This window comes from Ascaphus truei, chromosome 1 (genome assembly GCF_040206685.1).
Source record: "Ascaphus truei isolate aAscTru1 chromosome 1, aAscTru1.hap1, whole genome shotgun sequence".
In the NCBI taxonomy this organism is placed as follows: domain Eukaryota; kingdom Metazoa; phylum Chordata; class Amphibia; order Anura; family Ascaphidae; genus Ascaphus; species Ascaphus truei.
In genome coordinates, this window is record NC_134483.1 from 102,785,231 (window position 1) to 102,929,409 (window position 144,179).

Genomic DNA, 144,179 nt, shown 5'->3' on the forward strand with positions numbered 1-144,179 from the left:
AACAGGGCATCTTTATTGATGGCTCAGGCAGACTGCCCCTCGCAGCAAACAGCTCAGCCGCTCATTCTTTTGCTGCACTCCATTAGGAAGGTTCCTTCTCCTCTAATAGAGTTGCTCTCCACCTCTCCCCTCAGGGAGATTCACCAGCTTGTCTCTCTGCTTTGAGCTGCACAGACTCACAGCTATTGCATCAGACACTGCAACATTGTTGCAGACCTCCACATGACTCTCCTGAACAGAGTCAGAACACCAACAGCAACTGAACTACTAACTTTAGGCAGTGCTGTGTCTTATATCACCTCCAGAGAACAGACACCCTCTGTGTCACTAATCGTGGCCACAAAGCATGTTGTCACTTCCTTTGGGACATATGACAGCTCACCAGGGTTTGAGGTGTCGCATGTTGTCACTTCCTTTGGGACATATGACACCTCACCAGGGTTTGAGGGCAAACCTCCATGATTGTTGCTGGCAATCCTACATACTTACCAGGTTTACTGCCAGCATGAGAAAGAGATATGTACACCAATTTTACACATGGCTACATGTGCAAAGGGGAGCAGCTCTTGGGGAATCCTTTCAGGTGTCCACCTTTGGGGCGATGCAGATGGGGCAACGCTGAAGGGGTTCAGATTGAATGCAGCTGTGGTTTTATAGTGTGTGGGCAGGGTTTAGCTGTGGCTTGCTAGGGAGGCTGCTTCTGTAGTACTATAGTTCAAACATGTAACATTATCTGCTTAACAAAACTTGTAGGTTAACCATTAACCTGTGACTGACTGGACTGACCCTTATTTGGAATTATTTGGAATCTGCAGAACAGATTCAAGTTGAAGCCTGCAACAGATTTGGATTCAGGTTGATTCTTTCAAATCCACGCAATCGAGACTGACTGATTGAATTTGAAGAATCTGATTAGCTTTAAGAGGAAGCAATCCGACTACGGATTCAATGCTGCAGATCGAATAGGGCTAAGAAAGTCCCGAAGAATCTGCTGAACAGATTTAGACAAGTCTGCCCATCACTAGTGATTATCAGTAAGCCTAAGACACAAACCTTAGATTGTTCTATTTTTAGGGAATGTTTTTTATCTACAGTAGAGAGGGTTAACCATAGAATATGAACAAAAACAGCACACGAATGGTCTTAAAGAAAGAACAATGTGGTTCATTTAGGGGATCAATGTTTTGGTCCCACTGTGGACCTTTTTCAAGGTAAAAAGTGGGCTATAAATTAATCTGCGATAGAATTTAGCTGTCATTCATGGCCTGACTGTTAAGAATCACTATTTGTTTTTGCAGTTTAGTGAATAACTGCCATGGTGTTTAGTCTAAATCAGACAGCACCACTCAAAAGAAAAATTTGTTTGTCAATAGTTTTCGTTGCTCGAGGACGGAAGAAATCCCTAGTTCCTACAGTAAATAACATAATAAAAAAACAAGATGTCCTCAGCACTTGAATATACAGAAAAGTGTATATATGGAACTAGAGAAGTATTCTAATAATCATGAGAAATGTATCAGATAAAAAATATGATTATAATTACATTAGAAATATAAAATATCACAGTGAGTAGTAAAAAAATTAAAACGCAGTAATCAAACATAGGAAAACTGAAGAATTTAAGACAACTACTATATGGGTATAAAGAAAAAAAAAAGAAAACTAATACTTATCCACAACAGTAGAAAGTAGCTAAGAATCAGAACACACACACGTGTGCCACAAAAATGTAATGCCGGTGCTCTTTGAAACCCCACATGTACAGACCTAGAAGTAGTGTGCGCTCATACTGACGGCACTAAGGACGCTAATATTGAGAATCTTTCTTAGGGCATAAAGGGAAGTACCACAGGGCATCTGGTAAAAGGCCTTTTGAAGGGGGATTCCCTGAAGCATTGCCCCCTTTGCTTTATTTGTTTTGTTGCCTCTCATAGCTTTTTGCTTTTCTCTCCCGCCCCCCCCCCCCCCCCCAGTTAGTGTTAATGTACAGCCTCTCTTGTTATTTTTTGGCTTTGTTCCATTTTTTTGGATTTCTAATGATCTATTTGTTACATTTTTTGTGGCACACTCGTTTGTGTTCTTCTTCTTGGCTGCTTACTACTGTGGTGGATAAAAAGATGTTTTGGACCAATGTCTTACACGTCTTGATGAATCTAAAACTGTCTTGAAAAACAAGGCTAGAGATAAAAGATTGTTTTTTTTTTCCTATAGCCTTTTCGACTGCCAGTACATGTATCAAATGTTCAATATACAAACATTGGACCATTTTGAGGAATGACAATATATTAGGGCAGATATGTAAAATACCACCAATTTTTGCTTACACAAAGGGCTTGCAGACTGACTAAAACAGATTACATTAATATATACACACCAACATTTTCTATCTAAACACAAATCTGGTTGTTTTAGGTGTTGCGGTTGTTCCATGTGTAATACTGTTATACAGTGAGATAATGTTACTCCTCCATATACAGGAAAGTACTTCCAAATACCTACTCATGTCACCTGCAATACTTCTTTTGTAATTTATGTTTTGAAGGCCCACTATTTGTGGGCAAAGCCACTAGAGCTCCTAAGGAATATTTCTTAGATTACAAAGGATACGAAACCAACCGCACTTATCAGACATTGTATAGAACACAGGCATGGAGCGTAATCCATCAGGATTATGGACATTGATTGGGTCTTCCCCCCCCCCCCATGTGCTCGTGGGGGTGACAGAGACACCCCTTTACTTCAACATGAGTGTTTTTGGATCTATACTGGTGGTACAGATATACATAAGGGACTGAACAACATCTTGCACTGTGCCTGCTTTTACGTAAACAATAAAATGTATTTTCTTATATACGTGTTTCATCTATTTTACTTCATAGTGCTTTCATGGTTGGTATAATGGTCTATTAATAAATGTTATTAAATTATGAGTGATATCAAATAATATTCTCTCTATTTTAGTATCTAACACCATTTATAGACCTTTTTTTTATTGTATCCCATGCATTCTTATTTGTTAGATTTTGTACATTATAACTCTAAAATTCATTTTTTTACATAGATGTATTAGTTGTATCAGTTTGATTTAACTATAACTACTTATGTATTAATGAGTTTCTATCAGTGAGAATGATTGTTGGATAAGCTATTTGAATCGTGAACTTTATAGCTCTATTTTTCTATATATATCGCTCCCTGATGGGGTCGTTTATGTTTCCGCTTATTGCTATCCCCTAGCAATGAATTGGCTTGTTTACTAGGGGAGTGGCCATCCACTGATGTTTTAAAGCAGCAGTCCAAGCTGCCGATTCCCCCCCACCCCACCCCCTTTCCCCCCTGTAATATGTGCATCATTTCAATCCACACAATGATAAGAAATTAGCTACGTTCCCTTTAATCAATTTCTCAGGTTAAAGAGAAATGATTCTAAGGCTGTGGATTATGAAGAACAATCTTTCTTTTTAAAGAAAAGATTCCTAGACAAAGAATATGATAGCGATTTAGTAAACTCTTCGCTCAAAAAACTAGAAAGGATTCCTAGGAAATCTTTGATGAAATATCATCATAAAAAAAGTGAGAAGAGACAAAATCAAATCCCAGCATTTATTACTCAATTTAGTGATACCCATTACAATGTTAGAAAAATTCTGCAAAAACATTGGGGGATATTAAAAGCTGATCCCATTTTGGGTCCCCAACTAAAGTCCAAACCAGGGATAGTGTTCAAACGAGCACCTAACCTTAAACACATTCTGGCTCCAAGTCAAGTCTCCAGAGAGGCCATCGTATCTGGAGATATTAAAACTCGCCTAGGAGTTAAAGGCACGTACAAATGCGAAAAGTGTAAAGCGTGTAACCATATCTGTCAAGGGAAAACAGTTACATCAGGAGTTACTAACAAGGTCTCCAATATTACAAGTTTCATTAATTGTCAAACAACGCATGTGGTCTATGCCTTACAGTGTAGCTGTAATTTACAGTACATTGGTAAGACAAAAAGACCGTTTAAAATGCGCATGTTAGAGCATCTGAGAAATGTTAAAAACATACCAAAAATAATAGCAAAGGGTATGCCATTAACACCGCTTTTGAAACACTTTAAAGAAGTGCATAACAGTGAACCTGGTTATATTAAATTTAAGGGACTTGAAAGTGTATCACTAGGTAATAGACAGGGAAATAGAGATAATCATTTATTGAAACGGGAGCAATTTTGGATTTATGAAATGTATACCAGACATCCCTATGGTTTCAATGAATTCATTGAATTGACTCCTTTTTTAAGATAAGGTATTCCGTTTTTAATAAAATGAATTTATTAACATTTATTTGCATTAACATTTATGTATGTTTTTATATTTATTTGTTTTTATTTAATCATTTGTTCTTTTTTCTTTTATTCATATACAGGTTTCAGCATGATTTGTTTACATAGTATATCATTTATGTTGTTAGAGGTCTTATTCCTGTATTTTTTCATTGGGGTGAGTGCAATGATTAATTTATAATTGAACACATCCCCCACATGAGTTGCCATACACCCTGTTGCCTAGTAACCTTATTTCAAGGTGTTTCAATCAGTGTAGCAATTAGGCAAAGTAAGGGTGTTTCTCTGAGGGGGCTGGTTTCTTCAATCAGTTGCCGCCTATATATACGCGCAGATGACGCTGTACGTGACCTCCTGACGAAGTACTTGGTACGAAACGTGTAGAGGTCACGACAGGTCCTCCTGCGCGTGTATGCTGGTAAGCTGAGATGGAGCCTGCAGGAGACAGCAGCGGTTTTATCCATCTCCGCGGTGCCGAGATCCGGATCCTGTGCAGACACCGCGAGTCTGCTGACTGTCTCAGTGTGAGTGTCCGTTTCCCCTTGCCAGTGCCCAACCCTATGGCGGTTTCTATACAAATCTGTTGATAGGTTGTTTTCATGTTTGTTCTTTTCTTTCATGTTTTTTATATAAATTTTACTGTATTTGTATACTGTGCAGCTTAGGGTTTAGTCACCATCAGGTGTTCTCCTTGGTAGTACTTAGCCGTCCAGCTGCACAGCTGTTCTGAGGTGGGGTTGGATCCCTCAGTTTTTGTGTATTTTTAATAAATTACCTTCCACTAATCCCTGGTGCGCATTTGTGCATTTTTTATTATCCCCTAGCAATGAATTGGCTTGTTTACTAGGGGAGAAGCCATCCACTGATGTTTTAAAGCAGCAGTCCAAGCTGCCGATTCCCCCCCACCCCACCCCCTTTCCCCCTGTAATATGTGCATCATTTCAATCCACACAATGATAAGAAATTAGCTACGTTGCTGATCGGTCCGTTATCATTTGATTGATCAGCGAAGATTCAGCTCGGGAGTTCACCAAATTGCTGTCAGTGCAGCAGAAGAGGACCAAAGATGCAAAGTTCTGTGGGGAAGATCATGTAACCAGTCAGTCACTAGATACAATTAGTGCTCTGCTAGAGAGAGGGCAGGGATAAAAAAAAAGCGGTGTAACAGAACCTGTTTCAGTAAAGAAAGGGGATGTGACTTTGTAAATGGTTGCTATAGAAATAAAAAAATGCTTGTTACATTATAATACATTAAAAATGTCATCCAAAGTTGTTTTTTTTTTTTTTTTAAATGTTAGAAATATTTTCTCTTGGTACAGAAAAAAAAAAAACACATATAGGATATTTCTTGGACTGCGCCTTTAATGTTAGTGTACATTTATTTATATATATATATATATATATATATATATATATATATATATATATATATATATATAATACTGAGTTAAGTTATGGTGAGTAAAAAAAGTGACAAAAACCCTCCACAGGGGGGGGTTGATTTCTGATGAGTCACTGATGAGACCCATCAAGGTCGAAATGGCTGTCTGTGGGTGGTTTTCTGGGTATGCACCTTAACCCTGGCTGTGCTCAAAGCTGTGACCATGCAGCAAGCTTAAGCCTATAGGGAACCATGTTAAAAATGGTTATTGAGGCTCATTTGCATGTCATTTCCCAGAATCCCTTGCTGCAGTGGAAGTGCTGTATGCTGGGTGATAATGGGGAAAGGCGGGGTTGCAGACCTGCCTAAGACATGCAGATGAGCATACAGTTATATTTGCATATATAATATATATATATATATATATATATATATATATATATATATATATATGTAGAGGTATCAGTACCGTGTTAGCCGAGCTTCAATAATCAAAAAATAAATAGATGATACCGTTCTGTGGCTAACGAAATGCTTTTATTTGTGCGAGCTTTCGAGATACACTGATCTCTTCTTCCGGCGATGTTACAATGAATGAAGCAAAAGGTATACTTAAAAACAGTGTCTCTTGGAATGTTATCTGTGCTGTTCCTTCCCCCGGTGTGGATGTGTTTAATGACTAGAGGTGTCAAAAGGTTACTGAAAGCAAGTGAAGAAAGAGTGTGTATGTGTATCAGTGTGAATAAAAATGAATGGAGAGCCCACAGTATATACAGTGCTTTACACAAGGTGTGTGTGGAGTGGAGTGGATAAAACACATCCACACCGGGGGAAGGAACAGCACAGATAACATTCCAAGAGACACTGTTTTTAAGTATACCTTTTGCTTCATTCATTGTAACATCGCCGGAAGAAGAGATCAGTGTATCTCGAAAGCTCGCACAAATAAAAGCATTTCGTTAGCCACAGAATGGTATCATCTATTTATTTTTTGATTATATATATATATATATATATATATATATATATATATGTGTGTGTGTGTAAGCCATGATAAAGGTCAGATTTGTGGACCAAAACATCAGTGTTATCACTATCTTCTATTGTAATTCAAATTTACTTATAGAGTGCCCAGCCTTTTTGCAGTTTAAACTTCATATTGTTTTGTTGGATTCTGAGAAACTTTCGACTTGTTGTGCTGGAGGCACCTGATCTTGTTATTTTGGTATTTATTGCTCTTAATTTTTTGGACTGCCAGGTCTTATTCCATTATTACTGTAAAGAAACCGTGGTTGCTGGTGAAATCTCCTTTTTCTCCAACCTTAAGGGATGACTCTGTGTCATTTCTACTGCCCTTGGGATGAATAGTTATTTTGTAAGCTCCTTATAGTGACCCCGAATATATTTGTATATAGTTATCATCTCCCCTCCTAGCCGCCTCTTTTCTAATGTAAACAAATCTAATTTAGCAAACCTCTCATCATGTCAGTTTTTCCATCTTTATTAATTTGGTGGCTCATCTAAGAACTTTTTCAGTATGTATTTTTTAAGGAGTGATGCCTAAAACAGTACAGGTAGTCCTTGTTATCCAACGTTTCACTTTACAACGAATGGCATATCCAACGCTTTACAATACAACCCTAAGGACCGTTTTTCAATGCCGGAATGCGTTATTCGACGCCTGAATGCGTTATCCAATACTCACCTCCACTGATTAATATGGGACTCACTTTACAACTGTTTCACTATCCAACACTACTTCCAGAATGGATTCCGTTGGATAACCTAGGGCTGCCTGTACTCCAAATTCAAGGTATGGTTTTATTAATGCTTTATACAGTAGATTAATTATGCTTATTTCCCTTCCAGCCATACCCCATTTAATGCAAGATAAAATCTTATTATTTGCAACTACTGTCTGACATTGAGCACTGTTGCTAAGCCTGCTGTCTACATGCACTCCTATATCATTGTCTATCAAGGATTGGCCTAATTTGACCGCATTTAATTTGTAATTAGCCTGTTTATTCTTGTTTCCCAAATGTGTAAGCTTACATTTATCTGTATTAAACCTCATCTGCCATTTACTTTCCCAAGTTTCCAGTCTATCCAAGTCTGTCTGGAAAGAAATTACAATTTTACTACCTTACACATTTTAGTGTAGAAAGGTAATCGATCTATATTAATTATACTCCTCTTCTTCCTTCTCCTCCTCAACAGTTTTATGTTGTGTAATACTATGTGCGATGGCAGAATCTAATTGTATGTAGTAAAGACTCATTTTTATTTTACAACTGCATTAAAAACATATGTAAACAAGCAACACTTACAGGTGTAAACTGTGCTACATATCGCACCAAGCAATCCCTCCCTATCTACTCCTACAACCACTAACTTGAACCCCCATGAGAGTCCTACAGTATGAGTTAGAGATTGTTCAGCATTCATCTCTGCATGTATTCCTGCAGAATATGTCTATAACTATGACCCTTCCCTCACATCAGAAATAGTTCTGCTGATGCACACCCAAAGGTTGAGGCTTGACCAGATTGAGAGAAATACTCCTGCTCAGAAACCTACACTTCTCAGTCAGCAGCATCAGTAGCTCAACTGTAAGTCTCTGCCTGGCTTTCGTTCTCAGTTACTGTGGCAGCAGTCACACAAAGCACTGTTCTTAAATTTGTACATATACAGGACACAGGAAAATGTAAAAAAAAAAAAAAAGGTCCTTGGGACTTCCACCCTTGTGAAAGAGATAAAACTGTTATCAAATACATAGAATACACTGAGCCTTGTGTCAACATGAATGTTACGTCTTTTGCTGGCAATGCTCTATAACTGCTTGTTTAGACCTCCATTGAATGGTACAAACAAAATAAAATGTAAATTATGCAATTGGAAAGTTGGCAACTGGCACTGGTAGTGTTCATTAATGGGTACTGCTGGTGATATGCCATGGGAGTGATGGCAGTGGTGTCAGCAGGTGCAGCATCTTAGAATTTGAAGTGAGAGCACAGGACAAGCTATTATTTTCCCTAGACATGTCTGCTGTGGTAGCAGTCAAACAAAACACTGTTCTGTACATGTTAGTTTCTGATAGGAGCCAGAATATATTCATCCATTGTTTTAATGAATAATGTTAATTATGGATAATTTCCAGGAACTCTCGTATGGCATTCAACAGCCCTCTAGTTCAGCATTATCATTAGCCTCACATCTATGCTGGCTGCCAACAAGTGGCCTATCTAGAAAGAATATATGTGAGGTTAATTTGCTTGATGACAGCTTTGTCACATCTTAGGCTGCGCTTATAGTGCCGGTGACGGCGAAGCGACGGCGCCATCACGTCGTGGCAAAACAAATACATTGTTGCCGTCGCGTGCGCTTATAGTGCACGCAACGGCGACAAAGCGATGGAGAAACAGTGCTACCAGAAATCTGGTTGTCACTGTTATTTTATTTTTATGGTGACAGGCCCCCCAGGCCCCAGTCAGTGGGTGTGCATGCGCAAGCCGCGATGCGTGACGACCTTGGCTAAAAGACAAGATTTTTGTCTTTTAGCGCGGCGGACGAGCATCGGCCAGAAACTCCGGCGCGCATGCAGCCGTGACCACTGGGGCCATAGCTTTGGGGTTGCTTGCTCTGTGAGTGTGATCCTGATAAAATAGTTCTATCTTCTTGTGACTCACATAGTAAAATATAGGCTTTCGGGGCCCAAAGTTATATACTGTATGCATTGCACAATAATAAATCAGTATTATAAAAACCTGAGTGTTTACTTTAGAGAATAAGCCATCGTCCAAAATTCATCCAGACCATCTTATGTTTCTTAAATTTAAAATATACCTCTTTGCTACAAGAGGGACTTGCAATATAGTGGTTTGCAAAGAAGGAGATTATTGTACATCATGTAAAATAATCAATAAAAATCACCAATTACATTGTACAGTGGTATACACTTAATGCCCTTCACTTTGGTTGGAGAATATTTTCCCTACTCTTCTTTCTTAGGCCAAATAATTTCCTCTATACACAAGTATGGAATAATATTCCACCTATTTGACAGTGTTTTACAATAATCCTTTAAATAAAACACATTTGTATTTAGCCAGGCCCAAAAGGGATTTGACCATCAAAACAGGTGCCAAATTAGGCACCAATATTTACCAATTTGAATACGTAGATACAGTAGTTCAAGACTAAAATGACTTTGTGACACCTATTTCTCAGGGGTTAGCCACAGAGGGGGGGGTCCTACCATAAAACCTACTTGTATTTAGCCTGGTCCAAAAAGGGTTTTTGGTATTGTAGCCGAGCCCCCCTCTTACACCTATTGCAGGCAGGGGAGGCAACGGGCTATGTTCAGAGCTGCCGGAGCCCCGCATGATCAGAGAGCACTCCGGCTCTGGCGGAGGCTATTGGTGGTGCGGCGCATGCGCAGTCAGTGCGGCGGCCATCTTGTTTTTGCACATGCACAGAAGAGAGGCAAGGCGCATGCGCAGTAGCTAGGATTTGTGGTGGCCATGTTAACGGGGGCCATGTTAACGGCTCCGCAGACACAGCAATACGGAACTACATGTCCCAGCATCCCTAGGGGCTGAGACAGGGAGAGACTTTGGCGCAAATGCGGAGAGCGCACCAGTCTGAGCCAGGATACCAATGGGGAAGGTAGTTTCCGGGTGCCAGAGGCTCCCGAACTAGGCCTAGAGTTGCCCCGCAGGCCCCAGTTAGGCCCTGAGCCCCTTCCAGCTTGTGGTGCTACAGGGATGGCCCCCAGATATGGATGCTTCCACTTAGCTCACCACAGATAGCATAAGTGCACCGGTGACAGGACGCCACATGGTGATCTGCGACCTGCGGTCTGGGACCAGACCACAGGCTATCATCAGCTGGAGTTCCCTCAAGAGGCTGGCACCATCGGAAAGGAGAGGAGGGATTCGGCAGACCCCGCGTCATGGGATCACAGTGCAGTCCTAAGTATCCATCATCTCCAAAGTAACCTGGTCTGGCCAGAGACCAGGAGAGGTACCACTTGCACCAACGATCTCACAAAGGGGTAGCGCTACTCCACACACTTTGGGTGGGCTTCACTTTGGGGACACCTGGGTGTGAACATTGTGGGGGACTTTATGTTGTGCATATACAATGTGGGTATTGTGCTGGGGTACTAGTATCGTACTATCGCTATTTGTGTGTGTGTCAGTAAACTGTTTTACTATACCTGTGTGTGCGTATTTCTAAATACTGTATTGATTCCTGTGAGGTTTTTTCCTGTATAGCTAGGATCCCTCCAAGGTGGAGGCGCTGTCCCGAGGAGAACAGGAGCTCACACAGGCTCTCAGCGGCGGAGGCTTAGGCCTTCTGTGAGCCACAGGTAAAGGCAGCATGCGTAGTTCCCTTAGTTATGGGGAAAGTGGGCTACAGTATCAAACCAGGTGCCAAACTGGGCCCACCTATTTAACAGTGGTGCACCCTCTATTTAAAACCCACCTACATTTTGCTGGCTTAAAAAGGAATCAGCTGCATGTTTTTCAGAGCCAGTCACTTTTGACCACGTATCTTATATTCAAGATCCACAAACGTCCATCTCCTTGCCTGATTCAGTCACTAATAATATTTTTATTCAGATTATATGAACACAGGTTCCTATGTAGAATTATTTCCATTTATGAAAGCTTTAAAAGAAAGTTATGCATTTTGATGTTTAATTTATAAAATTTCTGTAGTCAGATCATTATGCTGCACCAATGTATGTTTAACCTTCTCAAAAAATATTGTACTTACATACTTTATACTCTTTTTTGCTTACCTTAAGCAGTGTTCATATTTGTTCTGTATTAGATTTGCATTGCTTAAGAGTTATAGCTCAACAAACTAATGATTCTGAGTAAAGCTACAGATGTGCAACATCCATTGTTCAAGGAATTTTTATGTTACCTCCCTTTTTGTACATTTTTACAATTAACAATGCATCAAATAACATACAAATTGAAAACCAACTGAAAGTGTTAGTAATCAAAGTGATGATTCTTAAGACGTCCTTATGTCCAATATGAAGAAAATGTCTGCCAAATGTCTGAAGCAAAAGAACAGTCAGCACATTTATTCTCAAGTGAAATAGGAATTTTGCAAACAAGCATCCGTCGTGTATTCAAATTTGATTTGGTCTATTTCCATATCAAATTCTGTTGCTGCAGCAAATTTTCTGTGGAAGACTGGAGTAATGCTTCAGTATGTGTAGTACAAATAGAGCATTTTTTAATTGATCATATTTTTTTTTTGCCCAACCTCTATATAGATAGGAGAATGTATATGTGTGTGTATACACAGAAGAGTTTTGATCTGGAAGGACGATAAATTGACTGCAACGCAGTTCACCCAGCAGCAGTATGAGATTAGGGACTGGACAGGGAGGCAGTGTGATCGTTCATGTTGACAGCACCAGGCTTCCATCCTGTGCCATCAACCCTGCGCAGCCTTTGTCCCTCTTCAAAGTGGAATGGCAGTCATGCGCAGGTGCACGTGACAAGGAGCCAGAAGAACAAACACTGCCGTTTGACTGGACTGGACCAGGCAAAATGCAAAATGATTATATGTAAAGGTTGTCAATCTGTGGATAACCACAGTGTCTCAAAGTAATTTAAAGCTTCAAACACTACAGCTTCTTATTGACATTGTTTAATAAAATTGCCATCTGAGCCTAGTTTGGCACCTGTTTTGATTCCCAAACCCTTTTTTGGGATAGGCTAATTACAAGTGGGTTTTATGTAAGGGACCCCAACCTGTGAATAACCACTGTGAAATAGGTGGCTCAAAATCATTTAATCCTTGAAATATTGCCGGACGTATTCAAACTGGTAAAGATTTTTTTTAAATTAATTAATTTATTTATAAAAATATTTTACCAGGAAGTAATACATTGAGAGTTACCTCTCGTTTTCAAGTATGTCCTGGGATTGGCGCCCATTCCTAGTTTGGCACCTGTTTTAATGCCCAAATCCCTTTGGACCAGCCTGAATACAAATGGGTTTTATGTAAGGGATCCCACCCTGTGGCAAAACACTATGAAATTGGTGGTCCTAAGTCATTTAACCCTTGAACCACTACAGCTACTTATTAAAATGTTATGATTTGGCACCCATGCCCAGTTTGACACCGGTTTTGATGCCCATACCATTTTTGGGCCAGGCAAACTGCAACTGGGTGTTACATAGGGGATCCCTTTCTCTGGATAAGCACTGTGAAATAGTTGTCCCAACGTCATTTAAACCTTGATATTTCAGGACTTATTCAAATTGGTAAATATTGGTGCCTATACCCAGTTTGGTACTGTACCTGTTTAGATACCCAAATTATTTTTGGGTCAGCCTAAATGCAAATAAATGTAATCTAAGGGACCCTACCCTGTTGCAAAACACTGTAAAATAGAGGACCAGTGTAATTTTTTGCTGGGCGAATATGAAGCTAACTTCAGCATCGTATGCATCTCACCATCTCTACAGAATTGCTGCTCCTACTGTTTTTGAAGGGAATGCTTAAATGTAGACAAGTCAACTCACTGATTTTAGCTGCGCACTGATTTTTTAAATGAGCAGTCTTACTGACAAAATCATCACGTTTCAATTAAAATGTTATGTGTGGCCTTGAAGCCCCAAATCTCACCGATTTGGTCTTTTGACATCTCTGCATGTCTAAAAATGTAAATATTATTATTGTTGCACATCTTCCTGTAGTTAAATTCCATCATTATTTTGAGTCACCCTTTTCTTGATAATCTTTCATCAATTACATTTCCCTTTTTCCAATGACAAGAATTTACTCTGTGGGCTGGTACACTACTTAAGCCACCTAGATATTCATGTATTTTGATGTTGTTAAAATGCTATGGCCTTCTGGTTGGTACTACATTTGATGTACTTAATGTATTCAGGTAATGACTGATTTTGGTTAGCTAGGAGGGATATATGTAAAGTAACCCCTGAGGTGCTTCATGTGCTATTTCTATAATATAACCCAGTGTCCATGAATTGTATTTAATAATTAAAGGACACAATGAATGAATGCACCAGAACTTGATTATAGTCAAAGTATATGCACATTTACTCTACATACCTTTAATTCATAATATTAATGTCCAAGATTTCTGCCATTTGAAATTGATAACACTTTTACTGCAAATATTTGAGATATATACATTTCGAAATTCCAAATCTTATGAAGATTATAGGTCAGGAGCATATTCCATTGAGTATCCCAAGAGGTGAAAGATTTCATATTTTCTAAATAAATATCTGTAATGTTAATACTATTGTATAGCTTTGTTTTTTGATGATACGTGTGTACATTTGTGGGTACTTTTACTTGTGTTTTAATTATGTCATTTATACATTCCAAGCTTTTTGTGGATATACACACATGTACTGTACTTGCATTTAGGTAATATATTTTGCCCCTTGATTTACTGTATGTGGATTTTTTTACAGATCTGTGTAATGTATACAAGTGTGTGTGTGTATTTATATATACATATATATATATATACATATATATATATATACGTATACGTATATATATATATATATATATATATGAACAAAAAAACTGCTGCGCTAGCTGGAATACCAAACCACAAACGTGATGAAAATATATATTAATGATATACAAAAAATAACTAATACCTGTTAGTACAAAATAGCTGCTAAAAACAAAACATAAATGAACATACAACACAAACACGTGGGAAGGAAAGGGTAAATGGATGAGGGAAAGGAATGGAAAAGGGATGGGGAGGGAATAAAAAGCCCCAAGAGAAGTGGTGTATAAAATAAAAATAAAATAATAAATGAAAAAGTGTCTTTCAACAGCTACTGGGCTTCGCTGCCAGTCGTCAGGAAAAAACCACCTTCCTCTTAATCTGCAGAACGAAAAGAAGACAGCGCGGCTCCCATAGCATAATACTGTAATTTAATAATATGCGTGCAGATAGATCACGGACACTTACAATGTGCAAACTTCAATAAGACAATGAAATAAGGTCTTTACAGTCACTCGATGGAGCCTCCGTGGATGAATGACGTGTATGGTGTCCAATACACTTCTGCTGTGGATGCCAGGAGGATGTGCGCGCACCCGGTCTCCCCCTGGTAGTAAATCCCGCGAGAGTGAATGTCCTCCAATACTACAGGATACTGACACGGCAGTCAGGCTTCCTGCATCAAGATGTAATGCGTGATAGATCCGGACCGGCTCCAAAGCGAGCGAGATACCAAATGACTCAAAATATACTCAAAATATGAGTGTTGTATTGAAAAGTCCAATACTAGCTCCTTCCCTACGCGTTTTGTTGCGCCAAGCGACTTCCTCAGGGGATAGAGTTATACTGGCAAGAATGCAATATATATATATATGTGTGTGTGTGTGTGTATATATATATATATATATATATACACATATATATGTGTGTGTGTGTGTGTGTGTGTGTGTGTGTGTGTGTGTGTGTGTGTGTGTGTGTGTGTGTGTGTGTGTGTGTGTATATATATATGTATGTATATATGTATATATATATTCTTCTGCAGATTGTAATGGACGTGCTCGTCACAAACCGGGACCGGACCGCAGGGCAGAGGTGGGGATAGAGAAACACCGACATCAGACTGCGAAGCCAGGTCCGGATCACGGATTCAGTCGTTGTGGGTAGCCGGGTCGGGGTTGTATATAGCAGGGTAAATGGTATCCAGGCTGGGGTCAAGGCAGGTGGCCCAGGAGCGATGGTCAAAGTCACAGTCAAGGTAGGCGGCACAAGAGCGATGGTCGAGGTCACTGGCTGGGGTCGACACCAGGGAAGGCTTCAGCGTAGAAGCTTCTTCATGAGAGCTTCAGCACAGTGAAGGCAAAGTCTTCAAGAAACAGGAAGCTTCAGCACAGGGATTTCAGCACAGGGGTTTCAGCACAGGAATGGCCTCTGGGTGGAGGAGGCTACACGAAACAGGAAGTTTCAGCACAGGAATGGCCTCTGGATGGAGGAGGCTTCAGCACAGGGGTTTCAGCCCAAGAAGGCCAAGACAGGCCAAGCAGAGGTGCTTGTGGCAAGCACAGGTTACAGGAAAGAAAGTCCACAAGGGATACAAGAATTATGCTCAGCCACTTCCTGGGGGAAAGGCTGACCCTAAATAGCATAGACAGCCAATATGGACAGAGCTGCATAGAAGGCATCAAGCAGACTGCAGTGTAAGTCCAGAAACAGAAACAGAGGGATTTGCCTGGAAGCTCTATAGCCCTGTAAGGGTGAGTTCAAGCCAAACCCAGGACTGGAACCCTTACACAGATGTTGTGTAGGATGTTTATATTTTGTTACAATATTTATATTGTAGAACATTGCACACTTAACATTGATATATATAACATCAGTGTGTGTGTGAGATATATATTTTATGGAACTGTGTGCAGTGCTAACATTTTTATAGAAAGTATACTAAAAGTCTGTGCCTATTTAAGGCATTCAGGGAAGCATACTGTATGTGGATTATCCAGGGCCCTGAAGAAGTCATGCAAGTGGCGATACATGTAGGGTTACGACAGAAACATTGCATGCTGACTTCATCACGTAATACTATACAGGTGGACCCTGAGGAGAAGATATGCAGGATGAGATTAGTGAATGCCAGAGGCAGCTCCATGGTGTTCAGTTCCTTAACATAATAATTTAATGGCTCGTGAATATATACATCTTAAGGTTGATGAAATGCTCTGGTTTTAAAATGTTGTACTCAAGTTTTTATTTTTTCTATTACATTTTAAAAACTATATTGTACTTCAGAATATGTGTTCTTCTATTTTTTTTTTCATATAAATTTGATGATCTATCTCGACACCCTTTCTAAAAATATTGTACCTTATAAAATCTAGTAGGTAAAAAGGTACAATTTACATTTATTAGGAAGGTTATAAATCAAGGGTACATTTTTTTATTGCTATTACATTGTTATTGGTTTATTTGACATTTATGAACAGGTCTTTTGCTGTCCATCCCCTGATCATCTTTGTCATCTTAACTCTATGCCCAGGACATACTTGAAAACGAGAGGTAACGCTCAATGAATTACTTCCTGGTAAAACATTTTTATAAATAAATAATAAAATAAATGATCGTCAAAGCAACGAAATGCAAAAGTTCTTCTTTTACTTGTGCTACAGGAGGAGAGGACATGCGGAGCTGAGAGAAGGAACTTTGCCATTATTGTATGCTTCTGCGGGAGCCTAATAAGCCAGTTGGACCTTGACCTCTCTGTATGATCCAATAAGTAAATTAAAAATCTTATGAACAGTTTTGCCAACTACTATGGAATAAATACTAGATTTACACTATGGATCCATGTATGCGCTATTTCAATATGGAATTAAGCTGCTTCCCCATGCTGGAGGAGATTTTATTTTCATTCATTTGAATTGACCTGAAGAGTTCTCAAAATGGTGAAGCTAATGCACAGCATATTGATTAGAAGCATATTTATTTAGCTTCCCCCCCACCCCCCCATGTTTTGCCCAGCTTGGATCCCACCAGGAAGAGAATGCGATAAAGGGAACCATTTTAAAATTGGAGCACTGATGCAAAACATATTGTTATTATGAATACCAGATTCATTCTTATTTAATATAAAACCCCACTTGGTTTAATGAGATGCCTTTACCTTGCTAAATTTGATTCTGTTTTCCCCAAAAGTTTTGTGGATGGGAGAGTTTGATAAATAGATCCTAACGAAAGTATCATGCACGAGTTATATTAAACTAGCTGTATACAGTGTAACATACACCGATCTAAGAGATCTGAAAGGTTATTAATAAGACATTACTCTTTGTTTTCACCCCTCAATCCTGTAATGCTTTGCTGTCCCTTGTCCCCTCTTCCCCATCTTACTCTCTCTTTCATCATGCCCTGGTCCTCTTTGCATGCTCTCCTCCCCTCTCTTTGTACTCCTAGACTTACTGTGTCTGCTCCTCTCTGTGCCACTTCACTCTCTGCTCTCCTACTTATCTGTCTCCTCCTCCCCTTGCTGTCTCTCTGTTTTATCCTTCTACTGACATTGCTATCTCTACTTGCCTCTCTTTGCACTCTCTCTTGCCTGATGTGCACACTGCTCTCCATTCCCTCTTCCTTTTCACCCTCTCTCCTCTACGTGCTCTCTCTGTCTCCTCCTATCTCTACAGTCTCTCTGTCTCCTCTTCTCCTTGCTGTACTGCTCTCCTTTCTGTCTCTCTCGGTCTCCTCTCTCCTACTGGCTGTTTCTGCTCCCCTCCCTCCTCCATCATCCCCTACTCCTCTTTGTGCTCTCTCCTATCCTCTTTGCACTCCCTGCCTTAATGTGTCTGCTCCGCTCTCTGTGCACACTACATCTCCTTTTTTACTCATCTATCTCCTCCTCTCCTTGCTGTCTCTCTGTTTCCTTCTTCTACTCACCTTACTGTCTTTCTTCTACCATGTGCACAATGCTCTCCTCTCGCTGTCTCCCCTCCTTGCTGTCTGTCCTACCCTCCCTCCTCCATCACACCGTACTCCTCTGCACTCTCTACTACCATCTTTGCACTTCTGCTCCTCTCTGTGCATACTACACTTCCTCCTCTCCTACTCATCTCATCTGTCTCTTCCTCTTCTTGCTGTCTCCATTGCCATTAAAATCCCCTAGTGACGATCAGGGGTAATCTGGCCTGTAATAAAGGGGTTATACCTGGCTAGTTACACCTAATTTGTGTGGGAAGAGAATGGGTTAATATCTAATGTACTATGTATGCGTATTCCAAAGTACTTTTATTCCCTGTAAATTCAATTCCCAAGTCTAGTTAAGCAGGCAAATGAGGTAAAGTGTTTTGTGATCTATGGGTAAGCACTGTGATGTAATGTGGGAGTCAGCCCTGCAAAGTGTTCAGGGGATTATGGAACTGTATGTACTAATTTCTCAGATAGCAGACTTGTAAATGGGATTTGCATGTGAGTTACATTTGTATGGAGGGGCATCTGATTTAATCAGGTAAGGTGCCTGCAGATAAATGTGCATTGAGGACAAGCTGCAGAGCCATAAGGAGTGGGGATGGACCAGATAACATTAAGTATCTGCCATCAACCCTTCCTATGGGTTAGACCAGGGGTCGTGAAACCGCGGCTCGCGAGCCACTTGCGGCTCTTGGGGCACGTCCATGCGGCTCTCCACAGTATTTGAAATTGCGGGAGCAAGCGCGTGGCGACCCCCAGCGGTCCCGGCGCGCAAATGTGCAGGTCCTGGCGCGCGCAGGCCCCCTCCCCCCCGCTCCCAACGTGGGACGGAGGGGGAAGTACCAGCTCTTCCTGCGGCGGCCCTTCCCCCCCGCTCCCAACGTGGGACGGAGGGGGAAGTATCAGCTAATCCTGCGTCCTGCTTCCCCCCGTGGCCAGCTTCCCGTGCTCCCCCCGCGCCAGATTCCCGCGCTGCCCCCGAACCCACCTCCCGTGCCCCCCCCCCCTGAGCCCACCTCCCGTGCCCCCCCAGCCCACCTCCCGCACCCCCAAGCCCACCTCCCCTCCCGGGCAGCTGCCACAGGGATATCGGGGGCAGGAGGGAAAGAGTCCGGCGGCAAGCTGCACCCACCTGGTCAAGGTAAGTCACTGTCACCCACCCAGTCACTGTCACCCACCCAGTCAGTCTCCCACCCACCCAGTCACTGTCACCCAGTCAGTCTCCCACCCACCCAGTCACTGTCACCCTGTCAGTCTCCCACCCAGTTACTGTCACTGTCAGTAACTGTCACCCACCCAGTCACTGTCAGTCACTGTCACCCACCCACCCAGTCACTGTCAGTCACTGTCACCCACCCAGTCACTGTCACCCACCCAGTCACTGTCACCCAGTCAGTCTCCCACCCACCCAGTCACTGTCACCTACCCAGTCACCCACCCACCCAGTCACTGTCACCCAGTCAGTCTCCCACCCACCCAGTCACTGTCACCCAGTCAGTTTCCCACCCAGTCAGTCTCCCACCCAGTTACTGTCAGTCACTGTCACCCACCCACCGTCAGTCACTGTCAGTCACTGTCACCCACCCAGTCACACACTGTCAGTCACTGTCACCCACCCAGTCACACACTGTCAGTCACTGTCACCCACCCAGTCACTCACTGTCAGTCACTGTCACCCACCCACCCAGACAGTCACTGTCAGCCACCCAGTCAGTCACTGTCTCTCACTGTCTCCCACCCACCCAGTCACTGTCACTGACCAACCCACCAAGTCAATGTCACCCCCCACTCACTGTCAGTCACTGTCAGTCACTGTCACCCACCCACCCAGTCACTGTCACTCACTGACACCCACCCACCCAGTCACTGTCAGTCACTGTCAGTCACCCAGTCACTGTCAGTCACTGTCACCCACCCACCCACTCACTGTTAGTCGCTATCACCCACCCACCCAGTCACTGTCAGTCACTGTCACCCACCCACCCAGTCACTGTCCCCCACCCACCCACCCACTGTCCAACACCCACCCACTGTCCAACACCCACCCACCCAGTCACTGTCTCCCAACCACCCACCCAGTCACCGTCTCCCACCCAGTCACTGTCTCCCACCCAGTCACTGTCTCCCACCCACCCACCTAGTCACTGTCAGTCACCCAGTCACTGTCTCCCATTCACCCACCCACTGTCATTCACCCACCCACTGTCATTCACCCACCCACTGTCATTCACCCACCCACTGTCATTCACCCAACCACCCACATTCACCAACCCACCCACCGTCAAACAACCATCATTCACCCACCCACCATCATTCACCCAACTGTCATTCTACTGTCATTCACCCACCCAGTCATCCACCCACCCACTCAGCCACCCAGGCAAGCAGTCACATGTCTTTTGTTGAAAATATAAAAATAAATAGGTTGCATTGTAATGTTTTTTTCTGTATCACAATAAGAAAACAGTTAAGTAAAAGTTGCGCGCTAAAAGATATTTTTTTGTGGTAGGTGCGCTATAGGTTTGGGGGACTGCTCTTTTCATTTGTCCCGGGCCCCCTGATTTCTGTTGGCGGCCCTGGGGGGGCAGCCTGATGTGATGAGGGGGAATAATGATGGGGGGGCAGCCTGATGTGATGAGGGGGAATAATGATGGGAGGGCAGCCTGATGTGATGACGGTTAATCATCCGTACTTGTAAAAATATATTTATGGCTCTTTGAAAAATTCTAAATCGCCGTACTACTCATATTTGACTCTTTTGGACTAAGAGTTTGATGACCCCTGGGTTAGACAATGCCCAGCCATTCAGCCCTAGACTTGGTGTTGCCAGGGGAGGTGGAATTCCTGCTTCCTCCCAGAGTTCCTTGCCTGTTTGAGATGGGAATTCAAACCCTATAAAGAAGCAGGTTGCCTCAACCCCAGTAGTAGAGTGGTAGAGTGTTCGCTGTTCGTAGTTGGTGGTTCGTGACTCTAGTCCAGCAAGGGAGAATTGCTAGCCAGTGTTATTCTTGGATACTTCACCCTGTTATTTCACCGTAAGTGTTATTTTCAAGTGTTATTTGTGTTACAGTGTTGTGTTTGCCCGAAAGGTAATAAATCTTCAGTTTACTTGATCATTTTGTCATGTTCAATCAGTGCCCAGTATATTCGGCGTGAATTAGGTCTGGTCTAACGTGACAAGCTTAGATTTACTGGTGGCAGCGTCAGGACATGATTGAACCTGTGTTATAGTCTACTGCGGGATTCTATAACACAGTGAGGGTACTCGTAGATTGCGAGCTCCTCAGACAAGTGATAACTCACACACCTGTTTGTAAGGCACAAGAGATATAATACCTGTGGTAAACATCCCAACATGAGTACTCGTGCATGACGGTTCCGATCCTGGGGGCGAGAGCAAGTCGTGGAAAGATGTGCGGGCTATGGAATGCCGACGGACGGTCGAACAAAGGGACAGCTGGAGCAAGACCTGGAGGACTCTGAAGCCAGAATGGCTCCACCAGAGGGGCGTGGCCCGCCAGCCGCGGTTGCAGCGGATGGCAGCCAGCACGAAGTGCAGCAGGTTAATCTGGCTCCAGAGTTGCAAGAACATGGGGAGGGAGCAAGTGACCAACTGAATATTGGTGGCTTGGCACCAGTGGGTGGACCGGGCGTTGCGGCAACCGGACTAGTTACCCCTGCACTCACCGCGCTCCTGACCACATGGGGAGAGGGAGCTACGGCAGCAGAGTGAATCCAGCTGCTGGCCGTGGCATTGGGAAGAACCCCCCACTCCCACCTTGGCAACGGGGAACAGGACATTCACAGAATAAACCATCACAGTTTCTGCAAATTCGTGGACGGTACTGACCAGATTGATGGATTCTTGAAGGACTTTGAAATGCAATGTCGACGGTACAGAGTACCACAACGGGACTGGGTTATGCAACTTAACCCCTTGTTGTCTGCTCTGGCCAAACAGACTCTGCAGGCTATCTCAGACGAGGCTGGCGATGACTACGGTCACGTGAAGAACATGTTGCTTGCTCAGTACTCCCTCACCCCAGAAGCGTACCGAGGCAATTTCAGGACTGGCGAGAAGAAGCCTCAAGAGTCCTTTGTCAATTACGGAGCCCGCATGGCATTGTATGGGGCACAGTGGGTGGAGGATTATGGGGTCACTACATTTCCCGCGTTGCTGGACTTAATGTATCAGGAACAATTGCTGCAGCAGTGTTCCCGGAGGTGAAGGCATGGGTGTTTGATAGAAAACCCAAAACCCATGTGGATGAAGCAAAGCTGGCAGATGACTATGTAACCAGCAGCGCATTGATCAACCCGAAACTAGCTCCCAGAGGAGTGTCCACTCTGGCCCAGGGAGCTAAAACGACCCCGCAATGGACTCACAAGCCTACAGCAGGAGGTAAACCACCTACCCCTACAGAATTTAAACATGAGAGGCGGTGTTACAACTGCACTAAGATTAGTCACATCAGGCCAGACTGCCCGGACTGTTCCAGGTCTGGGGAAGCCCAGCAGGGTCATCATTTCCAAGCTGCGAGACCGGTTCGCCCGTGTGTGGCTGGCACACACAGAGGAGCCAAGCCCAGCCGTGGAAGCCAACCAGAGAGGGGCATCCAGGGAAGAGCCTGTCCTTGTCACCTCAGGACCAGCAGCAGAGATCGGAGGACATCAGGTGGCATCAGTCGGCATGCAGACCAATGATGTCCACCAGAAGCACCTGAGAAAAGTGACCATCGGAGACCGGCAAGTGGACGGCTTGCTGGATTCTGGTGCCACTGTTACCCTGGTGCGTCCTGATATGGTGCGGCCAAAGGATTTGCTCCCGGGTCCTGGAATGCAAGTGACCATGCCTGATGGAGGACAGCGGTCACTCCAGGTTGCCCGGGTCTTTTTGGATTGGGGTGCCAGACATGGCTTGAGGGAGGTGGGGGTATTGCCCGGGTTAGATGCCAAGGTTTTGCTTGTCAATGACCTGGGGCACGTTACCTGCATGTTTACAGCAGAGCTGGCTCCAGTTGCAGCAATCACCAGGAGCCAGTCAGCCCAGCAAACAGCAGCTGCAACACCTGTCCCCCTGCATTTGGCACCAACGGTACCAGTGGCCTCTGCGGAGACCGGGCAGGAAAGCCAGACTAAGTTGACTTCTGATACGGACCTACTGCTCCCTTTGCCTGTTCCCAGTCCCCCCGATATAGCAGTGACTGGAGGGTGGCCAGAGTTAGGTACTAAGTTTAGGGATGCTGTGCGATCCGACCCCAGCTTGGAGGGCATGAGACTTTGGGCGTCCGAGTCTAAGCGAAGGGACGGGTTGGATTACTACTTGTGGCACCTCAGGTTACTGTATAGTCAGAGACTAAGTGTTTAGATGAGGCATGGATGGGTAGACAATAGCTGGTAGTGCCCACGGAGTGTTGGCAGCAGTTGTTGCGGGTAGCCCACTCCATTCCACTAGCGGGGCATCAGGGGGTCACTCGGACTAGAGCCAGGCTGTTGCAGTGCTACCACTGGCCGGGGGCATCAAGGGCTGTTGCAGATTTCTGCCAGTCCTGTGATGCCTGCCAGCGAGTGGGTAAGGTGGGTGATCGTGTGAAGGCACCTCTGAATCCGTTACCGGTAATAGAGGAACCCTTCCAGAGGGTAGCAATGGACCTTGTGGGATCCCTTATGATTCCCAGTTGTTCTGGGAAGCGCTACATCCTCCCCCAGTGTTTTCTGGGTGTGAGAAAGGTCACTCAGTCTATTACTGAGGGGGAGGTATGTATGTATGTGGCACCGACAGTGTACTTAGCGCTTTACAAAGACAATACAATACAGGGAATTATAATAATCCAAAAAGCATAGCAAAGACAAACAATGGGAAAGGAAATCCCTTCCCTGAGCTTACAATCTAAGTGATATGTTGAGACACTTACAACGACAGAAGGTGAGGGAATAAGTGCTGTAGATTGCAGTACCTGGCATTGACGGTGGGTACATGTAGTAGGTGGCAGTCTCTGGTCTTAACGGCAGGTAAATGGCAGTGCTTGGCCACAATGGTTGGTAGGAGTAACTGTGGGTGTGGGACAGAAGCCATGAGTGCAGGCTATTGGGATGCTTCTTTTGAGAGGTGGGTTTTAAGGTTGGTTGGTATTAAATTAGATGTGTTAACACTATTATCATGGAAAGAGGTGACAGGGAGGCATAGGTGAGAGCAGGTGCTTATATGATTGAGTCCAGAATAAAGAGAGATATCCCCAGCTGCAAGGAGGAGGAGAGACGGAGAGAAGAGCTGAGAAGAGGATTTATGTGAGTTATTTTTATTGACGGGTGTAGATGTTGTGGGGAAAGTTGTGTACACAGTGGTGCAGTGTATGGGCACAAGCATAGGTGGAGGGAAGGAGATGAGAAGAAATGTGGATAAGAGGAGAGTGAGGGAGTAGAAGAGAACAGAAAAGTTTACAAAGGGGTGAGGAAACGGCAAACAGAAAAAGCAATAGGGAGGGCATAATGAGATGCAGGTTGAGGCAGGAGAAGAGAGGTCCCAGGTATTGGAGGATATGAGGAGAAGGATGTGAAAGAGCAGGTGTATTAATCAGGCCTGGGAGGGCAGTGTATTACTGAAGATTAAACAACAGCTTAAAAAGTTAGTCTTAGATGTAAAACAATTGCCAGAGCATTTAGAAAGTCAAGTTCTCACAGTTGCAGGGTTGATGATGAAATGCAAAGTCCAGTTCTTGTATTATTCACCTCCAATTGAACTCCAATGTGAACACCACAGACACTCCATATGTGACACTTAAGATGTTACATAGCCAATGTGCAACTAATTACACAGGATGTGCAGTCTCATTGTCTGTGCCTGGGTGACTGACAGGCCATTCAGCCTATCACAAAGGGATGGGCAGAAATCCTTAGAGAATTATATATGTATCCCCACGTGTCTGCCCAGCAACACCAAAACACAACCTCCTAGAAGGTTCCTCTCCATGGACATGTGACTATGCTAAGCCAATAACAAGGCTGGTGTAGGAGGGGGACAATGAGGGGAGTAAGCCTTACGTGTTGGGGACAGCCATGACAGAACAGATCTGCATGCAGCTGAGGATGTGAGGCTGTGTCCAGAGCTTCCTGCACAGAGAGACCTGCAAGTGGCCCACGAGGAGACAGGAGAGCTGATCAGCAAGTCAACCCAGCTGCAGAGAATTGGAGCAGGAGACAGACGGCCAACACAGTGGATCCCCCACTGAGTCAGAGGAAAAGTGGTACCACACTACTTGTCTTTGTGAAGTATAGGCCTACAACTTACATTTAAATACACAAGCTCCAATGAGATACCGGTATCCCACAGTACGGCCTGATCACCCAGGATTGGGAGGCCTGATACAGTGACAATAACACAGACACATGCGCAGCGTTTGGTATTTGTATTGTACTTTGTATGTAGTGATCCTAGTCCTAAGGATCACTTGGTTACTAATTACCGGTGTATTATATAAATTAATTATATTCATAAACCTGTTTTATATACATCCTTGTGTGGTGTCCCCTTTTACTGGCCCCACACACACGTGGGGGCTAATATAATTGTAGGGACTTATGCTCCTATCACCTAGACTATAGTAAAATAAAGAAGTGTTACATATATAAAGATTCTAGTCAAAAAAATCCTCTGGCTTCCTTATGGTTAAAACACCCAGCATGCCTCAGTTTTTGAAAGCTACTCTGGCCAACCAAACTGCATCGAGTGTGAGAAACTAGAACAGTTGTTCTTACAAAAATTGTACATATTCAGTTCTTTCAAAGTAAACTTCTCCCACCTTTTTTCCTAAATTTCTAAGGTTTCTAAGCTTCTTACATTTTATATAAATATAATCTGCAATAAAATGATTTACTGTATGTTTATTTACTTGCACTTTCTGAAGCTTCTTCCATGGGGGGTTAAACTGGAAGCAGATAAGAAGTTTAAGTATCGAAAGTAAGGAAATGTCGGCCTAGTAATTAAGATGAAAGATACATAAATAGGAGAGATGTTTTCCCTGGTTTTTACTATCATGCAGGAGCTGGCCGTCACGGGAGACCAGGGCTAATACCAGGGATCAATATCGCGAGACAGAACCCGAGAGTTTATAAAACTAATTTATTGGAAAAGCATATCCACAACTATACAAAACACACAAACATCCCACATACCCAACTGGGGAAACTAGGGGATACCCTGCATAACTAGTTGCATGGACCTTCTTGCAGAGATTTCCCCTGTTCTCTCTTCTTGCCCAGTGCCTACAGGACTGTTTTTCAGGTCTGAGACCAGCACTGGAGTGGACACTGCAGTTTCTCCTTGTCACAGCAACACCTCTGTAACTCTATGCTAGGGGTCTCCCTCCCCACCTTTTTATACAATTAAAACAGAATATTGCAACACTCAGGGCCAGGTGCTACCTACATGCCCAGGCGCTGATTGGTGGGTAGAACTGCAACATAACATTTGCAACATAATAAGGATACAGGGAAAGGTTACAGACCAAGTTGTCAACAACTCTTCTGCAAACATATTAACCCCTGACTCCTGAGGTGCTGGAACCAAGCAAAGACATACACATATACATAACATATATTTAAATATCATATACATAACATATATTTAAATACAGTACCAATGTATTACTGACAGGTAGGTAATGGCAGACTTAACCTTTATTAACGCCAGCCATATACAGTATACCACTACCGTCACAACTCCCCCCTTAAGCGGAGAGCTCGGGGGTAGAGACCACAACGGGTTCATCCCCAAGCGTGATACCTGAAGCTCAGAGCTAAGCCGGCCTGGGATCGTCCTGCCGGTAAAGTCCATCGGCATTGCCGTGCTCACTCCCTTTTTTGTGCTGTATGGGATACCCTGCATACCTAGTTGCAGAGATTTCCCCTGTTCTCTTTACTTGCCCAGTGCCTACAGGACTGTTTTTCAGGCCTGAGACCAGCACTGGAGTGGACACTGCAGTTTCTCCCTGTCACAGCGACACCTCTGTAACTCTCTGCAGGCTCTGTCTGATAGGGGTCTCCCTCCTCCCCTTTTATACACATAAAACATAATATTGCAACACTCAGGGCCAGGTGCTGCCTACATGCCCAGGCGCTGATTGGTGGGTAGAACTGCAACATAGCATTTGCAACATAACAAGTGTAGCCCTTTTTCTGAACCCTCCCAAAGGAACTACTGGTCACTGTACAACACCTGCGGCTCCAGGAGATCTGAGCCTCCGCTAGCTGGGAGCCTGGGGTAACACTTATACACTTACGTAGCGCAGCGCCTCCACTTACCCAGGATCCCCGTGATGTGAGATTCCCCTGGGCAAGAAATACAACAACACACATATATGATGCAACCAGTTTTACTATAAGATAATGCACGATACCTTATCACTCTATCTTATAGCAATATAACCTTAACGTATAACCTTAGTGGCTCGGCCACTCTCATCAGGAGCAACGTCTCTGTCCCCTCACCGCGTGCCCCACACACCGTGTCCATGTATTGTACTATTGGAATAGGCTCAGTTCTTTAACCACTCGCTCAGTGTTTCTAAAGAGTTTAGCCTAAGGCGGGATCAGCGCCTGTTGACCGGTGTTGGTGAACTTGATGTTATAGTACCTTGCGGTCACGGCGGTGACGGTATCTCTTCACAAAGGGTCAGATGAATCAGCGGTCTGCCTCCTGGGACTCAATGTCCAGCCGTCTGGTCCCAGACGACTCGCCAGCAGAACCTGCTCCGCACGCTTGTCTCTTTGTCCCTAGCTGTCTACACAGAAAAGGGTGATGCTCGCTACCACTATGGGCATCCCTGCAGCACAGCAACCTTCGGGGACTTCAGAGAACACTCCTAGGGGCCTACGGGGTAGCCTGTCCTATGCAGGTGGGTCACTGACCCCCTGCACCCACACTACCTCTCCCTTCACCTCCCGGATCCCCTCTGACTAACTCAACCTAACAACTGCAGCAAACACACTGCACTCACACCGTACCTGCAGCAACCGCACTGCACTCAACCGGGTACCTGCAGCTACCCACTGCAACCAACCTGGTACCTGCAGCAACTGCACTGCACTCAACCGGGTACCTGCAACAACCGTGCTGCACACACACACTGTGCCTACTTGTCAGCGCTAACAGCACTGCCAGCCGTGACACTGACAAGACTGCACACTCACACCTAAGGGCAGAGTCCCTAACCTAGGGGCCGTCCCTCAGTACCTACCCACTACCCTGGTGGGGATTGGGGCCTGCCTGTGATCTAGGGAACTACCTTACCTGGTGTAGGAGCCACTTGCTCCCTCACCCTTCCTTCCCCTTCCTGCTCCCAGCTCCAACTGCCGTTGCTCTAAGCCCGCAAAATGTATCAATATCCTGGGTGGAGAATCCTTGGCCCTCATTGGCCGCTATGAGGCACCTGGTGCCTGCCTCCCTATGCTTCATGAGACTTGTAGTCCCGTGGAGGCCTCTGTATCATTGGGGCCGTGTGCGCGCTTGCCCTGCGCATGCGCGAGTCCCGAATGGCCGCCGCAACTCCCTGACTGTTCCCGCGCATGCGCGATAACTCACACGCTCGTGCAACCTGTCATGGCGGCCCCCGCTAGCTGGGTACGCCGCCGGGACTCCAGGGACTCGGATCGCTCCCTGCACCGGCCCCCACCTTCGCGAGCAGCCGGCGGGTCCGTCGCTGGCTCCGGCGGGACCCGCGACCACTTCGCAATCGCGGAGGGGGGTCCCTGGGGGCAAAATAAGACCGGGGCTACACAAGGATACAGAGAAAGGTCACAGACCAAGTGGCATCAATTCTCCTGCAAACATATTAACCCCTGATTCCTGAGGTGCTGAAACCAAGTAAAGACATACACATATACATAACATATATTTAAATACCAATGTATTACTGACAGGTAGGGGTAATGGCAGACTTAACCTTTATTAACGGCAGCCATATTTACCACTACCGTCACATTGGCTGTAAAATAATAGGTATCAACACACCTAAAAGAAAAAAACTAATATTAAATAAAAAAAGAAGTGTAACAGTGTTTCCCCCACTCGGTGGGGATTTGGCCATTGCTAAACGTGTGGTGCATGATACCTGCTGGTAACAGGAGGGCTAAGCTGTCCGCCGGTGGTAGTGGGAACAAAGGATCAGGTTTCTGGGGTACATTACCCACATGGTTCTCTAACAGTGCAGCGTCTCCATCTGCTGTTGGCTCCAGATAGATAAAGATGATCTCCTACAGTAGAACTATCACCTCACACTAGGTCACACACTAGGCAAGGAGTATAACAACAGGAATGGTTTATTCTCTGGGTCTGTGCAGTACAGGAACAAGGCAGATCTCTGTCAACTTCAGTCTCTGGGGTGCTCAACTTGAGGATGGTCCCTGGACTACCACTACAGCCACTACAGGTCAGGGCCCCTGCAGCTGTCCTAGCTCTTACCGATTCCCCTATCAGGAGTCAGGGTATAGGTCTACACTCACTCTCCCAAAGGGGGAGAGGGACAGGGAAGGTCCCAATCTCAGGCTCCCTGTGTGGGAACCGCCTCTCTCAGTGGGGAGAGGCACTACTAAATTTGGGGCGGCACTGCCCTTAAGTACAGCCAGGAGGAGGGCACCAGGTCTGTCCCATGATTGGTCATGCACAGGCCTGATGTCACCGCCTCCCACTGTCACTCCAGTGCAGCATCAAGGAGGGGGAAACCCCAATTTTGACTACTGGCAGCCTGATTCTACCAGGGCTTACTGCCAGGAGTAGGGCAGGTTAGTAGCCAAAGATGGCATGGCTACAGAAGAATGAAGAAAGGAGACAAAGATCGTGTCTAAAAATATGCCATCTCAAATTAATATAAATATTCCAACCCTTCAAAAGGTTTGCATTCTGGTTCATTTTAAACTATTATTATCGGTTATTTATAAAGTGCCAACATATTCCATAGCGCGTTACAATGGGGGTACAGAGTGTTGTAAATTACATAAACAGAATGCCATAGCAAATAAGGACAAACAGGCGCAACAGATACTCAAGGTAATGAGGGCCCTGCTCATGAGAGTTTACAATCCAGAGGGAATAAGGGCAATGCTGGAACAAAACGTAAAATGACTTCTCAGTGCGGGATGGTGTGTACCTCAGTGTCCCGCCACACAGCTGATAAATACCAGTGTATCTATATGCTACATGTCTTTTATTTCTTTTTTTTTTTTTTTAAAGAAAGGAATCTGACTTATGAGTAATGTTATGCAGAATTAAATTTAAAAAAATACAATTATGTAATTAAAACAACAACATTCTAACTCCTTTAGCACTTGATGGCCTGGAGTTCAGTACACAGTATTTTTTTATTAAGATATGTGTTAAATATTATATGTATGTTTGTGCATTAAAGCAATAATTAGGAATATGAATATATTTAAGCATGAAATTCAACCCTGCAAATGAACAAATGCATTTCTTCTCATACCCAGTAAAGGTAACAACCATAATAAAGCATACACCTATTGTACATACATTCATAAAATGAACAGTTGATTTTAAACTGGCAGGATGCTGTAGATGTTTTGTAGTTGGCATGATTAGAAAGTGAAAGCCTGTGTGGTGCTTTTAGCCTGCCCTTTGCAATCATGCTTTAGACTCATGAGGCTTTGATTGTAGGAGTTGCCTTATTTGCATTGATGAGGATGAGACAGCTGCTGGAGCATACAGAACTGCACCTGACACAATCACTAAACTCTGGATTAGCACAGGGAATCCAGAATACTCTGTGCTGTATGGCAAGGAGTTCAACCCTATATTAGAGTCACTCATGCAAAATGACCCAAATTTCCAATGATCACAATTAGAAATGCAAAGCTGCATGTTAATGTAAGCCCTGTTTTTTTTGTTTTACATACTAATTATAATTGCATTATTATATGACTACTGTACGTTTAAAAATCCTCCCCTCTATACTATTTCCATTTTCGTTTCACATTTTCAAATAAAATAAACAAATTCTTTATGCAAACTGATTTTATATAAATGTTCTACCACAATACACCTTTGCACTACATAAATTGCATTGTCACCTGAAACCATTAAGTAACAGGAGACAGAGATGGCCATTTATTAAAGTACAGGTACTTATGTGAATATTAAAGTTATTTGTGATATTGTGTTGTTGTGTGTATTTACCAAACATATTTATGACTCATACAAGAGGTCTGATCAACAATTTGGTGGAAATCACATACATTAGTTTGGTTAGTTGGTGCAATGTTAAAATGACAGATACGATCTTATGTTAGTATGTTCATGGCTACTTTTATCTTATTTTAAACAAGCATATGCCTGTATTCCAATAATATTTTAATTAAAAGAACACTACTTCTCAGACATATGGCCAAGAATTGCATTTGTTCATTTGAAGGATTTTGATCAAGGGAGAAATCCTGATTTCCCTTATTTGGAATCAGAAAGGAATTTCATTTTCTATTTGTCTTATGAAACATCATTGGATGATGTTACACTGGGGTTTCTTGTTTGCCTTCCTCTGGATCAACATACTGTAAATACAAATATAGGATAAGTATCTGTCTAAATTTAGCATAGGTTGAACTTGATGGACATATGTCTTTTTTCAACCACATCTACCATGAACTATAATTGTTTTCACGCTGTCTAAATCAAAGCGCCTTATTTGTACATGAAATGTGCCAAATTTTGTTAACACACACACACGCAAGCACGATAAAGAACCAATGTACAGTATGTGTAGTTATATTTCAAAGCATTGCATTTGCAAACACGTATTTTCATGAGATGTTCATTTCCCACTGTATGTCTTGCAAACTGTTTTACATTTGAAATAAAAACATAGAGCAGATGATTTTTTTTTTGGTGTGAATGTAAAATGTGAGTCGTATTTATGAATGGGGAATACATATTTTTTTATCAAAACTAAGTGATAATTCCTAGCAAAAGAATGCATTTCTAAAGCCAAACCTCCCATTGGAGAACAGAAAATTTAATGAGCTTTTAATGGAATGCAATGCTCAGAGTAGTAAATTATTTGTTAGTTGACGATGCAATCAGCATGCTGATTAAGGCTGCTTGGTGGTTTTTTTTTTTTAACTAAACATTAACTGAATGAAGACAGTTAGTCCTTGTTCTTCTGCTTGGGGGGCTTTTGTGAAACAAATGGACTTCAGGATGAAGATTGTCAATAAAGGTGAGTGCACTCCAAATGTCATTAAAATACTCAATGATAAATATTTAAAATCATATTTATATTTGCCTTGTGCATTCTAAACTATGTTTAAAGGAACAGTCATCCTTGAAAGGCCTTGGAATAATGCATGGCATGTTATCTCCACTCTTTCATTGTGAGTTACAGCAATGCCTTACATATAGGGCACAATTTGACTTCATTACTTGAAGCCTCAGTATTTGTCTGTGCATCTGAATTCTACTTGTAACTTACATTAAAACTATCATACACATGGTGCAGAAGAGCACTACGCTATTACATTCCCTCCCCCCCACCCACAATGATTTATATACTGTAAAGGGTTAGTGAAATAAATGGTGAATTAGTGGGAGTGAAAGGAAAACACTTTTCATATGTTGCTAAAACATATATCAAATCCTTTTTCAAGCACACCACAAAAAAAAGTTACATTACCATTATAATAGGGACCAAAATCTGCCGACGGATTTATTGTTCATTTATGTCTGTTGACTGTAAAAACTGAATCTTCACACAGTTCTTTTTTTGTGTATAGAATGTGGATGCTTGGATATTGCTAGACGGCTGTTTTGCCTTATAGATATCTGTATATAGTTCTATATATTGACACGGTAGGAACATTTAAATGTTAGGATATTAAAGACTGTATTTCATGGAAAGAGCACAACCTATTTTATTTGCAACTCCTGCTTAGGCTCATGTCCGTTTTTTTAAACCATAGTAATCATGCACTCTTAAAATCCCATGAATAACTTTCTCTGCTTTAAGTATTCCTGTTTATGACCCAAGAGGTTAAAAGGTGCTGACTGGCGTTTGACTTCTGACCCCCTATAAATGTTATCTTATCAGTTCCTGCTTGTTAACTTGTATTGAGTGCATGTCCCTGATGGCTGTCAGATAAAGAGTTTTTATTATATTTCCTATTGATGCTGAACCTTTTCTTTTGTTTTAGTCCTTCCTGCTAATGCTAACCTCATAATTTAACATTTCCCTTATTTGGCTAAAGCCATAAATATGAACCTTTTTGTATCGGCTTTTACTATTAGACACAGCAGCAAATAGTGAAATGATTAAATAAAGACTGATTTGGAACAATATTATTTGTTTGCTTTTACAAATGTAAATAATAAAATATAAAATAAAAATGCTTCTTCATTTACAAATTTTTCGTGATGATCAGTCACAAAAAAACTGCATTAAATATAGTGCAAATAGATCCTAAATGACCACTCAGACTTAAAAATATTTAAATTCATGTATCCAGGCACTCATATGTCATACATTTGGAAAAATAAATGTTATTTTATTCATATTTATACTTTGAAAAATAAAACAAATCGCTATATTCATTTGTTCTTTAGCAAACTGTTGGCTTTATTGTTTCACCTAATTCATTTTTAGAACAAAGAACGATGTACGTATATCCAAACACAATACCTGTATATTCTGTTTTGTCTTTCTAGCTGGCAACTGACTTATCTTTTTGACAATAGAATGATTTTCTGAATTTGCATAGTGTTAATTCGCCAAAAACTAATCAGCTAAATCCTGTTTGAGAATTTGTGGGTAGTTTAACAGTATATGTAACTATACACAAACAATGGGAGGGGAACCATTGAGTATACTTAACGTGTATATTTTCTCGCTGTTACCACATCTTTGTCTATGGTGGTTAATACACATATACTGTACCTAGAGACACACTACACACTACACACACTACACACTACACACACACTACACATTTTAAGTTATCGTGGGTGAAAAAGGCGACAAGAAACCTCCACCATATAGCATATAGTAAATAAATAGATCACTTGTGAGCACATTCACATGTCTAAGAATGTGAATGTGCTCACAAGTGATCTATTTATTTGATATATACACACACTCTCCACAAACACACATATATTTACGTAAAATGCCCAACTTATTTGTATTGTAAAATACATTGGATTTTAGTAGTGTTTTTATATAATTAACAACATAAAATTAAAATTCCTAAATACCACATTTCTATAGTAAAATACAATATTTAGGAATATGCTATTTTTGCATTATAGGAAGCTACTGCATATAATCATGTTTTATTGACACCATGCGGTGTTGCTCCATTGGACAATTGTACAAGTATTGTATTTATTGTGAAAATTAGTACTAAAATCTATCAGAAAAGGCATCAAAGAAAAAAACAGAGATCCCACAGGAAATCTGAAAGATATAATTGTTCTAGTGTATCTTTTGAGTTCTATACAGTATTTCATATTTAATAAATCGCAAACAATTGTATCTCAAACACAAAATCCATACAAAGGCAATATCAGAAAATGAAATATAGGAAAAGCAATCATATGATTACGTTTTTGACATATTTACATATAGGTTATGATACATTACTAACTGGAAATGAAACACAAGGATTTAACCTATTCACATGTAGTGTCTTTGTTCTAATAATTTAACCACAGGCTTGTGGCCAGAAAATACAAATATTTTATTAGGTCTCCGAGAGAATTGCAGTTATGGAAGTCAATCTTTAATTGGTTTCAGAAAAGGCCTTTGAAATGTGTTTTTCTCAATTAACCTGTTTTTATTGTTATTTAATTAAGGAAATGATTTTCATCAAAATGCACAGAATAAATATGTTGAGATAAACATGTCTTGTCTTACAGGTGCTGGCTTAGCCCTGTGTATTAATATTACAACCTTAGTTTGCACGTTCAGCACTAAACTTTTTTTTTGCTTTCAATTTCTTTACACTTTATTCAACTAATTTGAGCACAAGCAGATTAATTAAAAGCTCAAAAAACCCAGAGCCCAATAAACAACACATAAAATTCAAGAAAAGGTTGAGATAAAGGACTCAACATTCATTAGTTTCTATTGATGAATATCTTTGTTTAATGGTTATATTACAAGTCGGCACCTATTTTTACATCATTTAATCACACAATAAAACCGGTTTGAGCATTGTACAACATACATTCTGTTTAGTGTGTATTTATATGAACGGAAAATGATATGTTCTGAAATAAATTGAATTTTTACATAAGTAGTTGAGTTCTCCTGTACAACCCGTATTTCATTGAAATAAATCATTTCAAGCAAATGAGACAACAACTTGTAGCCATTTAGGTAACTTCTATTTTGACAAACAGATAAGTATGTATGTATGTATAAGTATTTAACTATATAGTTTGTCATTTGGGTGTTGCATTGGGGCTTTTTATTTTTTGTTGTACATTTGGTCCGACCCAATAGCACTCCTTTTGACACAAGTGTGTGTGTGTGTATATATGGGTGGGTGTTGGGTTCAGAGCTTGCAGGGATTGTGAGTGTTTATTTTGACTGTTGTTTTATAAATAAATCTTACACTTCCATTCATTCCTTACTTTTCATGTTTTTCAGGCAAAAAATGTTTATTACTTAAATAAAAAAAAATGGAGTAATGTATATATAGAAATGTGTGTTTTTTTTGTAGAAAATGTCAATTTTTCAGACGCACGCAAATTGCGCAGGTCTTATTGTTATCTGTCTCTGATGTCAGCGGTGAGAATAATTAGTATGCCTCTTCCTTTCATCTTTCCTTTTTCTTTTACTACCTTCAGAATGAAAACTGTGCTTTCCAAAAGAGCAATTTATTTTTAAAAAGGGACTTTTAACTCTTTCTCATCTGGTCTCTTCGTCTAAATATACTGAGCCTTTTAAAATGGAGTTTCATTCTGTTTCCAAGTTTATTCGTCAAACCCTTGACATTAATCCGTATGTAGACTCATTGGATCCTCTTGTTATACTGCTCCCTAACATACATTTCTTCAGGCCTGTTTCATTCTAAATCTCGCAATCACTCGACTCGCCATTAAAACTCTAAACATATAATATTTTCCGTATGCAGATGTTGTTGTACATTGGGAGCCTGGGAAAAAAAAATTGTAGTCTAGACCAAGGCGAGGGGCTGTCTAGATTGTGACTGACATTTTCTGCCCTTTCTTCTTAAAAGGAGGGGCATCAAACTATTCCCAAAATATTAACACCTCCAAAAATGTTAAACGTTCCCCTATTTTATTTTATTTTCTGTCAAAAATTAGACATTTACGAAGGTTTGCTGGCAGGCATTTTTCTATCAAATTACTTTGAAGCAAGATATTTAATCAGCAGACTCCCAATAATGATAAAAGATGGTGTGCATGGTCAGACTGTCCTGGTATTTGGTGAGCAAGAGTGACAACTTATTGGAAGTTCTCAAGGAATCATTTGTATTTCACACTCCACTTGGCAGCTGATTTGAGATTGTCTGTTAGCATAACAAAGGCTCTGAGCATGTGAACTTCAGAAACCTTTCGACCTCTTTGCTGCTGGCATGAATAGCTTGCAGTCTTGCCTATACAGATTTCCCAAAGCTCCCTGTTCGTGGCTAAATTCTTAATCAGGGTAATTTAATATAGTTTTCAATATGCCTCATCTCTTATTGGGAAAGGTATTCAGACATTCACCCTCTCCCCAAAAAAGCTCCCCCCTTCTCTATTCAAATTGTAAGAGGGGCAGCTGCAGACAAACCCCCATGAACTGTATGTGGAGACAGAGCAGAAAGGGACATTCTCACAACCAACAATTTCTTCCGTTGTACTTCAGTGTAAACCCTGAAATCCCAGACTATTTACCAGAGCATACAGTAAAACAACAGAAACTGCTTCTCAATGCCGAATAAAACGTATAATAGGCTAAGCTTCCTCAGACACTACAACACAACAACGGCATCTCGACCTCTCCCTTACACCATACACACACATTCTCCCCAGACATAGGGTCATCTTATTGTAATTTATCACACACAAAACAACTTTGTATCAATTGAAATGCACATTAGTTGGCTGAAAAGAGACCTTTTGCAAATATATTCATTTTAATCCAGTTAATACCTAAAAGCCCTCATAGGGAGACATTCAATACATTGAAAACATCTATAAGATTCCGATTTGAAGAAAAATGATTGATCACAAAGACGGTCAAAAACGTATCTTTCATTTTTCAACGCAGATATAAAGACTGCTATAAGCAGCTGTGCTCTAAGATGTAGATCTTTAGGAAATGGATTTTTAGGATAAATCAGGTTTATTCCTAATACAATCAATTTAGAGAAGCCATTTTACAAAACTAAATGTAGAAATGACTGTTTACATTGTATAAACGTGGTAATCCAGACTCCCAACTGTGTTGATGATCAGGATAATGTTTGTGCTCTTAGATGTTTTCCGCTTGTGAGTTTTGTGCTCATTTATATATTTCCCCACTTTTTAGATATGTTTATTCACATTTGTCTGTGTCCCTTTGGAAGCTGTAAACACTTTTATTGGATCTACGTAAAATTGCACTGTTATTGTGCGTTCTTTGAGATCACATACATACATTCTTCAGGCGCGTCTAGGAAGGAAAAGGTCTTCAAAGCTCATACATGGTATTGACGTAAAATGTTTACTGCTTGTTTAGGCGATAGGATGTAGCTGGAGTGAATTTGTAGGTGTCAATGAGTGGCATTATATATACTGGCAGAGGTTGCGTTAACGCAAGTTTAAAATGCCTGGGACCCTTCCAAATTAGCCCCATGCGTATATTTGTGCAGAGAACAGACAGGCCAAGTACTTATACCACCAATGGAGGCACAGCTGTCAGTCACCGCTCTGCTCACCAAGATAGTGTCCCACAATGCATTGAGTGGCGCAACGCAATGTATTGGGGGCCACGATCTCGGAGACTAAAGCGGTGAGTGACAACTAAGTGTGTGATCTATCTGTCCTGCGGTGGACATCCCGCTTGGTGTGTTTGTGTATTTAATAATGTATGTATATATATGTGTGTGTATATATATATATATATATATATATCTCCATACACCCCTTGTTATAAAAATATTAATCAAAAAAGTATTTTTACTCCATAAAAAGAAATCTTGCACAACCGCCAAATACTTCTGTTAATACACATATCTGTGTGCTACATAAATAGGTTTACATTGAAAAAAATCCATATGCAAATTTTTGCTATGTGCGGGTACCTTTATAAACAGTTCATTTAAGTTTAAAGTATGAAAATGTACACTGATTGAAGCGTAAAACTGCTTTTTGAGAAGCTAATATGTCTATTTCTGTTTTGTTCTATATGAGCTTTTTAATTGACAGATATTAGGCTATGATAAATTTCACCCCACTTTCAACGTTTATTTAATGTAATGGATTGTTTTTGCATTCATTCGGCTTGTAGCATTTTTGTATAATTGTTCACAGAATACAAAATACCAGCCTTTTAAGAGATTATTTTCCTACAAACGTATCCTGTTAAACGTCTCTATTTTTATTTTTAATTACGCATTTCAGAAATATTATTGGTGTAAGTAGTGTATTTGCAGTAACTAAAAGATTTCTACAGTAAAATCATGGGTTGGGCCTATTGTTTTTTTTTTTAAATAAAGGGATGTATATTTGGAATAGCATTTGACCAGGAGAATGAACACAGGCGCGATTATACTATGATCCCTTTGGGAATGCCAGCACCAAATTTAGCCAGACTGATGGAGTTCTGTCTAGACGCTCTCCTTTGTGTATCAGCTGCTTTATTCCAGTTTTATTGTCCTGCCTGAATGTGTCAGTTAAAACTGCATATGGATCCCAAACATTACTATCCCTGCAACCATATTTTATAATAAAAAACGTTGTTGTCAAGGTGATAATTAAAAGCTGTCTCTCTCCGTGTAATATATTACTGTATTATTAGGGAATGATCCAACTGAAAAGCAGTTCATTGGGCCTTTCTCTTGCTAATTACGGGTTGCAAGGTCTAAGCCTGAGGTTGCAGTGCCTACCCGGTGGAATGAATAGAAACCAGACTTTTCTGCATCCTAATCTTCTGTCTTCTCCTAAACCAAGACACACGGGGGGGGGGGGGTGTTAAAAAAATGTTAATAAAACAAACAGACCATTAAAATTATAATGTTTACCAGTGACATTTGTTAATTTAAAAATGTCCTTTTATTAAAAAAGATGGTTTGGGTGTTTATATTATAAAGGTATCTTGCCTATCTCAGAAATTATCTTTATTGCAAACTAAATTCTTTAAAAAAATAATGTGTTTATTTAATATGGATGTCGTTTCAGTAAACGTGATCTTCAAATATGAGACAGACATATTTTAATGTAAAAATTATTTACGTCGTTCTTGAAAATGGGGTATTGGAGAGATTAATGAACTCTAGCATGTATGGATACAAACCAATACATACGCACATTTATGTACAATATACCTACCTATCTAAATGGCTTATTGTTTTCATACATTGCTTCCATGTCTTTTTATGTTGCTCCCTAGTATTATTTTGCATTCATACATATCCCAGCAATTTGAACAATGAGTGTTGGGCTCAAGGTCTGTTCTTCTTTGGGCAAATCACAGTCTTTGTGTCTAAAATGCCAACACTATATTGTGTTTTAGGTACAGATGTAGCAGGCGTTATTACACCCTTTAATCTGCATTAACGCATGCGTTATTTAATGAATTATTGTCAGCGTTATCTCTTTAATCATTGTTTTGAATTGCCCTACTGTTAAATAACGTGCCAGCGTTAACGCAATGTACTGCATTAACAGGGACAATAACGCCTGCTAAATCTGCTACAGTATTGTGTAGTACATCACAGTACCAACTAAATACTGTATATTAAAACATCTATACATTGGCTGTAAGTTGTTAGCATATAATTCTCAAACTGTTTGCTCTTTATTCATTTTCTGTACATCAATTCATTTATTATTGTTGTTATTGTTATAGACTTTGGATGCGTCTTTGTAACTCTGAACTGTCATAATAGTGGCACAGCTGATATTAAAGAAACACACACTTTTATTTGTGTAGAAGTTTGAGACGAAATAGTTTATAACTTCTTTTGCAAAATGGTTTAGATAAATCCAAATATTCTACTATTATGAGTGTTTATTATTTCCTTACATAGCCATATCTTCGGCTGAACCTTTTCTTCATCTATACTTTTTGTAAAATATGCTAAAAGTTAAAATAGTCTAAATGTATTTGTGTGCTCTATATCACATATTTTTTTTTCATGTTGGATAACATGATATTCTAATTTCTTGCAAGTACCGTAATTTATTTTTTTCATTTCCTTTTAAAAAAACGTCATCCTTTTTTGGTATGGTGCGGCTCACATGAAATAGAATTGTACCTGTCCGGTGGTGTTTTGTTATATAATGTACTTTGCTAACCAATAGACATATTTAAACAGTTCTGTAGGTTTACCATTCAAACTCACCTATACATGTAGCCTTGTACAGCTTTTGGAGGGCTTTTATCAAGTAATTTATTTAAGGCAACTATAGTTAGTCATTCATCTGTTTCAGCAGGTTGTCTTCTTAACCAGAAGTTCACTGGGAAACTTCTATTTGTAACTAGGTATTAAGTAAACCAGTCAATTCATTCCCAAACCATTTTTGTGACAAACACAGACATTTGGACACAAGAGAAATGTGATTGCTGGTAAAAAGATCCATCCATCCTTGATCAGAAGAGGAAATCCTTCTCTACCACACAGGTTGCTGCTGCAGCAGCTCTGTTAGAGTGGCTTGGACAGAACAGTTTAAGGTTGCACACAATGAGTGTCCTGACTTTTCTCATGTTGAGAACAGCATAAAGGCACTGAAAAGGTTAATAATGTATTTTAGTCTCTCTTAGTACACAAATTATACTTCAGTTGGGATAAAAGTCACACTAATAGAAAATACAAAAAATGTATGTGTAAAATCAAGGATATCGATATTCTCAGTCAATTTTGCTTTTTTATATGTATCCATAAACATAAACACACACACAAATGTAGGAAGTTCCATATCTTTTCCAATGGCCAAGTTTTACCACCTGTTCCTAGTACAATGATATTTTTGGGTTTGGTAAACTGTGATCCTCTTTGAAGACGTTCAACACTGAAAATATCAACATGTATCCATACCATTGCCCAAATAGTTGAATCAATTGTAGTGAACATTTATGGCAGTAAAATAAAAAGCTATATAGATAATGATGTCATTTATATATATCAATAGCATGGTATTTCCTGATGAATATTGTATAATTATATAATTAAACCTCAGAAACTTTTTCTCTTGTCAGTCAGTAAGTTACATTTCTGTTGTAGTTTGTTATGACAGAAGTGAAAGTGATGCTCAGTCCTGGACATATCACCAGTGATAGTACAGAGTACTGTCTATTTAGTTTTGTAAATGAGGAGGTTAGTTTTGAAAGTACTATGCCTAATTGCCTATATAATGTACGCTATGCCTCTTCACAGCATACAGTGTTTTATTTCCCTTTTAATGAAAGAAATATGATCAGCATACAAAAGACGTATTCATACTGGAGATGTTATTACTAATAAATGCAACATCAAAATGTAAGTATTTAAAATGTATCTGTGTACATATAGTCTATAATTTGTATTTATGATCTATATATTTTAATGGCTGGATACTTCCCAGAAATAGCCAATTAATTAATAATATTATCGGGTTATATTGTATTTTCAATATAGATTTCATTGGCTCCACGGGCTGTCAGTTAAAGGGTCCCGCCCTATAATTTGATAATTATGATGCTGGGACATAATGTTACCTTTTTAAGTCATAGCCAAACTTGGCGTTACTCCCATCCAGGCCCAGGAATAGGGCTTTTGCAGTCTCTGGATGGTTGGATGGCTGTAACGCCACAGATTTAAATAACAGTATTTTTTTCTAGTGTTTTTCTTCTCTGCACTCTCTCCACTTCAGCAAAATACCTATTTTGGAGTCTGGATCAGAGTAAAGCTTAACATCACAGTATTGAAAGATAATGCAACATTATGCTAGAGTAACGTGACATTAAACCTATGCAAATTAGAAGTATTTTGGACATTGTTTTTTAATTAATTAACGTTGAGGATACTGTTAACTTGGGGAACATAACTCTAAACCTACTAAGGGACTATGTTAAGGACCTATCACTCAAACTTTACCCTTTCCCCCACCCCAAAGAATGAAACGAGACCTGCATTTTGGGTGTGGTGGGGTGGTGAAAGGCCAAAGGTTTTATTAAACCTCTTTACCATAAACCCATAATAAAGGGGGGGGAGGTCTTGACAGGCTAGGCCAAAATTAACCCGAGCTCACAGATAGGTGACCCAGCCAGAGGCAACATCATCCCCACAGCGAGATAACCAAACAAAAAAACCCGCAGCTCACCACACGAAGACAAAAAATTGCTTTTAAAGCTGCAGTTCCATCTTTTTTTATTTTATTTATTTTTTTACTTCAATAGTTTCATGTGGGCAATCTCTAATTACCTAAAGAACTGCATTGCTGCCGGTCAATTCGTTCTCTGTCTATCGATCGGCAAAGTTTGGCGACATCTTTAAATATGGGGAAAGTAAATCGTTGCTATAGGAACAAGCATGCTTGTTAAAATATATATTACAAGAAAATTGATCTTTCAAAGTTGTTTTTTTTAAAACAGAAAATGCTAAAAGTATTTTTTCTTACTACAGAACTGATTTATTAAAAAAAAACACACATGCAGGATATTGCCTGAACTGCAGCTTTAAATCCCAACGTTTCAACTTTGTCTTTCACTCTTGTGTCACTTCTTTTCTTACCAAAACATATAAACAAAGCATTACATCAGCAAAACAAGAAACATAACCAGAAAAACCATTCCACAGCAAGGGAGGGAGGGAATCGCCATGGAGGACAACGGGTGTACCTCCGCCCCTCACCTTCTTATCCCCCAACCTACCAAGCTCCACCCTATCCCACCACTGCTCCTCACTCAGAACAGCTCCAGCCTCCCTTCTGACATCAGCAAGATCCTTAAACCCTTTACTGGCAAAGAGCTAGCCCTTTCAGACCATAGCCATATCCCTTTTCCCTAAGAGTTCAGGGGCTTCTTAATGTCCATTCCTGTTTTAGGTCACATTATGAGCCCTGATGTAACGGAACCTCCTGTTCGAGGTCCACTCTCTCTTGGCAGGACAAAGATTGGCTCTAGGTCACACTTGATTGAGCCTGAAGTCAGAAAGGGTTGTGTAGATCTCCCCTCATGTTCCCTCCCAACCCCTCTTAAAGATTCCTCTGTCCCAGGTCCCACCTCTCTAACAGCCTTAGTCGTTAACTGATCTAATGTCCATCAGAAGTTACATGTCCACATGTCCATGGCACACTGGAGTGGAACCTGACAGGGGGCAGTGTGAGTGGCTTGCTTACATCCCACAGGGGGTTACATTTAATTGCTGCATTACAGTATATGTTTTGGTTAATTTCTTGAAAGCTACAGTATATTCTCATTTCTGTGTCTTTTTAATTGATTTAAAAAGGATCTATAGCAAACACTTTATTGCCAAATAACAGCATTTGGGAATAGGAAAATCGGTTGATTTTTCATCCTATTCACTTGCCTATCATGAACATGGCAATTTAAGGAGAGTTAATAATTATGGGGGAAAGTATCTGTCTGATGTAGACTGGAGAGGGTCTGTTGCAGCTACAGCCAGGAATAGGGACCACCTGGATTTCTTGTATGGGCCATCTCTCAAGCAATTAGGGGAGGTAGCCGACTCACAAAACAGCAATACAGTATTACAGTTAATATACAAATGGGGATAGTGTATCACATGTTATTGTCGGTGAGAAATTAGGTTTTAGTAATCATCAATCAGTATGGTTTACCATAAAGACTGTGCCTGAGTCATACCACATAAAAACAAAGATTTTAGATTATGGAGGGCTGATGGGAACATATATTGGTGATTCTTTGGCAGGACGATAGTACAGGTATTTGAGTGGAGTATTTGAGTAGAATAAATAAAGGAAGCAATAATAAAAGGAAATAATCTCTGTGTCAGACAAGTTAGCCAAAGCACAAGGAAACCAAAGACAATATGGTTCTCAAAGGAGGTGGAAAGTATTGTACTGTAAATGTAAAAGCTAGCTTTTAGGAAAAACAGGGAGACTCAAAGAAGAGTAGAGAACTACTGTATATCAGATTAGGCTGAAGGGGGCTAAGCAAGTAATCAGATGTGCAAAGACCCAAGCAGTAGAGAAAATAGTCCAGTCAGTAAGGAAGGGGGACAAAACATTGTTTGGGTATAATATAAAATAAAAGTAAGAACAGTAAAACTAAAGATAGAAGAGGATGGTCATCTAAAGGGAGTAAAAAAGTGAAGGGGAGGTACTACAGTTAGGAAACAAGAATATAAATGGAAAGGATGTGACCACAAGCCTATTTACAGGAAAAGCCCTAATGGAACTTTCAAAACTGAAAGTGGACAAGACAATGGGGCCAGACGGGATACATTCAAAGATTCTAAAAGAGCTAGGGGGGGTGCTGGTAACACTATTAACATAACTATTTAACCAGTCACTATCAATAAGTGTAGTTCCAGATGATTGGAGAAGAGCAAATGTAGTCCCACTTCACAAACTCCATAAGTGGAAATGATGCCAGACAGCATGGACTTATTGGAGGGACATCATGTCAAACAAATCTGATTGATTTTTTTGATTGGATGACTAAAGTAATAGATCAGGGTGGAGCAGTAAATGTAGCTTACCTAGATTTTGTTTAGGCTTTTGACACTGTCCACATAGAAAATTGATAAACAAGTTGCAATGCCCTGGAATGAATTATACGATGATTGAATGGATAAGACATTGGTTGACGGAAAGACGACGGGGAGTTGTAGTAAGTGGAGTATATTCAGAGAAGGGATAAGTTGCCAGTATAATTCCTCTGGGATCTGTACCAGTGCTCTTTAATAAATATTTTTTTTTGTGACATTACAAATGGTCTTAAAGAGAAAGTATGCCCTTTTGCAGATGACACAAAGATATGAACAGATCCAACGTCAGCCACTATAGGAAAAGGACCTGAGTGTAGGGTAAGACTGCAGACAAATGTCAGCCCAGGCAATTTGTCTTATACCGGCTCTCCTACGATGCAGCGTCATAACATCGCGACGCAATGTGGCATTGTGCTGTCAGGGCGATGCATCACCATGGGATATTGTGGTGTCATTTAACGTCAAACAGAGATGCCGCTTTGGAGAAGGTAATTAACACTTACAGAGGCTCTGCACTTTACCCTGGTAATCTGATTATTGTTGATGTGAAGAGTACAGGACCTCTGTAATAAAGCCCCCTCTCTCTCTTCTCCCTTACACTCCCCCTTCTCACTATTCCCCTTTACACCCTCCTCTCTCTTTCCCCTTCTCACTCACTCATTCACTCACTCCAACACAATCACACACAAAGACAGGCCCACACACACTCCAAAAATATTACCTTGGGCTTAGGAGGTCTCCTTAATACTGCTCTGGTCCGGGGACTCAACGTCCGGCGCTGAAAGAAGGAGGGAGAAAATCACCATGCTGCTACATGGGGAGCTACTGGTCGCCACTGCTGTGGAGCCAGAGCACTGGCTCACTGGGACAAGTCCAATCACCCAATAGGACAATTCGCCCCTGCCTTGGGGTCATTATTGCAGCTGACTTAAAAGCAGACAAGCAATGTACTAAAGCAATGGGGAAGTCAGCAGGATGCTAGTTTTTATAGGGAGAAGAATTGGCAGCAGATAGAAAGAGGTTGTGATGCCACTTTATAGATCAGACTTTAGACATTGTGCAAAGAAGGGCTACTAAAATAGTGCATGGTTTATATCATAAAACGTATCAGAAAAAAACTAAAGGACAACAATATCAATATCAGCTTGGAGGAGAGAAGGAAGAGGGGTGGATATGATGGAAACTTTGAAATATGGGTTTGAACACAGTACAGAAGGGAAACATATTTCAGGCTCAGAGGAAATGTGAGGAAGTCCTGTGCCATGGAAAGGATGGTGGGATCATGGAATAGCTGCCGAACATACAGTATGTGGTAGAGGTTAAACCAGTAAGGGAATTAAATAAATGCTTAAGATGGACAGAGGACTGTAATAAATATGGTAAAAAAAATGCCACGGATCAAATAGGGTCTAATTTTTACAATAGAGATGAAAATGGGCAGACTAGGTGGGCCAAGTGTCTGTGTTTCTGTTACCTAGAGGGGACATTTCTAACTATAATTTTCTGGGTGGTTTTGTATCAAATGGATGTAAAGTTCTCTTCTGTACCCCATCAAACCTTTGGAAAACTAATACAAATTGAGTTATAAAGAAAAGTGCATGTAAATGAGATGTCAAACCATGCATATTCTTTTCATAGATAAATCTTAATAAAAACAGCATTGTAAATATCAGAGTTTAAAGAGTCAAATGAAAAAGACTACAACTGTGAAGAGTATTAGGATTCGCAGAGTATAAGAACGATTATGGGCCAATTGTAGTTTGTAAGATCTTCATTTAGATTGTAATGTCTTTGCAGCAAGGATAGCTATCATTTTCCCCAATGTTTACATTAATATTTGATACACCTTACACTATTTGTATTATTCTTCCCTTTTTATGTATTGTATAATATCTCTATAGAGCACTTTGTCGGTGGATGGCACTATAATAATAAAAATATAGGTGTATAGAATATTTTAGGGATTTTAACTGTATACTTCCAATTACTGTGATGTAGTAAGAAGTACTATTCATAGCTTTCTCTTATGTGCTTCTTGCTGATCTGTATTATTGCATACAATTAACTACATCAGTGATTTCTAACAGGGAGTTCACCAACCCTCAAGGGTTCGTGAGACGTCTCCAAGGCTTTCGTCAAAAAATATATACAGGCATACCCCGGTTTAAGGACACTCACTTTAAGTACACTCGCGAGTAAGTACATATCGCCCAATAGGCAAATGTCAGCTCACGCATGCGCCTGTCAGCACGTCCTGAACAGCAATACCAGCTCCATACCTGTACTGAAGCTGTGCGCAAGCGGGGAGACTATAGAGCCTGTTACAAATGCGTTATTTACATCAGTTATGCACCTATATGACGATTGCAGTACAGTACATGCATCGATAAGTGGGAAAAGGTAGTGCTTCACTTTAAGTACATTTTCGCTTTACATACATGCTCTGGTCCCATTGCGTACGTTAATGTGGGGTATGCCTTTATTATGGCAGATCCCAGGGAGTATGCTGGGTTCCTGAGCCCGTTTTGGAACTGCACACTTAGTACGGCCCAAAACTTCACATTAGCGTGAGTGGTATAGCTGTTAATTACAACAGGAGCTTCCAAAGTCACTCCCCACAATGCTTTGCTTCCATAGCAGCAATGTATTGTGGGGCGTGACTTTGGAAGCTCCTGCAATCATTGACAGATATACCACCTACGCTGTCTGCGCACACTGAGATGCAGTTTGGGACTTATTAAGGATGTGTTCCCCCCACAAGTTCAGGACACTATACTGCATGCAATTAGTCAAAGAGTTTTCTTAGCAATAGTCTGATGAATAGGCAATAAGATTTATCAGTTAGGGGTTCATGGAACGTATCATTTCTAACAAGTGGTTGCTCAATGTAAAAAAAAATTGGAACCACTGAGTTACATAAACAAGTTGGTAACCTGTCAAAAATACCAGTATTTGGACATCACTTTCATGCCATGCTTTTTTTTCACACATTATTGCTATTTAGTACATCTGGTTCATGGGGTGTTTTGAAGCACTGTACAAAATAAAGAAATGCCGCTACGGTACATAAGACAGTTATAATGGCCACAGAAGAACAAAGAAATAAATTCAAACATAGCTTTAACAAATTATTTTCCATCTTTATATTACAGTAATCAGAGGATCCTCTTGTAAAGCATTTTGTCACAGAAATAGACTTGTCAAATATTTCTTCATCAGATGCATCTGCTATACTTCATGAGGTGGCAGTTTCAGCAAAAGGCAACCATCAAAGAGAGTGCTGTGTCTGAGCAATCAAATAATTCTACCAATGTTCCTCACAGAGCACAATTACAATGTTATTTCATTAAACATCAGCAGGCTCTCCCTGTTTTTTTATTTTTTTATTATTGTGAACTGTTGTGTTTAGTTTTGTAATGACATTTTATTACAGTGAGATATTAACTCCTTGCCCTACAGGCCTAATATTGAAACATATGACTAGTAAATATAAAGGATTTGGTAGTAGAAATGTCAACAGTCGCTGTTTTTCTAGGCTGCCCAGTGACTTTCTAATGTTCAGCATATGTGGTCTCGTAGACTTCAATGGAGTCTAGTTTATATAAATCACACCCTTTTATACTACCATAATATTTTATTTTGGTGTTGGCAAACAAAATCGCAATGAGTTTGGTCTTTGTAAGTGGACATATCTGCTGAGGCATGTGCAGTGAATGAACAAACATTATTCAGTTTGGATTTTCATTGTCATACAAATGTTTAAAAAGCAAATATATACGCAATGCAGTGTTGATTAATGGTTACATTCTTTTTACTGCAAAATGGCAGTTTGGACCTCCTCAATCTATATAGAATTTAACATACACAGTCTTAGCAAGTTCAAAAAGCTAAACACACTGCATATATATATATATATATATATATATATATATATATATATATATATATATATATATATATATATATATATATATATATATATATATATATATATATGTATATATACAGTTGTGTGAAAAAGAAAGTACGCCCTCTTTGAATTCTATGGTTTTACATATCAGGACATAAGAGCAATCATCTGTTCCTTAGCAGGTCTTAAAATTAGGTAAATACAACCTCAGATGAACAACAACACATGACATATTACACGTGTCATGATTTATTTAACAAAAATAAAGCCAAAATGGAGAAGCCATGTGTGAAAAACCAAGTACAACTTATGATTCAATAGCTTGTAGAACCCGCTTTAGCAGCAATAACTTGAAGTAATCGTTTTCTGTATGACTTTATCAGTCTCTCACATCATTGTGGAGGAATTTTTGCCCACTCTTCTTTACAACGTTTCTTCAGTTCATAGAGGTTTGTGGGCATTTGTTTATGCACAGCTCTCTTAAGGTCCCGCCACAGCATTTCAATCGGGTTGAGGTGTGGACTTTGACTGGGCCATTGCAACACCTTGATTCTTTTCTTTTTTTAGCCATTCTGTTGTAGATTTGCTGGTGTGCTTGGGATCATTGTCCTGTTGCATGACCCAATTTCGGCCAAGCTTTAGCTGTCGGACAGATGGCCTCACATTTGACTCTAGAATACTTTGGTATACAGAGGAATTCATGGTCGACTCAATGACTGCAAGGTTCCCAGGTGCTGTGGCTGCAAAACAAGCCCAAATCATCACCCCTCCACCTCCGTGCTTGACAGTTGGTATGAGGTGTTTGTGCTGATATGCTGTGTTTGGTTTTCGCCAAACGTGGCGCTGTGCATTATGGCCAAACATCTCCACTTTGGTCTCGTCTGTCCAAAGGACATTGTTCCAGAAGTCTTGTGGTTTGTTCAGATGCAACTTTGCAAACCTAAGCCATGCTGCCATGTTCTTTTTAGAGAGAAGAGTCTTTCTCCTGGCAACCCTTCCAAACAAACCATACTTTTTCTGTCTTTTTCTAATTGTACTGTCATGAACTTTAACAATTAACATGCTAACTGAAGTCTGTAGAGTCTGAGATGTAACTCTTGGTTTTTTTGCAATTTCTCTGAGCATTGCACGGTCTGACCTTGGGGTGAATTTGCTGGGACGTCCACTCCTGGGAAGATAGGCAATTGTCTTGAATGTTTTCCACTTTTGAATAATCTTTCTCACTGCAGAATGATGGACTTTAAATTTTTGGAAATGGCCTTATAACCCTTCCCAGGTTGATGGGCAGCAACAATTGCTTCTCTAAGATCATTGCTGATGTCTTTCCTCCTTAGCATTGTGTTAACACACACCTGAATGCTCCAGACAAGTAAACTGCTAAAACTTCGGCTTTTATAGTGGTGGTCACACTTGCTGATGATCAATTAATCAAGGGCATTTGATTAGCAGCACCTGTCTGCCACTTAGTATCTTAATTCCTATGGAAGCAGTAAGGGTGTACTTAGTTTTTCACACATGGCTTCTCCATTTTGGCTTTATTTTTGTTAAAGAAATCATGACACAGTGTAATATGTCATGTGCTGTTGTTCATCTGAGGTTGTATTTACCTAATTTTAGACCTGCTAAGGAACAGATTATTGTTATTATGTCCTGATATGTAAAACGATAGAATTCAAAGAGGGTGTACTGTCTTTTTCACACAAGTGTGTGTGTATGTGTGTGTATATATATATATATATATATATATATATATATATATATATATATATATATATATGTGTATATGTGTATATGTGTAGAGGTATCAGTACCGTGTTAGCCGAGCTTCAATAATCAAAAAAATAAAAAAATAAATAGATGATACCGTTCTGTGGCTAACGAAATGCTTTTATTTGTGCGAGCTTTCGAGATACACTGATCTCTTCTTCCGGCGATGTTACAATGAATGAAGCAAAAGGTAAACTTAAAAACAGTGTCTCTTGGAATGTTATCTGTGCTGTTCCTTCCCCCGGTGTGGATGTGTTTTATGGCTAGAGGTGTTAAATGGTTACTGAAAGCAAGTGAAGAAAGAGTGTGTATGTGTATCAGTGTGAATAAAAATGAATGGAGAGCCCACAGTATATACAGTGCTTTACACAAGGTGTGTGTAGAGTGGGACTGGATATAAATGGTGTGGGTGGGTGTGGAAATGTGAGAGTTAGTAGCACAACTAAAAGTGTGTGTGGAAACTTAGTGGTCCCTATTGGTGTATAGGGATGGAAAAACAAGGAGTATTAGTATGTGTGAGAGACAGCTGTGTGTGCATACATATAGCACAGTATGTACAGACATGGCCTTTAGCGCTTATGGGACGAGAGTTCACTACTGTCAGTAATGACTCAAAAAATTTCGATCTCTGTTTAGGCCACTGCTAAGTGTCCCGAACAGTTGCATAAATTTGTATTCATGCAACCGTCTCTCTTTCGGGGTTTTAAGATTACCTTTGAGTAGGGCAACCCTCAGATCGTTCATCTTATGGCCATAAGATAAATATATATATATATATAATCCAGAATCCAATGGTTTTTGTGTCTTCTATCAAATATAGAAAATGTATGATTTACTTACCTGCGTGCTGTCCCTTGATGTCGTGTTGCAACCGGTATCGTATGGACTATATATATATATATATATATATATATATATGTATGTATAGAATCCAGGACATTTCATTAGGGACGTCATTACGTCATTACGTCATTACGTCATGACACTACGTCATCACGGAAGTGCGCGATTAGGCCTTTTTGCGCATTAAGTTTCTACAGACCGTGTGTTATCCTGAGCTGTGTGAGACACTTAGCCGAGCTGCCGTGAAACTGTATGAGGGCTATACTTTGCTACTCAGCAGCCCTCCACTGACTGCCAGTACAGATTACCATCTTGTCTGCGGATTTCATCATTGAACTGCGGTGGACACATCAGTTTGGCGGTGATAAATGATTTCACAACTTCGCATTTTTATTTGAATCTTGTGAGTGCGATTCCTACCCCCCCCTTCCCTGCCTCCCCCCCAATTCCCAATAAATGTTATCTTTTTACGCTATGGGGCGTGCGCTCTCTCCTCTTTTCTTTTCTACAGGTTCTACTGGATGTGGTTCATCCAATTGAGAGCAGCTTGAAGTTCCCCTTTCACTGGTTACAACTACCACTTATATTCTGGACTTAACATTTGGACTGGTTCTATATTATTTCCTTTTCTATTAGCTGTGTATTTAGTCATTGTATTTTATTAGAGTTGTTATCATATATATCATATTATTGTGGTGGTTAGCACTTTATACATATATTTTTTCACGTGTATTTACACATTTATGTTTCTATTTTTAGCACATTAACCACACATTCACTGGCGCTACTTTCTTTGTTATACATATATATACACAGTTGTGTGAAAAAGATAGCCACAACTGTGTGTGTGTATATCTATATAGCTATATATATATATATAGATATATAGATATATACACACACACACACACACACACACACACACACACACACACACACACACACACACACACACACAGTTGTGTGAAAAAGAAAGTACACCCTCTTTGAAATCTAATACTTTCCCAGTAGCACTCCAAATGACACAAACACATATATACAGTGTGTGTGTGTGTGTGTATATATGTGTATATGTGTATATATATAATATGTAACCCATGTCCCCCCCCCCCCCCAGACACAGATAGCATATCTAGGGTGTAGTGAGGGCTGGGATGGCTACATGTACATGGTGGTGCATACCTGTGTGGAACAGGAGGGCCTGAGTCTCCCGCGCTGGTATTGGGGACAACAGGACAGACTTCTGGGGTAATGGCCTTCAGTCTTTATTGGTGCCGCGCCTCCATTCTCTATAAGCCCCAGGGATAGGGGGTAGGACACGTACAGAGAAAGAACCCTGGTCCCAGGGTGAATGTTCCAGAACTCACACACAGTCTTATGTAAAACAGCAGCAATGTCTTTATGCTTCGGTAACACAGTGAGGTAGTGCACAGCAGTTCATGCAAAGAGTAGTTCATAGAAACCGTGCTCCCAAGGTACAGGCGTCTCTCTCCTCTCCTTCCCTCCAGATGTATGCTTCCCAGCAGGATGGACTAAATGGGGGCCTCAATACCCCCTGCCTCCACCCCACAGGGTAGGCACTAGGAGTGAGGCTAGATATCCTTCCCCTCACCCCCTAAATAGGGTGAGGGGCAGTGGTCCACCTCTATAGTCCAGCCCGCTCTACTCAGAGGGGCTCTGAGGTCTCTCCTACAAATATCCCTCTCACGTTGAGCAGGGCCTCTCAGGTCAGGCATGCGCTCTGCTGGGTCTTACTACACTTCAGACCAGCACTCTCCTCCGCTCCAGGACATCACTTCACATACTCCCTCCAGGCTCTCCACAGACTGCCAGTCCTGACACTCTGCTCTCCAGACTCTGCACCAGCTCAGACTGACATCCTCACAGAACTGAGCATTCTGAACTGCCACCTCTTTCTCTCAGCTCTCACTCAACTCGCAGCATGAACTGACAGAACCAACTGCCCTCAGACACACACAGGACAGCCCACTAAATAGAGTCAGCCCTGCCCCTCATGATGTCAGCAGTACCTCCCCTCTGACTAGGGATGCACAGAGTCAGGGGGCCCACCTCCATCTCTCCAGGCAGGGCTTGAAGGGGGGAAAACCCATGGTTACTACTGGTGCCTGCCCTTACCAGGGCTTACTCCAGTAGGAGAAGGATAAGTAGCCCGCTCTTACTTACAGGGGCTACACTCTCCCTCTGGTGGAATCCAATGGTCCCCACTTGGACCTACTTTTAGCAGCACCATCCTGCAATGAGCAAACCTAGGAACACAAACACAAACATGGCAGTTATCATATTATTTGAATACAGTTACTCCCTACGGGGAGAACCCTAATAATAATGCTTCGGATCAGGCTTCCATATCCTTCTACCATTATGGTCAGTTATGGTCACATGATATGACTGTACCGACCCAGACTCAGGCCGATATATTACATTGTGCATGTATATACCCCGTCCTATACTCCAAATCCTGACCAACTCACTGATCCTGTCCTGCCTTACCAAATTTCGTCCGCAAATACTCTTGTACGGCTTCTCGGAGCCAACTATCCCTGTTCTCCTCGATCTCTCGCATTATGAGTTCAGGCACATAAGGGTATTCATAACCATGGGATTGCCTATACCTAGCCACTATGGCTCTGGCTGCTTGGCTCAACTTAGTCAAGGTCTTCCGACCCGCCCTGCTTGGCAGCACCCAAAACTCCGGTACTACAGGAGCAACATCGTCATATAATATACTCGGTCTCTTTGGCAGAATTATCTTTTGCTCTATCTCCCTGTACCGATGCTCTCATCTGCCACCTACTGGGGAGTATAGACACCTACCGCCCACCAGTAATCGACTATATTATTTCTGATGAGAACGAACCTGGTGCGGTCCATACCTTCATGGTACCCGGTGAACAGGAGTGCCCAACACTTGTCACAGTGCTCGCACTCTGCTAAGGGGCTACCGGTATCTACCTCCGACTCCACTTGCGATGAGACACCAGACGTACCCGCCTCAGTAGAGCGCGAGCAATCTCTCCTCTCTTTGGCGTTGATGTACCTCGTAGGGTTCATCTTGTGAACCACTTCACTTACAGGCCCAGCCTCGGCTGTAGTGTGGGACCCTCGGGCCCTTCCTCTAAACACAGGAGAAAAAGGTACATGTTTAGGTATACGTATCACAGCAGAAAATGTCTGTCACCTGTCATGCTAATTAGAAATCAGCCAATGGGAAGTGGAGAATTAAGCATGCATCCAATCAGAGCCAAGGAGGGGCATATATACATGGCCCAAGAAGCTTACACTTCAGATCGGACTCCTGACGAAGCTGCCACGCCAGCGAAACGCGTTGAGTGAACCTGCAGCAGTTCAGAAGTGTGCCAGACTAGCCCCAGAACCCGTGAGGATCCATTCTGCGTTCGCCGACGAAACCGGAAGGGACGCGACGGGCCGAACCGGAAGTGACGCGACGCGACCTCGGGAGGGGGGTGGATGGAGTACACCTATGCTGCGCATCAATTGTTATGTGTCTAAGCACATGTTGATCATGTAAGTGCAATACTTATTGCCTTTTCAATATATCCATAGTGAACATACAGTGTTGCACTAGAATTGTCTTTATTTCCATTTCCATTGAGGGTTCGTCCTGCTATCATCTGGGAGTGTGTACAAGCAAGACCCCCCTGCACATTGCTGAATCTACCCACCACATCTATTGCCAAATACAGGCTGTAATACCACTGGGATAATGTGAGTTCCCATTCATGATTCCTGCTCAGATTGCTGTATTCATTTAGACATATTGCACTATTTTGATACTCTTTCCCTTACATGTTTATGGTGATACCTGCGCTCCCCACAAGTTTCTCCACACCATTCTAAATAGGAGAAAACTGGATCTTCTCCTAAGAGGGTTGAGCAGCAAAGTTTGCCATTTTTCTTAATATTTGAGCACTCTAGTAAATTATCACAATATCTGAGATTCATATATATATTTTCACCTTCACAAGTAGCACCTCACAATTTTTGTTTATTATATACCCCAGGCTAGGCAGAACTCCTTCTCTGTGCACCGCACTGCTGACGGTTCCTACAAGTGCTCTGTGGTGTGTTTTATGAGGGTGCTGGCTAGTGTACCGGGCATCTCCCTAAGTACGGGCGTCTCCTACTTTTGGCCATACCTAGTATGGGCCCTGGGCCATGGTCCCTGGACAAGTTAACAGGCTAACCCCCCCAGTTGATTCACACTAGCTGCCTCAAGGGACTAGAACAGCAATAGCTCCACACCCATCTTACATCACCCATCTAGGGCACCCAGGGTGTACTGTGCGGGAGGCCATGCTCCCCTGACTATCCCTGGTATGATATGCCTTACCCTCCATAGCTCTTGCATGGAAGGTGCACTTCACTCCTCCCATTCTGCTTCACTGAAAGCCTGACCTGTTCTGGATCTCAGCAGCTCGCCTCCAAATGTAACCCATGTTCCCCCCCCACCCCCAGACACAGATAGCATATCTAGGGTGTAGTGAGGGCTGGCTACATTTACATGGTGGTGCATACCTGCGTGGAACAGGAGGGCCTGAGTCTCCCGCGGTGGTATTGGGGACAACAGGACAGGCTTCTGGGGTAATGGCCTTCAGTCTTTAGTGGTGCAGCGCCTCCATTCTCTATAAGCCCCAGGGATAGGGGGTAGGACCCTTACAGAGAAAGAACCCTGGTCCCAGGGTGAATGCTCCAGAACTCACACACAGTCTTATGTAAAACAGCAGCAATGTCTTTATTCTTCGGTAACACAGTGAGGTAGTGCACAGTAGTTCATGCAAAGAGTAGTTCATAGAAACCGTGCTCCCAAGGTACAGGCGTCTCTCTCCTCTCCTTCCCTCCAGATGTATGCTTCCCAGCAGGATGGGCTGAATGGGGGCCTCAGTACCCCCTGCCTCCACCCCACAGGGTAGGCCCTATGGGTGAGGCTAGATATCCTTCCCCTCACCCCCTAAATAGGGTGAGGGGCAGTGGTCCACCTCTATAGTCCTGTCCGCTCTACTCAGAGGGGCTCTGAGGTCTCTCCTACAAATATCACTCTCACGTTGAGCAGGGCCTCTCAGGTCAGGCATGCGCTCTGCTGGGTCTTACTACACTTCAGACCAGCACTCTCCTCCGCTCCAGGACATCACTTCACATACTCCCTCCAGGCTCTCCACAGACTGCCAGTCCTGACACTGCTCTCCAGACTCTGCTCCAGCTCAGACTGACATCCTCACAGAACTGGGCCTTCTGAACTGCCACCTCTTTCTCTCAGCTCTCACTCAACTCGCAGCACGAACTGACAGAACCAACTGCCCTCAGACACACACAGGACAGCCCACTAAATAGAGTCAGCCCTGCCCCTCATGATGTCAGCAGTACCTCCCCTCTGTCTAGGGATGCACAGGGTCAGGGGGCCCACCTCCATCACTCCAGGCAGGGCTTGAAGGGGGGAAAACCCATGGTTACTACTGGCGCCGGCCCTTACCAGGGCTTACTCCAGTAGGAGAAGGATAAGTAGCCCGCTCTTACTTACAGGGGCTATATATATATATATATATATATATATATATACTTTCCCAGTAGCACTCCAAATGACACAAACACATATATACAGTATGTGTTTGTAATATATATACATATAATACTATATATATATATATATATATATATATATATATATATATATATATAGTATTATATGTATATATATTACAAACACATACTGTATATATGTGTTTGTGTCATTTGGCGTGCTACTGGGAAAGTGACCTCAAATATACTGTACAACAATTGACAAAGAAGCCCCAATGCACATCCAATGTGACACATTATTTAATTCATTACTGTCTGTTTTTTCTCTGTTTAGTCTTCTCTGCTGCGAGAATCATACCTTGACATAGTTGAAGCCTTGAAATGTGTTGGCCAAAGGATTCAACTAAATGACACATTCTTATGAAAAGGAAAACCAGACAATAATGAACAAAACAATTTGTCACATTTGATGTAGCATTGGGAAATGGACTTCTTTGCCTATTGCTATTACCCTTAAGTAGTATACCCAGGTCAAATCATAATACAGTAGAAGAGAGCACATCTGTATTATGGTCAGTTCAGTACCCTTTCCAGTGTCCAAAAAACTAGAATAATAGTAAACCATGTATTGCTGGTTCTTTTCAGGACTGAAAGGGTTCCACAATTCAGAGTAAAGACTGCTGCTTTGCAAATGAAACAACATAGCAGGCACAGGACAAGAAATGGCTAATAAATACAGTATAGTTAGAATACAAAAATTGGACACAGAAACAGCAAATGATGATTTAGAAAACAATTTTGCAAAGCACCAGCACTTTAAATAGAAAAGTGTAATTGCACACACATGATCAGCAAACCATCTTTTTTACACATCCGCTTGATAAAGATCCCTCTGTGTGTTCGAAATGTCTGTGCTATGTCATTATGACAATATAGTTTTTTTTGCAATCTTACCTTCTGAGTGCTATCTCTACCTTATTGTTCGTCTGGATGGTAACGTATCACTTACATACTTTTAAGGGACTAGCAGCAGGCTATTTTTGGACTATCTTACAGGAGTGCTGTCTCTTTACCATATTATATACAGTAATTTGCATTCAATGTTGTTATGAGAGATTAGGTAAACATTGTAATCTAATCTGAAATATGACACGGTGACATTAAAAGTTGGAAAAATTATTTATTGTATGGTCAATGGTCACTTTGACCCTTAAGCTGAGTCCATAGAGACTCCAGCCGTGTGGAGGCGCGCGGAGGCTGAGGGAAAGCGGGTGCTTTCCCTGGCCTTACTACGGGCCAGTGACGTCACGGTGCTGGTTCGCCCTCATTGGGTGAACCGCTCACGTGACTGGCCCTCCGCTCCCCTCAGCATGTAAACTAAAAAAAATTTGTCTGCTACGCCTCCGCACGCCTGCGGAAGCGTGTGTGAGCCCCTGCTAAAGCCGCTCTCATTGTGGCTGCAGGGGCTCAGTGGCAAGCGTGAGCGTGACTCAGCGCGGGTCAGCGGCTAAGCGCTGACCATGCCCGTAGCCTTAAGAAGAACTATCTCTTGAAATGGTATAGAAATTATGCATCTAGAGGTCCATTTAAAAAAAATAGTTTTTCTATTGGGTTTACAAACATTAAACAACAACATTACAATACAGGAAAAAAATAATAAAAAAAATACAAGAAACACAGAAAAACATACTTTTTTTTTTTTCAACTTCAAATTTTTCTTTATTGGGTTCACAGATTCTTACATTGTATCACAGCCCATTGTATTAAAGCATCCCAATAAAGTTTTTATATCATACATTAGACTATTTGAACTGCCTCAATATGGAACAAGAAGCAAACATATAGGACAAACAAGACAAACTAGACGATGGACAAGGGAGGGGGGGAGAAGGGGGGAGGGGTTTTCTCCGGGTATGCCTACCGACGTATAGTCTCTTATGAGCTTCTTATCTTTGTAGATATCCCTCATTGTCTCCATCTCGAGTATGCCGAGTTATCCCTATAGACTAGGTGTGTTGGATTGCTACCCTGGGGGCTGTCACCTACCTGTTCGTCGCTATTCGTCGTCTGGACTCTGACCCCCAGAGGAGAACGCGCCTGTACCTATTATAGCAGGATTGCGGTGGCATCCACCCCGGGGATGTCTGTCTGTGTCAGCCAAGGCGACCAGACTTTTAGAAAAACATACTTTTACACAAAATCGGTTTTAGTATTGCGCAAATAATAATAAAAATAAAATAAAAATAATAAAAATAATTAACGCAAATAATAATAAAAAAATAGCATTTTCAAAGATTATCAAAGCTATCACCACACAGCCTCCTAACAGAATCAGGCATAAAATTCCCTATTTACTAACTCCCTCGTCAACAATATACCATCATATTTCCTCAAGGCGAAATTATCTGTGACCATCACAATCAGTCTGAGGAGACCCCAAGAGGTATGTTCAAATGTCTGTATGATTGAATCCCTATCTTGTTGCGACATGGTATCAATAAACTTTTCCCATTTTTAAAAAAAATTCTCGGTTCTTAATTCTTTATTTGTCTCAACTTCAAATTTGTCCACCATCATCAATTTATTCAGATAATCGTTTAAAATATCTAAATTGGGGGTTCAGGCTTTATCCATTTCACATCACTGTTTTCCTTGCTGTTAGCAAGACAATCTCTGCTAGCCTTGACACATTGTTTTTTACATTGACCTCTTTCCAACTTTCCACATTTCAAAACAGCAAGGCTAAGGGCTCTTTTATTGTAGTTACCCCAATAACTTATTGTATATGTAAGGATGTGTTAATACTCCATGCATGTGTTCACTGTACGGCGGGTTCCGCGCGGCAAGTTGGTACAGGGCGCCGCCATATTGTTGCGCAATGTTGCGAGGTCACTGGTATAGAGGAAAGGTCGCGCATGCGCCCAGGAAGCGCGCAAACAGCGAACCAATGAAAAGGGACTATGTACTGAACTTTAACCCCCGCGAACCTTGGAGGAGTCAGCTGGGGGCGAAGAGCCAATGAACAGGCTGGGTTGTGAGGGGAGGAGAACCGGAAGCGTGGGGAAGAGCACCACGCTAGGAGAGGGAGTTGGAGTTTTTGCGGAACAGGGAGTGTGAGAGCAGGGGGTCCGTAACCCGCCTGCCTAGGCTAGAGACTATCCCCAGGTCCCTAGGAGTATTCCCCGCGTCACTCTAGGTTGCGGTACTGTAGGGCCGCCCGTAGTGAGGAGCTATTGTCACGTTAGACAGAGTCAAGCGCACAGAGTTGTGGACTGATATTGCCGTTTGGGTACAGATGGCGGAGCCAGCGACAGCGGAAGGTCTGGAACAGATGCGACGGACCCTTTGAGAAGAGGTGTGGTCACCGCCGTGACCGGGAGGTATTTTGTATTCTGCAAGTGCACCGACACCGGTCATCAGGCGCTGATCCCGCCTTAGTATTAACTTGAACAGACACTAGCAAGTGGCTAGCGGATAGATAACATTCTTTCCAAGTGTCACAAGGACAAACTCTATGAGAGCGTGGCCAAGCCACGGCTGTACAGGACAATATCCCCTTTGAGGTGTGGCCGAGCCACTTTAGCATGATAGATGTTATACTGTGTTAGGAGTGAGGTTCATGTTATGATACAGTCGCGTATATATATATGCATGCATGTTGTGTTGTCAAGGAGGTGCCACAGACAGATTCAGTAAAGTTTGGTTGTTCCACGATGTATGATATGGTTCTTGCCCAGGGTAAATCTTTCGAATTGGGGATCCTGGGTAAGTGGAGGCGCTGCGCTATGTTATGAGTGTGTATTGCCCCAGGCTCCCAGCTAGCGGAGGCTCAGATCTCCTGGAGCCACAGGTGTTAGACAGTGACCGGTAGCCCTTTGGTAGGTGTCCAGAAAAAGGGCTACATATATACTGCAGAACTTTATCCAAAAAAATCAGAAATAACCAGACAATCTCAGTGTTTAAAATGTGCTCTTTCCTGGGAGCACTTGGGGCACTTATTTTTAGATTTCTCTATTCCCTTATAATTTATATCAAAAGCATTATAGCCCCCATGCAATATCATATTGCATCGCTCTCCACTCCACAGAAATGATAATTTTCCTAACCCGAGTTAACCCTTCGAGTAACAGATCAACTCCTTCAATTCCTGGGAAATCTTTTTCCCATCTATTGAACATTTTTCTTAGATCCTTCCCATAGTTCCCATAGTCCTTGTCCCTAATCCAACCATATAAATCTGAGATAGTATATTTGGAACTACAGCTGAACCCCTCTTGCAATAATGCATTACTTGTATATAAGGGAAATAATGTGTTCGAGGCAGTCCTATTTGTTCTTTTAGTTCTTGGAACGTCAAGAACCTACCATTGTTCACATCTGGCCCAGAGTTCTAATTCCCTTGTCTCTTCATATCTGAAAAGAAGCCTGCATCTTTCCTGGGAGAAACCTTAAATTCCCTTTTAATAGTAAAACATTTGAGCAAGTATATTAAGCCCACATTGTTTTCTCAATATTCTCCATGTAGCCCGTGTATCCTTAATTAGTAGGTTTTCTTTGGCTTCCATTGGTATTTCTCTCCATTTTATATGTAAAATCCCCGGGAGACTCTCTGGGGATACCAACTGCTGCCCTAATTCTAGACATGAGTAATAACTGTTTCCAGCTATCAAATCTCCTACATGTTTTGCTACACAGGCCAGATTATATTTTCTAATATTAGGCAAATTAAGCCCCCCCATTCTTTTTTCAGACATAATTTATTAATAGTGATTCTATTTCTCCCTTTTCTCCAGATAAACCTAGAAATTGCTTTATTTAGAAGATTAATATCGGAGTGTTTCAATAATATTAGTAACATCTGTAGAGGGTAAATTAATCTTGCAAAGCATCTGTCGAACAAACTAAGTGGTACATTTTGCCACCCCTCTAATTCTGTGATTATTTTAGGGATAATTGCCCAGAAATTATTTTTGTAAAAATATTTACACTCTGAATCAATATAAATTCCTAAATATTTAAATGTTTCCTAGTTACCTTGAATGGGCATTTTACTTCCCATTTCATATTGTTTTTACTTGATAGGATTAGTATTTCAGTTTTGGCTGCCTTAAAACCCGAAAAATTTACAAACTCTTCAAATACCTGACATATTTTTCTATTGCCTCTTCTGGATTTGACACAAACAACAATAAATCATCTGCGAATAAGGCTTTCTTAGTTTCCTTTTCTCCTATCTTGATCCCTTTAAACTCAGTCATATTTCTAAAATATTCAGAAAGCAGTTCAATCGCAATATTAAAAAGCAGGGGAGATAAAGGGCAGCCCTGCCTTGTTCCTCTGAAAAGCCCTATCTCCTGTGTTAGTAACCCTATATTTTTGCCATTTTCCTGCCATTATTTTTGCTTTGGGGTCTTTATACATTGCTCTGATCGCACCAAGAAAGGTTCCTGTAATACCCATTTTCTCCAGAACATTCATCAGATATTCTCACCCCACATTATCAAAAGCTTTTTCGGCATCCACTGATATTATTATATTATCATTATTGCTTTGCATATTAGTTTTTGTACAGTGTATAGCTGTTATAACCTTTCTGATATTTTTAACAGAGGCTCTGCCCTTTACAAAGCCTGTCTGATCTGCATGTATTCATTTAGGTAGGACTGTAGCAAGTCTATTGGTCAATATTTTTGATAGTATCTTTGCATACTATCCAGGTTCAAAAGAGAGATTGGTCTATAGCAGTGTTTCCCTATTCCAGTCCTTAGGGAACCCCAAAAGGTCAGGTCTTAAGGATATCCCTGCTCCAGCACAGGTGGGTCAATCAGTGGCTCAGTAATTTTGACTGAGCCACCTGTGCTGGAGCAGTGATATCCTTAAGACATGGCCTGTTAGGGTTCCCTGAGGACTGGAGTTGGTACACACTGGTCTATAGGATTCTAGGTTCAAGTGGTCTCTACATTCTTTATGAATTATTCTTACAAAGGCAGTTTTAACGTCTGTATATATTCTTCTTTATCTAGAATTTTTTGAACACTTCTCTTAGGGGGGCCCCAATTTCATCAATAATCTTTTTTATAAAACTCTCATGTGAATCCATCTGGGCCTGGAGCTTTCCCATTTCTAAGAGGTTTAATATAATTTTCTCTCTTCAATCATTATAGGAGCATTTAACATCACCTGCTCTTCTCTGTCTAACACACTGTGCCTCTTCGTCTATATTACTTTTTTTTTACTATATACATTTTGGTAGAAATTTTGAAAAACCTTATTTATCTCTCTAGGATTAGTAGTGATATCTCCGGATTTTTCCCTTATTCTCAGAATATGATTTGACTTCATAGGTTTTCTAGCCATATTGCCCAACAGTTTCCCTGCTTTATTTCCAAACTTGTAAAAGTTTAGATCTCTAAACTGCATTTTCTTTTTTTCTTTTCTATGCAGCCAAACCTCACATATATCCTTCGCTCTCATATAACCGTCTCTGTCATCTGTAGTGGGATTTAGCTTAAAAGCACATAATCTATTATTTAACTCTTGGCTAGCCATAGAGAACTCCAAATCAATCTCCTTCCTTCTCTTATTTATATATGCAATTATTTTCCCTCTTAAAACTGCCTTCCCAGTCTCCCAAAATAACTTACTTGCGCTGCAATGAGCCGCATTAGTTTCCTTAAAATAAAACCACTTATTTTGAAAAAATGCTTTAAATTCTTCGTTATTATACAAGTAAAAAGGAAATCTCCATATACTATCTCCACGCGCTCTTTGGGGGCTATGCACTAAGCTCAATGCTTTTGCGTTCGGATGTTCCAAAAAAGCAGGTCCGTTAAAAAGTGAGGCTGGAGACGTGATTCACTAAGGCCTTGAGCCCATTTTTTAACGTACCTGCTCAAAACACCCACAGTGTACGTGTTGTTTTTTCCCCCTGCTAGCGTTCTTAAACTTCACGTACGCTAGCTGATAGAAAAAAAAGCCGCATGTAACATTTGCATGGAGATTTGCCATCTCCATGCAAGGTAAAACGAAAGAAAAAGAGCACCATCGATGACTGGAGTCAGGAGGGGATCCAAGTAACAATCTTTATTGGAGTAAAAAGCACCAAACACCTCCTACGTGTTTCGAACTGGGGTTCTTTATCAAGGAGTAAAGAACTACTACAAATACACATCTTTAAATACCTAACTGATCCGTCTCCGTTTCACGCCAAAATTGCATCATGATGTCATCACGCAATCTCCCTGCGCATGCGCATCATAGGGAGGTATAACGTGAGTTCCTAAAGTGCCAAGTTAAATAGCTACGGATCGTCATAGGTGACATAAAAGAAAAAAACTCAAAAGAAATACAGGTTTAGCTGTAATGAACAAAATACTACCACCCTCTTCACAAATACATGAAGGGTGTGAGGGAAACAACCTGCAATCAGCGCAATAATGAATAAATGACTTCCCAAAAGGAAATCAAAGTAAACAAAAATTAACACAATATAAAAAGAAAAAAAGATATGCATCTGTAAGACATTTAACCCATAAGGGGGACAAAAAAACAAATTAAAATCAAGAAAAAATATAAATATTTTATATGAAATAATACAATTGATGAATAATAAATCAAAAATAGGAAAAATGTGTAGTTAAAAAAGTGTGCAAATGATGATGATTACTTGTACAGAAAATATTGTAAAAATGATGATACATCAGCCATTAATATTTATATAACCATGGAGTTTTCGTAATATAACCATAGAGATATGTATGAAAAAATTCATCAGAGTATAAGACATATAATAATATGGAATTAATCCATTAATAAAACTGTATGAACAGGAATGACAGGAAACAACCCTTATAAATGTACCCCTATAAATGTATTCATAAACCTCCTTACAAGGAGATCACAAGGGATATTTTTTTAGAAAAACTTACACTTATAAATATAACAACTACATGAAAAAGGATAAGGCGGGGGATCAGAACATGAACAAAGAGAAAAGGCGAAGATATACTATTGTATAAGTCATAACTATTTCTATTTCAAAACATGACTTAGACTCCAATCTACATTTATACCTAGAGGGAAGTGCTTTTGGAGCATGAAGATCCAATACGCCTCCCTCCGGTCAAGCAGATTGACATGATCTCCATGCAAGGCTGTTACAGGCGATCGTACACTAAATAAATACATTTTAATAATAGTGTACATGAGCAGGGGGTCTCCGGACCCCCTTCTTCAGGGATTACAGGCCCCGTTATGGGGTGTCGGTATCCCCTGCAGAATTTCAATGTCCCGGTCACGTGACGCGGATGCTTGAAAGTGCAGGGGATACCGGCACCCCATAAAGGTGCCTGTATCTCGGGAAGCAGGGGCTCCCCGGACATAAAACCAACGCGGTTCAGCTCCGGAGACTCCCTGCACATCTACACAATGAAACACATGTATATTAAAAAAATATTTAACAAACATCAATACACGACCCCCCCCCTCTCCGCCTTAACACATACAGTACAATAATGTGCAAAATTACTATTATCCAGATATGGATAATAGATTATTTGCCCATTATTAAACACTGCATTAGCATACATAAATAAAGTTAATATACTTATACTTACCACAACAGCAGGTCCCCCTGTCCTCCGTTGCAAGAAAGCATATAAAGACATTCTAATGGCCCCTAACCCCTTAATCACCTTAGCGGTTACTAACCGCTATAGTCAATAAGGGGTTAACCCACCCTGCCCCCATACAAACCCGGGAGGCCTAAGCACCCACCTCGGACTGACTATACCCACCCTGTACCCATTGAATAGTATAGTGGTACATCATATCCATAATAATAATATGGGCTTGATAAGCCTCTATAGCACTCAATGGGCACCCTAATTACAATACATTAATGCACCAGTGTAACAGGGGACTTATCCCTGTTCACAAATGTGCCTCTAATCCAGCAGTATCGTGGTTAACTGCTGGTAGCAAATTAACTAACACCACCTGCCTGATTAGAGGTGGTAGAAAAAGCCTGCCTTTGAGACAGGAAGTAACTCCTTAGCTCTTACTGAGAGCTGAACTTGGGAGAGAGAGCAGAGATTGTCTTTGACTCTCACAACAGTCTTAAGCCCTGCCAGAAGAAACAGCAGAGCTGCTTACAAGACACAGGGAAAACTTCTGAACCTGAATGCTGACACACCCTGAGGGAAGGGAGCTGAACCAGAGAAGATTTTCTCTCCAAGGAACAGATAAGACTTTCAATATTAACAGACTGCTTATATCTGCTTATTTCATGCTATATGTTTTGGGGCTGCGAGACATGCTTGACTTGGGGAGTGGTGAATTAATTGCATGGTATTTTCACTAGAAATACTCCCAAGTGAATAGAAGCTTTGTTCCCCCCTGTGTTTGGATGATTTCCTGATGAAAAAGGAAAAGGCACAATAAAGCCTTATTATAATTTCACCTTATAAAAGCCTCCAATTGTGTACCTCTGTGAACGTCCATCTACATTTGGTGTCAGAAGTGGGATAAGAGGTGTCTTTGTAGTTAAAAAGGACCGGAGATTTTTATGTGAATTTTTTTTATGCTTTTTGCCTACAAACAATCTGAGAAACTTAGAGAAAAAACCTCATGCAGCAGAGATCGGAATTAAAGGGATACACACCACTGAAACCACACTGCACTGAAACTTACAAAAACCCAGAAGAGACTGCTGAAGTTGCTAAACCTTATTTTTGCCTATCACAAAGTGTAATATGGTCATTGAAATAGGGGTTTTGCTTTTCAGCCATAGTCAGGGTTCAAGAAGTGAGTCAGCCCTTAAAAAGGGATAGGTGTTTGTTGTTTTCAAAAGTTTGCTGAAGCAGTGAATACAGATGGTGACCCACGAGTGGTACTGATTTTGCAAATAAAGGTTGCCACACCGCATAGGGCTACCAGCTGTGAATGGAGTATATGCAGAAAAGTGTGAAAATTGATACAAGACTGTGCTGAAGCAAGGGAATTTTTAGCAAACAAATGCTGAGTGTAAAATCGCCCTATAGGGGAAAAAGTGATTTCTGAACTGTGTGAAAGGTTTTTCAAATCCAATGTTGAGTCACCCTGCCGGGAATTAAATAATGTTTTTTTTTCTGCAAGTAAAAAAAGTCTGCCTATATATCTTGGGAGCAAAAACCGACACCCAAAGTGTGAAGAGTGAATGCCATAATACCCAAAGATTAGACTGAAAATTACTGAACTCCAAATTCTGTTGCTGAAGCGGAGAGATTGCACCTAGCAAGTAAATGGTGTAGAGCAAATAGACTTTTTTTTACCTAGCAACTGCACATCTTGTATACCTGATAAGAGAAAATGCATGCACAGTACTGCTGATATTGAAAAAAAAAATTACCCAAGAAAGAAAAGTCTACAGAGATGCCTGTGAGAGCTACGACCTCTACAAACAAAATATGCCCATCTGTAGGACTACCACCATTGGGGGTTCTAGCAAATACAGTGGCAACAGCTGCAATTGCGCCTCCTGAGGTCAGGAAGAAAATTACACCTGATAGCCTAAAAATAGAGGACAAGATGCAGCGTTCCTGTAATGAACCCTACCCCACGGAAGAGTGGCCCTTCCAGTCCAATAAAGAGGAAGACATCTCTTACGGGGAACCCGAACCGAGTCACACCGACAAAACACCCCAAGAATGGTGGGGGTGCCTGAACTCGGCACGAATAGAAAAGACCACTCCCTTTGATCACGAATATGACCAGCAGGAGACAGAGCGGGAGCAGCAGATCACCCAATATTTATGTCAGCTAAAGCAACTGCAAGAAAAGCCTGGCGTATATAATGAAGCTGCTAAAATTTCAAATGAAGATGGAGACCCCAATATCCCTGAAGGGACGGTGTCATCCAAATCAAAAAGGCGGAAAAAGAAAAAGAAAAGCGGTTCTTCACTTACCGTGGAAGGAACAGACACGTCCGCAGATCCTGTGGAGGAAAAGGGGGACCGAGTTGCCCTGCAGCCTAGAGAAAATGGAGAATTCGCCCGACGGGTAACCGAATATCCAGAGGGGCCAAGGCAGAAGTCGTGTACCCCAAAGAAGTGTCTGTCCGGTGCCAACAGTGAGGAACCCTCAACCAACCATCCCAGGGAAGTGGAGCCGGAACCAGTGAGTGACGATCCCTTGACCAGCCCTGAAGATGCCCTGAAAAATGTCAGGCATGACTGTGATATGCTCTGTGAACAATTGAAACAAAAGGAAGATGGTTACACAGAGCTACAGAAAAATAACGTGAGGCTACAAAAAGATGTGCTCACAATTTACTCTTTAGCCAGGACAGAATTGGACGATGTCAAGACTGAGCTAGATACTGCAAAGGCTACTATTTCCTCCATGGATGAAAAGCAGAGCCAATCTGATAAAATGGTGGCTACGCTAAAGCGGAAGTATGAGGAGGCATTGAAGCAGATGACAGTCTTCTAGCAGGAGGTTCACACTCTTCGTATAGAGCTGAATGCCTCACATCAGGAGGTCAACAGTGTCCAGATAGAAGTGGACGTATCTCAGAAAGAGGTTCAGACACTCCGCAGAGCACTTGATGCCTCATATCATGAGACCAACAGCTGCCGCACAGACCTGGAAGTTTCCAGAAAGGAACTACACAGTCTCACTGAGGAGCTGGACATTGCTAAAGAAACTATTGGTAATCTTGATGCAGATCTCAAAGTCTCTCAGAAGGAGCTTCAGACCCTCAACCTAGAGAAGGAAGTCTCACGCCAGGAGATGGTCATTCTCAAAGCAGATGTGTGTAAATGGAAGGAGGACTGCAAAGAAGCCCTGAAGAATACATAGACTGAAAAAGGTGAAAATTCAAGATTAAAAAGAGAACTTAAAACTGAAAGAAGAAAATTTTCAGTTAACAGAAGAAGTCAAGGAAAAGTTTGACGGAGAGCACCGACTGCAGAACCAACTGCAAGGTCTGCGTACACACCTCTAGTATGCTGAGGAGAAGCAGCAAACGCTACAGGAAGAAAAACTGCAGGCTGCTAAAGAGGTACAAGCACTGCAGGAACGTCTGAATACCCAGTAGGTCCCCACAGAGCAGTATGAGGAGCTAAAGGCCACGCTGCATGTCTTCAGAGCATCGTTGGAAGCGGAGCTTCGATACCAGGTGACTCTGTATGAGAGGGAGCGTGAGAAGGCTCAGAAACTGGAGCAAGAGCTGGAGAGACAGTGAGACTGTTCCATTCCCTTGAGTCAGTACACCAAGGAGAAAACAGACGCAGCTGCAACCTTGACGACAAAAATTACAGAGCTCCAGAATATGAAGGAGACTCTGATACAGACTCAGAGGAAGCAAAGTGCGCAGATAGATTCCCTGAGAAGAGACTTGCAAAACGCACTCAAACAGGTTGAGACTCTGCAGGCCAGTAACTTACAGATTCCTCCAATACGGAAAAAGGTATTGGCTCTGCCCAAGCACCAGTATCCCCCAGTAACTAATGCCCGTGAGGACAAGGGTACAGTGAGAGTTGGGGACTCCACGCAACTTCAAAACAAAATTACGAAGTTTGAGCCACCTAAGAAAGCACTAGCCAAACCTACAGCTGCCCAAAAGGCAACAAACAGAGGTAGGAGTGCAGAATCAAAGCGAGAAGAATCCTTAGCTGAGAAAGCTGAAAAAATAGGACGTTCCCTGGAAATGGAGGTGGAGGTGCAACTCATGCCCAAAGAAGCTGAACTGGCGACTCCGTGGTGTGGAGAAACTGCAGAAAGACGGCTTCAAGAACAGAAAACTCTAAGCGCTAGTCCTAACTGCTCTACAACTATTGCCATACACTTTGTCTACAAAAAGAGGAGTGCCCAACGCAACAGGAATCTCATGACCGCGCACGCGATAAAAAGACTTTACGTGGAAAAAGTCCTCCTCGAGCGACTGAGGAGTGCTGATCTCAAGCACCTTCGGGAGGAGACAAAAATAAACTGGAGAAAGGGCTCCAATCCCAGCGGGACAGAGGGTTCTCTTCCTCCATCCACTCTCATTCAAGTCACAGAAAGATCTGGACTGAGAGAGGAAGGATGGGCTTTGGCCGTGGTAAGCCCGAGCTTCCCACAAACAGGAGAGGTATGTAACAGGGGACTTATCCCTGTTCACAAATGTGCCTCTAATCCAGCAGTATCGTGGTTAACTGCTGGTAGCAACTTAACTAACACCACCTGCCTGATTAGAGGTGGTAGAAAATGCCTGCCTTTGAGACAGGAAGTAACTCCTTAGCTCTGACTGAGAGCTGAACTTGGGAGAGAGAGCAGAGATTGTCTTTGACTCTCACAACAGTCTTAAGCCCTGCCAGAAGAAACAGCAGAGCTGCTTACAAGACACAGGGAAAACTTCTGAACCTGAATGCTGACACACCCTGAGGGAAGGGAGCTGAACCAGAGAAGATTTTCCCTCCAAGGAACAGATAAGACTTTCCTTATTAAGAGACTGCTTATATCTGCTTATTTCATGCTATATGTTTTGGGGCTGCGAGACATGCTTGACTTGGGGAGTGGTGAATTAATTACATGGTATTTTCACTAGAAATATTCCCAAGTGAATAGAAGCTTTGTTCCCCCCTGTGTTTGGATGATTTCCTGATGAAAAAGGAAAAGGCACAATAAAGCCTTATTATAATTTCACTTTATAAAAGCCTCCAATTGTTTACTTCTGTGGACGTCTGTCTACAACCAGATACACAATAATAAAACATAACTCCAAAAAACACACATCACTAAATAAAAACAGTAGCCAGCTAATCCAATGAATACAAGCAATAACAACATTGTAACAGGGGATTTATCCCTGTTCAGGAAATGTGCCTCTAATCCAGCAGTGTGGTGGTTAACTGCTGGTAGTCAATTAACCAACACCACCTAGCTGATTAGGTTTGTTAGAAAAGCCTGCCATTGAGACAGGAAGTGAGATTGTTCCTGAGTCTCACAAGTTGTGGGACTGACCATAGGGACAGACGTCTTGAGCCTACCAGAAGAGGCTGCCAGAAAGACACAGGGGAAAGTACTTCTTAACCTGGATCCTGACATTTCCTTATCGCCCAAAGGTGTGGACACCAGAAGAACAAAGAAGCCTTCCCCTACAAGAAACAGATAAGACTTTCCTTTCTAAGACTTTTTGTATATCTGCACATATCAAGATATATGTTTGGGGCTGGGAGACATGCTAATCTAAAGGGAGTTGTAGACTGCATAGGTTTCACTAGAAATACACCCAAGTGGAACAGAAGCTTTGTATGACCCCTTATTTGCATATGTTTGGATGATTTTCTTGTGTTAAAGAAACAGGCGCAATAAAAGCCTTATTTCATTTCACCTTAAAAAAGTCTCCATTGCATACCTCTGCACATGTCCTCTTACAAACATCAACAATGAATTAATTAAACCAATCAAACCAATTAATTCCAAAACCAACTCAAAATGAATAGTAACACTAACCAATCAAACCAATTAATTACTACAACATTAATGAATTTAAACATTAAAATACAAAGAAATACATTCAAACAATCTCTGAAATAACCATAAAATGCATTAGCTAACATAATACAACATTAACTACAAACGAACACCAATCGCAAACATTGTATTACCATTAAGCAGGAAAAAAACAAACAATGACATCCACATAAGAAACTGAAATTAAAAATAACGCCAGAAATGCCCCCCAAATATTGTCATAATAATGTATTAATCTGTATCCTGAATTGGCACAGATTAATATATTATCAGTCAATGTGCCTCCCCCCAAAAATCAAAAAACACATCCAATGAAAAAACCTGTTAAAAAAAGACATTTACAAACATTCAATATATTACTTACAATTAGAAGCGGTGGCCCTCCGACTCCCGGGGAAACAGGAAGCTCACGTACCTTGAAGGCCTCCAACAGCATCCGATGCCATCCGCCATGAAGATCCGGATCAGGTACCCAAATCTTCTTTTTTCTTTCTTTAATCACCTTCTTCTATCTTCATCTGTCACCATTTCTTGATCTTCTATCTTCATCTGTCAATCCAAAAACCACAGTGGTAAATCCCAACCGATGTTGTCTCGTCATCTTCTTGGGCTCAAATGAGGCGTCACAGCCTTAAATAGGGCTTGTGATGTCACATTTAGCCTCAAAATGGTTAACAGCCACCTGATTGGCTGTTAAAACCATGTTCCGACTTTTTTTTTTTTTACATGACGTCACTTAAAGGGAATGATGCCAGCCAATCAGAATGGCTGTGCTTTATTTGCCTTTAAGATGACGTCACGAAGCCGGCGTCACGTGGTATTTCAGCCAATCAGATCGTGGGAACCAATTCCACATTCTGGCTGAAATACCATGTGACGCCGGACATCTTGGTTTAGTGACGTCATCTTAAAGGCAAATGAAGCACTGCCATTCTGATTGGCTGGCATCATTCCCTTTAGGTGACGTCATTTAAAAAAAAAATTAAAGTCGGAACATGGTTTTAATAGCCAATCAGGCTGTTAAAACCATGGCCGGGGGCACCCGCGCGACCCCCAGCCTCTCTCGGGGACCCCCACGGGGTCAGCTGGGGTCACCCGCCGGCCTGTTGTATGGGTTTTGCGCATGCAAAAATGTAAACCAAGAAATGTTTCTAAGTCCAGCTTTTTTTGCGTCTACCTTGAGCTGACGTGTTTTGTTCAACGCAACTTTCGCATACGCTACGGTTGCGTAGCTTAGTGCATCCCGCTTAAGGGCAGAATTTAACACAAACAGGGTAACGAACGAGCAAAGTTGGACTTAGAAAAATTTCCCGAAAAAAGTCAGTTTTAGAACGCAAAGTGCCTGTTTGCGTGGCTTAGTGAATCGTGTTCAGCACAACATCACGTTCTAAGAGCACTTTGCGTTCTAAAAACAACTTATCGGAGCTTAGTACATGACCCCCTTTGTCCCATATTACCCTCCACCCATACTGGGGCATGATCCGAGATGATAATATCTTCTCTTTTAGTATCTGTGACCTTCCCAATTACCTGGATATTGGCAAAAATATAATCTATTCTGGAGAATGAATTATGTGGATGTAAGAAAAAAGTGTATTCTCTTTCCAAAGGGTTAAACATTCACCAGCAGTCTTACAGACCCAAAATATCATTAAACCTCCTGTGCGCTTTTTTGCGCCAATTATAAACTTGATTTTCCTTTCATCTGAACTGATTTATCCATAAATGGATCCATTACCGAATTAAAATCCCCTCTAATATCAAATTACTATATTTTCCAGCGAGTATAGTATCAGTCAGGGTTTGAACAACATTTTGAACATATTCATTCGGGCCACAGATATTATACTGTCGCGGCCTCTTTTATTCTCCAACATCACCGCATTTTTCCGGGATTTTTTTCCGAATGCCACGCACTTCACTGCGTTCATACCGCATTCATACCGCATTCATGTTGCATTCACAGCAGCGGTTGATGCGCGGTTGATGTGTTTATTGATAATGATTCGGATGTAATTGGTTGCAATTCTTCGCGTGTCTGCCAGATGGCAGATATTCATGAATTGTAATGCGCATGTGCTTCAGTAATGTGTCGACTTGCAGGTGTTTAGTTTAATACCACAGTGGTCTATTGGAAATTGGCCTTGGGACTGTAGGAAGAGGTTACAATAATGTATCAATTTAGGCTTTTCATATTAAAGAACGACAAGCACCAGTTTCTGTTCTGGATATTGTCCAGAGTCCCGCCATGAGTGTACAAGTGCAGCCTGTGTTCCAAAAACCCGACAGAACGTACGCTTATTTAATATGGGCCGCGATTAATGCAACAGATGATAAGATGGCAACAGTTGTTCAAATTTATCAGTATTTTATCGAAAACTATGACTTTTACAAATTTTCGCCAGATCCTCATGTGTGGAAGCGTGCAATAAGGAAAAAGTTATGTAGCGATCCATGTTTTTTTCGTATTGATACCGATTTTATTGGAGGGTATTGGTGTGTATCACCGGGTTTTTCCCGTATCTATGATTATGCAGACGGCAAAAGGCGAAAGGTCGTGTTAAAACCAAGTAAGAAACGTTAGTCGCTGTCAAGCAATGCGCCAGCACAAGCACCGGCTTCCAATAACGGTCCGACCGTCAGTGACAACTGTTGCTGTCTGTCCACGCACGGATACCTGCAGCCTGAGCCGGATTTCGCGTACAGTTTCGAGCAAGCTTGCATGTACCTAAGCGATTTCCAGCCTCATCAGCTGACTACAGAAAACAAATATGGGTAAAGTGCGCAAATTACTATTTCTAATGTTAAACCCTTCACCACCTTTGTGATAATAGAATAAATTCTTTATACAACCTCTAAATCGACAGTGATCTGCAGCTATGTGAATAGGGATAAATCCCTGAAGAAGAGGCTTATGCTTCGAAACGCGTTGGATAAAGAGTACTTTTAATATTCCTAGTATTGTGTTCCACTATCTGCGTGGTATATCTACATTGGACCTATTGCTAAATACAGCTGCACTCGAGAGACTGGAGTGACGACACCGTCACACTTTACGTCAAACCTCCCTTTACGGACGGCCGCAAAAACCACACGAGACCTGTACCGTGACGAGAGGTGCAGGAAGCAGTTGCAGGCGGTGGCAGGCCTGAAGAGAGGACGTCATTGATGGCCGTGATCAGCAGAGGACACCAAGCGTGAGCTGAGACGCTGGAGGAAGCTGCAGACGCTGGCGAGTCTAACAAGTGAGCGGCAGTGACGGCAGCAGTTGGCAAAAAACATCAAGCCCCACACAACTCCGGAGTGGAGGCTCCACACCACTATCGTGACAGCCTGTCCCAAGGCTGTGAAGAGGAAATCCTGAGGTCCGGTGGCAGTGTGACGATTGGTAACTCATGTATTGCACATGAAATGCTGTTAACCCATTAATCTAATGTACGCAGATATCTTACCCTTTTAATATATACATATAATTTTTACAAACTTCACTATGTGCGTTTGCGCTGTTGTCTTTTTTGTGTTTCATCAGCTGACTACAGGTTTAGTAGTCCTGCTGTCAACTGTAAATGGCGTGTATGATCAAGAATACTGGACTGGCAGTAGCCCGGCGCCAGCTGATTGGGAAATTCTAGGGTGAGTAATGTTGCCGTATTTTATTCTGTTTTTTTATTTTGAAAATATCAATATCAGTGCGTTTCAAAAGTCAAGCGATTCTCCTGTAAGCAATATTATTGGCTGAGCGGCTTCTACAGTAGATACTGCACAATTGGTGGAAAGCTAGGCGCATGCGCAAAGCTAGGCGCATGCGCATTGGAGCCTTCTTGAAACGCATATGCGTGTCATCACATCGACAGTAGGCGCATGCGCATGTGAACAGGAGACGCCCCCCGAGAAAATTATTGGTGGGACTGACTGTGGGAACTTCTTTAGGGGACTGACTGTTACCGTAAACAAAGCCTCAAAGGGTTGGGGGTGGGGGGGCTGGGTGAGTCATGCGCAGTAATCAACTAGCTCCCATCTCAAAGAGGATTACACGCAGGTGCATAGAGAGGTGATGGTCGGCTAGGGATGGATTAAAAACAATGGCAAGCTTCAGAAATTGAATGACTCTGTAGATAAGAGTTTCAAATCCTTGAGCGAGCCTTGTGTGTGTGCGTGGGGGAGGGGGGTACAGGGTACAGCAGCACAAATGATTACTGTAGCTCTACTGCAGTTCAAAGAAATGGCATATTTTCAAAAGGCAGGTCATCATAATAATTTGATCCCTACACCCCCAAATGTACATAAAAAGCACACAAATCAACCATGTGCAGTCAAGCGCACAGGGTCGCAGTCAAAAACTACAGCACAGATCGAATATCGTAATATCAAGATGGTTTAAGCAGGCTTCTTGTGGAGAAAATAAACATAAAAAATGAGGAGAAAAAATAATTTTTTTTTTTCTTTTTGGTCACTCACTCTGGAACTTCGCAAGCAAGCAGTGGTGAATTTACAGGCGCATGCACAGTAATCATCAGCTAGCTCCCATCCCAAAGAGGATTACACAACAACCCCCCCCCCACAACTACACCAAAGAAAAAGAAAGAATGACAAAACAACATGAATCAGTCAATGGTTTTTTTAACTCTCAATTCTCACAGTGCTGTGCAAATCAGATTTACATATCAAATTCGAGAGGGGATTTTCCAAAGCGTTACCGTAAACAAAGCCTCAAAGGGTTGGGGGAGGTGTTGGGTGAGGCATGTGCAGTAATCAACTAGCTCCCATCTCAAAGAGGATTACACGCAGGCACATAGAGAGGTGATGCTCGGCTAGGGACGGATTAACAACACAATGGCAAGCTTCAGAAATTGAATGACTCTGTAGATAAGAGTTTCAAATCCTTGAGCGAGCCTTGTGTGTGTGCGTGGGGGAGGGGGGCACAGGGTACAGCAGCACAAATGATTACTGTAGCTCTACTGCAGTTCAAAGAAATAGCATATTTTCAAAAGGCAGGTCATCATAATAATTTGATCCCTACACCCCCAAATACAGTACTGTTCATAAAAAGCATACAAATCAACCATGTGCAGTCAAGCGCACAGTGTCGCAGTCAAAAACTACAGCACAGATCGAATATCGTAATATCAAGATGGTTTATGCAGGCTTCTTGTGGAGAAAATAAACATAAAAAATGAGGAGAAAATAAAATATTTTTTTTTCTTTTTGGTCACTCACTCAAGCAAGCAGTGGTGAACTTTCAGACGCATGCGCAGTAATCATCAGCTGTCAAGCAGGAATGTGATTGAAACCAGAGAGGTGTACTGTACTGTAGATAAGATGAGAAGTTGAAATACTGCAGTGCAGTAAATTATCCTGTGTGTGCGCGGGGTCAAGCGAGGGGAGAGCGCTGTACTGTATATGCCGAAATGTGACACTGTTACAGCACACGCCACACGCCTATGCGTTTCAACAATTTTCAAATGAGACATACTGTACAGCACTGCAAATGCATGTATAAATATGCAAATTTACAATTACTGCGCTCGCACACGCAGACTGTGTACTGATGTAGGTTGAACTGCTAAAGTACTGTATTAGACTTCAAAGACAACAGCTCGCGAATGCCCCCCTGAGTTTTTAGACGGTATTGCAGTATTGCAGACAGCGATAATAAAATGCTAATATTACGAGCGCCAAAATACCGCAATCCACTCCGGACCAAAAAAAAACCGCATCTGCCCGCGATTCTCAGAGCGCCGCGGATCCAGCCGCATTAGGATAAAGGCGGCCGCCACTGTATATTTTTAATTCCTCATTATATATTCTGACAAGGCATTGTACCACTCTCCCTGCCACATCCCCTCCGGTGGAGATAACATGGTATGGCAAAGATTTGTTTATTAAGATGGCTAAGTATATCATAGGATTTATTTATGTTGCCCAGATATAGGTTTTTACATGTATATTGCAAATGTTTTGCCAGTAAGATACTTTATGATGTAAAATCCACATATTGTGCTACATACACTAAAAAGGAAATATCTGCCTCCTCACCATCAGTACATTTTTTGCTGGCAACAGGTACTGATGCTTCTCTTGTTCTGTTACTGACAAAAAATGTATGTGTACTATGAGATACTGAGAGTGCTCCCGTATAGTGAGTGGCTCAGTGAGTAAAGGCACTGAGGGGCCTATTCACAAAGCAGTGATAAAATCAGAGCATTTGCGTCCGACTATAGGGCCTACAATATGCAGTAAGCAGCGATAAGCGTCTTTTCGCCACCTTATCGCCAAAAAGCCCTACAGCGATTCAGTAAGCCCTGATAAGTCAGCGATAAGAGACCTTTTCGGCAATATTATTTGCTAAGGAAAAAAAGAAACCCAAACAAGCGGCGATAAGCCACTTAACGGCAGGTTTTCAAACTCGTGCAATTCTAGTAATCATGATTAGCTTATTGAGGCTAACCGTGGCTCTAGAATTTAGATTTTCTCTCAAAAACGCACTGCCAGGATATGTTGTCAAGAAGGTGGTGAGAAGCTGCCGAGAAGCAGCGAGACGGGACTTAGAAAAAAAATGCATTTTTCCAGCATCGGATTGATGCCGGGAGTCTCCGAAGCTGATATCCATTAATATCAGCACCGGAGATCACCGGCATCAATCCCATGCAATAAAAATGCATTTACAGGCAACTTCATTACCTTTGCAGCTAACCACTAAGGGAATGAAGGGGTTAAGGAACAACAGCAGCTTTATTGTGGGCAGAGGGGGTGAGTGAAGCGGGTACTTGGCCCTTCATTCACCCCCCCTCTGCAAACAATAAACATTACAATATGTACTAACCACCAATATACAATATGGTTAAATGGGCAAAAGCACTATTATCCATATGTGTATACAGTAATAGTAATTTTGCCCATTACTGTACAGTATGAGTTTGGTAGGGGGGGTCTTTATAGCAAACATTAACCCCCACATCTGTTCCCATGGGAGAACTCACCCCCCTCTGCAAGGTTCCTACCACCTTCACCATCTAACCCCAAACCTAGCTAACAGGGTTTTAGGCCACTGTAGAAACATAAATATAACATATACCATTTAATATACATTGTGGGTATTAACCCCCGGAGTGCCATTGAGGCTACCTTGGCCCTTTCAAGGAGAGCCTTTGACAAATATGACAACCCATTTTTACCATAACAGTTTGTAAGACATTGTCAAGCAATGCATTAATGGCCTCTGTGGTACAGTGTATACAAAGGCTAGTTAATCTAATGTTAGAGATATATAAACCCCTTGTAGCACTTAGTGGCTAACTAGACATGGGTTGCTTATGATTATCTGGCCACTTGGGCTACTAAGGAATTACTATGTAAAACAATTGTTAAAAGTTTGTTAAATGTACTTGTATCACCTATTCTAAGTTAGTCTACAGTGGCCATTATATACATAGGCAGGATAGATATTCCATAAGCCTGGGTTAGGTAAAAAGAATATTGACAATAGTGTAGCCCCCTTTGGGAACTACTAGTTAATGTAAGGGGTTAACAGCCTTACAGAATTTAATGTGTGGGCTCATAATATGTGACACCCTTTGCCTCACACGTGTGACTTGGCATAAACTAAGCCATGCCAGTTTCTGCCTGGGGATAGTAATGTCACTGTGGCAGAGCAGCCTTGTAGGCGAGGTCAGCAAAGAGTCCACACACTGTACTTGTGTTGCAACAATCCTTTTGATGGTTTATTTTCCACACAAGTAAACAGAAAGTTAGGTATGCCATCCCTTTAAAGCAAAACAAAACCATACATGGAAAAGCCTACTCCACGTTAGGGAGATTCGGTACACAGAACAGGCCCTGACTAATAGGCTAATTACCAGTTCAAACAGAACATAGCATAATACAGTAGATATGTAATCAATAATAAGTTCTTATCTGAGGTGCTGGAAATCAATCCCAGGAGTTTCCAGGTAATGCCTCTAAGAACACCTTGAAGATAGGTCAGCCCTACTTCCTTAGCACACTGTAGAACTCAGTTTCCTCACAGAAAAGCCCTGCGACCTTGCTGGCTTGTTCAGCTTCTTGGAGCTTCCGGTGCTGGGTGTGTGTCCCAACCGATGCCAGAAGGCCCTGCATCCGTGCAGGCCTGGGGAACCGTTCCAACCTGCATCCTTGCAAGTTGGAGAATGGTATGGTAATATGTAATATTACCATTAATTATTAAAGACTATCCCTGGTAATGTTTTTGTTTAGAGAAATTAGTTAAAGTAATAAAGTTAAGAAATTGGGTTAGATTTAAATTAGTTGTACAGTAAGTTGGGATTCAAAGTTAATATAATTGATTTGCTACATGCAAATAGCAATAGTAGCAGGGGACAAAATAATAAACAAGGAAAATAGTGCAAAGGCAAAACAAGACAACAAACAAGAAGGTACTTGAAGATCAGTAGAACTGGGAGCCTGAGAAAAAGCAAAAGGCAAAGTCACAGCGCCAGGGAAAAAGAATAACCTGACTTGACCCGTTAACATAAAGTTTGACAAGCACTGAACTAACAGAATATGTTGGTTTTTATTCCAAACTAAAATGGCAGCTAACCTCATGGACTGTTCTAGTTATTACCAATTCTGTGTCTGAACTAGGCTCCTCTATGCGCCCCTACAGGTCTACGAGGAGTACTGTGTGAGGGAATCATGACCGTGTGTAACAGTTGTAGAGACCAGTCACCTGATGATAAAGATTGCTGTTTGTACTATAAAAGTTCCTGGCACCCATCACTGCTTCATCTACAACCAGCCTGCCCGAATCCTGCACTCTAAAAGGTATGCGAGACGCTGAGCAAAACCATGTAAATAGATACTTGATGTAAACTCCTTAGGAGGATTACATTATTTTTTGTCAGTAGCCCAATATGGCCAGCAATCAGAGTTTAGTGAATAATGTGTGAATAAGTAATGTAACTTTAATTGCTCAGGTGTGCACTCATTTGCATACTCTACATTAAAACAATCACTGATATATTGCAGTGGTAAAAATCCACTAATCTCTGCCTTACTTTTAACAAATTGGATGATAACCACGGCACTCACTATTTTAAAGCAAGTAATGTTGTCTGTGTAATGGTGGTGTTGTCCACAGAAGGTGGCAGGGATCCCCCATCTGATGACAAAATCGTATAGTAGACGAGTACAGTCTCTCCGCCACACACACACAATGCAACTGGATGCTTAAATGTGCTTCATTCTACTTTATTACAGGTAAATGTGGATGAAAAATGACATAACATTTCAGGGGACATAGCCCTTCATCAGGTGTGTAAAATAAAAAACTTGAAACAGAAACATGTGCAATAAATACCTTTGCTGCCACACATGCCCATATTTTTTTCTGTACCATTTGATGTCATCTGACGTCATGAGGATTTAGCATATCATATATTTGCACGCGGTGATGTCATATCTCATTAAAATACATGAGTAATGGTGATTTCTTTTGCAGCAATTATTTATCATAGGGTTGAATACATAAATAACCATTACTCATAGTGTAAATTGTTATAAATTAACTGTAACAAAGTTGATTAACAAGCTTCTTATATATGATGCTGCTATGGGGAAAGAAAATGACGTCCATTTATTTACATCTCACAGGAACAAATGTGAATACACTTTTTTCCCTTTTTGAATAGAACAGTACAGTATGTATTTACCATAGAAATTTGAACAGATGTGACAACCAAAACATATTCCCATTGCCTCCATGTGCCCCTAACTTTGGAGATTATCTTGGGATAGGACATGAGTATTTGGAAATGATATTTTATTATACTATTTCAGATCAGAGCAGAAAGCTTGTAACAAAGCAAATTGTCAAAGAATTTGTTTTACTTAGAATTTGGATGTCAGGGACAATAGAATAAAATCTTTTTTTTGATACCCCGAAGCACCTTTACTCATACAGGTCTAGACTTACTGTGAAAGCCACCTGAACATTTTTACTTTGGAAATGTATGTAATTTAAGTATGCAACATATTTATATGTTCAAATCTTGTGGACTACAAGAGTAGTTTGGTATGTAGAATATTACCATTGAGGGGTTAGTAACAACCAGCTCTTCAGTGGTCCCACTCACCTCCCAGTAGGGTAAAGGAAATTAGCAATCACACCCCGCAAACCATCACACTACACCTCAACTACGCTGCTGGCACCAGGATTAATTTATGGGCTTACACCTCCCCTTTATACTAGAAAAATATGTAATTAAAACAAAAGCTCAATTTGCAATGCATGTCCAAAAAATTTGGTCAATCTCTTCAAAGGGTACTTGGTTCAATTAGAGCTCAAAGACAGTATTTATAAAAAATTTAGATTGTAATACTACAAAAGTGTATAGTGCTTGTTGCAGAAATTACCAAAAATACTAAATATAAATGGATATAGTCTACAAAATTAAAAGGAGACACAATAACAGAAAACCTAATACATTATCAACAGATCATATTACTTCCTTAGATCATGAATTAAGAAATAAGGAATCCACGTGTTATCAAGTATAAAACACCTCTGGATGAATTCTTTTTTAGGGTTACAAAACCAGCCTTTAAAAAAACAAACAACTTTTCTTCTGTGACAAAAAACAGATAGGAGAGCAAGCCTTTGTGGGTGTGTCTTTTCTCCCACGCATCATTCTTTTTCCTGTGACACTTTTACGGCTGGCTTTCTGGGAGAGGGGAGAATTATTTAATTTTAAATTTAATCTCAGAGTATAAAATACCTCATAACTCTCTCCCTTTAACCAGGAGAGTAATGTTACCCGTGTCCTTGTATTCGGATGAATCTGTCGCACACATACACACCCCCTTGTGAGAGTCCCACTTTTAACCTTGCAAGGGAAACAAAGTTTCAGACAATTGCAACACAGATATCTTTTCACATTCAATATGGTTACACACAAGCACTGCTGCCCATTACAGATTTATTCTTTATATTATTACAGGCTGTATAGGATATGAATTCCCTTACATTATGTAAATATGTAATGATAATGAATGGGATTGTCCTTTCTGTCACCCTTGGGTCCGCTGGCCAGGAATGGCCTCCGGACTTTACGTCGTCCTGTGAGACTTGCCTCCCGGCAGAGAGAATAATATATGTAAACTGTAACGTCATCTTAATGTAAGCATGGCTTACTCTTAATTGTTTTAAAATGCCACCATATGTCATGGACCCATGACATTCCCTCTTACACACACCATAAAAAGAAAAATTGTTAATTTTAAAATGAAAATGAACACATTGGTTGTTTGACTACTCACATTCTTTAACCATTGGATGGCTTTATCATAACACACCCAATTTCAACTTTTCTCATAAACTTGTTTATGTTACCATTTCTCCCTGTTCTTTAAGTAAAAAAAAAAAAAAAGATTTAGGGCAGGAATGTATTGTGCCTGTAATACTCTACAGTATGTACAGCTCTGTGTACATTTCTCTATGAGAGTATTAGTTATATGTCTAAGATGATTTTATAATAAACAGCCATATAAACATCTTTACAGTATATTCTATTTTATTGTGCCAAGCAGGTATGCAGTTCTTTATCATTTTTACAAACATTACAATACAATTACAATACGGGGATATAATAATACAGATGACATAAATGTATCAAGACATAAATGTAACATTGAGAGAAAGGAGTCCCTACCATAAGCATTGCAATATTGACAGAAACAATGAGAGTAAATTTGAGTGCAATGGTTACAGTGTGTGTATAAGAGCATACTGTAGTTTAGGGAGTTGTGGTCATCTATGACTATTTAAATGCTACATTAAATAGGTACGTTTTCAGATGGGGTTTAAAGTTCAAGAGAGAAAGTGTTTGGCAGACTATGAGAGAGAGGGAGTTCCATCCTGAGGTAGGGTGCAGCATGTGAGAAGGGTAGACAGTTGTAAGCAGTAGTTAGACTAGGAGAGTGAATATGGGTATAGTGAGAGATTAAAGGAGGAACAGAGGAGTACAGAGAATAATTTTTGTAGTGAATGCAGAGTTTAATAGGGCATCAGAAGGAGAGAAATAGAGACTGAGTGAGAGGACAAAGAAATATCCTCATATTAAATTAGCAGTAGTCCACACAGGAGAGTATGAGGACAAGTAATAACATTTTAGTAGTAGAGAAATGGAGACTAGGCCATGTACTATAGGCCTAGACCAGACCATGTACTGTACATGCCACGAGTGTGTGTAGATCAGGGGAGCGCAAACTTTTTGTGCTGCGCCCCCCTGTCTCTCTGCCCCCGGCTCTCGCGCCCCCCTGCCTTCCTTCAGCCGCGTCAGATGACGCTGCGTGGGCGTGTGACGTCAGGTCACATGGTGCCGCGGCGTCTATTGACGCCGCGTTGCCATGGCGACGCAACACAGGCGGCTGAATCCCGGTAAGTAAACAGTTGCAGGGGCCTCACGCGATCCCCCGGCATTTAATTTAAATGCCTGGGGGAAGAGCGCGGGGCCTCTGCAACTGCCCGCGCCCCCCCAGCACAATCTCCCGCCCCCCCTGGGGGTCGCGCCCCCCACTTTGCGCACCGCTGGTGTAGATGTTGGGTTGGTGCTCAAGTGCCTGGTCCGGTTCTAATATTTCATTGATCAAAGAGGTGACCATACATGGGGATTCTGATCCATAATTTGTAATCCAATAAACAGTCTTATACCTATGTCAGGCTCAATAATTCCTTGAAGGTTAGGGGTGGTATATTAACATCTTCCCCTTCTCATTAGGATGGCCCATAAACAAATGAATGTACTCACTGTTGTTTTAAATCCCCTTTGGTTTCCTCAGGCGTGCAGCCATGTCCAAAGATAATCCAAAGAAAAAATATTGCGTGGCGCACAGCAGTAGAGAAGCAGGTCTTAGTGAATGAAAAATTACTTTATTAATGCTGCATTAAAAAATGAGGGAACTCCTTGATAAAGTGCGGTCACGCACGGAACGCGTAGGAGTATTGCACCCTCCACCGTGTTTTAATGCAGCTTTAATAAAGTAATTTTTCATTCACTAAGACCTGCTTCTCTACTGCTGTGCGCCACACAATAATTTTTCTTTGGATTATCTCATGTACATGCCACTGTAGCAATGTTACGGAGAAAGAAGCAACAAGTGTTAGTAGTAGCATTGAGATACAGGGAGAATGATAGAGAACAGTAGATTATGAGACCTAAACATCAGGCTCACGGAACTGGTTGAATTGTAGTCTTATTTACTGCAATGGAAAAAGACACAATAGGTCAAGATTTGTATGGCATTATAATCAGATCAGACGAAGCGCTGTTCCATAGCGCGAAACGCGTTGAGGGGGAGGCTTAGGTGTAACCTGGGTGCCATGTGTGTTTCGTTGGAATAACGTTTTGTCTATTGCAAACCGGAAGTTCACCTGGATTTGTGTCGCTCGCAGTAGCGCCACACCCTCTCCTACTCCAGTCTTATATTAATTTTAACTTCGATTCAGGATGACATTTCTGTGAGACAGTTGGACTGTAATGGCAGGGCACAGTATCTTTAGGAGTGTATTCCTCTGTACCAATGCCCCTGCCATGTTGAGTACCACAGGGTTCTATCCTATCTCCTATGTTGTATGCAGTGTACCTGCTGCCACTACGTGACATAATCAGACAGCATGGCCTGGGTTGCAACAGCTATGAAGATAACACTCAACTCTACTTGTCCTTTAGACCAGACACTAAGGACCAATTAACAGCCTTCACTACATGTTTATCTATGTTCCTAGAGGGGACGAGTGCCAGTTGCTTGAGTTTGAATTCTAAGACAGAAGTGCTCATGGTGGATGCTCACCATTGGAAGACAACAAGACTGCAACTAGATCAACACAATGGCCTTAAGCTTGGGGAATCCAAGCTGCTAAACTATGTCCATGTGTTGAATCTTGGTGTTGTCCTTGACTGTGACTTGACCATTAAGCATCAGGTGTCAGCCGTGATCAAAACTTCATTCTTCCACCTAAAGAACATAGCCAGGATTAAGCACTTGATTCCCCAAAGGATCTTACAATGGTTGTCCATACCTTTGTGTCCTCATGCCTAGACTAGTGCAATGCACTCTACCTGGGCCTTCCTAAAAAAGAACTGCGCCACCTGCAGCTGATGCAGAATGCTGCAGCCAGGTAAACTAACCAGACTAGTTCTTGCCACATGACACCTGTTCTCCGTTCTCTGCACTGGCTGCCTGTAAAATGACAAATTTATTTCAATATTGGCTAGTTGCCATTCAAAGCATTACATGACCTTTGGGTCCCGAGCTTTTAGCCATGCTGCTCACAGTCTTTGGAACAGTCTGCCTCACAAAGTTCAAGAGGCCCCCTCTTTGGAAATCTATAAAAACAGGCTCAAGACCTATCTGTTTACCCAGGCATCTAATTAATTATGTAAACAAGAGGGGAAACACCCACTTAGCTCAAAAGTATGTGTGTGGGTGCACTAGGAGTTGGTGATTGGAGAGGAAAAACAAGGGTAACCAGAGCCAGACGGTTACTCCAAAGAGGGAGAGTAGGCTGTGGTAGAGAAGCCCTCGATAACATGCACTTGCTAGTTGGCGATAGAATAAGGGCTATGAGCCAAAGACTGAATATAATTTGTGTGCGGACCTCGTTGTTCATATTGAAGGTGTCTTCCTTCATGGGAAGGTGCCTTATGGCAGAAGACTGCTAAGTCAATATGACCCTATATCTTTGAAATTAAAGAAACATGAAATACTGTACATCCACGAGCAGACAAAATGTTTACAAATTAATGTGTGATAAAGGATATATTTTAGATGCCGTATTGCGAGTAATGGTTTAATTAAGCATTGCATTAAGTAGTACTTTATTTTTCTGCTAAAAAATAAAAACATTATCATTAATATAATGAGAACTTGCTTTGTCAGACTATAAAAATAGAAAATCATATAGATTTAGAGAAATAAATATGGGCCATTATTGTTCATTACTATGCATAATATAGGAGGAAGACACATTCTCTTTATCATTTTTTTTGCAGAATATAATAGTTTGATCAACGTTATACATTTTTTTACACATACTGTATTAAATTAAAAATATGATAATTTCTTGAAAAAAAGAATCAATACATTTACAGAATCCAGTTTAAAACATAATATGCAACACATGCCACCTCTTAATGTGTAACATTTTGTATATTTATTAGAGAAAACCACTAAATCTGATATAAAAGTATAACCAAAAAAACTTTATGGAAAGGCTACAAGTTTTACCTCTTGTGTCTATACCAGTGATTTTCAACCCTATAATTATATTGTGAACCCTCAAACCTCTCTCCTCTTCCCCACTCTGTCCCTCACTCCACCAACTCTCCATCCCTCACACCCGTCTCTCTTCTCCCTCTCTATCACTCTCCCCTCTATCTTCTATACCTTTCCCCTCTCTCTTGCTCATTCACTATCTCCCTCCCTCTCTCACACAATGCCCCATCTCTCTCCCCATCCCTCTCACTCAATGCCCCCTGCTCTCACTCAATCCCTCATGGTCTGACTCAATGACCCCTGCTAACACCCCCCCCCCCTTCCCAAGAATCTCACCTTGTGGTGAGGAGGCCTCCGGTGCTGCGATGGTCCTGCGGGAAGAAGTTGGACCCAACTAGTCCCATGTTGGCCACAGAACCCATTAGTGATGCTCCTGGAACCCTAGTTGAAAATCACTGGTCTATACTAACATGTTCAATAAAATGCACATTGGGGGCTCTCTACCAAACTCCTGGACAGTGCATTTAATGCAAATTAAATATTTATTATTTTTGTGCTTCTATCTGCCCCATATGTAAGAGTGAAAAAGGTGGGTATAAGCGGCACACCACTGCTAATAATAAAAATTAAGGAGTATTACCTTTTGGTGCTCACCTTCTGCTGGTCCCGGCGTTTCAATGCTGGATCCAAGAATGTGATGTGATGTGGTGTCTGGTCTGAGGAAGGGACAGTTGGTCCTGAAACGTCACTGTGCTCACTGGACCTGATGTATTGAATACAAAGAGAAGTTGTTTGGACTCTATCCTAGTCTTTTGTGCGCTTCTTCTAATCTACCTTTTATACCATATGTAAGACACTCGTCCGAGAGCTGGGAAAAAGGACGATAAATTATGGTACGAGATATACAAATATATAAATCATATAACTATACACGATCTAACTCCTCCAAAGTTTCCCCCATTCATTTGCATAACTATCTGAAATGCTTAGGAATGTAAGTGGAGTAAAACATGTAGATATGTTAATAACCCTAACAAATGTATGCTGAAAATAGCTCTCTGCCAAAAGTACAGTTTTTGAATTTGATATAATGTCCTCTTTGTGTATGCAAATTAGGTGACCAGTATCCCTAAATATTCCTACATTGTATGCAGAGTAACAAACCGTGTATAAACAATTAGGAGGTGTATGCCCTAAAGTGTTGTTGCTAAAATTCAAGCACAAAACAGTGTCAAATTGCATCAGATTAATTAAAAGAACAAACACTACTGCTTGCAATGGGATTTTCCTTTAATAAATGAGGTGCAGTTGATTTGGCCTGGGGTTGTCCCAGTATTGCCGCTGTGTGATATATACAACCCCATAGTTTTAACTTTCATCAAATCTACCTAAGTGTCACAGCACATTGAGATGAATCTACCACAGTTTCTGCATAAGACTTCCCTTCCAGTGGAATATATTCACATCTTATTTCAACACCAGCATTTTAAAACAAAAACTTTACAGTTTATCCTGAAAAGACCCCACTGGGAGTGTAAATGCAGCAGTGGTACTTCAGATAGGAGTGAAGTTTTACTTGGTGTAACAATGATTCTGTCAAAGTGTATGCCTGTCCATCTTTTATTTGTGAATTTGAGGCAAATTGAGCAACAACCTCATCTATTTAGATGAAAAAAAGGCCACGGCACCAGAATCCCTTGGACATTCTGCCACTGGGACCAAACGTAGCTTGTATACAGTAGTGATTGTATTGGTGTGTAACCCCTTTTCCCCCACCCTAAGGGAGATTCAGTTCTGGTTACCAGTGTAGTGCTGCTCACCTGTTAGGCTTACAGGATACTGAGTGTCCACCGGTGTTAGTTGGGGATAGACAGGACTGGCTTTTGGATCTGCAGCATTTATGTTTGGTGCAGCGCCTCCATTCCAACAGGGCCTATCATAGATAGGTGCAGTCTCTGCAGAAAAACCTCTTTCCCTCCCACTGAAAGACTGCAGCCTCAGGCAGGAGTAAAACCTAACTTGGGTCTTTATACTGTACAGCATACATCAGCACACTGTCATCATCAGCACAATCTCTTCTTCTGTGGTCCCTGGAGCCAACCCCTGAAGCTTGAGGCCTCAACAGTCTCTCCTTGACTCCCATACTCTCTGGTGGAGTATGGGGTAGAAGCATCCACTCACCTGCGGGAGGGAAGGTCTGAAATCAGGTCCCTGGTCCAGGATAGAATAACACAACTCCTCCCCCAGAGGGGGGAGGAAGAGAGAACACACCTCTATCACTGAGGGGTGAGAGAGGTAGAGAACACTAAATTTGGAGCTACAGACCCTTTTTGTTACATGGGGAGGGTCCCAGGTCAAAGCCCAGATGTAGGCAGTACCTAGGCCTTAGGCACATAACCCTGTCACTCTAGGGAGCTGTTTACTGCAGCAGGGCATAGATTAAGTGTCTATGGCTCCCTGAGAACTGTGGTCGCCATTAACCTTACAAACCGGTGAAAAAGCCATGATATTTATGAACTGTCATGAGGGCCATTAGAGTGCCAGTCGTTGTAATGTTCAGTGAACAACATACTGTAACAAGAGTAAGTACAAAATCACATTTTAGTTAAGCCTAATCAGCTCATAAACTAAATACAGTAGTAGATAAAAAAAAATTGTGTGGGCAGAGCACGCGCATTTTAAGTGAAAATTCTTTGTCTTTTGTCACTGTTTTGTCACAGAAATTGTATTTGTGTTGGTGATTTTTTAAATTAAAAATCAAAACACAATTTCAGTGACAAAACGCAAAGAAGTTTGACTAATAACGTGCATGCTTGGCACACATCCCATTTGAGCTATTTGTACTTCTACTGTATATATCTGTGTGTCTCTCTGTGTGTGTGTCCGTGAGTGCATCTCTGTGTCTGTGTGTCTGTGTGTGTGTGTGTGTGTGTTTGTGTGTGTCTCTGTGTACAGTATTGTGTGTGTGTCTGCATTTTCAAAAGTGGGGGGGAGCAAGTGTTGCATCTGCGCATGTGCACTGTGCCGGTTTAACAAAGGAATCATTTGGCTGCATCTTTTGACCAAAACATAATTCAAGCCTGACAACCTCATCAAGGTAGACTCTTTAGCAGGTACCTACACTGAATATATGTAATTTCTTATTGTCCTGTGGACTAAAGTTTGTGAAGTATGTGAAACTGCCCTGAAAGGGTTAAAATAATGAAGCATATGCTTTAGTGATTTAGTGCAATTAAAAGCTGGCCAAAGTCAGTATCGAGTTCCCTTATTATAAAGGTAAACTGTGAGTGCACAAATACCCTAGTGTGAAATATTCATACTTACATACAGTATAACTCTTCTTTCTGTCAGCCATAAACACTCACCTGCGCTTCAGTGGGGGGGGGGGGGGGTGATGTGTAGACTGACAAAGAAGTGTATAATACCTTTATGCTAATTGGAGAATTGGTAATGAGCTCTATCATGAAGGGAGGAGCCATACACCTGCAAGGAACTGTTTAGTATAACAGAAACCAGGTGAGCTAAAACCTATGAAGGAATGTAAGAGTAACACTATAATTAGATGTCCTTATGGAATATGCAGCATGAAAACGAATTGGCCTAACATTTATGGAAAATAAATACTGGATATATTACGTGGGCTTCTCCCTGTGTGAAGTATGCAGCGGGTAAAAGGAATGGCCTTACAGTACATTTATGGAAAACAAAGAACAATTCCTGCGCTCCTACCAATTGGGCTACAATATACTAGTGACATTTTAGCTAAGAATGTTCAGCTCACAAAATAAATAAGTAGTATATAAATAACTGTCTCTTTAAATTCATAAAAGGACCAGTAATGTAAAAATAAAAACAAAACATATTAAATTTACAATGCCTGTATATGGTGTGCATGGTCTGGGAGCAAAAAGCAACACACACAAATATATGGGGGCATATGTATCAAGGTATAAGTGGACCAATTGTGGGGGGGAAATAACTGCACAGTATGCATTAAAGAAAAAAGTTGAAATCAATAGGATTTTTTTTATTTGATACATCTTGTGCCGTTTTTTGGCCCCAGAATTGCTCCACTTTTGCCTTGATACATAGACCCCATGGTGACTCCATCACAAAAAGTATTTCTGTAAATTACGGGTCTCCCTGATGTGACAACATTCGGGAAATCCAAATCTATGCATCTGTATCCGTACCAGTGCTTCCTTTCATTTCTTGAGTTTCAAATCCTGTTATAAATTAATTCAAATCGGACATCATATTTAATATTGTGCCAAATTCAGCGTTGAAATTTTAAAATACATTCTCCATCAGCGGACTCCTGGACTATGTTGTGATGCACATTTACAACCATGTTACTCGGATATAATGACAATTATTACATAAATTAAGTTGGAAAAGATTGATAATATTCAATGTAAGCACTGGAATATCACAAGAAAATTATTTGTCATTTCTGCTGACTGACAGCCAGTAAGGGATAATGATTCTGTTTTGTTTAGAATGCCTTATTTAATGTATCCCGTCTGTGGATTCCAATTCATGAGCTTTACTTCGTTGGACAGAGGCCCATGGTGCTAATGGATTTGAACATCCCCGAGGGAAGTGTGGGTTGACTATTAAAGATTTGTAACTATTTATTTTCTGGAAAGTTGTTAAAATGTCATATTAATCTTCAGCTTTAACATGAGATTTCACATAAAAGCATACCAATGTATAACAGCTGATCCATGGATGCCGTCAGATAAATAGAAACGTTTTATAATTTTCATTTGAATATCTTTCACAGATCAGTTTTTCAGAACTGTTTTGCTGTGATTCCCAAGAATGTCAGTGAAATATGATACAAATGTAAATCCCACATTAGTTCTTTTCCCAGTTGCGCTATCATTTTAGCAACAACATTGTCATCCAATGATCATGATAATCTGCAAAATAGTCTTTTCATATTATGCGCTTTAATGTCTCTACGTTTCTTAATATGAAAATATAAACATTTGGTGTCACTGTACTAGCATTAGTATTTTTTGTATTATCAGAATGCATGCGATGTCTATCAACTATAGATAAAGACTTAGTAGAATTAGCATTTTTGCCTCTGTGGTTCTCACAGATAAGATGACAGCATAGAGAAATACTATTTGTCTTTTGGTAACTCTTTCTACAACACTTACTACACAGATTAAAAAGAAGACTATGTAAGAAATGCTTAAAACCAGAGACAGAACATAAAACACAGACAGGGCTCAGTTTTAGCACATCCAGTGAAACTCATACACGGTACAGTGCCTAAATATATATGTATAAATATCTAATAAGTAAAATGGTCTTTTAGTTTGACATTTTTGGCCAAAATTGTTGTAAGCCCCTGAGCCAACGGCACGGCAGACCACATTTCAGGGGTCCCTAACGCTAATATAAATTCTTAATAACCTGTGTAATAACAGGAAGAATGATTTATAGTAAATCTGTCAATATTAGTTGCAAAGTTCTAAGTCTGATTGAAGCTTTTATTAACCTGTACATTACCAGGAAAAGCACTCTGTATTAGAGTTGTCACAACCATCCTGCAAGCAAGCAAGTTCCCCTGAGTGGAAGATACTATGCAGTGAGCCCTTAACCATTTAAATGTGGGCGGGGGTGAGCTTCAATTAGGTAGGAGGTTGCCACCCTCCAAACAGCCAAGACTAGCTGAACAAGAATTGTAAAACATACTGGACACCTAACAAGCTCCTATTGAACCCCCAAAATAACCACAACATATATATAAGCATATGAGTGTCACAGAGGAGTGCTACTGAGCATGGCAATATATATTTAAAACCAGAGACAGAACATAAAACACAGACAGGGCTCAGTTTTAGCACATCCAGTGAAACTCATACACGGTACAGTGCCTAAATATATATGTATAAATATCTAATAAGTAAAATGGTCTTTTAGTTTGACATTTTTGGCCAAAATTGTTGTAAGCCCCTGAGCCAACGGCACGGCAGACCACATTTCAGGGGTCCCTAACGCTAATATAAATTCTTAATAACCTGTGTAATAACAGGAAGAATGATTTATAGTAAATCTGTCAATATTAGTTGCAAAGTTCTAAGTCTGATTGACCCTAACGCTAATATAAATTCTTAATAACCTGTGTAATAACAGGAAGAATGACTTAGTACTTAAAAAGGATTCACATGAACCCACAATTCCACAATGACAAGGCACGAATGAGGATCCCTGCCGATCCCTGACGTCATCACGCATCGAGGAGCGGACGTGACGACGGGTGCTCGGTCGATTGCGGTGGTTTTACCCTGACTTTGCATGAAAGCTGGTCCCTGTTTCAACCACAAGTAAGCTAATAACATCTAGCTATTTCCCAGGACTTTTTCCATTACTAGATCTATGGGCTTTTGTTGCAGGGATCCTCATTAGTGCCTTGTCATTGTGGAATTGTGGGTTCAGTGAATCCTTTTTATGTACTTTCTTATTATGTAGTTTTATTTTAATTGGTATAAAGACAATTATTTTTACTAACTGTGTTTTTCCTTTTTGCGCTTTCTTTTTGTTTGCATGTCACATTAAAGGCCCTTCTATTTTACATTGTGTGTGTATTCATGGTTTGGGTCCTGTGTGGGGCTCCTCCCACTACGTTGGGATCCCTTTCAGGTGGAGGCGCTGCACCAAGGTTGTAAGTATATCACCCCAGGCTCCCCGTGGCGGTGGATTCGGCTCCTGTGAGCCAACAGGTAAAAGGGCAGCACCAGTAGCCATTTTGTTTAAGGGGAAACAGGACTACAGTTATTTATATTTTAAGAACATGTTTTTATTTAATAAGCAGTTTATTCCTAAAACTAATCATAATCACATTAGTTAGCTTTGATTATTCTTGTTATAAACATAACATAATTGAACGTTGGAGACTAAAATAGAATTCCAACTGCAGGAATCTAAACATTATATAGAGTTGTCTCTTCAGTGGAAACCACATGATTAGAAGGGGTTACTGGTCACTGCCCTGTAGTATAACCTGTAGAATTCTTTAAGGCAGCAATCCCCTTATTATAATATTTTGTATTATGGGGTCATACTGCAACAACCTCAAAAGGAGGTTAAGGCTGTATATAGATGAAGGGGTAAATGCCCACAAGTGTATACTGTACATTCAACAGTGAACAGGTTATTAAAGAACACAAGATGAAAAGATTGCATTGTACATTGGGGTAATAGGAAGGATTTACCAGAACATTCTAGAATCCTCTAGAATGACTATATTACAAAGGTATATCAAAGAGAGCCTAGGGCAGTGCCAGGTGTTTATAAATACTATTCTTATCTGTTATTAAGATGTCTACAATAATGATTTATTGTTAATCTACAAACAGAGAATCTTTTTCTATTATAAGGCAGAAGAACACCCTCTTTTTAGTGATCATCTAGATAAACAACGTCACAGAACCTCAACATTAATCTTGAAAGATTGAGACAATTGGGCGATTTAAATGGCTGCCAGACTGGCAGCAAATAGCAACAGGGAATATTAGACGTGGCATGAATTTTCAAGGTGAGAATCTCTGCAACAAGTGTGATTCTTCTCAGTAGGATTTCACAGTCCAGATTATGAAGTAAAACATGCACGGAAAAAACTTTGCATTAGAGGGGACTAAACAGAATCGAAGTACAATTATTCGAAAATTGTTTCCTGAATCTTAATAGCTTTTTTTAATAAGTGGAACAAAAACAAAATTCAAACAATGATACAACGATAAAAATATATTTGATAGATAATCATTAACTTCAGAAAAAACAGCCTTGTGTGTAGTCTGTGTTGATTCGTAGTGTCTTGCTCCACTAGTGATGCCTGCAACATGTAGGCAGTTTACAAACGCACAATAAAAAAATCTCTCCCTACGCCTCCTTTTCTTTCTCGCTCCCTCGACTCCAGCACCAAAACCGTCGCTAAATTCAGGAACTGACTTGTGACCCGTGATCCTGCCCAAACTTAATATGTAGATGTATGCCAACCTCCTGGACAACATCAACTGAAAGTAATAGCTTTCTCATTAATGAGAAATAAGACTTTTTATGATGTGGCATTATCAATCGGAATAGGAAGTGTTTAATTGTCTGATTTATTTTCAGGCCATTATTTATGAACTAGATGTAAAGCTAAATCTACTGTATGTAAACGAGTAATAGGCAATTCTTTATAACTGTTTGCATTGGTCTACATTACTTTTAATAACAAGTGCAAAAGTATTACCCAACACAGGTGGAGGTGAAATTCTAATAATTTTTTACTTCTAATTCCTAATGCTGGAATTTTTCATTTAGAGGGGGCCATGTATTAAAACAGGGGTGGAACTACTTACCGGTGGGGTCCATGTAGGAGAAAGAAGCTCCCCCCTCTCTTCTCCTTCCCCCGGGGACCAAATCATGCAGCGGGGCATACGTTGCCTTACCCAGCGGCGGCGGGAGCCCACCCAGGTGGTGATTGCGGATGTTTTACAGAGAGAAAGGGCTATTGCACTATTTCATCCCCGCCCCCCAAGTACCCTTTTATACTTTTTGTACCTCCCTAATCACCCACCCCATTCCCTTTTTACTTTCTGTACCCAATAAGCAAATACAAATATTGTTTAAAAAAATTAATGCAAGTATGTTTTGTAGTGGATGAGCTTAGCATAACAAATGGAATTAGCCAAACTTTGTGCAGTTTTAATAATAGGATTAGGGGTAAATAGTTTACTTTAAATATTCACTAAAGCTGCTTTGCAATATAGTGAGATGAATTGTAAAATGGGTAATGATGCATCAGATTGAATTTAAATGAATATAAGTTATTACATTGATATCTGTGTGTTGATTGTTACTGCACTTGCCACTTTACAATGTGTCTCAGATGCTCTTCAACTCAACCAGCACCACATGTATTCTGTACCCCATTCACTCCCATCTCTTTAAACATCTCACTACTAAGTACCAGGGAGTCTGTCGTGCGCTTCGGTGGATTACACAGGTCTAGAAGGTTATCAGACACTGGAGTAGGTATGAGGGAGCTAAGCAGGGCCACAGAATTGACCGGTGCAGGAGGAAAATAGTGTTACATCACCTGCTCCTCCGGTCTGGGACCCACTCTCCTCACCTACTCCTGCGTGCCGCCGTCAGGAACGTTCAGGGAAATGGAAGAAGTTCGGCGCAACTGCGCATGTCTGAAATGAAGCTCCCGGATGTATCTTCAAAAAACTTTATTGTGCACACACAAGGGCTGCACCAACGTCTCCCCCTCAACGCGTTTCACCCTTACGCAGAGGGCTTCGTCTCGGAGTACTCTCGGAGTACTCTCGTCTCTCACTACTACCCTGGTCCCCATCCCCACTCATACCTTTAACCTCTTTCTTTGCTTTGGCACCATGGCATCTCTTTTTTAGAATGCTATTGTTTGAACTATTCTCAATAATAAAACCCTTGTCCATATCTCCCCTTCTAACTATCGCCCTGTCTCTCTTTTGCCTCTTGCCTTTAAACTTCTGGAACTCCTTGTTTTGCATACTTAATTTTCTCAAGTCCCATAACTTACTTGCCCAATTGTGCTTTGACATAGCATACTTTACTAATACCACATTCACCAAAGTAGCTAGAGACCTTAATGTAGACAAATCTCAAGGACAGCACGCCAATTCAATTTTTCTAGAACTCTACTCCTTCTGATATTGTCGGCCACCCTCTTCTCTTTGCACAATCTTTAATCTCTTGATATCTTTGACAGTGCTCTCTCCTGGTTTTCCTCCTACCTTGCTTAACTCATTAGAATCATCAGTTAATCCCTGTGAATAAGAATCACCTCTTCCATGAATATATTTGTTCATTTCTGGTATGTTAGGTGTTAGTATAATTGACCCTTAATTGTGTTGTCTACTAATTGGCTAGCCCGTACTAGGCAGATTTATTGAGGGTAGGTCATGTGACTGTTTAGATGTATAAGTTTCAAAGAAGTCCTGGGAAGCATAGTAGTGTAGCATAACATCTAAAAAGTTCACATCGTAAAGTGAGAATTTTTAAGTGAATACGTAGTTAGACAGTAGCTGGACTACTGGAAACTGGATTCTTCAGCAACTTAATCTACACAAGGATATTATTAGTCAACCTACTGTACGGTGACAGTTCCCCACACTGATTGCAGGACTGTTAGCTTGCACCATTAAAACCCCCCACACACTTTTGTTTACTGCAGTCTCTCCCAACACTTGTCTGCACACACTCATTACATCATCCACTCCCATCCACCAATTACCTCTGAAACCCCTTAACACTCCCAAATGTGGCACACTTTCGGCAGCAGCCAAAAGGCACACATCTGCTGTTTGTATATTGCACATGCCAACTGGAAACACCACAGCTTCATGCTAAGTCATGACCTCAAACACCATCAGCTTTACACCAGCTTTACTCTGCTCCCCCTATTTACCTCCACTCAGTCATTTGCACTTTATTCGTCCACCTGTAGCCTCTACATTTTCACCCCTAAACCCTCCGTCTTATTTTCATATTTCCTACTGTCATCTCACTCACTCTGCAGCCATCAACTCCATCTGCTTCTCACATCACATCCCCATCACCCCCCGAAAAAACAGCAACTGCCTGTCCTATTCTCTCTTCCTTTCCTTTCTATTACTCCTACTATGTGGCAACATGTCCCCTAATCCTAGCCTTATCCACCTACCAATCCTTTCATGCCCCACACCCAACCGCCAAGTCTCCTTCTTACCACGCACTGCCTCACGTCAAGAACAGGGAAAAGACAAGGTGGAGGAGTTGGCATACTACTTTCCCCTCACTGCACATATCATGTCATAGCTTCCTTTCACCTCCCTCTCCTCATCCTTCGCAGTCCACACTGTTCACACCCCCCCCTTCCCTCCATATTGCTGTCATCTATCTTCCCCCTTGAACTACATCTCAATCCCTTGATAACTTTGCTTCCTGACTCCCTCACTCCTCTCTTCTGACACACCGACTTTAACATACCTACATACCAATCCCAGTGCTACTTCAGCTGCCCATATAATCTCTTTAACCTCCTCTATGGTCTCTCGCAGTGGACCACCTCTCTTACTCACTGAAATGGATATTCCCTTGACCTGATTTTCTCCCACTTTTGCCCTGTCTCTAACTCCTCAAACACTCTGTCACTCTCTCTCTCTGATCATCACCTCCTAACATTTAGCCTTGCTCTACCCTCTGCACCCTCCCCATCACCTACTTCCAAATGCACATAGACAGAGAGGCTAGAGCATGTATGTTTCTCTAACTACTACCAAATCTCTTTTCTCCCTTTAGCCTCCAAGCTTCTTGAGCAGCTGTTATACAACTACTTGGCTCGTTTTCTGTCCTCCAATGCCCTGCTTGAGTCTGCAATCTGGTTTTTGCACTCTACACTCCACCAAAACAGCACTAACAAAAGTGGCCAATGACCTACTCACAGCTAGGTCTAAGGGTCACTTCTCCATACTAATTCTCCTTGATCTCTCTGCTGTTTTCAACACTATTGATCACCCCTTCTCCTGCACACACTACACTCCATTGGCCTCTTTTATGTCCATTGGCCTCTCCTGGTTCAAATTCTACCTACAGTATGTACAGTAACCGCTCTTTAAGTGTTTAGTTTTCTGGCATCTCCTCATCTTCACTTCTTCTTTCTGTTGGCGTTCCACAAGGCTCTGTCCTTGGCTCTCTGTTCTTCTCACTCTATACTTATTCTCTTGGTGAACTAATACAGTTTTTTGGCTTTCAGTATCATCTCTGTGATGCTGACACCCAAATCTACCTCTCCTCCCCTGACCTGTCACCCTCTCTCTTGTCCCGTGTCACGAACTGTCTATCGGCAATCTCCTCCTGAATGTTCCATTGTTATCTGAAGCTTAACATGTCCCAAACAGAATAATAATTTTTCCCCTTCCATTGTCACCCCTACACTCAAACTCTCCCTCACTGTCAATAATTCCAGAATCTCATCAACATACCAACTCTGCTGCCTATGGGTCATCCTCAACTCCACTCTCTCCTTCATTCCTCACATTCAAGCTCTCACTAAGTAAAGTCCTGCCACCTTTACCCCCAAAATATTGCTAGGACACATCCTTTTCTCACTCACGATGCAAAAAATTGCTAAATTATTCACCTATCCTTTTCCACCTTCACTACTGCAACCTTCTCCTAGCTAGTATTCTCATCATCCGCCTGTTCAAACTTCAATCTTTCCAAAATGCAGCTGCCAGACTCATCAACCTCACTCATCACTCCACTATGAAAATCCATACACTCACTTCACATATCCTCTAGAATTAAATGTAATACCCTAGTTCTGATATTCAAAGCTCTCAGCGATGCTGCCCCCCTATACATCTCAGCCCTCATCCCTACATATACCTAAACACCTCCTCTGTTCTGCCCATGACATCCGCCTCTCCACCTGCCTTATTATTTCCTCTCACTCCCTCCTACAAGACATCTCCCATGCTGCCCCCTCTCTCTGAAATTTCCTACCATGCACCATCAGACTCTCTCCCAGCTTCACCACATTCAAAAACTCTCTAAAGATTCACCTTTTCAAGGAAGCTTATCTGGCATACTCCTAACATCCACCCACCAACCCTATTGCTACTAGCTGTGTGGCTTGACCAAACTCCATGCTTTCTAACACCCCCTAACAGGCACACCCCAAAACCTTAATAGATCCAGCAGTGTGCCTAGACCATACTCTAGCCTGAGGCATACTCCTCCTCCCCTACAATGAGCAGCTACTTTACCTTTTGTTTAAACATTGCCCCTTATTCACTCTAGATTGCAAGCTTTCATGAGCAGGGCCCTCAATACCTTCTGTATCTGTTGTGCTTGTCTGTTCTTACTTGTATGTCATTCGATTTATTTAATTGATGTTACTCTGTACCCCCTTCTGGCGCTGAGGCAATGATGTAGAAGGATTTGCTTGAAACTTCTTCTGTTGGACTAGAACCTCAGGAAAAAAGGAGAAAAAGAAAAAAAGAAAAAACATGCAGGAAGCCTGCAATAGTGTATTACCCAAGGGATAACAATAGAATTATTATAAGGAGCAATTTATTATAAAATATAATATTAAAAGTAACCATGGATATGCATGGTTAAACAAACATGATTAAAATGCATTGAATTTAAATGAATTAAATGAATCGGTGCATGAGCACTGGATGGTGGTAAGGATACAGTAAGTGCCTAAGCACTACCCAAACTTTGAACTTGAAGCTTGGTCCAAGATAACTTCGTTTGCTCCGCCTGGTTAAAATTGAAAACCTACTCACCAGATGTGAATAGGTAATAAGCACTGATTTTAATGGTCTTTGCCGTCGGGATCGCCTCTAGCCTGGTGGTGTATTGTCTGCTACTGCCGGGGATCAGGTAATGTGCTCCAACATGAATCTCTTCCTGGAAACACTCGATCGGCTCGCGCAATGAAACCTTCCAACGCGTTTCGATGAAGAAAGACACTACTTTTATTATTATATTTTATAATAAATTGCTCCTTATAATAACTCTATTGTTATCCCTGGGGTAATACACTATTGCAGGCTTCCTGCATGTTTTTTCTTTTTTTCCTGAGGTTCTAGTCCAACAGAAGAAGTTTCAAGCAAATCCTTCTACATCATTGCCTCAGCGCCAGAAGAGATTGCCTTGCTCCACGAATCCAATTCTGGGTGAAAGATACCAGAACAATCTCAACAGGCAGCTCCAGGACTACCACTTGGACAATTGTATCAAAGGTCATCTTTATTTTTGTTGTTTGCATAAGCGCTGATTGTACACCTATCTTTTCACCTACTCTGTACCCCCACTGTACTGTGCTGCAGAATTTGTTAGTGCTTTACAAACAAAGGATAATAACAATAATAATAACGCCTCTCTCACTGATTATTAAGTATCTTTTTTGCAAACTCCTCTACCTCTATCGATCGCTCTGTTGGTGTAACTGAAAACTCTGTCTTGAGTCACTTGCTCTTCTCTCTATATACTGTTCTCTCTCTGATGTTGACATCGTTAACTCCAGAGGCTTCAGCTATCATCTGTGTGATAAAATCACAGCTATATTTATCTGCACCTGACCATACATCAGAAGTCCAGTTTCAAATCACAGGTTGCCTATCAGCAATCTGTGCCAGGCTAAACCTCTGTAGTGGTAAAGTTAATATGACTGTAACCTCTTCCCCCCCTCCCTAAGGGAGATCTGTAGTTACATGGTATGGTCGTGGTGCTGGGTAGCTCACCTGTGGTCTTCCACGAGGCCTGAGTCTCCGCAGAGGGTAGTGGGAGAAGCAACAGGACAGGCTTTTGGGTTCATTGGTACAGCGCTATCATCCTGCAGGGATCTGCCAGAGGCAGAGTGTAGTCCCTACAGGAACCCTTTCCAGTAATTCCCACTCAGGCAAGGAACAGTTCACCATTTATTGCCAGGCCAGACCTGATTCCTTCCCTCTCTTGCAAGAGAGGTACTTTACACACACACAGCAGACATGGAACACTTCCCTCGTATCTTGCTTGGTCATTGTCCCTGACCAGGCCACCCCCAAGGGCTTGAGGCCCCTGGGGCAAGTCGCAGCCCCCTTACCCCCTTGATGGGGCAATGCAGAACACTGCCCTCCTCCCTAAGGAGCACACTACATACTGGAACTCCACACTAAATTTAGGTAGGAAGCATTTTTTATACCTGGGGAGGGGTTAATAACCCTGCCCCAAACCTGGGCAGATTTAGATGATTGACAAGCATCACACCCTACTACATGTGACCCAGTTAACACCCCCCAGGCATGATTCTCCCAACTGCCATTAGGCCTGCACCTGGAAATGGCAACAAATTAACCAGTGGCCTAAGGGTCTCACATGCAACAAATTAACCAGTGGCCTAAGGGTCCCACATGTGAGAGGGATTTAACCCTAACACTGCCTGCACGTTACCAGGACTTACATGCTAGGGCCAGGAAACACATAGCCAGGGGCACTAGGCTACATGTCTAAGACATACTCCTTCCCAAACTAGGCTCCATTATTCCCTTTTCCATTACATTCAGTAACACCACTAACTCCAGTCTCACAAGTACATTGCATATGGGTTGCATTTGACTCCTCCCTCCCTTGAAGCATAATTTTTTCCTGTACACTCGTATCTGCTTCTGACTTCCTAACATCCCTTTGCTGCCATCCTATCAATCTCTGTATAAACGAATAAATTATTCAACTTTCCTTTATGGCTCTGCGCTCCGTTACTCCTTCATATAACTCAACTCTGAGCTCTCGTTGTACACCTAGTTGACTCTTATGCTCCAACTTCGACTGCACTTATAGTGTCGGCTACGGTGACAGCGACACGACATCGCGTCAAAACAAATGCATTGCTACTCGACGGAGCGACAGCTTGGTCGAGATCGCTGGAAGTCATCTCAATTTGATTTTTCCAGCTACCCCAATGCAATTGTACGCCTACTGTGTCTGTAAGTCTCCCAGTATACCACTTTAGATTGTAAGCTCTTTGGGGCAGGGCCTCCTTTTGCTTTATGTTCTCATGTACCTGCAGCTCTTATCCCTATTATTTGTACTTTGTTTCCCCTGTATTGCATGTTTGTAAAGCACTGCGTACAATGTTGGCGCTATACAAATAAAATGATACATTTATTGATCAAGGTCATATTGAATAGAGTGATAATACAGGGAAATCTCTAGACTCTCAAACATTATTTTCATAAGATGAATGAAACATGCAGCATTTGTTAGCTACACCTAAATATTAGAAGGCAATAATATGGGTATGGTCATCAGCAGCAAAAACACTCTCTACCTTCCAAGTAAGGTGATGTCTCTCTGCAAATCCCTTTTTAATTGAGTTGGGGGATATTCCATCACAAATGTGACCATACAGGAGAAAAGATTGCCAGTTTCATTGTACATTGATGCCATCATCAGGGTGTACTGCTGATGTCTATACATTACAGTGTGTGACTGCTGATTACTATACCTGCACTTACCTGTGAGGCTTCACTAATTACAGAAATATGTTCAATAAGGAACTCCTCTATTACCTACTGATGCAGCCACGCGTATCTGAACACTTGCCTGGGAAAATCTGGGGCAATACCCCAGTAATGCTACAACATTTCTGTGATATTTCTGCAGACAGACTAATGGCCCATCGGATTAACACAGCGGGGGTCCCTGGCAGTCCTATTTTAATGGTACATTTCTAGAATAATATGGGTACGGGATGTCATCAATGTAATAACATTTCAGATATGTTTCCCTTTGTGCTTGTACAGTGACTCAAGTTGCATAACATGACATCAACTTGCAATGCTAAAATGTTAAGACCTTAAGATGGCTATTGTATTAATCTCTTCTAAAAGTTTAGCATGCTGGAGGTTTATCCAAACAGTTTCCTTAACATTGAGATCTTTTCCAGATATTTCCTGTTTTTGTATGTTCATGTAGCCAGGTCCCCTTGTGGTATTACCTTCTCTCATGTTGGAGCACGAGCCGCGTAGCACTAAGGGTTGCGGCCGTTATCGCGTTGTGGTGGTTCTGTAGGTTCGCGGAGCAGGGCGCCGCCATTGTTAGGGGCGTTGCACATGCGCGAGGGACATGAGCACTCCAGGACTACAGGGAGCTCGCGCCTGCGCAGTAAAGGTCCAGAAAGCCCGCGAAGGACTAGCCAATAGGGATGGAGCGCTTCAGCTATTTTCCATATTGCAATAGGGATGGAGGAGCCTGTTGGCAACTGTTACGCCGATGCTCGCCACAAACCGGGACCGGACCGCGGGGCTGAGGTGGGGTTATATAATCACCGACCTTAGTCCATGCAGACTGATCCGGAGTGCGCAGTTCGTAGTCGTACATCGCAGGGTCAGGATTGGAGAAGGCAGCATCGTCGTTAATGAAGCAGGAGTTCGGCAACAGGAAATCAGGAGTGCCCCGCTTCAGCTTAGGAGCGTGAGCGCGGGGGTGGCTTCTGCGCGAGGAGCGGCCTCGGCCCATGACGCCGATCTCAGCAGGAGGAGACAGCAGGCTGGCCGAAGTTCACCGCAGGGCAGCGTCGGGAAGAACCAACGCTTCAGCGCAGAAGTCCAAGGCAGGCCACTGCAAGAGGATCGCAGCAGGCCGCAGGAAAGGAAGGGTAGCCACTGCTAGGAGGGAATGCAGCAGTTACCGGTGCTGGCATCAACGCTTCAGCACAGGCGTCCAGGATAGGCCACTGCAGGAGAATAGCAGCAGGCCGCAGGACAGGAAGGGTAGCCACTGCTAGGAGGGAATGCAGCAGTTACCAGTGCTGGCATCAACGCTTCAGCACAGGCGTCCAGGATAGGCCACTGCAGGAGAATAGCAGCAGGCCGCAGGACAGGAAGGGTAGCCACTGCTAGGAGGGAATGCAGCAGTTACCAGTGCTGGCATCAACGCTTCAGCACAGACGTCCGGGGTAGGCCACTGCAAGGAGATAGCAGCAGGCCAGTGCTGGCAACAACGCTTCAGCACAGATGTCCAGGACCAGGCCTCTGGATACTCAGGAACTTGGAAGGTAAGAACGCTAGGAGAGAGGCCTGGGGTGGTTTGTGGCAGAGACAGTAACATAGAGGTAGGAATAGTTATGCTCGGCCCTGGTTCAGAGCCAACGCCTAAAATATAAAGGGCGGAGATCCAATCACAGGAGGAGGGTGTGTGAGAATTCCTCCAATGAAGTAGCACAGGGCAGAAGCTGCAATGAGAGGCAGCACCTGTGCCATAGATTGCCAGAGGAAGCCTGCAACTGCACAGGTCTGCAAGGCAATAGTCAAAGCCAGTAGTGGATTCCTTACAGTACCCCCCCCTTCAGGTGAGACCTCCGGATGAACAAGATCCATCACAGATTTGGGGGACATGGAATTGTTCCTAAACCTCCTTAGGCGAGAGGTGGCGTTGAAAGCCCATAGTTTGTTGGGATTCCTTACAGTACCCCCCTGGGTGAGAAGCCTGGGTGAACAGGACCATTCATAGGTCTGGGAGACATTGAGTTGTTCCTGAAGTGTCTCCGGCGAGAATTAAGTCCACAATCCAGATGTACATTGGCGAGTACCATGAAAGACAGCGGTGGTACTGCAGTTCTTGGTACATGGACAATGGAATCTGAGGGCTCCGGAATGGGAACATCGGAAGGACAGTAGCCAGGTGTCCGGTGCATAGTAATAGTCCAAGAGTACGGGACACAGGACACAGATTGTCGGACAAAAATGGCAGAGGGACCTTCAGAGAAGGCAATGTCTTTGGTGAACTCAGCACGGAGGAAGTTGCGAGAGTCTTTAGCTTCCAAGGAATTCCGGGTGGTGGTTAGCAAGGGAATGGGGCGGGAGGGTTCACTACACACTATTGCAGCGGTACTTTTGATACCAAGCAGGGTTGCTATCCCAAGCAATTTGCGAGAGTCTGTAGCAATGTGTATGCAACTCATGGTACTGGCAGTTGAAGAAGGATCCGCTTCCTTTGGTTTGTGATCTTTAGAGAGAATCAAATCCGAAATTGTGGCCTTGGCGAAGGACATAATAAGCATGTCTATACCCATAGTGGACCCATAGAGAACAGGAACGGACGCTTCAGGTAAAGCGACGAGGTCCAGTAAGGGTGTCTTCGTCTTAGGGAGAGGCCAATTTCCATACAGATCGGGCACTTTGGGCACCGCACAGAGACCTGTGAGTAAGGAGTTTGTTTGAAAGGTGAGAAAACAGATTTTATCCAAAAAACAAGGCAGGCGGTTAAGCGGTGCATCAACCTTAGGAAAAAAAGTCTTGGGGTTAAAGCTGGGTGCCTCCAACACAGAGAAAGAAGACAGAGAACTAGAGCTTGGCTTCGGAGTGGAGGTCCCAGGTACCCAGGTCTCACATGATACTGTGGGAGAAGCAATGCAAATTGTTACTGTTTTAAACATAGGGTTTTTAACATCGGTAGCTCCAGGCACCTTTTTGAGAGGTAACCCTAGTTTTGGGACAGGACAGTCAATAGCAAGTACCCCAAGTATTGTGGAAGACACAGAGAAAAATAAGTCCATTTTAAAGACGGGATCTTCTGAAAAAAGGGAAAGTTCCAAATGCGATACCCCTGAGTTCGTGGTAGTAGACATACAGTCAGTAGTGGATACCCCGAATACTGTGGGCGAATCAGCGTGAAACAGTATTATTACAGGAATGGGCATCCCAGACTTAAAGTCATTTTTAATCATCCCGGAGGCTGTGGCATGATCCGTGAGAGAAACTGGGGTAAACTCTCCAACAGACACAAGGGACATCTTGCTTTTTACAGAATTGGGTCCCTGAGAATCCCTAGTGAGGGCATCAGACTCCATGGGAGACTTAGTGACAGGGGTTTTGGAACTGATTAAAGGAATTGCAGATATCACAGATTTAATAGGAGAAATACCTTGCAAAACAGAAATTTTAGTAAAGGTGATAGGCATCACAGATAGGACAGACAGAAGTAAGCTAGGCAAGGTTGCTTCTATAACAGAAGATTTGGCAGCGGCAAAGCTTAACTCAGCGGCTGCTGGAGAACTTTTAACTACAGTGAGAAGGGACTGCAGATTTACAAAGTCAGGGATAAAGGGAGTCTCAAACTTGAAAGCCTGTTCCTTCAAAAAGAAGGGCCCTAACTTTAATGGTACTGAGGGAGCAACAGCAGATACGCTGATCTCAGTAGGGGTCACTTGGAAAGGAACATAATATGTACTGTTCGCTTTAAACCCTAGGATTTGAGAAAAGGAGAACTCAGACAGTGCAAGTGGGGCAACCACGCCTGTGCTGGTCTCTGAAGTGGGTATTTGGGAAAGAGTGTCTGGGACATCAGAAACGACAACAGATTCCACGAAAAGGGGTCTATGCTCAGAAGCAGGGGTCTCAGCTCTCTGAGTGACAGACGGGGTGAGTGAAATACCTAGGAGTAGGGATTCTGCGAACAGGTTTAGAGAAACAAACGGCTCCAGAGTACTTTTTACTGGAGCCAGTATTATTGCCGAAAGTTCAGGGGGCATAACCCCGAGAATTTTAGCTGAGTCAGAGGACAAAAGGGGTTGATCCTCTGAGGCTAAGGAGGTGTCCCTGACTGACGAACTAAAGGGATCTACCAAGAAAGGTTCACAGGGCTGACCTGCAGGGGTTAACATGGGAAAAACCCCAAGGGTTAAATTACTCTGTACCTGAGAATCAGAGAAATAGAAGCTAGTCTCCGAGAGTGGGGTCATAGGGGGTTCTGCCTCTTGCCCTAGGGACCTATCATTAGACTGCGGAATACTAGGGTTAGCAGTAGGGACCTCACAGAGCAGACTAGCAGGGGTTAATACAGAAAAAACCTCGGAAACAGAGCTTAGAATTTTTGGGTTAGGAAAAGAGGGCAAACAGGATTCATTCTCTGGTGCTAGGGAAGACACACTGACCTGGGGACAGCAGGGATTTACAGTGGGGGACGCATAGGCCTGACTAGCAGGGGTTAAGACCGAAATAACCTCAGGGACAGAACTTAGGGAGGTTAACTCAGGATTAGGGAGCGTGGCAGCTTCTTCCTTAGCGGGCAGCGACAGAGAAATGGTTTGACCATTCTTAGGAGAGAGAGGTACCCCCACAGGTTTAGCAACAGGACTGGCAGCATAGAGAATCTGCCAAGCAGCAGCATAGCTGGCAAGGAGGGGATCCTGTTCTATTATGTGAATGTCTAGTGTTGAGGAAAGTACATGGAGTGTCTCTTGAGACTGAGCCAACATGAGGAGGGCGCCCTGTTGTACTAGGGGAATGTCCAGTGATGAGGCCAGGAGGTAGAGTGCCTCTTGGGCGTCGGCCAGTTCCATAGGGTACACGTTATCCCAGGTTATAGGGGAATCAGGAGAGCGAATACAAGCGGCCAGAGACTGTTTTAAGTTCTGGATGCAGTAAGCCTTAATAAAGAGATCACAACGGCATTGTCTTTGCAAAGGGGTTAAACCTGTAGGTAAACATTTCATCCATCAGGGGTATTACTTCACACAAATACTGGCCTTCATAGTGGGACTGGTACGCAGGCCGGGACATAACTTCAGTTGGTAAATTGCCATCCCCCGCCACGGCGCGGTCCGGTTTTAATGGGCCGAGCATACTGTTACGCCGATGCTCGCCACAAACCGGGACCGGACCGCGGGGCTGAGGTGGGGTTATATAATCACCGACCTTAGTCCACGCAGACTGATCCGGAGTGCGCAGTTCGTAGTCGTACATCGCAGGGTCAGGATTGGAGAAGGCAGCATCGTCGTTAATGAAGCAGGAGTTCGGCAACAGGAAATCAGGAGTGCCCCGCTTCAGCTTTGGAGGGTGGCTTCTGCGCGAGGAGCGGCCTCGGCCCATGACGCCGATCTCAGCAGGAGGAGACAGCAGGCTGGCCGAAGTTCACCGCAGGGCAGCGTTGGGAAGAACCAACGCTTCAGCGCAGAAGTCCAAGGCAGGCCACTGCAAGAGGATCGCAGCAGGCCGCAGGAAAGGAAGGGTAGCCACTGCTAGGAGGGAATGCAGCAGTTACCGGTGCTGGCATCAACGCTTCAGCACAGGCGTCCAGGATAGGCCACTGCAGGAGAATAGCAGCAGGCCGCAGGACAGGAAGGGTAGCCACTGCTAGGAGGGAATGCAGCAGTTACCAGTGCTGGCATCAACGCTTCAGCACAGGCGTCCAGGATAGGCCACTGCAGGAGAATAGCAGCAGGCCGCAGGACAGGAAGGGTAGCCACTGCTAGGAGGGAATGCAGCAGTTACCAGTGCTGGCATCAACGCTTCAGCACAGACGTCCGGGGTAGGCCACTGCAAGGAGATAGCAGCAGGCCAGTGCTGGCAACAACGCTTCAGCACAGACGTCCAGGACCAGGCCTCTGGATACTCAGGAACTTGGAAGGTAAGAACGCTAGGAGAGAGGCCTGGGGTGGTTTGTGGCAGAGACAGTAACATAGAGGTAGGAATAGTTATGCTCGGCCCTGGTTCAGAGCCAACGCCTAAAATATAAAGGGCGGAGATCCAATCACAGGAGGAGGGTGTGTGAGAATTCCTCCAATGAAGTAGCACAAGCAAAAGCTGCAATGAGAGGCAGCACCTGTGCCATAGATTGCCAGAGGAAGCCTGCAACTGCACAGGTCTGCAAGGCAATAGTCAAAGCCAGTAGTGGATTCCTTACAGCAACATAGAGATTTTCGCGCGCCGGAACTACGACAGCAGTCGGCGACTGGAGTAGCTAGGGGTAAGAGGTAGGGTGCTGGAGTCCGTGACTCCGGGCACTAGGCCAGTACTCCCCTAGGCCCCAGATAGCCCTGAGCCACCCTAGTGGAGTGTGATAAGGACAGGCCCTAGATTAGGGACCCTGCCCCTTTATCTATAGGCTAGTGAGGAATCCATCGAGAGGTTTGGGCCTAAGTTTGGTCGCTACGGGACCGCTAGACTATACATGTGGAGGCTCAGTACGGAGTGACTGTAGCCTGTGGACATCAACCCGGTTATCATCAAGGTACCGACTGCGGAAGAAGCGGCGATATTATCCACGCCGGAATTCGCCCCACTTTTGGAGGACACCCCAGCGTTTCCCCTGCGGTATAGCAGTACTCGCGGCTGGAGCCCGGGCAGGTAATGCATCCACTCACGTGCACCAACAAGGCCTATCAATTGACATAGTGACTGCGCAGTCACACACAAATACACACACGCTGGTCTATGTATTGGGAGTGCAAGACTTTGGGTGGGACTCACTGGACTTGAGGGTGGGATTATTGTGTTGGGACAGTAGCGTCCGCCGTGACGCATAAAGTGTGGACACCCGCCATGGTGTCCGTTAGAGTTAACCATAATGACACGTTGAATCAGGTTACCTTTAGCAAGGGACACTTGTTACTATCTGTTGAACTTGCATGGTCCTAGCATCATCAGTAAAAAGGTATTCGTTATTATACTACCAGTTGTATGTGGTTATTGGGTATTGTCCTGCGCGGAACCACTCCCCCTCTGGCGGGAGCCATCGCAGGTGGAGGCGCTGCATCATTGTAATGATATATGTTAGTATTATGCCCCAGGTTCCCCGTGGCGGAAGCTCAGCCCTCCTGTGAGCCAACAGGTATAGCACCTAATACGAGTAACAATATATGTTCCTGCACCCACACAGTATAATCTGCGATTGGGGGGGGAAAACCCGTTACATTTGGAGGCGCTGCTGAGATCTTAGACCTGGGGTGCCCTATTCAACAGACGTTCTAAAATGTCACCCATATTCCCGTGCCTGTTGCGCTCAGAAGTATATGAGTGGGCTGCGAGGCTTGAAGAGCCACCGGCACACACACTGGCGGTGTGCGGCATCCCTATAGACATCCCGTCTATGGCCATACGAGTGGCTCTGCGCCAACATTCTCATCTCCGGGGTAAAAACGCACTAGCCTTGGTAGACCAATGTACAGAGACCAAGGGGCACTACTCAGTATTAGTGGACATTGGGCACGATGTAAATGAAGAACAAGGACCCTCTAGTGTGTGGTTTGACGGCCCGGCCGAGTCGAGTTGTGCGGTAGTGTACCCCGCACGGCCCATCAAGTCCGAACCTGACAGCTCCCACACGAACTTAGAGGAGGTGGATATGTGTGCCTCGTCTTCTTCCCCTGAGAGTTATTGTGAGTCTACTGTAAGCGCAGCCGCCAGCCACAGTCCGCCGCTCAGTATTGCACCAGCCCCGACTAGCGGGAGAAATGAGATCCAAATGTTAGCTCAAAGTCTTGTCGAGTTGGGAGGAGCCAGGGCTGAAGCATCAATGCAACAACAATATCGTAAATTGAAAATCTTTTCAGGCACTAAACCGACACCGGCGGGCGAAGAGGCGTTCGACGCCTGGATAGATTATACTTCACAGGTGGTGGAGGAATGGACATGCCCTGAGCTAGTCAAACGACAACGCATAATGGAGTGTCTGCGGGCCCCTGCTTCCACCACTATACGGCTGGCTAAGGATCAACATGCAGATATCACTGCTCAGAAGATGTTGGAGACGCTCGAGCGTGCTTATGGGCAAATCGAGGATGAAGGCCAACTGATGCTGAGGTACCTAAATCTTCGCCAGAAGCCGGGAGAGGAGCTTTCTGCCTATCTCCATCGAATTAGGAAGGTCCTATGGGATATGCGGAAACGAGACCAGATCAAGTCCACTCAGGTGGACGAGTATTGCAGGAATCAATTCCAGAAGGGAGCCCTTCCCGACAACCCTATCGCCCTCCTGGTCAAATGCTCCCTGATGCGGAATGACCCCCCTTGCTGGGAGGATCTAGTAGATGAGATCAACAAGCATGAGGCATATGGCCGGTTGCATACTCCCGCCAAGGTTAAGGAGTCAGCCCCCATTGACCCAACTGAAGCCACTGGGGCTAAGGCCAAGAATCCCGCGACTCCAGAAGAGGCGGTCGCACCTCAGGGCTCGGGCACCAAAGCTAGACCAAATCGCAATTCCCCTCCCCCGTACCGTGGCCGTTCTGAATCAAGGGACCACCTTTGCTACACCTGCGGTAAGAAGGGCCATTTCACTCGGGCCTGCCCAGAACGGGAGGAACCCCCTGAGGACAAAACTTCCACTCGACGAAACCCAGCTCGGACAATGGTATGCCAAGCGCAAGCCGCCGAACCTGACGTGGAAACCCCTCAAGGGAACCCCCCAGCCCCGGCAGATACTAAAGCCGGGACGGACACCCCCAACCGAGGGGCTTACAGCCAAGTAGGCCCTGCAGCAATCGTACCAGTATTAGTAGAAGGGATCTACGCATCGGCCCTACTGGATACAGGGTCGCAAGTGACCATCATATACCACCCGTTCTACGAACAGCACCTCCGGCACTGTACACTGAGGACGGCCGAGCACGTGACCGTACGAGGGCTCAGCAATGAAGACTACCCTATCGCTGGGATTGTACAGGTGCAGATGGAAATACTCCAGCTGAACACCGGGAAACGACACCCCATGCAATTAGTGGCCTTGGTATGCCCAGAACCCCAAGGACAATGCAAGTACCCGATCATTCTAGGCACTAATGCTGACATAGTACAAGAAGTGTTCCGGCAGTACCTGAAAGAGACTAATGAGTTACCCCTAGCCACCGCTCTCCTAAATCCAGTTCTAAGAGACGAGTGCCAATGGATCTATGCCCTGGAGCGACATGGAGACCTGTACAATCGCCAGGCCGGACTGACGACCATATTACCGGGGGGAGTGCGGAGACTGCCTGTCTGGTGTTGCTACCCGGAACGAGATGGGAAGGATCAGTTTTTCTCTTTGGAAAGTACCCTGGAAGAGGAAGCCCAGAGAGGATATAAGATATTACCGGAGGTGAGGGAATGGACAACCAAGATTCCACGCCGCACCCATGTGTATGTACAGAATATCTCCCCTTTCCCGATGGAGTTGGATGTCGGTCAGAAGTTGGGGAGCATATATCCGGTCAGCCCCGTCATAGACACACCCGAGGTGAAGGCGACAGCAGCGGGTGAGCGGGTCGTTGAGCTGAATTTCAACTTCGGTGAGTTGCCACTGCCTACCCAGTGGAAAGAACGTCTGTCCAAGCAGTTGGCTCAACGACGACATGTGTTATCCACGAGTGAGATGGATGTGGGGTGTAGTCGCAGTGCCCAACATACCATCCGATTGAGTGATACCAACTTGTTCCGAGAACGGTCACGTCGCCTCGCCCCACGAGATATAGACGACGTGAGAAATGTTCTCCACGATATGGAAGATTCCGGGATTTTGATAGAGTCTCGGGGCCCATACGCGTCCCCCATTGTGGTGGTGCGTAAAAAGAACGGATCCGTACGACTGTGCATTGATTATCGGACATTGAACAACCGTACGATACCGGATCAGTACAACCTCCCGCGCATCGAAGAAATACTGAACGCGCTAAATGGAAGTCAATGGTTCAGTGTGCTCGACCTCCGATCCGGGTACTACCAGGTACCCATGAGCGCGGAAGATCAAGAAAAAACAGCTTTCGTCTGCCCTTTGGGATTCTATCAATTTACCCGTATGCCCCAAGGCATATGTGGGGCGCCGGCCACGTTCCAGAGGTTGATGGAAAAGACTATCAGGGACATGATTCCACGGGAATGTCTGGTATACCTAGATGACATCATCGTCTTCGGAAGGACTTTAGAAGAACACGAAGAATGATTATTTAAGGTAATCGACCGTCTGGGGAACGAAGGGTTGAAATTATCACTAGACAAGTGCCGGTTTTGCCACACATCGGTGACCTACGTGGGACGCATAGTGTCCGCCAAAGGGATCGCCACTGACCCTGCCAAGGTAGAGGCTATAGTGAACTGGCCTCGACCCGAGAACGTCACAGAGTTGCGGTCCTTTCTGGGATTTTGTGGGTATTACCGCCGCTTCGTGGAAGGATTCTCGAGCAAGGCTAAGCCCCTGAACAACCTGTTAAAAATATACCCTTCAGAGACGGGAAGAAGGCTGTATCGGCCCGCCAACCGTTCGGGGACAAATGGACATCGGAGTGTGAGCAGGCCTTCCTGACACTGAAGAAGTGCCTGACCGAAGCACCCGTGCTTGCATATGCGGATCCCGAACAGCCATACGTCCTGCACGTGGATGCCAGTCTAAATGGACTAGGTGCCGTCCTGCACCAGAAGCACCTGGAGGGCCTGCGGCCTGTCGCTTACATCAGCCGCAGCTTGACACCCAGTGAGCAGCGATACCCCGTCCACAAGTTAGAATTCCTGGCTCTCAAGTGGGCTATTACCGAGAAGCTACACGATTACCTGTACGGGGTTGCCTTCGAAGTAAGGACCGATAACAATCCCCTCACCTATGTCAATACCTCGGCCAAATTGGATGCCGCCGGACACCGCTGGTTGGCCGCCCTAAACAGTTACAGATTCTCTATGAAATATAAGCCGGGGCCCTTAAATATAGGGGCCGACGCCCTCTCCCGACGACCCGGGTTAAGTGCTGTTCCAGATGATGAGGAATGGAAGGAACTCCCGGGACCCGGCGTAAGAGCTATGTGTAGCATGGCCGCTATCGTCAATGGTCAAGTGGCCTTTTCAGAATTACGAGCAGCCGACTCCTTGGGATGCCGGTCGCAGGCTGTCCCAGCCGCTTACTGTGATCCCAAAGGGATGAATATCACGCCTGATAAAGTCCTACGGTGGAAGGACCTAGTAGATTACCAAGTGTGAGATCCTGTTATTGGTATCATACGGAGAGCCGTAATAAAAGAGAAGCCCTTCTTAAGCACGCACCCAAAAACTTGGTGGCCTTACTTATGCGGGAGTGGGACCATTTCGAAATAGACAATTGCTTACTCTACCGGGTGGTACAGTATCACAACCACCCGGATAGGAGACAACTAGTCCTCCCTAAGAATCTACAAATTCTGGTGCTGAAGTCCCTACATGATGATCATGGACACCTTGGTACTGACAAAACCTTTGGGCTGGTCGAGATCGTTTTTTTTGGCCAAAGATGCGAGAGGCCGTTGAGCATCATTGCCGCCGATGTACCAGGTGTATACAGCGAAAAACCCTGCCTACCCGAGCGGCCCCCATGGGTCATCTGCAGAGTTCGGGTCCCATGGACCTAGTGTGTATGGACTTTCTGTGTATTGAACCGGATAGCCGGGGAATATGCAACGTGCTGGTTATCACAGACCACTACACACGATATGCTCAAGCTTTCCCTACCAAAGACCAGAAAGCTATCACCGTGGCGAAGATATTATGGGAAAAATACTTTGTACATTATGGCCTTCCCAACCGCCTCCACTCTGATCAGGGGCGGGATTTCGAGAGTACTTTGATCAGGGAACTGCTCCGAATGCTGAACATTGCCAAATCCCAAACGACCCCATATCACCCCGAAGGCGATGCTCTACCCGAGCGGTTTAATCGGACATTGCTAGACATGCTCGGAACACTACGGAGTGCCCAGAAATCGAAGTGGAGTCGACATGTAGAAACCTTGGTGCATGCGCATAATTGCACCCGACACGAGTCAACGGGATTCTCCCCATACTTCCTGATTTTTGGGAGGGAAGCCCGATTGCCAGTGGATGTGCGTCTTAGGGTCTCCACGGATGGGATACATAATGCTACCCATTTTAAGTATGTGCAACGACTCAAAGACAGCTTGCAACAGGCATATCAGCAGGCAGAGAAATCCAACCGCTAAGCTAAATGCTGATAATAAGAGGCGATACGACCATAAGGTCAGATATCAGGAACTTCGGCCAGGAGACGCTGTGTTGCTTCGGAACTTAGGCGTCCCAGGAAAACATAAACTGGCCGACCGTTGGAGAGACGGAGTGTATGAGATAGAATCCCAAATGCCTGGCCTCCCGGTATATCGTATCAAAGACACTGACGGCCGGGTAAAGGTGTGGCATCGCAACCATCTTCTTCTCATTCCACAAGTGGAAGACGAAGAGACTGAGATACTGGCCACACCGCTCAACGGTGAGCTCGATTTATCAGAGCAGGGTCAAGAGACTGTCCATAATGAGACCCACTCTGACATTACGGAAGATCCTTTGGAGGGACCCTCTTAAAGGGACTACTCCACAGAAGAGGCATCTCCCGGAGGAGCTACGGGTAAAGAGCCCTGTAGGCCAAAGCCTACGCAGATAGCACCAACAGGCCAGCCTTTGGATCCACAGAGCCCAAGCTTTGTGCCTAACAGAGACTGTTCAGAGACATTTCTCCCCTCAAGGGAAGAGGCTGAGCCTCAGGACTGTACGTATTACTCCCCCGAGGGAGTTGCCGAAGAACAGCTCCGCCGGAGCCAAAGAAACAGGTACCCTCCAACTCGGGTAGCCTATGATCATATGGGGGCACCCCATTATGAGACTCAGCAGTGTTCTCGGAGCAAGATCCAATCTGTGATTGTGATGCTCACGGAGTTGTGTAACATTGTATAGAGTCATGCATGTGTTAAGTTATGTCTCAAATGCATTTTTCATTATATAACTGCTGTATATAGTTATGGTTATTGTGTCCCAAGCGAGGACGTTGGGGATTTTACCGGGGGGAGGATGTAGCCAGGTCACCCTTGTGGTATTACCTTCTCTCCTGTTGGCGCACGAGCCGCATAGCACTAAGGGTTGCGGCCGTTATCGCGTTGTGGTGGTTCCGTAGGTTCGCGGAGCAGGGCGCCGAGGGACAGGAGCACTCCAGGACTACAGGGAGCTCGCGCCTGCGCAGTAAAGGTTCAGAAAGCCCGTGAAGGAGTAGCCAATAGGGATGGAGGAGCCTGTTGGCAACATAGAGATTTTCGCGCGCAGGAACTACGACAGCAGTCGGCGACTGGAGTAGCTAGGGGTAAGAGGTAGGGTGCTGGAGTCCGTGACTCCGGGCACTAGGTCAGTACTCCCCTAGGCCCCAGATAGCCCTGAGCCACCCTAGCGGAGTGTGATAAGGACAGGCCCTAGGTTAGGGACCCTGCCCCTTTATCTATAGGCTAGTGAGGAATCCAGCGGACGCTGCGCTTTCCGTCAAGAGGTTTGGGCCTAAGTTTGGTCTCTACGGGACCGCTTGATTATACATGTGGAGGCTCAGTACTGAGTGACTGTAGCCTGTGGACATCAACCCGGTTATCATCAAGGTACCGACTGCGGAAGAAGCGGCGATATTATCCACGCCGGAATTCGCCCCACCTTTGGAGGACACCCCAGCGTTTCCCCTGCGGTATAGCAGTACCCGCGGCTGGAGCCCGGGCAGGTAATGCATCCACTCACGTGCACCAACAAGGCCTATCAATTGACATAGTGACTGCGCAGTCACACACAAATACACACACGCTGGTCTATGTATTGGGAGTGCAAGACTTTGGGTGGGACTCACTGGACTTGAGGGTGGGATTATTGTGTTGGGACAGTAGCGTTCGCTGTGACACATAAAGTGTGGACACCAGCCATGGTGTCCGTTAGAGTTAACCATAATGACACGTTGAATCAGGTTACCTTTAGCAAGGGACACTTGTTACTATCTGTTAACCTTGCATGGTCCTAGCATCATCAGTAAAAAGGTATTCGTTATTATACTACCAGTTGTATGTGGTTATTGGGTATTGTCCTGCGAGGAACTACTCCCCCTCTGGCGGGAGCCATCGCAGGTGGAGGCGCTGCATCATTGTAATGATATATGTTAGTATTATACCCCAGGTTCCCCGTGGTGGAAGCTCAGCCCTCCTGTGAGCCAACAGGTATAGCACCTAATACGAGTAAAAATATATGTTCCTGCACCCACACAGTATAATCTGCGATTGGGGGGGGGGAAACCCGTTACATTCATGTAAATCATTTGAAATTAAAAATAAGTATAAATTCTTGTAAAACATTTTCCTTGCCTCTGTGACCTCTTCCACATACTTTCCGGCAGTTTCTCTACTAATGATTTTTGCTTTCATCTCCTTCTCCATTGTCTGTGATTTCTCCCATCTCTGTTGGTTCTGATATGTCCCTTGGCATTTTTCTATTATCTTCTTCCTATCTCTATATATTCAGGTTTAAATTTGTTTGATAATTGTCTTCAATTTGGTTTGTTGCATTTGATACCTTCTGGAACACGGAAAAGGAATCTTGGTTGTGAGACAATGGAGGAGTATTTCTTAACCCTTGGGCTCTAGAATATAAGGTTTTGATGTTATGTTTAATCTTTTACAGTTCCAGTGACTTAATTTATTAATCTAATTAAGCTCTGCTGCTCTTAGAGCTTAACCATCACCATAAGGCAAAACCACCAAACCCCAAAGTGTACGATGCACCAGTATGTCAAAACAACCATGTAAGTGCCACTACCATGGACACACCAGCACTCCTAATAGTGATAACATCAAGGACATTTGTTTTTATTATTATGTATTTCATTCTTCCTAATGTTTTATGATGAGTACTGGAAAAAAAGTATTTATTTCTAAAATATCAATGGAAACAAATCGCCCATAATCATAGAAAACATGACAAATATATTGTATTTTGCTATTATTTTATATTGGTATTTAATTAGAAATCTTTTCCAGACACTAGCACATGGAAAATGTTATTGCACACAACACTCTTGTTATGGTCCTGTGTCCTTTATACTTTGTACTTTCAATGTTTGATGTCCCATTAACACAAATCAGTAAAACAATGTTTTTTGCATTGTAGGTGAATTGTTATCTGGTTCTCCTCTTCTTATCTCGAATGTTGATGCTGGTTGTAAGACATCATATCTTCACACACCTTGAACATCTTGAAGACAAGAAAAAAAATGTGTAAAGGACAACATCCAAATAAGATCAACAGGCTCAAGGATTTCATACAGGGAACTACAAATACTGATCAGAAGTAATAAAAGTTAAAATGAAGGATCCAGTCTGATTGAACCCAACTGGACAATTCCAAAGTTACAATACATAACAGGCCTCTTTAGCATTCAGTACGTTAATAAAAGTCTTACAATGTAGATTGTGTTCACATTTCATCTTACAATATAACTATATAATGTTCAATCTGCCAATCCCAACATTTCTGCACAGGTGAATAATTAGATTATTTTTTTTTAAAATGCCACATTTAACATCATAATGTCTCTCTCTTTTGCTATACTTGCTTATGCTCCTATTTCTTTAGATAAAAACAATGATGGACACTCTAAAAACCCATTTTATTTGGTGGTCACTAATATTTATTTGTAATATGTTACTTTGTGTCAGTGCATGTAGAAATAACCAGTGGTACATGGCTCAGAATATCGACCTGACATTTAAAAACATAGCCTGCCTCAGTATTCCAAATAGAACGGTGCAGTGGAGTCAGTCAATTGGAGAATTGCTCAGACAAGAAATGAAGTGTGAGTTCACCTAAACAAACTGAATGCAGAAATCAGAGGTCCCTTTATTTAATCAATAAAGTAACCCCCAGTAAAGAGCCTTTAATTATCTTCTTTTATCACAATTCTATAGAGTTGATGACATAATTACTGCAAATATTATACACATTGTATACATATTATGCTATATGCATAAATTGTCAAGTCTATCCTATGTGTGTATGCACTAGCTACATTGTTCTACTAATTTGTACTCTTACTTCACTTTCTAAATGCCATTTTCTTTTGATAAAATGCTTCTCTTTATCCTGTAACTCTATGTTGCAAACAAGTTCAAACGACATGGGATTTTAAAATAAATTCTGATATTCTGTGGATACATTACCAATGTATCTTTTGACAAGTTAATATATAAAATACTGTTTTGTCACCATTATAGGAGGGTGTCAGGATCACGGATGAACAGAACACCAGGACAAATGTAAAACAAACGACTGATTTTAATACTATCACACATATACATGTGCTGTACTTGCTATCAAAAGATGAGCATGTTCACGGGTTCGAAATCTGAACTTCACAGATTTGGGCAATAAATTCGTACTCAAACAGTTCCAAAATTCTAAATTTGATTCAAACTTTGAATCAAACTTAGGAAAAGGTTTTTCATCTGAATTAAATAGAAGCATAAATCAAAACAGGGATCATTATTCATTATTTATATGTTTTATACATATATACACACATATATACACACATATATATATATATATATATATATATATATCTATAACAAAACAAAAGAAAAAATTGGCGCCAATCTAAAACTCTATAAAAAAAAACCTCTAAAGATATAAGTAAAACCTATACTATGCACAGTGGAACAGATAAAAATAAATTAAATGACTAATGCAATAAAACAATAAAATACATGAAAAATAAAATAAAACAAAAAATAAAATGTCCAGAAAAATATATATCAAGAATAAATACAAATCCTAGAAAAAAAAAAAAAAAAAAATATATATATATATATATATATATATATATATATATATATATATATATATATATATATATATATATATAAATTGTGTGTGTGTGTGTGTATGTATATATATATATATATATATATATATATAGTAATTGTATTTTTTTTTAATTCATATTTATTTGCCACAACAGACTGAAGAGTCTAGTCAACTTTCTCTGAACAGTTTACTGACTTTGTACTTTCCTAACCCAGGCTTAAATGCACAATCTTGAGTGTATAATGGGAGCCTAAAGTAGTAGGGGATTCCTTATGAAATATAAAATATAATGTGATTTATTGAAAGGATTATGAATAATTCATGGCCTAATACGCTTTACCAGGTTGAATTAGTCATTTAACTGAGTGGTTAGAGCTACAGTACCACACTTTAGGAAATAGTAACCGCAATATTGCCATTTACATGTACTGTATAAGCCCAGTCTTCATACCTGAAGTATAAATGCGTTATCATGATTGAGTGGAACAGGTTAATGGCGACTGCTTATATGACCTTATTTACCCTTTAATTGCGTTTTAATCCTGTGTGTCTACTTCGCTATTGGAAAAATGGATTGTATGTAATTTAGATTTGTGTTTTGACACATTGTTTTTTGTTTACATTCAGATTGTTGTTTACATGTACCATAGTAACATAATTATTTATGTATGTATGTCTTTATTTATAATATTTATTTATTTGCCTATAATATACATCTTCTCTAACTGTGCATGCAATGTATTGTATATAATGTATACCCTATTCATTTATGTAACTGTATTTTTAACGATGTATTATTTGTCATATGAAATATGTCCAGGACATACTTGAAAACGAGAGGTAACTTTCAATGTATTACTTCCTGGTAAAACATTTTTATAAATAAATAAATATAGCGCCATTAGTGTACATAGCGCTTCACATTAATAATACACGTGACAATAATATAAATAACAAATAATACAAATAACACATCATGGGAATAAGTGCTTCAGACATAAAAGTAACATTTTGGAAGAGGAGTCCCTGCTCCGGGGAGCTTACAATCTAATTGCTACACTCTGATTCCATGTCTGTTAATAAATGGTTTTAAGAAATTCATTACATAAAATGTTAGTCTTGTTTATTTTTTGTTTAAATTTTTTTTTTTTAAGGAAGTCACAACATACGACCCCACGTTTTATAGCACTGAACATTGTGTCATTTTATGGTAAGTATCGAAACCAAATTAAATGGTGTTTTTAAAATCCTAATTAAATCTGCCTATTGTATTCTACCACATATTAAGATGTCATTGCATTGAAATGGAAAAATGTCATACATTTCATTGCACATGATCATGTTTAATTCTTCTATTGCTTGTGACAGAAGATGTATAGTACATTAGAGGCACAACTGAACACTGTGCCTTAATATGAAAACCCCTCCTTTACTACAATATTATAAAAAAAAACAGTAAGATACCGCAACAGAGTTGGCCTCGTGTGTACTGTACAGTAATGCAGCATTTAAACACCAAGTATGGAAATAGCAAATGTGTGCATTGTCATGTTGTTTCACACTTTGGTATTGTTAAATAAAAGAAAACACACTGAAATAGTGGAGTTTTTTCACTTGGTCTATGGATTACAACAATACCTCACTGGCCCAGAACACCATAGAAAACAACATCTGCCATGAGACACCTTATGGCGCAGGAGCACACCTTACAGTCCATTTGTTTGAATAGGCTGTAATGTATTCCAGCACCGATGGTGCCTTATGGCAGAACACTGCTTAGTAAATATGGCCCACTGTCTTTATCCTTGATAAGAATAGAAGTAGTAACTCAAGTCACCAGGTCACTTTGTTATAATGTATTATTTTCTCTCTTCATCTGCTTTATTTGCTGTGCCTCATCTTGTTTTTACATGTGTGTGTCAGAAAATATGTGTTTTATTTAATCTCTATTGGAATATGAAGAGAGAATAAAGGCAATCCTAGATGTACTCCTAAATACTCTGAGTGGATAAAATACCCCTCAGAGAGATATAAAGACCTGGACAAAGTAACTTTTAATACTTATACAATTAAAAAGAATGAGAAAAGAGCTGCAAAATAGAGGATACATTTAGGAACTGTGGGAGGGGACTCGTTTAAATATACTTTGCAAAACCTTGAGGAGATCTCCCAGTCGGGTTCCTTCTTGACCACAGGCATGTGTCCCTAATACAATTTCTACATTAGGGCCTTTCACAATACGCATAATCGCGCTTGTATACCCACGCAACAATACCCACACTATGGCTACGTTAAAAATTATATTCCACCATGCAAAGGGCCTGAATAGACCACGCAAACAAGATGGCAATAACAGATTACAAGCACATCAAGGCTAATATTATCTAACTCTAGGAAACACATTTTAGAAATAAATCCAAACTAAAATTCCTCGGCAAACAATTCAATAAATACTATTTAGCGTCTGCCCACACCAACCTATTCAACAACAACACACCCTTCAATTTAGACAAAATTGTAACAGATAGTGAGGGCTGCTACCTGATCCTCATAGGCAGAATAGGTGGAGTTACCATTAAATTGGCAAACTTATACACTCCAACACAGAAAGAGAAAGCTTTGTTAGGAAATTCTTTGCAAACTAAGGAGTGTCAGGGAGTCCTGGGAGGTAACTTTAATATGGCTCTTGACTCCAGTTTAGACAGGACAGACTAAGCAGCTAGAGCCAAACAAGGACAGGAAACACTGGGTGATGCCAGAGTACTCAGCGAAGAATGTCGGCAGGCTAAAATAATAGTCACATGGAGGAGCATACATGCACAGGAGCAAGAGTATACATTCTTCTCAACGGCCCACAGAGAGAGGTCGCGCATGCGTGATGGAAGCGCGCGAACGGCTGGCCAATAAGCAAGAGGCTCAGCCAGGAACTACAACTCCCAGGAGCTCTAGCGAAGTCACCTGACGCCAGGGAGCCAATGGGAGGGCTGGATTAGCAAGAAGCAGGAAAGGGAAGCGTGGGGGAGAGGCCACGCTGGCCAGAGGGCACCGGAGGAGCAAGGAAAGAGGTAGTGTGGGGGCAGGGGGTCCGTGACCCACCTGCATAGGTTAGATCTTCCCTGGGGGCCCTAAGAGATTCCCTGAGTCACCATAGGTTGTGGAGTGCAGGGAAGCCCTATAGTGATAGTGACATCATTCCCTTACTGAATAACAGCTAGGGACAAAGTGTGCTGAGTTGCGGTTGTTGCAGTCATCTGGGACCAGGTTGCTGAGCATCGTGACATCAGAGCAACTGCGCTGGATCGGCGGATCCTTTTTGAAGTGCACACCGGTCACCGCAGTGACCGGAAGGTATTTAAAAAAGTGCACCAACACCGGTCAACAGACGCTGATCCCGCCTTAGGGAACACTCTTTGGGGACACTAAGTGGAGTGGCCAAAGGACTGAGCCTATATACAATTACAGTACATGGACACAGTGTGGGGCATGCGGTGACGGGACAGAGACATTACTTCTTAAGAGAGTGGCTGAGCCACTAGCGTTATAAGTATAGTATAAGTAATGAGTATGTGATATGTGTTATTGACACGGTTAAGTAACAAAGGTATTATTGCATTCCAGTAAACTCAGTTAAAGCATATGTGTGTTGCTATGGTTTTTGCCCAGGGGAATCTCACATGATCGGGATCCTGGGTAAGTGGAGGCGCTGCCATTAAAGATAAGTGTTACCCCAGGCTCCCAGTTAGCGGAGGCTAAGATCTCCTTAAGCCGCAGGTGCGTGTGTCTGCAGTACCCATAGTCACTCTAGAGTGTAGGAAAGGGCTACATACTCATGTATAGATTACCTATCCATAGACTGTATGAACAGCTAACAGACGTGCAGATTCACCCCATAACATGGTCAGATCAAGGCATGATCACGATAGAGCTAATGAACATACTACCATACTGGAAATCCTTCTCTTAGAGAATGTCTTATTCCCTATTGTGCATCCCAGAGGTGCTCTCACGAGTCTCAGAAGAGATTAATTCATATTCCACTATCATTATATAATGTGTTTTATTAATTCATGATGTAGTATGTAGTAGTCAAAATAAAGATAGAAAATACAAATATTGTACCATTTTGTATTTTATACGACAACATACTGTATGATTCTCTTCACATTTTTAACATTTTATGCCACTAGCTTATTCAATATCTGTATTGTTCATATTGCCACAAGGCTAAATCCTAATGTTCACAGTTTCAGAATTTTGTTTATTTGCTGATAGAAGTAATGTACCATAGTTATGTATCCATGACAACACTGTGGCATGCCCAAGATTTACCAGACCTTTTCTTTCAAGTTCAATGTGATACTTAAAGTCTTCATCTAAATCTTATCATCGTGTAGCTACAGCTCCCTGAGAGATAAACATAACACTTTTAGTAATGTTAATATTTTTAACGGTAGAAATATTAATCACTTGGCTCTATGTTATCAAGAACAGCCAATTCTAGTTTTACCATACATAACCCAATAAATATTGAATAAAGAAAGGAAGAAGAAGAACTGTTCAGTTCAGGTCACAACATATAGAGAGGGCAATTGCTGTGACCACATGGACTGAACAGTTTGGTGTCTCATGGGTGCTCGGGTTCGACATATTGTTGAGAGGAGCTGGGAATTATGCGGTAGTCTTGGCACACAGCACCAATGGAAAAACATTAAGGAAAGTGGAAGCAGCAAACTTAAGGAAAATACCTTCAAGTTCAGAAATCCTACCAGTGCCATTCGCAATTCCAAGGATGCAGTTGTTGCTTTGTGAGTGTGACAGGGTGAATGAACGTCACCAGCCATATACCTGGAAAACCTATGTTTAGGCTTGCAGTGCAGCAGTGACGAGGTTAAGTTTCAGTTGAGAAGGGCCGCTTAATTAGTCTGACCCCAGCTGCATAATCAAGGTGTTTTAAAACACACATGCAAGCTAGCTGGTCAGGAGACAGGACTGATATACTGAAGAGATTACTGCTATAAGGTCTGTTTTTCAAAGTACATGTGTGATAACTGTCTGTGTCCTGCATGCTGAAGAGAAGCTGCCTTGTTTTTGTCTGCTGAAGAGAAGCTATTTTGTTTTTGTGTGCTGTATGTTTTTAAGGCTCAATAAATAAGCCTTATCAAGAGAACCCGCGTGTGTGGTTGCATGTACCCTGCAACATATTGTGTCAGAAGTGTCAGGATTTTGAGAGGCCCCTGCAGTTGAAGGGCCACACACACACACACACACACACACACACAAATGAGAAAAATTGAAGAATTTTTAAAAGAGTTTCTGTGCGAGCAGACCAAACAGCAGGGACTGTTAATGCAGGAGCAGGTCCAACTGCTATTGCAGCAGCAAACCCAGCTCCTAACCCAGCAGCAGGCAACACAGGATGAGCGGATGGCCAAGCTGCTGACCCAATTCCAGGGGTCCGTCAGTCCAGAACTTGCGAACAAACCCCCAGTCCTCCTGAGGAAAATGGCTCCGAACGAGGATCCAGAGGCTTTTCTACAGACATTTGAAAGGGTTGCCGAAGCTCAGGGCTGGGCTGCAGATCATTGGGTAACTGCTTTCGCCCCGCTCCTCATAGGAGAAGCCCAGGCCTCATATCAGGGCCTCCCAGTGGATCAGGCAATGGACTACCAACAAGTAAAAGCCGCCATACTGGATTGCTTAGGTCTGACCCCAGAGACCTACCGGCAGCAGTTCCGGAACCTGAAGTACACCGCTAAGATGAGACTCCGGGTCCTCGCTCAGCGGTTATTGGACTTGTGTACTCGCTGGATACAACCCGAGGAGCGCACTAAGGAGGCAATTCTTGAGCAAGTGGTTTTGGAACAATTCCTACAGATAATATCCCCTTCCGCACGCTCGTGGGTAAAACGCCATGCTGTTGAAACCCTCGCTTTGGCGATCCGACTCGTTGAGAACTTCCTTGGGGCTGAGGATCAGGCGAGCGCCCTGGACCCGATGGATCCAACTTCACCAGCACTTGCGGATACCCAAAGAGGGAGATTGGATCAATGGGGAAACTACGGCCCCTCTATACGCAACCGCCAAGTGCCACGAAAGGAGCAGTCCTTCCAACAAGGAAGAAGTCAAAACGCTGGGCACCGCTGAGACCCTCATCCCCTTCCTGATGTCGGATTGTCGCCTAATGAGAGGAACTTCCGAGGACGTCGCCCACAGGACCCACCAGATGCCTGGTCTCCAGTATCTGGTCCAGCGGAGCGCTATCCATGGCACCCTCCTGCGAGTGAACCCTCTCCATGTTCCGCCTGCGGAGAAAAAGGCCACCGGCTTCTGGACTGTCCACAGATGGATTGTTCCTTCAGCAGGACCGTCGCCTCGGCCTTCACTGGAGAAAATTACAACCCCTGGCTTCTTCCAGCCCAGGTTGGGAGTAAAACCGTCCAGGCCCTTGTAGATTCGGGCTCTGGGAAAACTCTGGTCTTCCAGGAACTGTTACCGCCTGACGTGTGTTCTTTTGACTCCCCATGGAGTATAGAATGTACAGTATACACGACGATGTAAAACGGTATCCGACGGTCAAAATCTGGCTACAGGTATAAGGTCAGGAGGCCAACCTCGAAGTAGGAGTCACTCCTTGGCTCCCTGCCCCCGTTGTGTTCGGCCGAGACTGTCCTTTCTTTTCGGACCTAATGGCTCCAGTCTCTCCCGAGGAGCCTTATTCTATGGCTCTGGAGAACCCTGGTAAACTGTTCCCCTACTCGGCAGACCTTTTTCCCAGTAGACACCGGTTTCAAAAGACTTGGAAGCAAAGACGCTCTGACAAACAGGACTGGTTGCAAAAATCTGTGTCTCAAGGTGACCATTCTAGTAGCCAGAAGTCACAAGTGATGGCTGGGGATGTCCAGAGGGAGGGGGATATGGGCCCTGGAGATTTACCAGACCTATACCTCCCTGATTTTCACCAGAGGCAAAGGGAAGACCCAGTCCTTGATAAGGTGGTAAAAATTGATGAGTAGATTTTGAATGCACAGGGGGTGATAGTATTTCCCCATTTTGAATTATCAAATGATATCCTGTATAGGGTGAATAGGCAGACACAAACAGGGGAGGTCACCAGACAGATATTGGTTCCCAAGGCGTTTGTTAAATCTGTGTTCACTCTAGCCCATACTATCCCTTGGGGTGGTCACCTGGGCAGGGATAAAACATTGGACCGTATTTCGTCCCGATTCTATTGGCCAGGGATGCATAGTGATATTGCTAAGTTATGTGCGGCATGTCCAGAGTGCCAGCTAACTAGTCCGAAGGGACAAAAACCAGCCCCTTTGGTTCCTCTACCCTTGGTGTCAGTTCCCTTTGAGAGGATTGGGGTAGACTTGGTAAGACCTCTAGAACCTTCTGTGAAAGGACACAGGTTTATTCTTGTAATAGTTGACTATGCAACAAGATATCCTGAGGCGTTCCCCCTGAGAACAGCAACGGCGAAGCAAGTAGCCAACAAATTGTTGGAGCTGTTCTCACGGGTTGGACTTCCCCAGGTTATGTTGACAGACCAAGGTACAAATTTTATGGCTAACTGATGCAGGATGTCTTAAAATTACTAGAGGTCAAATCTGTGCGGACATTGGTTTACCATCCACAGACTGACGGTTTGGTGGAAAGATTTAACCGAACTCTAAAATGGATGCTGAGAAAATTTGTAGATTCAGAGAAGAGAGCCTTGGATGAACTTCTTCCTTTTCTGCTGTTTGCAGTGCGGGAAGTTCCCCAGGCCTCCACGGGATTCTCTCCATTAGCTGTATGGCCGCCAACCGCGGGGTATCCTAGACCTCCTAAAGGAGTCCTGGGAGGAACAGCGGTCCCCTTCTAAGAATACCCTGCAATATGTATTGGACCTTAGGAAGCGCCTAGGTGTGGTCGGGGATTTTGCTAGGGAGAATCTTAGATCAGCCCAGAACAGTCAGGAGAGACATTACAATCAAAATGCTCGTATGAGAGTGTTTCACCCAGGAGATCAAGTGATGTTGTTGTTACCCAGTTGTGAGAGCAAACTCCTAGCCAAATGGCAGGGCCCATTCGAAGTACTCCGCCGCACGGGTGATGTGGATTACGAGATCGCTCAACCAGGGTCCAGGAAGTGTAAACAAATTTACCATGTGAACTTGCTGAAACCCTGAAAGATGCAGTGGTCTCTATTCATCCATCCGGTGGAGGAGGAAACGGACTTGGGTCCTCAGCCCCCATGGGAGAACATTGTGGGTGACGATAAAATCCCAATGTGTAGACAGTTGTCCTCTGAACAAAAAGGGGACTTGTTAGAAATAATTACACAATTCCATTATGTTTTTTCTGATTTGCCAGGGCAAACTAATTTAATTTCACATGTGATCGAGACAGCACCTGGGGTAAAAGTACGTTCCCGTCCTTATAGGTTGCCTGAAAGTCGTAGGGCCCTGGTAGAGAAGGAGGTACAAGAAATGTTACACTTAGGAGTGATTGAGGAATCATGCAGTGAGTGGTGTAGTCCACTAGTTATGGTCCCTAAACCCGATGGGAAGGTAAGATTTTGTGTGGACCTCCGAAAGGTCAATGCGGTATCCAAGTTTGACGCATATCCGATGCCAAGGGTGGACAAGTTAATTGACGCCCTTGGTAACGCGGAATATATATCCACGCTGGACTTAACAAAAGGATACTGGCAAATACCTTTAGAGGAAAAGTCCAAGTGCAAAACAGCCTTTGCTACTCCCATGGATTTATACCAGTTTGTGACAATGCCATTTGGACTGCATGGAGCCCCAGCCACATTTCAGAGACTCATGTATAAAGTGCTGAGACCCCATAGGGCTTATGCCGCAGCCTACCTAGATGACATTGTCATTTATAGTAAACACTGGCGGGCCCATCTAAATAGGCTGAAAGCGGTCCTCAAATCTCTAAGAGAGGCAGGGCTCACAGCCAACCCTAAGAAATGTGCCTTAGGTAAGACGGAAACCAAATACTTAGGGTATGCAGTGGGAGGTGGAAAAGTAAAGCCACTAGCCGACTGTAAGGATTAACAAAGATCAGGCGCTCCGCGCATCGTCTCGAGCACCACCGCGCACGCACGGGGTGTGTATGGACCACATTCCTTACCAGACGCGCACAGCATGCACGCGCGCCAAAATGGCATCATCCGACGCCGCGGACTCTGGCTTCGCCCCTGGATCATGACGCACACTGACTGTGCGCAGAGCTTGCATGTGACACGTGCACCACGCCCCCAAGCTACGTGTCAAGTTTCATTAGCTGTACTAACAGCTGCACCTGCTCATAGATGCATTCTTTAGCTGCATTAACAGCCACACCCGCTCGTTGAGTCCTGGACCTATCACAGCTACCACAGAGGCCGCACCCCCGCTCCACCCCCCATGGGTTCTGGCTGATCCAGCCTATATATGCTCACCAATGTTATAGGCACATTGGCTGAGCATAGATTCATGTTACTCTGTGTTTACCTTTGCTGTTCCTGCCTTGTCCCTGTCCTGTTGCTTTGTTCTAGTTTTTGATCTTCTGTGTACCGACCCGGCTTGCTTTGACTACTCCAACCTCTGGCTCCTGATCTTGGCTACCTCTGACTCCTCACTCCTCTCTAATCCTGAACTCGGCATTGCACCTCGACCACTCTCCACTCTCCAACACTGACATCGGCAAAAGTACCTTCTACGCTCCGGATATCTCCTACGTTGAACTCGGCAAGTATAAAGACAACTCTGATATCTATATCCCTGACCCTGCTGTCACAACAAACCTACACTCCGGACATGGCCCCCGTGCCTGGTGTTGTTACTACTCCCATCTCAGTACCGGGGTCTCGTCCTGTTTGTGGTGAGCACAGCGTGACACCGACAAAGTAGTTGCCCTGAAAGAAGTTCCGACCCCCCAAACAAAAACGAAGGTACGTTTTCTGCTGGGTTTAGCAGGGTTCTATCGGCTGTTCATCCCCAACTACTCGGAAGTTACAGCCCCATTAACGGACCTCACAAAAAAGTCCTCCCCTACACAAGTGGTATGGTCAAGGGAGTGTCAGAGAGCCTTTGAGGACATAAAAAGGTGTCTATCAGAGGGTCCCATCCTTAGAAGCCCAGACTTCAACAGGCCTTTTGTAGTGCAAACCGATGCATCAGAGATAGGGCTAGGGGCAGTGTTGTCACAACCGTTTGAGGGAGTGGAACATCCAATCCTTTTTCTGAGTAGGAAATTGTTCCAGAGGGAAAAAAACTACTCAGAGATTGAGAAGGAGTGCCTCGCAGTAAAGTGGGCAATCGAGGCTTTGAGGCTTTGAGGCTTTCCTGGCAGGAGTCCATTTTACTCTGGTGACGGACCATGCTCCATTAAAGTGGTTAAATAAAGCATCACATGGAGAGAAGGGGTTTGGTGTTTTGTCGCGCCCCTGGTGATGCACTTCCGGCTACGGAGTGATAGACAGCTCGTGGATAGCTCCAGATCTACCCCTGGCGACGTACATCCGGTCCGGGGTACAGGAGACTGTTTGGAGCAACTCTTGGACACCACGTGTATACCTGAGGCCGTTGCTGATCACCATTTAACTTGTTTCTCTGCGTGTAACCTGTGGCAGTCCTGTAAGTAGGATTCCGGTTTTTACCCACCGGATCCAACATCTGCAGTAGTCATTTTAGTGTGTTTATTAAAGTAACTCTACTTATTAGTCAGCCTTGCTTTTGTTTGTCCAGTGTTTGTCTTGTCTTGTTTGTCATATATGTATTGCACTATGATGGTTTCTCTTTGTTTTTTCTCCTTTTGCATTACATGCTTGGATTAACCCCTTGCTGTGGAGATGAGAAGTACAAGATCTGATTTCCACCTCTTGAGACTTCAAACCTTTGGACTTTAAGTATTTCCTTGGACTCTTTAGGCGCCGGTCTGTATTGTTTGTTTTGTGCCTTGTTTTCTTTGCTGAAGAGAAGCTATTTTGTTTTTGTCTGCTGAAGAGAAGCTATTTTGTTTTTATGTGCTGTATGTTTTTAAGGCTCAATAAATAAGCCTTATCAAGAGAACCCACGTGTGTGGTTGCATGTACCCTGCAACAGTGAGGTTAATGCTTGGTTGGCTGAAAGCTTAGTGTAGAAAAGAGGGGTTTGGGATTTTAGAGCCGTTGGAAGTTATTTGTATCTTTTTGGCATTAGATAGGATGGTTTGCACCTCAACGTAGAGGCATCTTCTGTGTTAGTGAGAGGATGGTTACAAGACTGAAGGAGATTTAAACTAGGAGTGAGAGTGAAGGACAAGGGGTTAGAAATACGTAGTGGACTAGCTAGGAATGGAGAAATAGCTATGGGTCATGCGAGTGGAGTGAGGGGAAGGTAAAGATTAGCAAGCAGGGAGGTATGCATTTTAAATACAGATAATACTAAAAAATAACTAAAATCCATGGGAGAAGAAAAGGCAGGAACAGACACGGTAACAAATAGTAGAACTTCCAAAACAATAGCAGAGCATGGCAACAACTTTAAGTGCATACTTGTTAATGGAAGAAGCCTGGCAGATAATATGGGGTATGTTAAAATAAAAGCCAGAATAAAGCAATATGATAGTCATTACTGAAACATGGTGTGATGAAATTCATTTGAAGGGTTATTCCTTTTTGGAGGGATCGGGCAAATAGAAGAGTATGTTTATACGTAGAACCAGATTTTGAAGTCTATTAAGTGTAACCCTGTTCCCCCCCCCAATCGCAGATAGGGTCTATCATGGGAAAAGCTACACTGGTTACTTGGAGTAGTGTGGTGCATACCTGTTGATAAACAGTAGCCCTGAGTCTCCCGCAATGGTATAGGAGATGTCAGGACAGGCTTCTGAGGTAGAACTGATCTGGACTCACGGTAACAGCGCCTCCATCTCTTATAGATCCCCAGGGTTGTGAAGAGGAACCTCTGCAGGAGAGTCTCTCTCAGCTTCTTCCTGATAGATTCCAGTCTCCGGCAAGAAGTATAGTGAATCACTGGGATACTTTATTTCTCTGCAGCAAGGCACACTGCCCAGCATACACAGCAGATAATTGCTGCACATAAATATTCACCTTCAGGATGTTCCTGGACCTACACTCCCAGCCAAAGGGCCACCAGGAGCAGTCCCAGCTCTTCCCTTATCCCCTGATGGAATAAAAGGAATTGGTTTCCCTCCGCTCTCCTAACGGAGGGCCTCAAACTGCTAGAACCCTGACAGCTTGGTAAGGGTAAACCTGTCTCTCTCAATGGTAGAGACAACTGATCTAAATCAGGAAGTACAGTTCATTAAGTACAGATCCAACAAGAACCAGCCCCTTGCCCCTGATTGGACACCAGGCCTGATTGCACAACCTTCTCTGTGACTCACTGAGCTGCAGAAGGTGTGGAGAAAACCCATAATTACTCCTGGCTACCTGCTCTTACCAGGGATTGCTGCCAGGAGAAGGACAGAATAATAGCCCAAAACCTATCAGGGCTACATAAGGAATTTGGGAAAGTAAAGAGACTGGATTAAAATTTGCTATGGAGAACAAAATAAGTACAAAAAAATAAAAAAAAGAAACCACCTAATATTTGTGAGATTGAAGATGCCAAACGAATTTGTCAAAACAAATGTAAATGTTTTATTCATGGGTGTTATGGGTATTTTTAAGTATCCTGACATTTACTAGAAAATTAGATTAGCAGAAGAGCGAATGGAAACAAGATTTTGGGTATGCGAAAAATCTATGAAAGGTCTAGTAATATCAAACAATGGGAAAGGAAATTTAAGTGTGCCAAGTGAAGATTATTCAATAAACTTCAATTATTAAGGCAATATCAGTGCTCCTAATAGGACAATACAATTCCTAAACCTTAAATATCTATGTAATCCATGTGTGATCCCTCTGATCGGCGCTTCTCAGTCACATCTGTCCACAGGCAGCAGAGCAGCTGGGGAAGCTGTTTGAATCTTCCACGCGGGAAAAGATGGTCGCCATACTTCGTATCTAGACACCACATCTCGCTGTTAGCGGAGGGGGTACCTGTGGTCAAAACTCACAGAGGATTGGTCCGAAATTGCTTAGGGGAGTAATCCAGCACAGATCTGCAGCTACCATATTGTTTCAAGTAAATGTCTATGGATCAGGGAACAGATGTCCCACAATGCCCTACGCATTTAATGGAACCGGTCCAGTTCATCAGTAATGCAGCAGCTATGGTACTGTAGCTGCAGATCTGTGCAGCTCAGTCTTGGACTGGCTTTGTGAGTGGATGAGAAGGATTACTCCCCTAAGCGATTTCAGACCAATAGCCATCCCCCAGTGAGTTTTTACCGCTATACCCTCTCCACTAACAGCAAGACACGCAGGGTGTATACGGAGTACTGCGACCATCTTCTCCCATATGGAGGATTCTAACAGCTTCCCCAGCTGCTCTGCCGCCTGCAGACAAATTTGACTGACAGACGCCGAGCATAGGGATGTCGACCAGTACCGAAATGCTGGGATCTGGGCGATCTTGCCTAAAAAATATTTTTTCTTGTAAGGGCGTTACTGATCTCCTGTTCTATGTGTTTTACCAGTAAACTTTAATAAGCTATTTGTGTCCCTGTGCTTCTACTTTCTTTTCCCCAATATCAAACAATGTAGAAGTAAACACATTTTCAAGTGAGGGAATATTTGGGAAATAGTGATCATAACAGTCTCCTAGATCACAAATACAATTATGAGTGTGTACCTTTGGGTAATAACTACAAAATACAAAACCAATGTGGCTAAATAAACAGAAGAAAGGGAAAGAAAAAAAGACGGGCATTTAGATTGTTAAATTCAGATGGGACAGAGGCATCATATCAGAATTATAAAGACTGTACAGTAGCAAAGTTACAAAATTGGTCCGAGTGAAAATAATTCCATATGGATTTAAAACTACTGTGGTTGAAGGAAACAGAGTTGTCAATGGAACCCTTTTAGATTGGGCTAAATTTGTGAGTGGAGTACCTCACGGTATGCATTGAGATCCCTGCTTTTTAACTTGTTTGTTAACTTGAGGTTCGCATAGAGAGCCAAGTCTCCATCATTGCTGACAACACTGAATTATGCAAGGTAGTAAAATCAGAGCAATAAGTAATATATCGCTACAGATTCATTTTGAAAAACTGGAAGCATGGGCAGGTATATGGCAGAAGAGGTTTAATACATGTAAATATAAGGTTGTGCATTTGTAAAGCAAGACTAATTATGCTACATTCAAGGTAAATGGGAGAAAACTAGGTCAATCCTTGATGAAAAAAATGAGGAGGAGTGCTTGTAGGCAGCAGATTTAATAATACTCAATGTCAAGCAGTAGCTGCAAATGATAATAGGAAATTAGTCAGTGTTTTTTTTTTGTTGTTGTTGTCATTCATTTTTAAAAAGTTAAGAAAAGAAATTTAAAAAAAATCTGGTTTTTTTATTTACCATGTTGCCAAAATCACATAATATATTGCTACATTTGTAATAACCTTGCATTTTACCATTTTTTTGGGGTTGATCATAGAAACATAGAATTTATTGTCAGATAAAAGAAAACCTATTAGCCCACCTAGTGTGCCATATATGCTTAAAAAATATTATGGGTAGTCACTTTCATTCGTGTTTTAGTTCTAAACAATGTTAGTCACACAAGTCACTGTTCTGTTATCTGTATAAGTACGTTTCACAGGTGAAACATGTAAGTCAACAGAGTTCTGTATCTTCTGGTGCCCTCCCTCCCACCCACGAGCCAGATTACATGGTTACGACTTACATAGAACAAGCCGAGCACTGTACCAGCATGGATGCTATGCTGGTGGCTGACAATGCTGCATGAGTGCTGGCTTGTTTGGGTCCCTACAAAAATGGTACTAACAAAATAAAATATAAATTAAGCGACTGGAAAGTCGGCAACTGGCAATGATAATGGCTGTGTTGGTGGTGTGCCATATCGGGTTGTGGTGGTGGTCAATCACATGTTCTGGATGGTACTGGTGTCAGTAGCAGTTACAGTAACATCTCACTGAATTTAACCCTCAACAGACCCTGCTGCTTTGGCAGCAGTCACACAAAACACTGTACTTCATGTACATTTCTCACGGGGGGCAGAAGATATTCCTTAGTTTTTACTAGAGATGATCATTTCTCAGACAGGCAAGCATGACATCTACCAGCCTCACCAGAAATGCTTTATTATCAGCCTCTGGCATGTATTTACCTAATAGTAATATCTTTTCACCTAAAAGATATAAAGCAATCGTCATTAGGGAAGAGTTTTCTGTATTTTGTTTATATCTCCGTGACAACGTGAGACTATATAAAGATATGAAAGCTCTCTTGACCCCTGATGAAGTCACATCCTGTGATTAAACCCATAGGGTTTCCTTCCTATGTGAAGACAGCGTGTCCTATTACCTGCTGTGAGTCCCACAAGTATTAATTTAGACTAGGTTGAACTTGATGGACACATGTCTTTTTTCAACCTCATCTATTATGTAATTATGTCAGTGCCACAGATATCGGTTTGCTCATAACCACTTGTTATGAAGTGGTTTCTTCAGGCTTCATTTTCCCTGTTGTGATCTTATATCGGAATGATAAAATACACTCTCTCATTCAAGATAGCACAGATCAAGTCGACGACCATGGCTACTGGAGTTTTTTTTTTCACAAATCTTTTTATTTGGTTTATTTTCAGTATACAGGCAATCAGCTTATACTTATTCTGTTACAATATGACTGTATCACCCGTTTTTTACATATAATGTTTACAATGTTTTTCACAGCTACTGGATTTTCTGGGTGAATTTGAATATTAAATTAGTGAGTATGATGATTTTATCATATTGATTTATTAACATTGCATTTTGATATAGGGTGCACACTGCTTTTTCTGTATTTTACAGTTGGAACATACCCTCAACAAGCCAAGCACTGTACTACTAACAACATAGATGTTATGTTTGTGGCCATGGTTAACAATGCTGCAAAGGTGCTGTTGCCTTGTTTGGGCCATCACAGAATGTACAACCCCCCCCCCCCCCCCCCAAAAAAAACACAATGCTATTGGCATTAGGATAGCACTGGTGGCACTGGCAGTGAAAGCACTCAGTGAGCAGCAGCTTAACTTCTGTCAGTGAAACTCACTTCTCACTGACATTCTTTCACTAGTATACTCTACTAAACCACTGCTGCTGTTGTAGCAGTCACACAAAAAAACACTTTCTTGTGTAAATGTAACATGCAAGTTTCTCAAAGGCCTAAAATAAAAAAATGTGTATGTGCTTGGTCCATCCCTGCCACCCTTGTGTTACAGATGATGCAGCTAGAATGTACACTCAACAAGCCAAGCACTATACTACTACCAATAGAGATGTTATATTTGGGGCAGGTGGTTGCAATTTTATACAGGTGCAGCTGTCTTTAAGCGCACACAGAATGTTAAGAACATTTTAAATGATGCTGATAGCAAGTTGGACACTGGCAGTAAGGACAGTGGTAATGGCAGTGGATGGGTGGTTATCGTGGGGTGGTAATATGTGTGATGGCACTATTGGCAGCTCAGCACACAACCATTTAGTAACTAAATTGGTATTTGAGTTGGAATCAAATTAGTCAGAAACAACATTTATACATAATCTGTAATTGAATCTGCTTCCTCTTCAGAAGCCGGATGACATGTAGACCAGTATAACAGTCTTGTGAAATAAGTTGTTCATTTTAATGAACCCAAGCCTGTCAACACTGCTGCTTGACAGATTAGTTTTATGATCTGTTAGGATGAACCTAGCTGTGCAGAACACTCGTTCTGATATTACATTGGCTGGAAGAAAGGTGATGCATTCTGATGTCCTGAAAAAGCAGCTCAGGCCACACAACTTTTTTTCCCACTCATTCCAGAGACATGGATCAGCGAGTGAGAGGTTTTAGACGGGAGAGGGCTTTAAATACAAAAGGGTAGATAGAAGACATCCTTGAGCAGAACGCAAGAGTTGGGACGATGTGTAGTTAGAAATTAGGCATGATATGTAAGGAGAGGCAGAATAGTGTAAAGCCTTAAAGTGTGCAGGAGAATATTGTGAGTAATACTGAATTTAATAGGAAGTCAAGAGAATAATTTCAGCAGGATAGGCACTGAGAGAGATTTAGGAGAGTCAAATTATTCTAGCGGCAGTGTTTAGGATAGAATGTAGAGGATACAGGTGAGAGGCAGGAAGGCCAGACATTAGTGGTTACAATAGATGAGATGGAAGAGAATGAGGGCCTGCATTAGAGTTTTAGCAGTTGTAGCATAGGAAAGGTGATAGGGGAGCCCCTGCTGCTGCCTCATAGATTGTGGACGTGAACGGTGAACGGTGCTTTGGGTATACAATGAATAGGTAGAAAGGGTAGAGAAGAACCCAGTATAGCACTCAAGTTCACCCTCTGGTGATTAGTGTATGGTTTAAAATAAACTTTATTGATACAACACATATATAAAATAATGGGTGTTAAAATGACGTACTAGAGGTCGTGGGATCGAAATACTGACAGCCATAGGGCTCGCAATCAATATAATAGGTGTCTCCTGTTGTGTATCGATATCACACAGGAAACTAAGTCCTTATAAAAAACCTCAGTGAGGGTGAAAGGTAGGGTTAATTCGACGATGTACTATATTACCAGGTCACAATAGGCAATATATGCATAAACCATAGGTGGTAATGGTGTGACTGGTAGTGACTGGTGTACTGAAACAAATATATTGTGCACCAGTAGGTCTCAATATGCAGTCTGGAAAGCCTTCCTCATTGGGTATATATATATGCATGCAGTGTTGTGTGGAGCTGTTCACAGTTAACCCCCAGGGGTTCCCAATGTAGGCATATAATACCCTATAGTGACCTCTGCAACACTGTCACAATTGGTAATAGTAGGTAACAGTACTTAGAGTGAAAAGGTGGGCACCCTCATGTGACCAGCTATGCACACTGATAAACACTGCATGTGAGGAAGTAGAGGCTGTATGTAGTAGTAACTATCACTGTTTCGCCTTGAGAAAGCCCCTCGCGAAACGCGCGCGTCGGCTGTTTTCCACACGTGCACGCGCAGGGCTGTAATCACTTCCGCATTAATGTCTCTGATCGCGGGTTAATGCGGTGTCCTGCCCGCGCTGTTACACAGGCTATTGGTGCCCCGACGGACACCTAAAGCCTCCTATCATGCTATAGTGTTAGTGTTATTGCTCCCCACTTAGTACTTCTGCAGTCTTGGTAGATATGTGCTGTTATATACTGCTATCAAGCTAATATCACTACTACATACAGCCTCTACTTCCTCACATGCAGTGTTTATCAGTGTGCATAGCTGGTCACATGAGGGTGCCCACCTTTTCACTCTAAGTACTGTTACCTACTATTACCAATTGTGACAGTGTTGCAGAGGTCACTATAGGGTATTATATGCCTACATTGGGAACCCCTGGGGGTTAACTGTGAACAGCTCTACACAACACTGCGTGCATATATATATAACCAATGAGGAAGGCTTTCCAGACTGCATATTGAGACCTACTGGTGCACAATATATTTGTTTCAGTACACCAGTCACTACCAGTCACACCATTACCACCTATGGTTTATGCATATATTGCCTATTGTGACCTGGTAATATAGTACATCGTCGAATTAACCCTACCTTTCACCCTCACTGAGGTTTTTTATAAGGACTTAGTTTCCTGTGTGATATCGATACACAACAGGAGACACCTATTATATTGATTGCGAGCCCTATGGCTGTCAGTATTTCGATCCCACGACCTCTAGTACGTCATTTTAACACCCATTATTTTATATATGTGTTGTATCAATAAAGTTTATTTTAAACCATACACTAATCACCAGAGGGTGAACTTGAGTGCTATACTGGGTTCTACCGTAGCATAGGAAAGGACATATCTTTGCAATGTTACAGAGGCAAAAATAATTACAGGGTTTAGCTACATTATGACTGAGAGGAGAATGTGAGGGATGAGTGAAATGTGACACCTATGAAGCGTGTTTGCGATACTGGGTGTACAATAGCGTTGCCAACAGTAAAGTAGAAGGGGAAGTAGGGCCAGGCTTGGGAGGAAGTAGGAGGAGCTCCGTCTTTGACGGTAAGTTTCAGTCGGCGGAGGGCTATCCAGAATGATATAGCAAAGAGACATTCAGAGACTGGTCTGAACAGCAGGTGTAAGGTCAGCAGTTGAAAGATAAATGTGTGTGTCATGAGCATAAATGTAATATTTGAATCCAAGAGATGTGATAAGGTCACCTAGAGAAGGTCTGTGATGAGAAGAGGTCCTAGGATGCTCACAGAGAGATCGACAGAAGGAGTTGTTAGAAAACAAGACACTGGGAGAGGGAGAGGTAAGATGGGAGAGGTAAGAGGAAATCCAGGATAGAGCTCTATTATGAGTACCAAGGGTAAGGCAAATGTAAAGGAGAAGAGGGTGGTCACAGTATCAAAGGGTGCAGAGAGATCGAGTAGTATGAGAAGAGTGTAATGACCTTTGTCTTTGGCAGTATGGAGGTCATTAGTTATTTTAGTGAGGGCTATTTAAGTGGGATGGGCAGTGTGGAAACCAGATTGTAGAGGATCTAGGAGACAATAGGTGGTGAGAAAATGGACCAAGTGAGAAAATACAAAGCGTTCAAGGAGTTTAGAGGCAAAAGGCAGGAGAGAGACAGGGTGATAGCTAGAGACAGGTAGGGTCAAGCCTGCTGTTTTTGAGTAAAGGTATAACCTTAGCATGCTTGAAAGAGGTGGGCAAGGTAGCAGAGTAGAGCGAGGAGTTGAAATTATGTGAGTGTAGGAGTGAGAGGTTTCAGGAAATGGAGGGAATGGGGTCAAGAGAGAAAGTGATAGAGGAGAGGCGATCACCAGCAACACATCCTCCTCTGTTACAGAGTAATGAGAGTCAAGGAAGGTAGGAGGAGAGTTAGTTAGAAGTGTAGAATAGGAGGAGGATACAAAGGAGATGCCTTGCCGAATGGAATCCATCTTTGTCTTGAAATAGTCAGCAAAGTCCTGAGGTAAAATGGAGGAATGAAAACAGGTAACAGATGGTGGTCTGAGTAGAGAGTAAAAAACAGAGTCAGTGTGGGTTAGACTTGGGAGTGTTGCGTAGTGAAGAAAAGTAGTTTTATTTTGACCTGGGAGAGGGCAGAGTTGAAACAAGATAGGATAAATTGGTAGTGAAGGAAGTCAGGGAGTGTATTTGATGTCCCCCAGAGGAGCGAGTGCAGGAATGGAGCATGCGTGTGTGGCAGTTTAGCCAGCGTCGTGTGTTAGAAGGGAGAAAACAGCAGAGAATAAGGGGCATGTAGATCAAGAGAGGATGATAGGGCAGAGTTGTATTTCATGACCAGGTTGTAAGATTCTGTAGCAGTGCAGAGAGAGAAGGGAAGGAGGAGCGCAAAGTGGAATCAAATGCCGGTAGATTAATAGAGTGCAGATCTCTGCAGAAATGAGGGGTATGTGGAGGCGGAGAAGGGGAGGTGAGAGAGAAAAAATTAGATGAGGACCAGAAAGGGGAAAGGGTAAAATGGAAAAATCAGAGAAAGAAAAGTTTAGTTAAAACCAGGTCATTTTTTCTGGCCGTCTTTGTGAGTGCTGGCTGCAGTCCATTGGTGAAGGCCAAAAAGAGAGGTTAGAAAGAAAAAGTGAGAAGCCCAAGGGATATAGGGGCCATCAATATGGCAGTTGACATCCCCAAGGAGAAGAACAGGGGAGAAGAAAGAAAGAAAGAAAGAATGAACAGGTTTCAAAGTGAGAGAGAGACAGAAGGGGGATGAGTAGAGGTAGATGGGTGATAGTTGACCACAACATGAAAAGGGAGAGGGGGAAAAAAAGCTGGACACCCTGCTATCAGGGCATGGAGTGTGGGATAAAGAAAGGCCACCATTAGAGAGGAGTCAGAAACAAAGCTGCTCAAAGCTCAAAACAGAGAGTAACGAAATGTAAATAATAAAGTCAATGGTGTTATGGACAACTGAGGTAGCAATTGAGGGGGAATATAAACGTGGGTATCAATATATGTTGCTTGGAGAGATGACCGGGGGCAACACTGTGCAGTGTAGGAGTTCCAATGGACACCGCTACCTGGGATAAATATAAAACAGAGAAAAAATGTGTTACCTCTGTTAATCCCGTCATGTAGCACTCCGTTTTGACTGCATTTTTGTCCGGTTGGCGGCGTGGGCGTCATTGTCTCCAAATCAGCTGCGGCTCCTCTCACCAACTCTGTGGAGCTCCCGAGTGCCGGTAGTGCGTGTATCCACTTCCGGTCCGTCCGGGAACGCTCCCCTCACTCCGCAAGTTCCGCAGATAGTGTACTTGGAACACAGATTCCCATATGGCGTACCCTCATTACCTCAGTGCGTCTATCCAATCGGTAGGCAATGTAAAAGAAGATATGGATTGGCAAAAGACAGCAGCGTCCAAAAAAAGCACCCTCCGCTCACCAGATGTCAATGGATAAAAGCGTTTATTAAACTACATAAAAATGAAAAAAGAACAAACAAACTACAAAGAAACACAACCGCCTACGCGTTTCAAGCTCTAAGAGCCCTTTCTCAAGGGGGATAGTTGGGACTGTGAGTTAAGCTCCTTAATATAGCCCCTCCTGTGCACTTGAAACGCAGCTGTGGTGAATAATCATTAATTGTAAATGCATTAGTTGTAATAACAATATCAGACACACATGATATAAAGCATCATTGAAGTCATAGGTCTTAATATTGTGTATAAAGTGTGGTTGTTCAATAGTTATTCAAATTCTATAATAGAAACATACAATAATTCAGATCTATGGAAGGAAAAAAACCCCAGTTAGTGGAAAGTAATTTAAACACAACATAATACATATATCATAAACACAATAAATACTCCAATCTAGTGTAATGAAATAAAGGGAATACATAAAGGACTGTTTTAGAGAGGGCTGCTTTCAGTGCAAAGTCAGACTGAGTGAGCCAAGTCTCAGTTATAGCAAAAAGGAACAGAGAGTGAGAGAAAAATAAGTTGTGTACAGAGAGGGGCTTGCTTGAAAGGGAGCGTGCATTCCAAAGGGCACAGGAGAAAGGGAGAGAGGAGGGAGGGTGGCAGGGGATGGGTATATGATTAGAAGGTTTCACACCATGGAGGAGGTAAAGTTGTTTGTGGGAGGCAAGGACAAGAGCATGTAGAAATCAGGCAGTGGCCAGTATTGGGAAAGATATCCCGAGAAGCATGGAAAGAAAGAGGATGTATGAGGAGGGTTTGTAGGGGTGATTTTTAGTGCAGGGCGTATTGCTGTGTAGTGTTATATGTAATAGTAATCTGTTATGTAATATTCTGTGCTGCTGTTTCTGAGGCTAAAGATTTTCTTGCTCCTCCCCCAATTGCCGCTACATGGGCCATGTACTCTTGAGGATGATAATGAAGTTGTGAGGCTATGACGTTGCTTGGCTGTTGCCTAAAAGTGTATTCTCTTTTTGAAGGTTTAACAGTTTCCCACTTCTCTGGAAGATGTACCATCCTTCACTCTGGAGCCTGCAAGATAACAAGTTACTCATATGATGGTACAACATAACCAGAAGACATATGGAGAGCAGGGACCCAAATCAACCACTGATTACAGCGATGATATACTACTTCTTCCAACATGAAGAATAGGGTACTATTTGTAATATTTGGGGTCACATTATCACTTAGGAACCTGGATAGTACAAATGTGGAAGTGGTAGGGCCAATGGCAGTGACAGGAGTGGGCGGGCCGATGACTGGGGCCTAAAAGAGTCCAAGGCGAGTCCATAGAGGGTGGGCTTACCCCTACCCCAAGGAGGTAGTATTATGGCGGCATCAGGGATCCGGTGACCCTTCCCTTGCATGGGGCCACATAGCAGGGGGCATCGGCAGGTAACATTCCCAGGCTCACCACTGTTAGAGCTAGCGGCAGCTCAGTGTACTCAGTAGGTTCCGCGGATGCCATCTTGATGATGTCCGTCTTCAGCGACAGTCTCGAGAGGCCGCCAGGCAGGCTAGAGTTTGGCGGCGATGACATTACATCTGGTTGAACCGGAAGTTCGTTACTCCGCGGTGCACTGAACAAGGCACCGCCTGGCTGCTCTTCATCTGGATAGGATGCAACTGGATCCTGTTGGGGTAAGCGGTAGGAGTCTCACCCATCCGAAGGTAAATTACAGCTTCTGGCTCCACAGGTTCAGCTACCAACGGTGCCTTCACTGCTCCTACAGTATGTCCTCCTTGGGCTCGGGGCTCCTCCAGGGCTCCGGATAGACACCTCAGGAATGGGACACTGCTGGCGACTGTGTAAGCGATGGTCTTTCCTCCACAGGACTTGGACAGCTGGCAGTATTTTTTTCTGGGGCAGGAGAGGACACCTAAACCATGCCGCGATGTTGGGGCACCTCACCCTCCCTGGAAACTATCAACACAGGGCTTTCTGGCCCCCATGCCACCAGGGGAGGCACACCCAACACCCCCAGGATAGTCAATTCACCCTCCAGGTCATTGGGCTCAGTTGATACCGGTTCTGGTCCTGGAACCATCAGTAACGTGGGGGTCATCTCTGGCACTGGACCATAGCTGCATCCGGGCATGTTGGTTAGGGCCCAAGGTCCTATGACATCCTCCGCGGTGTAAAGGTCAGGGTAGACCGGAATAGATTAAGCGGCAGGCCCAGCGACAGTGACCACAGTAGGATGTACCATAGGGGCCGCACCAGCCAGTGTGGAGGCCCGATCAATTGGCATAAACCGGGCAGGAGCCTCAGGGCTGGCAGGCCGCATGAAGGTGCCACAGTGTTGGCACCACGCACCAAGGCTGACATGACCTCTGGGCAGCCGGCAGTGTGGACAAACGCACCCCAGGTGGTTCTAGCCATTTCACTCGGACGACGAGGTAACCTCCTGGAAGGTTATAGTTGGTAACCTCCAGGTCATTAGAAAATCTGCTGGTAGCCATTGAGGTAGATTAGAAGAGAGATGCTGTATAATTGCTCTTCACATGTGCTCAGACCGTGGAACTGAGATGGGTGCAGCAGGTTGTGGACTCCTCCCAGAACAGGGGAAGGGTCCAATTGGCTGGTAGTTGGTGGCCCTTCCCCTGAGTAGAATTAGAGGTAAGGCGGTGCAGATAGAAGGGTGACATGGGTTCAGCTGAACCAGCCACTTCAAGGGGCATTGCCTGCACTTGGCACCGAAAGCTTGCAACTGAGGTTTGCAAAAGGCTTGCATTTTTTCAACAAGCCCAAAGCGGTCCCGATTCCAGGCAGGAGCGCCATTTTGGAATCACAAAACAAGCGGTGGACGCCATTTTAGAGCCCCACAGCACAATACTTCAAGATTAGTTAA

The 144,179-nt window shown here is 42.6% G+C and overlaps 1 long non-coding RNA gene across 3 annotated transcripts; it reads left to right on the forward strand.

Annotated features, from left to right (window-relative positions):
* Nucleotides 1-32,246: 32,246 nt before the first annotated feature.
* Nucleotides 32,247-118,496, forward strand: LOC142490482 (uncharacterized). 3 transcript variants are annotated; one of them, XR_012800084.1, is made up of 5 exons: nucleotides 32,247-32,414; nucleotides 80,289-80,446; nucleotides 80,882-80,935; nucleotides 117,668-117,741; nucleotides 118,107-118,496. It is a non-coding gene; the product is annotated as an uncharacterized LOC142490482 (long non-coding RNA). The 3 variants fall into 3 exon arrangements; XR_012800081.1 differs by lacking the exon at nucleotides 80,882-80,935 and having other exon boundaries at nucleotides 32,249-32,414; XR_012800080.1 differs by lacking the exons at nucleotides 80,882-80,935; nucleotides 117,668-117,741 and having other exon boundaries at nucleotides 32,255-32,414.
* The last annotated feature ends 25,683 nt before the right edge of the window (nucleotides 118,497-144,179 follow it).